Source organism: Rhinoderma darwinii, chromosome 2 (genome assembly GCF_050947455.1).
Source record: "Rhinoderma darwinii isolate aRhiDar2 chromosome 2, aRhiDar2.hap1, whole genome shotgun sequence".
NCBI classification, from domain to species: domain Eukaryota; kingdom Metazoa; phylum Chordata; class Amphibia; order Anura; family Rhinodermatidae; genus Rhinoderma; species Rhinoderma darwinii.
The window spans coordinates 181,352,145-181,496,323 of NC_134688.1; the positions used below are offsets into that span (position 1 = coordinate 181,352,145).

At 42.6% G+C, this 144,179-nt stretch overlaps 1 protein-coding gene across 1 annotated transcript; it reads right to left on the minus strand.

The window, feature by feature from the left end:
* Nucleotides 1-9,329: 9,329 nt before the first annotated feature.
* On the minus strand, nucleotides 9,330-88,707 carry JADE3 (jade family PHD finger 3). Its single transcript, XM_075852566.1, has 11 exons — nucleotides 88,456-88,707; nucleotides 55,118-55,179; nucleotides 44,766-44,848; nucleotides 31,458-31,615; nucleotides 30,841-31,031; nucleotides 28,822-29,033; nucleotides 25,052-25,219; nucleotides 23,934-24,050; nucleotides 21,989-22,459; nucleotides 18,796-18,913; nucleotides 9,330-15,079 (listed from the first exon to the last, which is right to left on the minus strand). The coding sequence occupies exons 2-11, from the start codon at nucleotides 55,164-55,166 to the stop codon at nucleotides 14,211-14,213; spliced, it is 2,436 nt and encodes an 811-aa protein (XP_075708681.1). The 5' UTR covers nucleotides 55,167-55,179; nucleotides 88,456-88,707; the 3' UTR covers nucleotides 9,330-14,210.
* Nucleotides 88,708-144,179: the final 55,472 nt, after the last annotated feature.

Genomic DNA, 144,179 nt, shown 5'->3' on the forward strand with positions numbered 1-144,179 from the left:
AGAAAGATTTCTACTGAATGGTAAGTGGCGTGGATCTTTCCCTGTCTTTTGGGGAACACGTAGTGATGGCACCAAGGGGGGCAGAGGATACTTGCCACTATTATGTGAGGCGTCACCGATATGGGAAACATCATCGTGCACAGACGTAAACGACTGACCACTGTAGGGCACGGGCAGTAGTTACTACAGTAAGTATATAAGACAATGTCTTATCTGTATTTTCAAGACCATTGGATGTTCTTAGAATGCCCAAGTTGTCCCCAGCGTCTGCAGGTACATTTCTGGTCCTTTATATTGTTGACTCGCAGTTACTATTTCTTAACAGCTGATTAGTAGTTTGCACATAGAGAAGTATTAAACTGGTGACAGAGCCTCTTTTTATCTCCTACCTAATCTAAAACTCTTTGTTGTAGGTAACTACTGGTTTTTTTTTTTTTTTTTTTTAAAACATTTATTATCGACAAAGTACTGTTCATTTTTAGATTTGTGCTAATTTTTTCTGGGCGTTTTTTTTTTGTTTAGCCAAATGGGTGTTGTAAAGAAAAGTGTACGACGCTGACCAATCAGCGTCATACACTTCTCTTCATTCATACCCAGCTTTATTCACAGCAGTGTGATCTCGCGAGTTAACGCTGTGACGTCACTTACTCCCGCAGTTCCTTCACTGGAACGACGGGAGAATGACCAGACATCGCCTCCAGCTGTGCCAGGACGATTATCCTTCTCACCAGCAGTCCACAGATCAGGGTACAGGTAGAGTTTGATATTTGTTAATAGAAAGGAAAATGTTTTGATCCAGCGCTGGGTTTAAAAGGAATACTTTCCACTTTATTGAAAATTTGCTTAAAATTGCAACGAGCACAGTGGGCTGGATGCATTGAGTCTACGCGTTTCAAACGATTCACTCGATCTTATTCATGGCATGTCGAGTTGTTTGAAACACGTAGACTCAGTGCATTTACCCCTCTGTTGAAAATTTGCTTAAAATTGGAACGAGCACAGTGGACTGGATGCATTGAGTCTACGCGTTTCAAACGATTCACTCGATCTTATTCATGGCATGTCGAGTTGTTTGAAACACATAGACTCAGTGCATTTACCCCTCTGTTGAAAATTTGCTTAAAATTGCAACGAGCACAAAGTGGAAAGTATTCCTTTTAAACCCAGCGCTGGATCAAAACATTTCTTTCCTTTCTATAGTGATTCAAAAGAGTGCCAAACGCGGATCCGTGCGCAACCCAGGATCAAATGCCAAGACTGGTGAGCTGGAAAAATCCTATTTCTTCGCACTAGAGGTGGATATTTGTGCCTGACCCTTACAGGGCCTTTTGGAAACGCTTGTGATAAAATCATCCTCGTTTTGTGGCATGTTGATGTATTTAGGTGAAAGAAAGCAAGGCCTGGGCTATTATCATTATCATCATAGTTTTGCTTTATACTTACAATAGTCGTGGCTGAAGGCTCTTTTACACTGATCGGGTAAACCAGTCAAAGATTAGCTGATGAATGAGGAAACACCCAATCGCATCATTTATGCAGCCAACGAAAACCGTCGCTAGTTTGCAGCACATCTCCCTGTATGAACAGGAAGATGTCATGCTGATCTGTTACAAATGTATAGCGTTTTAAAGGCGGTAAACGAGGGCAGTATGTGCATGTGTAAGACCGCCTTAAGATTCTGTTAGTTAATGCAGAATTGAAGGTAGTGAGAACATTTTTTTTTTCTCTGACATACAGAATGAACAGACTTGATAACAACGGGAATAGTACTTATACGGGGTTGTCCGGCAATGGGACATTTTTTTATACGGATGACCTATTCACAGGATAAGTCATCAGTATATAATCTGAGGGGGTCAGACACCTGGACCCACACAGATCAGCTGCTCCAGCTACCGAATGTTATGCAGTGTTCAGTAAAATGGCTGTGGCTGATCAGGGCTTTGGAATTAAACGCTATTTTTTTTTAATAACAATTTTCAAAAAGGGCTCTAGGTCTTCGCCGGGTAATTTTAGACCAGTAAAGCTTAACATCAATTGTGGGGAAATGTTTGAGGGGCTATTGAGGGACTATATACAGAATTGTGACAAAATAGTATTATAAGTGACAGCCAGCACGGTTTTACTAAGGACAGAAGCTGTCAAACCAACCTGATTTGTTTTTATGAAGAGGTGAGCAGAAGCCTAGACAGAGGGGCCGCTGTGGATATAGTGTTTTTGGACTTTGCAAAGGCATTCGACACTGTCCCCCATAGACGTCTAATGGGTAAATTAAGGACTATAGGTTTAGAAAGTATAGTTTGTAATTGGATTGAGAATTGGCTCAAGGACCGTATCCAGAGAGTTGTGGTCAATGATTCCTACTATGAATGGTCCCCGGTTCTAAGTGGTGTACCCCAGGGTTCAGTGCTGGGACCTCTATTATTCAACTTATTTATTAATGATATAGAGGATGGGATTAACTGGTTCCCGACCGCTGGCTGTATATTTACGGCCTGCGGTCAGGGTCCTTAAAACCCGAGCCATAGACTTTTTACGGCTCGGGTTTTAACTTGCTGCCCGCGCGATCGGGCAGCTGAATGTCGGGTCTCCGGCTGTCAGTGACTGCCGGGGACCCTGAGGAGAGGATAGAAGCAGCTTTCACTGCTTCTGTCTTCTCCAATGTCTTTTTACACAGCGTTCAATGAACGCTGTGTATAGGAATAGAGACAGCAGCAGCGGCGCCGTCTCTATTCCTCCCGGTGATCATGTGACAGGTCACATGATCGCCGGGTGCAGTTAGTGGCAGGATGCTGCTGGGTCTTACAAGAACCAGCACAGCCCTATTAGTGACAAGCGTCACTATGAGAGGGCCGATTTCCCCTGTAACTGGGGCTGCTGTGCAGCTCCAGTTACAGTGGAAAAGATGGTGTAAAAGAAAGAAAAAAAATATATAAAGTTCCCCAAAGGTCTTTTTTGACCTTTGAGGGACAGACCATAGTAATAAAAAAATAAAGTAAAGTGCAAAAAAATAATTAAATAAATACACATAAAATACCCATCCCAAAAAAAAAACTTTCCCGCCGCCAATCATTGTTGTAACGCTAGCGCTGACCCAATTACCCTAATATAGACATGTAATATATTAAAATTTACGGTAGACAATGACGATCACAAATAAAAGGTCTATTTTATGGTAAACCTATGTTATTACCCAAAAAAATAGCTGAAACGTAAAAAAGCTTATATTTTTACTATTATTTTCAAACTTTATGAATAAAAATTCTAAAATAGCAAAAAAGGGGTGTATAAAAACGATAAAAAATGAAACCTGCATTGTCTACGGAAAAAACGTCGCAAAAATCACGTCGTTAGCCCAACAAATAAAAACGTTATAGCCATTTAACTAACACGTGCTAAAAATGGCTAAACGGTGTCTGGTCCTGAAGGCGCAAAATAGCCCGGTCCTGAACTGGTTAATAGCACTATTTCTATTTTTGCAGATGACACCAAGCTATGTAATATAGTTCAGACTATGGAAGATGTTCGTGAATTGCAAGCGGATTTAAACAAACTGAGTGTTTGGGCGTCCACTTGGCAGATGAAGTTTAATGTAGATAAATGTAAAGTTATGCACATGCATGCATCATATGTGCTAGGGGGAGCTACACTGGGGGAGTCACTTGTTGAGAAGGATCTGGGTGTACTTGTAAATCAAACTAAATAACAGCATGCAATGTCAATCAGCTGCTTCAAAGGCCAGCAAGATATTGTCGTGTAGTAATAGAGGCATGGACTCGCGGGATAGGGATGTAATATTACCACTTTACAAAAGCATTAGTGGGGCCTCATCTAGAATATGCAGTTCAGTTCTGGGCTCCAGTTCATAGAAAGGATGCCCAGGAGTTCGAAAAAATACAAAGAAGAGCAACGAAGCTAATAAGGGGCATGGAGAATCTAAGTTATGAGGCAAAATTAAAAGAACTAAACCCATTTAGCCTTGAAAAAAAGACGACTAAGGGGGGACATGATTAACTTATATAAATATATGAATGGCACATACAAAAAATATGGTGAAATCCTGTTCCATGTAAAACCCCCTCAAAAAACAAGGGAGCACTCCCTCCGTCTGGAAAAAGAAAGGTTCAACCTGCAAAGGCGACAAGCCTTCTTTACTGTGAGAACGGTGAATTTATGGAATAGACGAACACAGGAGCTGGTCACAGCAGGGACAGTAGATGGCTTTAAAAAAGGCTTAGATAATTTCCTAGAACAAAAAAATGTGTGTATTTTATTTAAAAAAAATAAAAATTAAACTGTTTAAGATAGATGTATAGTGCGGTCAAAGCCGAATCCGTCATGTCAGCTGGACTGACTGCGTTAGTGAACGCACAATACAGCGATTATCGATCACATCTATGTTAATTAACTTATAGGCATGGCCGGCGTCAGCACCCAGGCAAGTGCCAGGGCCCACTTGGCCGCGGGACGCTGCCAGAATGGCTCCTTCCGGAGTGGAATCCCCGGCCAGAGTCTCCCCGGGATTCTGCTTTTAGAGGCAGCCTGTATCTAGGAGGCGGCGTTCCTACCACTGTAGCAGCAATAGCGGTAGTTAAAGCCCAGTGGACAGTGTTGTCAGGAGCAGAGCGGTGTCCCAGGCAGAGAGCTAGTAGAACTCTGCCCGGTACTTTGGCTCTGGGGTTGACCCTGAAATCACTATCTATATATGGACAGTGATGTCAGGGGCTTCCCTAGAGATGGAGTACCAGAGAAGAGTCTTTACTAGCCTCTGCCCGGGACTTCAGCTCTGCTCCGGACATCACTATCCAGGGCCGGCCTTAGGGGTGTGCGAGTGCACAGGGCGCTGCACCCACCCAGCATGTAGGGGGTGCCACTAGGCTCTGCCTCTACTTTGTTACGCACACGGAGTAAATAAAAGCAGAGGAGCAAGAGAAGAGGAGGAAGCTCCGCCCACAGCCCGTCCTGCAAGAAGCCTGTGATCCTGTCAGCAAGGAGAAATGGTGAGTGTCTATATACAGTATGTGTCTCTGTTTGTATGTGTATATGTTACAGTATGTGTGTCTGCATGTGTTTGTCGCTTTGTAAAAGTGTGTTCAATATTTAAGTAGAACAGATAAAACAAACATATCTGTGCTGCCCGTATATACCCTTCTGCCCCTTATATACCCTGCTCTCCCTTATATACCCTGCTGCCCCTTATATACTCCGCCTCTTAGTGTGTTTGTGTGTGGGTATAGTTATCATCTACGACATTATCTGTACACAGTTATCATTGTGTTATTAGCGGTGTTACATAGGACTGCAGGTAACATATACACAGTACAGATAATGTAATAGATATGTGCCTGTGTGGGTATATATGGGTCTGTTTGTGAACGTGTCTTTGTGCTTGTATTTATGTTCCTCTCTGTGTATTTATCTGCCGGTGTGTGTGTGTGTGTGTGTATGTATATATGTGTTTGTACTTCTATATATTTACCTGTCTGCATATATTCCAGAATGCATGCATGTATGTATATTTGCCTGTATGTCTAAATATCTGTCCTTATGTATGTACAGTATATATGTTCCAGTATGTTCGTGTCTATATATGTGGTTAATTTTTGGTTTGTGTAGCGGGAGGCAATAGAGTCCCGCACGGGGCTCCATCCAACCTAGGGCCGGCCCTGTCACTATCCATATATGGAAAGTGATGTCAGAAGCAGAGCAGGAATCCCAGGCAGAGTGCTAATAGTACCCTGCCTGGGACTATGCCCCTGACATAACGGTCCATATATGCACAGTCACGTCAGGGGCTTCTCCTGAAGCGGAATCCCCAGCCAGAGCGTCGGCAATGCTGTGGCTGGGGATTCCACTCCTAGAGGGAGCCCCCAAAGGTGCTACCTACATGGAGGGGGGGGGGGGAGGCTGTGTGGCACTACCTGGTAGGTGAGTCTGTGTGGCACTATCTACAGAGGGCACTACATTTATGGGAGTACTAACTGGTGCCCTGACTTCTATATAAGGGCATAAACAGGGCCTTACATGTATATGGGGGCACAAAGTGACGTTTTCTGCCATTTTATTGCCGCCTGAGTTCCCCCGCAAAGGGGCCTACTAAGACTGTCGCCCAAGGGCCAACATAAACCTGGAGCCGGCCCTGCTTATCAATAACAGCTAGAGTCTGCTGGTCAAAGACACGCAGGACCAGCGCTCACCGAAGCCGTTAGTCCGACAGAACTGACCGATTTGGTTTTGACTGCAAGATACAGCTTCTATAAATCCAGGATACATAAAAGCTGTATTTCAAAAAGTATACTTTTTTTTTTTTTTTTAACAAAACGCAATTTCAAAAGTCTTTAAATGAGTAGTGTTGCCTTCCATTTACAGAGGCAGACCAAAGGTTACACATTTAAATGAACTAAACATCAATATTTAACTTTGTTGAGATTAACTATTTATGCCTGGGTTTAGGTGAAACAAAGATCCATAAATTGATTCAATGTATGGACAAGTAATCACCGTTCAGAGCTGTTCATTTTGTAGGCTGCTGTAGCATTTGTGAATTTACCACACAAATTATCCCGACAGTTATCGAAAGTATGTTGACATGTGGCAAATTTGTTGCAGAAATTTCTATGATGGTCCCATTCAATGAATAGATTTTCAGTCACAAAACTCTGTCACTTTGAACATGAGAGCGGAGCCGAAACGAGCACAGTAACTGTAGATACAAATAGGGTCCCCACAACTCAAGCAATGCTTTAAAGGGGTTGGCCAGTCCCTAAAAATTGATGGCCTATCCTCAATAGCTGCTGGGTCAGGGTCCAACTCCTGGGGCCCCGCTGATCAGCTGTTTTGAAGGGGTGCACCGCACGTACGAGAGCGGCTTCCTCTTCAATTCTACTTGCAATGCTCACTGTGAATTGTCGACACGGATGTAGCGGTGATTTTTAGGTATTGCAGCCTCCTTCTTATGAAATCAGATCCATACAAAAGTAGAGTAGGGCAGCATAGACCGGTTGTACGGAAACAAAATACAGTAGTATGCATAAGGCCTAAGTGGGAAAAAGCTGGGTGATAACAGAATGTGGAAAACGTAGGTTATAAATAAAAAACAGCTGAGACCATGATAGTAGTTAACGACTCAAAAAAGCAGCCATTTTCTGTGTATTATCATCATCAGGATCCATAGTCTGACATGTACACCGTGTTCCAAATTATTATGCACATTGGATTTAAGTGTCATAAACTTTTAATTATTAGTTTTTCAATTAAACTCATGGATGGTATTGTGTCTTAGGGCTCTTTGGATCATTGTAATCAATCTCAGAAACCTGTCATAATTAGTTTGCCAGGTGTGCCCAATCAAAGGAAAACTACAGAAGGACGTTCCACATTATTAAGCAGGCCACAGGTTTCAAGCAATATGGGAAAGAAAAAGGATCTCTCTGCTGCCAAAAAGCGTGAAATAGTGCAATACCTTGGACAAGGTATGAAAACATTGGTTATTTCAAGAAAACATAAGCGTGATCATCGTACTGTGAAAAGATTTGTGGCTGATTCAGAGCAGACGGGTTCGTTCAGATAAAAGCATAATGAGGAAGGTTTCTGCCAGACAAATTAATAGGATTAGGAGAGCAGCAGCTAAAATGCCATTGCAAAGCAGCAAACAGGTATTTGAAGCCGCTGGTGCCTCTGGAGTCCCGTGAACCTCAAGGTGTAGGATCCTGCAGAGGTTTGCAAGTGTGCATAAAGCTATTATTCGGCCATCCCTAAACAATGCTCACAAGCAGAAACGGTTGCAGTGGGCTCAGAAATACATGAAGACTAATTTTCAAACCGTGTTGTTTATTGATGAGTGCCGTGCAACCATGGATGGTCTAGATGGATGGAGTAGTGGATGTTTGGTGAATGGCCACCATGTCCCAACAAGGCTGCGACGTCAGCGAGGAGGCGGAGTCATGTTTTGGGCTGGAATCATGGGGAGAGAGCTGGTAGGCCCCTTTAGGGTCCCTGACTGTGTGAAAATGACCTCTGCAAAGTACGTAGAGTTTATGACTGACCACTTTCTTCTGTGGTACAAAAAGAAGAACCGTGCAAAATGATCTTCATGCATCACAATGCACCAGCTCATGCTGCAAAGAATACCTTGTGTCATTGGCTGCTATGGGCAGAAAAGGAGAGAAACTCATGGTGTGGCCCCCATGTTCCCCTGACCTAAACCCTATTGAGAACATTTGGAGCATCCTCAAGCAAAATATCTATGAGGGTGGGAGGCAGTTCACATCAAAACAGAAGCTCTGGGAGGCTATTCTGACATCCTGCAAAGATATTCAAGCAGAAACTGTCCAAATACTCACAAATTCAATGGATGCAAGAATTGTGAAGGTGATATCAAAGAAGGGGTCCTATGTTAACATGTAACTTGGCCTGTTAAGGTTTTTTGGATTGAAAGAGCTTTTGATTTCTGTAAATATGACCTCCTGATGCTGCAAATTCAAATTACCGTTTTAGTTCTCTTTACAACCTTTAAAATGTTTTTATCACTGTTGTGCATAATAATTTGAAACAGTTAATTTTGAGTTTTTACTTCTAAAAAAAAAAATCTGTCATCATTAGATTTGTTCAATAAAATTTGCATTATACTCCAACGGTTGATGGCTTGAAGATTATACTGACCGTCATTTGCATCTACTATTTTTTAGGAAAATCAGCGAAAAATAACATTTGCATAATAATTTGGAATGCAATGTAGTCCATAAATACTTCTGCGGTAGGAATATAGACGTCAGGACTAGTTCCTCAGTCAGAGAGGTTAAAAGAAACCTTTGCTGGGATCAGTTAGGGTATGTTCAAACGGCTTATTTTCAACCATTTTTCGGGCCGTAAAGGGCTTCCAAATGACTGAAAAATCGGAAGCAGAAAACCTCCAAACATCTGCCCATTGATTGCAATAGGAAAAACAGCGTTCTGTTCCAACAGGCAGTTTTTTTAAGTGGCAGTTTTGAAAAATGGCAGCGAAAAAGTGAATGGCACCTCTTGAGATGTTTTTGGAGCAGTTTTTCATAGACTCTATAGAAAAACAGCTCCAAAAACGGCCATTAAAAAAAGTCTGAAAATCAGGAGCGGTTTCCCCTTGAAAACAGCTCCGTATTTTGAGACGTTTTTTATTTTGTGTGTGCACATACCCTTACTGTTTTGGAACAAAAACACAACAAAGGGTTCACAGGCTAGAAATAGTGGTCCGAGCAGGCCATTACCCAGTTTTGCTACATTTGTTGTATAAAATTCAAATTTAAACATTTAAAACAAATCAAGTTAAAAGAAATTTGACTCCAAATATCAGGTTGGCAAATACATAATTTAATGAAAAAGTACTTGTAAAACAGGGACATCAGAAAGGCTCAGTCCTTTTTTTTTAAAATTGAATATATACATATTTTTATATATGTTTAAAAACAGTGAAAAAAACAACAAAAACAAGCTGAACTAAAGAGACTTTCACGATGTACTAATGTACAGGGGGCAAACACATCTGAAGATGGGTAAAATATATTTTATTATGCTCCTACACAGGATGAGCTATACCATGGAGTCACCTTTGTAGGCCACAATTTGAATTCACTATTTTCAAGAGACAGCATAGCTTAGCACCAGAGTAATACTGTTGGAAGATCTAATTTTTGTGGCTTGCTCCATCTATAAATAAATAAATAAAAGCATGATGTATGGACAACTGTGTTGCATAATTTTAGTCATCAATTATATATTTATTTTTTCATTGCTTCTTTAGCACCAACATATTTAGCAGGGTTCTATTCCCCATCTTAAGGAGCAATTCGCACAATTCTGATATGTGGGGGGTCTAGTTGCTGGTAACCCTACTAGTCCAGTGAACCGGTCAATGGAGAAGTGACCTCAAAACACATAGGAATTACAGCAAGTGAGAGCGTTCATAAGTTCTGTAATTTCCATTAATTAAAAACAAAAAAACGACACATTATTCAGTTTGCACTTAAACTTGTGCAATTTTTGTCAATATTTAAAAGTTGCATCTAAAATGGAGTCACATATGCAACATTTGCCTTCGCACACCAAAAAAGAAAACCAGATGACGAAAGAGGGCTTAGACAAGATGTAAATGTACTTTTAAAATCAAAGCAAAAGTTAAAGATGCAAATTAGTGGTGCAAATGTGCGTCAGCCAATAGCAGGCACAAAAAGAAATCCAATCAGTCAGACAATTCCAAATACACCAGATTTAGAAGTTAGGTGCACAGCTCGCCAACTACCCTCTACAATTTTATTGGTGCAAAATAAACCATTATAAAATGTGGGTCAATGACTGTTCCAGAGTTCTAACTTCGATGGTTTAGCCAACAGAGATCACATTTTTATTACAGGTCATAGAAAAGATTTTTGAGACAGCTCCTCCAATAAAAACGAAGTCAATGTTTTAACCTAAGCCCTTATTCACACGACAGGGTCACCCGGCTGCATTAGGAACAATAGACCCCTAATGGGGCTATTCACACGACCGATTTTTTGACGGCCCGGGAAACCTGGCCGTCAAAAAAATGGGACATGCCCTATTTTCAGCCGTTTACCCGGCCCCCATAGAAGTCTATGGGGCCGGGTAATACACGGTCATCACCGGAATGTGTCCCGAGTGATGGCCATGTATTCCGTCGCTCCCGCTCTCTCTCCTCCTCACAGTGCAGAGTGCATGTGAGGAGGAGATGGGTCTTTTTACGCTCCCTGTAGAAGTCGGAATCTCCAATCCCCGGCCGGGGATTGGGGATTCCGCTACAGGAGAAGTGAGTGACTACGCTTTCCATATATGGACACAGTGACGTCACTCCAGAAGCGGAATCCCCGACCCTGTAGCCAGGGATTCCTCTACAGGAGAAGTCCGTGACTAAACTGTCCATATATGTACATTGAAGTCAGTGACTTCTCCTGTAAGGGGGGGGGGGGGATGGGTGCAACCTACAGGGGGCTGTGTGACATTACCTGCAGGGGGCAGGGTGGCATTACCAACAGGGGGCAGGGTGGCATTACCTAGAGGGCTGTGTGGCATTATCTACAAAGGGCTCTGTGTGGCAACAAATTTAAATGAAATTCATCCGATTTTAAAACTGACAGGGAGAAAAACGGATGCAAAACGGGTCAAAATCGGCCGTTAAAAACGGCAACACGGCCCAAAACGTAATCGGAACGGATGCAAACCGGCCGGGAAAAACGGACGATTTTATCGGCCGACACTCGGACCCGGTCGTGTGAATGAGGCGTAAGTTTACCCCTCCCAGTTTTCGTTAAAGGACAGTAATGACCTCTCCTGTATTTTGGTTAACAGATATTGGTATCATTTGGAAATAAGGTCAGCTGAGCCCTCAGCACTTCTAGGTCAGTGTTTTAACAACTAGGGAACAACCATCACTGGTGTATAAACTAAATTTGATATACCATATGTATGTATTTAATTTAAAATTCAATCTTTAAAAAAAATCCTGTGCATTAAAAAACAAATTGTGTTACAATTTTAATAAAATTGACAGTTATTGTTGGTAGTGAATTGCATGTTCAGTACATAACTGCTAAGTGTAACATTTGCCTAGTCAAGTATGTATTTGTCGGTTTTTATTCTGTAGCGTTTACAAAGCTTAACTTTCTAACCAAGGCCTCTGGTACACAAATGTCCAACTGAAATCATTCACGCTCTCCATGTGTCACACAAGACATGGCTATGTCAAACTGTATACATGACGTGTTTGTACTAGCCAAAGATGCTAATCTGTGACATGTCATGCATCAAAACAATTTTAGAGATAAAAAAAAAAGCATTCTTGTTGCCCTTAGTGATCACGGTGTTATGCGATTGCAATCTTACAAAAATATCACAATGCAATTTTTATTTTATTCCCTTTAAAAATAAGACTCCCTCTTAAAATTGCAGAAAATCATATGTAAAATCGCATTGCAAGACAATCCATTCAATAAGTTGCCGTTGAATCCACACCTCAAGGAAGAAACGTTGGGAGCTGCCAGTATTTTAGATGGGGAGGTACAGTTTATCACATATACTTGCACAGATTGTCTCTCAATATTCATACATTTTATATGTATTTTGTGCGCATCATTCCAACTGTAACATTACCAGCGCTTGTTTGGTAGGAATACAAATTATGTATTTTAAATTTTTAGAATCAATCGCCATGCATCCAGTGCACTGGCTTTAATCTTACAAAATAAAATCTATTTTTTTTTTATGGGGGGGGGGGGGGGGGATTGACTGCGCCGAGTGCCTAGTTCCGTACCAGGGATTTTCGCCCACTCCTTTTTTTCTGTTCTTTTCTTACTCTTCCTGTCCCCTTCCCTTTCTTCCCTCCCTTATCCTTCATTTCCTTTTTTGTTTCTTGGGTTTATCGATTTGTATATACAAACCAAATCTTAAAATATTGACCATTTTCAGGAAAGTAACTATTGGTTTCATGAATAGTCTGTGCTTTTGGGATAGCAGGATGACTGAAAGTCTTAGTCCCGGTTCACACAGTTTTTTGCAGGCAGAACAGAAAATTCAGCGTGGTTTTTCCAGCACACGCATTTTCTGCTGAAAAACACGTCAAAAATGGCGGCAGAAAAAAAAAAAGCGTTTATTTCCGTCTCCATTGATTTCAATGGGGTTCTTGAGGCAGAAAACGCCCCAAGATAGGGCATGTCGCTTATTTTTCTGCGGCAAAAACCTCCGTGTGAACAGGGCCTTAAAGTGTAACCATCACTTATTTATTCCCCCCCCCTCATAAATCAATAGTACAAGCGGTGCTAAACTTTGCAATATATCTTTTCACAGAAAAATGCCTCTTCTCCACTTATCAGGCCCCCCCCCCCCCCCACACTGATCATTCACTGGTAAAATTTGTATTCATTGAGACAGAGAAAGACAGATTCTAAGCTCACAGAGATGGTTACAGGTGCTGTCCACGGAAGTCTATAAAAAGCGGAGGAGGAAGAAAGCAGCTGCAGAGTGAGACACAGACTGCTGCTTTTAGGGAGTTCAATTTTACCTTAGTGCTGGAGTCTCAGCTACACTGCTCAGTACGTGTGTGTGTGTGTGTGTGTGTGTCTGTGTAGCAGGATCTCCTCTTTTCTATGTTTGCTATGTATGGGAGACATGATAGCAGCTAGTCTCCTACCCCTTTGGAGCGAAGCTCATGGAAAGCAATCAATTACAAATAGCGTCTCCACAGGAGGAAAACTGCTGATAAATGACATATAAAAGTCATATAATGGCCAGTAATAGTGTTATTCCTTATGTACACACCTGACAGCTTATTCTGAAAAGACACCTAAAAACAACGGTTACATTTTAAACGTACTACTAATCCACATAGCACAGATTTAGCAATTTGTTTTTTTAAGAGTGCTTTCCGAACATTGGGCATTTTGACCAGAAAAAAAAAAAGCAAAACTAACTTTGGGGATAACCCAAAATGAACTACTGTTCGCACACTAAATATTGAAATTGCTTAGGAAGACCTGTTCTCTAAATGTTGAACTCCCCAAAACCTCAGCAGAGCAAAAGGATAGTGTGCTAAAAATTCTCAGTGCTATTTTACCAAGCTGCCGTGAATAAATTCTAGGTACTGCAGATCACATGGATGATTCTTCATGCATATGCCACATGCTCAGCTTATTTTTTCAGTGTGACTGAAACATGATGATAAATAATGTAAATCTACCATTTCCCTATGTAAACAATATTCACACATTGGCATGTGGTAGTTATATAGTTAAAATATTTACATCAAATGCATTGCACAACAAGCAATTCCTGTACATTGCCATTAAAACCCACATTAAAAACTAAAGTATTTACACAAAGTAATACTTTCACTTGTTAGCAAAGATATTTAAAAGCATATTAAAACTATCGTAGAGATTTGCCTTCACATAAATTAAGCAAGGTGTTTGTATAGTATATTATTAAGAACATTTTGGTGTTACAAACAATGTAAAAATTTAATTGTGCATATTATTCCAGGCTCTACTTAATAAAAAGTAACACTGCAGCTTGTGCATTCTCCTAGATTAATAACTCTTTCACATCCTTAGAACAACCTTTCCTCTAAAAACCCAGCTAAATAAAAGAATTCTCTTTTATCACTGGATTTCTGAAGATAGATGCCCTCTAATAAAATTAAAGAACTGGATTCAGGGTGTCATGGGCTATCACCTTTGTCCTGAACTGTGTGGAACCATACTCTTTTTGCTTCTATTACGACTGTTTCTGTTAGAGTCTTTGCTAGGGCTTTCTCGACTTGAGCTGCTTCTCCTTAGTCGCATGTGGTCCTTATTTTCATCGCTTTCAGCTTCGGAGTCACTCAATTCTAGATCTGGGCAATAGCCATCATTGTCCTGATATGGAGTCCCAGAAGACTGACATTCGTTTGTCTGTTTGTTCCACAAACGATCTTTTGCCAACTGCCTTTTTTGCGTTTTTTCACAGCTTCGCAGATCTTCTGTTGTCCTAACTAAGTTATTTGTGGTTTCTTTGAATGATCGGCTATAATGTTCAATGTTGGATTTCCTAAAGTTGCCTGGACTGGACAGATGAGTTGTGATGATCGTTTCCTGGTCATGAGAGGTTTGGCTTAAGCTCTCCCTTTGGGATCTGTCCGCACTAGAACGTAAAACTCCATTAGACTTGCTGGACTTGACATGTTCATGCTGAACTTTCCCACTTCCGTTTGAAGACTGTCCGTGGATTACAGCTTGTAGAGACATCGGTTTACCTGAGCTCCTATATCGTGAAGTTTGCTGCTTTACTGGTTCCTGAATATCAACCCGTGGATTACTACTCTCTAGTAATCCATTCCTTCTTTGTTCAGAGGCAAAGCGGGAGTAGTGTTTAGTGAGGACCTCTGAAGATTTTTGTAGTTCTCTGCTACTGTTCTTATCTAGAAGGCCTGATCGTTTTCCAGTCTTCACTGAACTGTTTTTACAGTCTCCTAGCGTGGATTTTGGCATTTTTAACTTCAAAGTTATTCTAGGAGGAGGGTGGAATAAGGTTTTCTCCAGCGCACTTGATAAAGGTTGTCCTAGAGACACAAGACCAGCAAAATATATTAGAAGTTAATCTGAAACAGTCATACAAAAAGGAACATTAGGTCTGGACACTTGGCGGTAGCAGTACTAGTAGCAGCAGCACTTCTAGAACCATTTCCTAAAACGCAAATGTTGTGGTTTAAAAACAAACGCGGCTTGCCCTCAAAACTACAGATTACTGGTGTATGTGTCTAAACATTTTATATTCCCTTTTAGACACACAAAAACTAAATAAAGAACAAGAAACCCACCTAGTTCCAGTTAGGCTATGTTCACATTTTTGTTGCCCTATCCGTTTTAATATCATTCGTTATTTCTTTAACGGATGGTATCAAAATAACGTAATTAGAATCAGTTTGTATCTGTTTTACATGAACACTAATGAAGAAAATAATCCATCTGTTGTTTTGAATGTTTTGTCCTGTACTCTACACGACAAAAACACACGGATGACAAACATAACAGACGCTAAACAGATGCAAATAAAAATCCCATTTATTTCGATGGGATTTTTAAGGGATCAATTTTAATCCCGTTATTCTGATCTAAAAACGGATCAAAGTAATGGATTATACAACGAGAGTGTGAAGTTAGCCTAAGGCCTCATGCACACGACCGTGTTTTTGCGGCCGCAATTCCCCCGAAAATCCACGGGAGAATTGCGGCCCCATTTTTTTCTATGGGGCCGTGGACACGACCGTAGTTTTTGCGGTCCGTGCACGGCCCGGGAGCCCGGACCGCAGAAAGAACGGGCATGTCTTATTACGGCCCGGTTCTGCGGTCCGGGCTCATTGAAAACAATGGCCGCGGCCATGTGCATGTGCGGGCGGCCTGCGGCTGACAGTTCCCTGACAGTCCGCAGCCGGCCGACCCGAAAATCACGGCCGTGCACACGGCTACGGTCGTGTGCATGAGGCCTTAGTGTAACAGAAAAATAATAAATATAGAAATATATTTGATTATAATATTGAATTATGCAAAAATCAACAAAAGGTTATTATTTCACATGGATGTAAGATAGGCACAGTATAGCAATGGAAGTTTTGGGTTGTCTGACACAAAACATTTCACTCATCAAATGGCAGAAGCTGTTAAAGAATATTCCTAAGAAAATGAACCATATAGTCATGGCAGAATTTAGGGAAACAGAGTCATAGCAACATGCAGGAAATCAGTTTAAACAGGACCTGTCACTAGCTCCTACAAAGTGAGTTATTAGACTCACGTAATTGCCGCTGTGTCTGTGAGTCCAGCGGTGATTGTTCCTTACTTCTGCGTCCCCCCCGTTGCGGAGATCGTGCCCCCTCTTTATTAAATACGTAAACGAGCCACTGGCTAGCCAAGTGGGTTCGGCCTCCAGCAATTCTCAATGGGCGGAGCTAGCACGCAAGGACGCTGGCCTAGGATTGTCTGGAGGAAACCGCCTCACGCCGATAGGTCAGAGTCAGAGGCGCTCTGCTAGCTCCGTCCAATTAGAATCGCTGGCAGCTAAACCCACTTGACTAGTCAGTGGTTAATTTATATATTGTTTAATAAATAAAGAGGGGGCACTATCTCAGCAATAGGGGGGACGCAGAAGGAACAAACATCGCTGGACTCACAGACACAGCGGCAATTACAGGAGTCTAATAACTCCCTTTGTAGGAGTAAGTGACAGGTCCTCTTTAAGCCTCAATTATTTTTTTTATATATGCAAGTGAAAATCACGTCACTGTTCAATTTGCTAGTATTAAATAGGGCAGTCTTGTATAAATCAAAGATCTTTATTCCTTGTTGATGCGTTCATGCTTCACCATTCCATTAAGCCTCCATTTGAGTACGCAGACATAGGATTTAAAGGGACTTTTTTGTTATTAACCGTTATCTAGCTAGCAGAAACGAACTGTATTAGAGAAAATTATTCTGTACCATATTACAAAGAACACATTCATCCACATGAAGCCATCTAGAAATAAACCTGAGCACCTGCTTACCCCATGCATGCCATTTCCTAAGGACAGTCCCATAAAAGCCTATTTTAACTTAAAGAAAAAGAGGAAAAAAGAAAAAACCCAAAAGGTTGATATTTGGGCATAAATTTAGCTTACATTAATACCAACCCCAAATCTAGCTTTTGTTCCCATTTATGTACACATAAAAGCAAATGTTTAAGAACGTCTCCATCCGTCAGGGTAGAACGACTGTCCAGAGAAGAGTGTGTGTTACGAATATCAATTAGGTTCATATAGTTCATACTGCAGCCAAATCCTGTGCGGTCACAGGATATTCTCTATGTAAGTGCCAAGTGCTGCAGATAAACATTAGAGCACCTGGCCCAGGCTAGCAAGAGCCAGAGTATCCGTATACTACTCAGAAAAACCTGAACAAAAAGCCCATAGAAAAAGAGATCCTCTATTTACCGTCTTCTCTGCTGTTCTATTTCTGAGAATAGTTGTGTAATTTCCTTCCCAATATTCACTAGCACACATCTCTAAATTATGCTACATGCGAAGTATCATAAAATACAGCTCAACCCACCAAAGCCGGGCTTATTGAGATTTTGAAAAACCGCCACCACTGGTGCAAAAAAAATGTAGAACAAATAAAAAAAGACGTTTTTCGTGAAAATGCTGTGTGTGAAGTCACCGCAAAAGATAAATGTCTATCTTTTTGAGCAGATTAAATGCAGTATATTCTCCCAATTGTAATGAAAAAAATATAGATCGTGTTTTAACCCCTTAACGACTGCCCACCGTCTTGATGGCAGGCGGTGCAAGCGCTTAGTCTACAGTGACGTCTTTTGCTAAATACAGCTGGGGTAAACACAGACCCCAGCTGTTTAACCCTTTGATCGCCGCGGTCCGTGACCGCGGCATGATCAAAGGGAACTCCCCTCTTTGATAAAGTCATCGGGAACCAGGTGACGTTATCAAAGGCTGGAGAATCCCTCTGCAGTCAGCCCTGGGGACCTACAAAGGACCCCAGGGCTGTCTGTTTAGTTTGCCTGCTGTTTGGGCACACTATGTGCTGCAACCTGTCTCATAGTGACACAGTGTAATGTATTAGCATACAAAAGTATGCTAATATATTAAAAGTAAAAAAAAAAATAGAGTTATAAATAAAGATATCCCTTAATGGGATAAAAAAAAAAAGTAAAAAAATCAAATAAAAAAAGTCTCCCAAAAAAGTCATATTTTGCATAAAATATATTTTATTGCCCCTACATTGAATAAAAACCCTACATATATTCGGTATCTGAACAACCGTAGTAACCTGAAGAATTAATCTAACAGGTCATTTAGCATTAAACGTGAACGGGATAAAAACAACAAGAAAAACGATGCAGAGAATGCAAAAAAAATAAAATACATATTCTCCCGCATAAAACAATGCCTCATAAGGCCAAGTCAATGATAAAAAAAGTTATGGCTGCTGAAAGGCAGACGGGTAAAAACGGAAAAATGTAGCTAGTCTTTAAGGCCTTTTCAGGCCCGGTCAATAAGGGGTTAATCATGAACCAAGCCCAAAAACGCAACTCAAATAATTTACATATAAACGTTTTTTAAAGGAGAAAAGTTCTTATTCTACCGAAAGACGCAAACAGATAATAGATATATATTTTTTTATTTTATTATGTCACAGTCCGCTCTATAAACCATAAAGTTCTACATTTCCATTTCTCCAACAGAACTCATCAGCCTTGGTAATGACCTAGTGAACAGTAGGTTACCTGCTGCCATCTCCTGATTGACAAGTTGGACTTGTAAGTTGAAGATTTGTTCATGGACTTTACTGTGGGACAATTTGAGCTTCTCTCTTCGGTTTACCATGTAGCACAAATTTCTTACCTGTTTAATAGAAACACATATGAGTAAAAATGGAATCTCCCGCCCTGCTGCATAAAATCTTTCCCTCTGTGCCCAACTGATGTTGGCATTGTGGCAGTGTGGAACCATGCCACATACTTGGTGAAGTGGTTCTCTCTTACAACCCTCTTGGACTAAAATTTGACATCTATGCTCACATATGTGGTGCTCATAATTAATTTTCTCCAAAAATTACTCTACAAATCGGTCATACTTGGCCACATTTATATTATTAAAGGTGTAATCCGAAAGTAGAAGAAACAAGCTGCTGGAAAGGTGATAAAACTACAATCCAAACATTACTCCCCTATTAAATCCCTAGCGCTCCAGGGCTGATGCTCTGGTGGTCTGCTCACATTCCCTGCCTTACATCCACGTGAATCACTGGCCTCAGCGGTGCTGGTAGTATGAATGGCACGTGACCAATGAGCCCAGGAGATTGGCTGCAGTGGTCACATGAATGTACATCATGTCATTGCTGCAGGAAAGGTAAACAAAGACCAATGGGGACCATCAGAGCTTTGGTGGATTGAACAGTTGAATAATCTTTGGTTTGTTAATTTATCACATTTCCTGCAACTAGTTTATTTTCTTATACTCTCGGATTACCCCTTTAAAGGGCTTATCTGGGTTCTGAAAATTTTGGGGTAATGGCCAATAATGAGGTAAATAAGCGAAAAGAAAGCAATACTTACCTATCCCTTCATCTGAAGATCCAGCTCTGATGCGCCGGCGGCACTTCCAATGATTGTTTACATGCACGTAACATCAGAGGGCTCAGCGGTCACGTGTTGTATTTCTGGCATTATGCCAGAAATACAATTCATCACTGCTGAGCCCCGCAAAACCCTTTGGCTGCAGGAGTCACATGCTACAAGCATGTAAACAGTCACAGGGAGCGATGCCGGAGTGTCAGTGCCGGAAACGATAAGTATTGCTTCTTTATCTCGTTTGCAGCTATTACACCAAAATTTCACACCAAAATTTTCAGAACACTGATAACGCCTTAAAATATTTATTTTGTTTCCAACATAAATAATGCAAGATTGTTACTATGCTTCGCATAAGTATGTTGTATGTGCAATGTATAATCTAATCAGCTTGTTTATAACAATAGGTTCTGTTTTGATAAGTGACAGTCGAGGTGCGGCATTTAGCGTGGAAGGATTTCCAGTTGAGGGAAGTATGCAAATGATAAGGGGCTTAGGGACAACATAATTGTCAAGAGAGGCAAGCAAGAGAGATTCAAGGGTGCCCCCATAGGCAAGAGAATATTCTCTATGCACTTCTTCTGTGAGATCTATATGCCACCAATGTTTTTGAGCTTTAATTTGGGTAGTCAAATAGTAATCTCGACCATCAGGGAGAACTAGACCCCCCCTGATGTTTGTTTTATAAAGTTATCTTTGAGCCATACAAGGTTTTCCTGATTTACATATGAATTTATTTTTATCTATTAATTGAATTAGAGAAGTTACCGGGTAAGGCAATTGATTAAGTTCTAAACATATATAACATTTTGGGTAGCAGACATTTTATAACGCAGCTATTTTACCTAACCTGGATATTACAGATTTGTAAAATTGGGTTATATCAGATTCTATGGTTTGTTTATCTACTTGTTTATATTTACTGGAGTTTCTTTTTTTACTGTGTGACTCTTCGTCAATTTCATTAAAATGAGTTCCCATTCATTTCAATGAGCAGAGATATGAATGGGCAGGCTGCTTTCTTCATTAATGTATCTGCAGACTCCCACAATCAAGGTTTTAGGACTTATCCCAGCAATATGGTAGGGGGGGTCCCTTTAAAGGGTATATATCCACTTTTGTATGCCACATTACATTGTAAACATAGATATAATATACAATCGGTTTGGAAATACATTCCATTACTTACGGTGTCCTGATCCGGAGTTTGTATTGTTGGGCAGAGCTGCATTCACAATTCTGCTGCTTGTCATTGAAAACCGTCAAGCTTGCTGTCAGAAACATTCCTAACAGCTTGGGCTGTGTTCAAATCAGTGTAGGTTTTCCGTTAATGGGTTCCGTTTCGGCTGTCAGAGGAACCCATGAACGGAAAGCCAAATCTAAACTAAAGCTTCCGTTTGCATTACCATTTATTTCAGCGGTAATGCTTCCATTGCAAATGGTTTCCTTTTTTTAGCGGAAACAATAGCGTAGTCGACTGCGCTATTGCTTCCGCTAAAAAAACGGAAACCTTACAGAATGGAAACAAACGGAAACTATTTGTAACCGAAGCATTACCGTTGAAATCAATGGTAAGGCAAACAGAAGCTATGGTTTCCATTTGCCTTTCCATTCATGGGTTCCTCTGAGGGAAACGCTGATGTGAACAGGACCTCATCCTAGTTCCTTTAACGTAGCAGGACATTTAGTTTTTTTTACATCAGATTACTGGACAGTGACCAGAGTAAAAACAAAGGCTTCTTTGAAGGTAATTCACCAGAGTGCGCTCTGCACAGAAGCAAGGGTGCTGAAAGATTTCAAGTCTGGAAAATTGTGAATGTAGCCTGTAATTCAGGACCGATACAACATTAAGCAATACAAATGTGTTTACAAAGTAACTTATCTTGTTATATAGATCAATTCTATATGTACACTGTAAAAATGTTGTTTAAAAAGCTGGGACATACTCTTTAAAAAGGGAAATTTCTATATCTACAGGATATGTCATAAATGTCTGATAGGTCCTGGTCCCAAAGGTAGGACCAGTCCTACCTATCCAACGGGGCTTCACAAACCCCAGCCCACCGGGTTAGACAGCCCCCTCATCCAGGCAGATAATGAATGGAGACATGGACGTGCACATGTGGTGCATGTCTCTCTCCATTCACTTCTATGGGAGTTTCCGAAAAACAAGTCTGTTCACGCAGAGGTGATTTCTATTATGTTACAGAAGTTTTATTCCTTGTAATTTGTATCTACAAATTAGGAAGATCAGATACAACTCATTTTATATATTAGAAATCTATGCTGAAGTAAAAATAAATAATTTAGCCTTTTGAGGCGTACATACATGCAAAACCAAACTTACTCTCTCAAGATCTTGCCTAAGGTGCATGAACATTCTCATCCTGGTATGAATACTGTCCTCCTTGGGTTGGATCAAACCATTCTGTTCTTCCTCTTTAGGTGGTAAAAGCGGTTTGTTAAAATTGCTTTTTCGTTTCAACATCCAGAAAGAATATATCAAGTCCACGGTTAGCTTGGGCAATCCCAGTTCAGCTGCCAGATCATTCACGTTTACCATAGTGTAAAAGTCTTCTTCCAACTCCTTCAGTTTCTGAGCACGTAGACTAGTTTTTTCACTTTCACTTTGTCTGTTGTCTACAAGAGCTTTGTCAGGCTCATCCTGTTCTGCGGCACAGTGCTTGTTCTTACTGTGCTTTAAGCAATAGGACTTAAATTTTACTTCATCCCCTTCATCTAATATAGTCTTCATGTCCAAACTGTGCTCAAATGCGCAAGTAACGTGAAAGGCTGTAATACAGCTCTTAACGGAGCACTACAAACAAGAAAATGGAATCCGTAGATTATTTTTGTCACAAAATTAATAGAGATTAACCAGACCAGAACAAGAAGAATGGAAATTTATTTCATTTTCACAATCTGCCATGCTCAAAATGTTCTTTATAAAGATTAATGACCTCACCGGTGGAAGTTCTAGCAGCTGGGAACCCCATCGATTTTGAGAGGAAGTTCTTATCCACTGAAATTAATGGGAGATCTGGAAACTTGCTATAAAAATTGGTGTTGGCCCGAGCTGCCAGACCCCGACCGATGTGACTTAAAACGTCATAAAATTCTTTCCTTGGACAACTCCTTTAAACATGGCAGAATGTAACAACTTGTGAAGTACCGCATGCATTTAAGTCATGTTAAAGTTTAGCATACCACAAAAACAATACCAACAATATCCTCTTTGTAAGGGCAGATACAGACGGACGTTGCGTTTTTGCGCGCGCAAACAACGCAGCGTTTTGCGCGCGCAAAAAACATTTGACAGCTGCGTGTGTCATCCGTGTATGATGCGCGGCTGCGTGATTTTCACGCAGCCGCCATCAGAGATGAGGCTAGTCGACGCCCGTCACTGTCCAAGGTGCTGAAAGAGCTAACTTATCGGCAGTAACTCTTTCAGCACCCTCGACAGTGAATGCCGAACACAATAAACAGCAACCTCTTAAAAAAAAAAGAAAAAGTTCGTACTTACCGAGAACTTCCCGGCCGTTGCCTTGGTGACGCGTCCTTGGTGACGCGCCTCTCTTGACATCGGGCCCCACCTGCCTGGATGACGCGGCAGTCCATGTGACCGCTGCAGCCTGTGCTTGGCCTGTGATTGGCTGGAGCTGTCACTTGGACTGAATTGTCATCCCGGGAGGTCAGACTTGAGGAAGAAGCCGGGAGTTCTCGGTAAGTCAGAACTTCGTTTTTTTTTCACAGGTTCATGTTTATTGGGATCGGTAGTCACTGTCCATGGTGCTGAAACAGTTTAACTCTTTCAGCACCCTGGACAGTGACCATCTCCGGACGTCGCGTACCGGAAATTTTTTTGCCGGGTTCGGCCAAAACGAGTTCGGCCGAACCCGGTGAAGTTCGGTTCGATTGTCCGGGTTCGCTCATCTCAAATACACCCCATTTGGATGTTTGGAAACAGAAAAGCACGTGGTGCTTTTCTGGTTACATTCATCCTTTTGACAGCTGGTGCGCTGTTTCAGTCGGTTCGCACGGAAGTGCTTCCGTGCGACCTGCGTGGTTTTCACGCACCCATTGACTTTGGGTGCGTGATACGCGAAATACGCGGAGATATTGAACCTGTCGCACTTTTTGCGCAGCTGACAAACGCTGCGCAAAAAGCACGGACTGTCTGTACTGCCCCATAGACTTGTATTGGTCTGTGCGTGGCGCGTGAAAACCACGCGGCCCGCACGGACCGAATACACGCTCGTGTGAATCCCCCCTAAGGGAGAGGTTTACTATACCTGTATGCAGGCTCCTGTCTTCAGTTTGCAGAGACTGCAGACCAATGCCCACCGACTCGGAGGTATATGAGAAAGCTTGGTGATTGGTTCCATCCTCTCAGGGCAAGCAATGCTCACCTATACGTGAAAACGTTATTGACAGCATTACATTCCTAAGAGTAGAAACCCCCTTTATATCACATATATCTATATCATAGCCGTACATTTTCAAAATTGCAGCGTTCATAAAATGGAAAATATAAAGAGAAATCATCTTCTTAAAGTCGACCGGTTACTTATGTTGCCCTAATTTCATATTGTAGATTTACTGGGCTAAATCTTAGGCTACATTCACACAAGCGTGACTGATTTATGCACATAAAATACATGCGTAAATCTGGTCCGTGTGCATTTCGTTATTGCATCTGTGCTTAGCAAGTGGCATGTGTTTTTCACGCACTCACAAAGTGGATGTGCATGCACCCATTGACCTCAAGGGCGCGTAGGTGCATGAAAAACACACCGATATAGGACATGCAGTGAGTTTCACGCAACAGACAGACACGCTGCGTGAAAACTGCTGCATGTGTGAATGGCCCCATTGAAATCAATGGGTCAGTGTGCTGTGCGTGATTTCCACGCACAGCACACAAACAAGTTTTACGCTGGTCTGAATAAGCCCTGACAGAAAAATACACAGCCATTTTTGTAAAATACTACTAAAAGCAATAGAGAGGAAGCATTAGCAGAGATAGTTTATGAGTCTAGTGCTTCCCACACCATCCCCAGCTACCCAGAGTATGGCAGTTGTCTATAATGGCCAATTCAGAGGCTGGCATCAGCATGGCAGAGGGAGGGGGGACGGGACAGTAACAGGCTAATAAAACCAGTGGACACAAGCTAGTCCTTATGGGAATGCTCTATTGCTTTTAATGTTTTTACAAAAATCACAGCATATTTCCCCTTAACATTTGGAAGACCAGACCTGTACCTATAATATGCTGCCCTTTGTTATGAAAGACTAAAAGCAACAGGAAGCGAGTTCAGCAAGTTCTCATCGGATTCGGATTGCAACACAAAATAATACTAGCAATATGGAAAGCCTGCGAGCAAAGACAACAGCACAGAAAAATAAGTACCTCAGGTATCCACAGTGCACAGCTGACATGGGCCCATTTTGTTCCAGTTCTTGTGGGCTTCATGGCTCCTCCCCTCTTTGGGCACAAAATACACTGTGGATGAACACCTAACACACAGGTGCGACACAACCAGCTGCCTTCTGGAACCTTCAGGATGCCATAACATGCCTTCCAACAGAGGAAAAACATGTCGTATATAAGATTCAGTATAGGTTATCATGTCTTATTGGAACGGTTATACATTGATTTATTGTTTTTATATAAGAGTTTCTATTAAACGTCTGTGAAACACTTTATGACAGCCTGACAGAAGATAAAATTAATCTTACAAGATAATACACATACATGCCCAGTTTATACGGTCATAAAATAAACACTACTAAAAAGTAAAGAACCAGGGAAGACGGGAAAAGTAAAATTATGAGGTGTAGGAAGGGGTTTTGCTATCTCTCAATAGTTTTATTATGGGTTAACAATGTTTGGATAGTGGTGTACCACTCAACATCCAAGTGACAAATGTAGAGGATCCCCCTAAATTGAGACCATGGTAGCCATGTGGACTGAAAACCAAATACAGGGAGGGGGGATATAGCAACAGGATTACACCAGATTTCTGTCTTAAAATCGAAAATTTCTGAAAGTTTCATAAAAAAAATAAAAAAATAAATAAAAAGGGATGAGGCTTAGCCAAAGGAGACAGGGCATCCACCAGAAAAAAGTTTCAAACAATAGGAAAAAAAAAACCAGGTACATTTTCAAGGCACCACTGCTGTGATCGATACATGCAGGTGAGGTCTCTCCACCCTTATACAGATCATACTGCTTAGTTTATTCTATGATTGGTGATATCAAAAGCTTTTTTTTAAATTCTTTTATCAATCCAGTACAAAAAAACCTGACCATACAAAAAGATGCAGTATTCACCAAAAATATCAAGGTCTCAGCAGTGGCAAAAATTGCCTCATTTCAAATAAAGTTCATAGTCAACGGAGAGAGGTTGCTGGAGGAGAACAGGCGTTCATTTACAGTTAACCCCTTAAGGACACAGCAAATTTTGGCCTTGAGGACAGAACAATTTTTTAGTATTTCCCTCTTTGCATCCTGACGCTCAACTTTTTTTATTTCCTGTCTTATTTCGATGGAGTTGTATGAGACTGTTTTTTGCGGGACGAGTTGTACTTTGTGTAGGTACCTTTATTTGGTACAAATACATTTGATCGTTTGATTAGTATAACATTTTATTTTGGCAAAAATGCAGGAAAAAAAAGCAGTTCCGCTGCAGTTTTATTATTTTTTTTTTTTACATCATACAACGATCATAAATGATGTTATACATTTGTTGTACAGGTTGTTACGATCGTGGCAATACCAAATTGGTCTATATTATTCCAAATTTTGGGACTTAATTTATTTATTGTAAAAAATGTATTTGTGTATTTTTTTTAATTTAACATTAAAAAACAAGTAAATTCATTTAACTTTTTTTTTTTTTTATTAATCCCATAGAGGGATTTTTCATTTTGATTTTTTAACTGTAATGTACTGGCATATATCTATATGCCAGTACATTGTACACAGGCAGTTGTTAGGCCATACCTCAGTATGCCCTAACAGGGAATACGGTCAGACAGCCCTGGGGTCCTTCAATGGACCCTGGGCTGTCTGGCCATGCAAGTTATGGGCTTTGATCGCATCACAGGGATTTTCTGTGATGCGATCAAAGGGCAGTCCCCCCTCCCCTTATTTATTTTAAATGCATTTAAGGAGTTAACGGTGGAGAGAAGAGGTTTCTCTTATCTCCGTCGTTAGAGCGGGGCTGCGGCAGTGTATTACAGCCGTTGCCCCGCTCCTGACCGCGCGTGGACACGGCTGTCACACAGGACGAGAATGCTTGTCCTAATGCGCGAAGTACCCGCAGCTCGTCCTGTGTCGGCAAGTGGTTAATTCAGTGTGAATTAACACCTGTTCTCCTCCAGAAACTTCTCTCCATTGACAATTTGAAATTAGCCAATTTTTGCCACTGCTGGGAACTTGATATTTATGGTGAAATGCATTTTTTTTGTACTGGATTCATAAAAAATCATTTCTCTATATACAGATAGTACTGCAAATCTACACCCGTTTATAGCAGGCGTAGATTTACATTTCTGTCGCACAGCCAAAGATACGCCAAATATAGTAAAAAGTGTGCATCTTTTAATATATTTGGAGAGTTTTCCACCGATTTACATTAGTTTAAAGTGTAGCTAAACGTTTGACAAACTTCTGACATGTCATAGTGACATGTCAGAAGTTTGAATTGGTGGGGGTCCGAGCACTGAGACCCCCACCAATCGCTAGAACGAAGCAGCTGAAGCACTCGTGTGAGCGCTCAGCTGCTTAGTGTCTGTTCGTTTTTTTCCGCAAATAAATGTATCGGTGTACGGACTCAATAGAAAGTCTATGAGCCCGTACTCCGATAAATCGGCTTTCCGGAAAAAGCCGGACACGAGCGCTTCAGCTGCTTCGTTTTAGCGATTGGTGGGGGTATTCGTGCTCGGACCCCCACCAATCCAAACATCTGACTTGTTACTACGACCTGTCAGAAGTTTGTCAAACGTTTAGCTACACTTTAAGACTTGTGTTTGACACGCCAGTATGAATATATTTCTCCCAATGTGTTATCGGAGGCTCTAAGCTCCTCCATTTGCATTTATGACTCCAAATGCCTTTACCCATGTCACTCTTGTTGGAGACATGTTGGACTTCCTTTACCTAGGGATTTGATTATGGTTACATGGAACAATGCATTATAGAGTGTGTGGCTAGGTCCTGCCACAAGGGGGCCATACCAGGGCATTCCTACCACAGATGTAGCATTGGCGCCAATGAGCAGCTCCAACACAAAATTAATACCCTGGGATACATTCTATGTAGCTTAACAGGAGTTCTGTACCAATGCGTATGTATCTTGTAATTTAGTTTTTGTAACTTGCACGAGACAATTTATGAGACAAAGTAAAAGATTTATCCCACCACTAACTAGAGAAATTACAACCCAACATTTTTTTCCCCAATTGCTGGTGTATTTAGGCCTTTAGTCCCTGGTTTCCCCAGAAAGCTATACACTTTAAAACCTTTGATGGACATTTTTTTGTTTGTTAATAAAACAGGTTAGTCAGTGTAATTGGTGTAACTTTATAATTAGTCTTTATTAAAAATTAATTTTACTTTTTGAGATACAACTGCTCTGTATTATCTATACACAGCAGCTGTATCTAGCGCTAAATCCTGTTCCTGTCAGGTCCGCAGGACCGATGGGTCCAGTGACAGCGGGTCCTGCGTGTCTGACACGCAGGTTCCACCTGTCATCCATCATATCCAAGTTCCGCAGGACTGACGGATTCCGGTCAAGACGAAAGATACAGCTGCTCTATATAGAGAAGACAGAGCAGCTGTATTTAGAAAAAGTAAAACAAATTTTTAATAAATACTAATTATAAAGTTACACTAACTGACCGGTTTATTAAAAAAAATAAAATAATATATAACAAAAAAACTCACATGAGAGCTGGTTTGCCCGATAATTGGCCCGTGTAAACAAAGATTTATTAGGAGAGAGAGCTTTCAATTTATGCATTGATAGGTAATATCAAACACCATGTAATTATAACTTCTAGGGGAATTCCTGAAAAGCTAAGTATGGGTTATAGTTTGAACAGCAACAGGATACAGTGGTTTGTACATTGCAAAAAATACTAAATATGGCGTCTCCAAAATATGAAACCCACCTGGTGGACACAGATGTTGCATCTGTCACAGAATACCATATCATTGCCTTCCTCACTATCAGGAGAACGACACACATCACAAATGACATCTTCGTCATACTCTATACCTAGGCCTTCTTCTGTCTCTATGGCATGACTCATATTTTCATGGCACTGCCGTTCCAGAACTTCTAAAGTCTTCTCCATAGTGCTCTCATCCAAAGGAGCACATCCTGCAGAAAGAACATGTAGAAACTGCATTAAAAGCGCACTGCATTAGAAAATAAACCGCATATTATAAACGAACACCAAAAGAAATGAATATGTATATTTTAAGACAAATAGAAATGATGCTAACATTTTGATTCTAGCACACGACTTTTTTTAAAATAATCTAAAACTCTATTCTGAATAAAAAAGGTCTGTGGGATTATTCCAAAACAAGAAACTAAAACACTAGCTAATATAAACTTGTTAAAGAGAACTTTAAACCAGTATGGAGAACAACCAAAGTCCCCCTCTTAACCCCTTCCCGTCGCAGCCCTTTTCAGATTTTCATTTTTTCCTCCCCACCTTCCAAAAGCCATAACGTCTTTAAAAAAAAAAAAAAATTGTAAACGCCAGAATCTCTGTTTTTTGGTCACCTAATCTACCAAAAAAAAACGAAATAAAAAATGATCAAACCGTCGCCGTCACCAAAATGGTATTATGAAAAACTACAGCTTATCCCGCAAAAAATAAGCCCTCATACCACTTAATCGACTGAAAAATAAAATAGTTGTGGCTCTCGGAATTTGGCGACGCAAAATAAATTTTCTTTTTTACACTTAGGTTTTTACTTGTAAATGTAGTAAAATATAGAAAAAACTATATATATTTGGTATCGCCGTAGGGGTATTGACCCAGAGAATAAAGTTAACATGTTTTAATTGCACAGTGAATTCCGTAAAAACGGCGCGCAAAAAAACATGGAGGAAATCGCTGTTTTTTTCATTTTCTACCACACAAATATTTTTTTTCCCGTTTCCTAGTACATTATATGGCAAAATAAATGGTGCTACGAAAAACTACAACTCGTCCCGCAAAAATCAAGCCCTCATAGTACTATATCGACTGAAAAATAAAGACGTTATGGCTTCTGGAAGGTGGGGAGGAAAAAACGAAAATGAAAATCTGAAAAAGGGCTGCGGCGGGAAGGGGTTAATGGGGAATGCCATAAAAACAACCCCCCCCCCAAATGGTGTATTTGCAATCTTTTTTACCCATTCCATCCAACAAAGAATTTTATTACAGCTCCCCAGTACATTATATGGTACAATAAATGGTGTAGTAAAAAAAACTACAAGTCGTCCTGCAAAAAAACAAGCCCTCATACAGCTATATTGCTTGAAAAAAAATCAAATCAATAAATACAAAAAGAAAAAAAAAAAAGTCACGGCTTTTGGAATGCTGGGTGGAGAAAGCAAAAAAGCTTCAACTACTGCGCATTCTGGGCTTAGGAGTCCAGTGGGTGGACTAAATCAATGATTGACAGCTCTCTCGCTCTCATACAGGGTTAGGCTGTCAATGACTGTAGGACCACACACTAGACTCCCAGAATAAGCAGAGGTTTAAATTAATAAATTACACTTAAGTGATACTATATTTACCCCACAACGGCTGCCCAAAACATGCAGCCTTGCTAAGCTAATCTAGTAAGAGAATAGGAAAAATCAACTAGAACAGCGAAAGCTATATTTCTACTAATATTTTCTGGTCTTTAAGATACGTAACCAAGTATTGCAGCATCAAGTGATCGATCGGTTACGATCCACTGTTAGATATCCACTTCTGAAAATGAAAGCCTAGTACAGGGGTCAGCAACCTTCGGCACTCCAGCTGTTGAGAAACTACAATTCCGGGCATGCCCAGACAGCTTTTGGCTCGAATAATAAAGCCTTTGGCTTTCAGGGCATGCTGGGAGTTGTAGTTTCTCAATAGATGGAGTGCCGAAGGCGGAGGACCCCTGGCCTAGTAATGAACATGTGATATAGTAATTACCCATATCTGCTAACTCAAGGTTGCATTCTTGAAGCCAAAAGAGGTCCACATCATCAAGATCATAACGACACATGCTCTCTGCCAATTCCAGAATGTTGATATAACCGGGTTCTGTCTGTTCCTGGCCTGAACAATGAATGTACTTTCGTGGACGAGAATACAGCACCTCCTTTACCTTTTCTGCGATGACCCTATAAAAATCAAGAGACAATTTTTCAAACTAGAGAAGTAACCAGTTTACACCATAAACCCAGTGAGGGACACACCAGTTTTGGTATATTGAAGTGAAAGAACTGGTCTACACAGCAGCTAACAAACAAGCGGCGATGCAGCATACAACATGATGGAGGGGCAATTTCATTATAAGATGACCGAATATCCTAGAACTTTATATTGTTGTTTGACTTGAAATGGTGCAAGTGAGACCAAACAAGATGCCCTGAAACGGCAGCAAAACCACAGTATAAAAATGCAACTAATAAAATGGGACTTCCCACTTACAAAACGGCACGGTTGTATTTTACTCTATTGTGTAGAAAGTTCTGGAGCATCAGAAAAGGTCAGCTGAGAACGTTTTATAAAACAAATTATCTTATTGCAGATCATTCTATTTCCACCTGAGAGATGGCTGTGGAATGGAATCCGGATTAGCAGGTACTTGGACGCCCTTCTCCCACTCCTGTTTCCACGTGTCTGCAAAGTGATAGTAGTCATCCATATTGACATGTTGGGAATCTGGAATCTTCATGGCACTGATTAGGTCTTTCCGGAATACCTGACAATACACAAAGATATGGCAGTCAAAATGTTAAATGCAAGATCAATCAATCATACTTGGAAATTATAAACCTAATTTTCAAAATTAATTTTCTTTAGGGAACAAGATTCTCATCCTCTCTAAAACGAAACACTTTTAGCTCCTAAGAAACTCATAAGCCTCTGTACAGCAGATCTGGTTTCGGATGCCCCTGTTGGGAAGAATAGCGCAGTCTACTGTACTATTCCACCGGGTATAGAAAAAAACCCGACAGATGGCAATGTAAGACGGGGGAAGGAAAAAGCAGGATTCCAAATGGGCGCTGAGACCACAGTAGTAAAAAAAAAAAAAAAAAAAAAAAAGATTTATTAGATATACAAAACACGTTTCGAGAATGCTCCAGTCTTTATCAGGCACTTGATGAAGAGACCAAAGCGGTCTCAAAACGCATTGTATATATTATAAATCTTCTTCTACTTTTTTAACTACTGCGGTGTCAGCGCCCCTTTGAAATCCTGCATTTTCCTCCTCCCCGTTTTACATTGTCTGGTGATGTCGTGTGTGGAGATCTGCAGGCTGGAGCAGCTACACCTTCACTGGATGACTATCCACCTTACAAGTGCTGTACGGAGTTGTATCTGGAGGTTGCATAACGTCTTCTGATTGGATCATTTTCATCTACGTGATCAACTTGGATTTATGACACTATGGAGCGCTTTTCTGTTTTTTCTATATGACTTACAAGTTAATGGAATTGTCAGATCAGTCATGGATCTTGTAAAACCAATAACCGGGGTGCCTGATCAGTGTCCAATCCTTATCCTCATTTTCAGTCATTTTATGTAGCACAATCCTGTAGGCCAATTATTTTTTCAATAGATCAGTTGCCTTTAAAGAGGACCCTTCACATTCGCAAATAAATTAAAACGGTCAGTATACATTCATTTCTTTCCTGACTCTATGCCAAAAATTCCTGTATTATTTTTTTCTGTAAGTGCACCGCCTCTACAGTAGGACACCTGTTATTTTTGGCACCCAGTATGTTAATTTATGAGTACATTTACAAGTAGGAGGGATTCACTGCCCAGAATCAAATTGGGATGGACCTTCGCCACTGTGTCACTGTCCAAGCAATGCAGACAGTGCCAGCAGCTCCAGCAGTGTAAACTCCTCAGAATTACAACATCTCACAAGATCACACTATCTTATTTTAGCCACACAGAGGAGATCTCCACTGCAGCTGCTTCTCAATCTGTGATGGCTCCTAGATCTCCTCTGCCACAGAATTTTTCTGCTACACGTGGATGGGGTTTTTAACACATTGTAAATTGGTGCAGATTTTCTAAGCGAAAGCCGCAGCATGTCACATAGGTTAAAAAAATAACAAAATAATAATATTTACTTATATATTTTTTTATATAATATATAAGTTCGGCCTCTCTCAATAAAATTACACGTCATTCACTGCTAGATTTATAAGCCCACAATGCCATATCAGTGAATAAACATCTAGCCCTTTCTTAAATGCTGACATCGTATCTGACATTAGTAGCTGGGTAGAGCATTCCACAGTTTAACTATTCCAACTGTACAGAACCCTTTCCTATATTGATGTCTGAAACAACTGATTGATTATGTGCTAGTTCTTTGTGTTGATCACACATATATTTATATATGTTAATAAGAGCACCTTTAAAAAGGAGTCGTCCCCTCCCCCCCCAAGCTGAAAAAGCCCAATTTCTCTAGTCTTTCATGGTTATAGAGACCTCCCATCCCATTTAACAATCTAGTTGTCCACCTATGAACCCTCTCTATTTAGAGCCCAAATTTGAATTCCATATTCAAGATGTGGCCTTAGAGGGGTAATATCACATTTGAATCAAAGGTTTTTCTCTTTTTTTACACCTTAGAATCCTATTTGCTTTTACAGCAGAATACCCAGATCCTTTTCTTGTTCGGTTATCCCCAGTTTTAGTACATTTAATGTATATGAATTAATGCTATTATTGTGGCCTAGGCGCTAGGGATGCATCGAAACTTCGATACTGTTTCGATACAGTGCATCCCCAAACGGTTCGATACCGTTATTTCATGTATTTCGATACTTAGCTGTGTGGCCGCACAGCTCAGTATTGTAACACATGAATGTATGAGAGCGGGGCTGCGGCTGTGTGATACAGTCCTTGCCGCACTTCTGAGTCCTGATAACAAGTGCGCAGGGTCAGGATGATGCGATGCGGCCGGCGCTGCACTAATGAGCGGCGGCACTTAAAACAGAACATGGCGGGCGCACTGCAAAACACCCCCATGTTCTGTCCTCAGTGCCTGCGCCGCCACTCATTAGTGCAGCGCCGGCCGCATCTCCTCATGCTGACCGCGCACGCACTTCCGGTCAGGAGCGGGGGCAATGACTGTATTACACAGCCGCAGCCCCGCTGGCAGAGATCAGAGAAACCACTCATCTCCGCCGCTATTCCCGTGAATGCTGCGATCACAGCGGACTGCAGCATTCAGGGGAAAATGAGAAGGGGGGATGCCCCTTGGATCGAGTCACAGGAATTGAGGGACATACCATATATGGGCAGACAGCCCAAGGTCCATTGACGAACCCCAGGGCTGTCCTACCAGATTTCCTGTTAGGACATACTTCGGTATGTCCTAACAACTGCCTGTGTGCCATCAATACTCAGGCTAATGTACTGTAATATAGATATATGCCTGTGTACTATCAGTATATAGATATATGCCAGTACATTAAAGTTTAAAAAAGTAAAAACAAAGTAACGGTAAATAAAAAAATAAAATAAATACACATACGTCTTTTTTTACAATAAACATTAAAATAAGTCAATACATAAAATATACACATATTCAGTATTGGCACGGCCGTAATAACCAGAACGACAATTTTTTTGCATCATATATGCTGTAAAAAAATAAAATAAAAACTGCTTTCACTTATTGTGGGGCACAAGGTGGGATGAATTTAACCTCCATGTGCCTCACATTAATAGTAATTAACCCCATCATGTACCTCACATATTAACCCATTATGACTGAGAAACATGATGGGGTTAATTACTATTAATGTGAGGCACGTGGAGGTTAAATTCATCATCACACCACGCGCCTCACATCAGAAAATGGAGGAACTTTTTTTTTTTTTTTGACAGTTGGCAAAGTATCGAATTGGTATCAAAATCGCAATACTAAACAAAGTATCGGTATCGAAGTCCAAATTCTGGTATCGTGACATCCCTACTAGGTGCATTACTTTACATTTATCAACATTAAATTTCATCTGCCATGTTTTTGCCCATACTGCCAGCTAATCTAGGTCTTTCTGTAATATTTTATAGTTAAGCGGAGTTTTAAGTATTCCACAAAGTTTTGTATCAGCAAAAACGGACACATTACTATCAATCCCATCCACAAGGTCATTAATAAAGAGATTAAAAAGACATGGGCCCAGCACCGATGCACAGGGCCGTAAATTTGATCCACAATTACGGACGGTAATTGCGGATCAAAGTAGGGACCCATTAATTTCTATTGCCCACGGACACCTTCTCGTATATTTACGGAAAGGTGTCCGGGCCGTAGAAATGACCCGCAAAAAAATAGGATATGTCCTATTTTTGGAATTTACGGACCATGCTCCCATACTTTACAATGCGGGTGACTGTCTGCGGCCGGCCGTGCCCGTAATCACAGACAGTTTGTTTTTCCAATGTGAAGTTCACCCTTTCTAAGAGTCTGCTCTATTCTTTTATTGCTGCCATTACCCAAATGGCACATTTATTTTGTGTGCAGTTTTGGATAATACGAGTACGGACCTGTAGCTGTAATATGCTGCTCTTACATAGGACAGAACATTCAGCTGACAGATCAGCCTTAAAAAGGGGTTATCCGGGGACCAAAAATTGAAAAAATTTGCTTTGCATTCATATTTTTATGTAAAAAGAAGCCTCTTACTAATATACTTTAATAAAAAATTCAGTACTAAGTGGTGCCGCTCAAACCTGATGAATTGTTCCCGGAAGCCCTGGCGCTTTTCTAATATTGACGACGAGCCGACACGGCCCCTTGTGACTGAGGGCTTTCTTCCTATGTTGTTTGTGTCGACGTGTTATCAATGGCATGACCACAAGATGCTGTCACATATATGGAGAGTGACGTTGGCAGCAATGCTGGAGTCCCCATGTAGAGCAAAGCACTAGCTGGGACGAATTTTTAATTAACGTACATTAGTGACTTTTTACATAAAAATATGAATGCAAAGCTATTTTTTTTTAATTTTTGGTCCCTGGATAACCCTTTTAAATACTTTGTAACAAGATGCAGAAAATTAGTATGTCTTTCATCATTTGACTTTTATTATTACTTTCTTTTTTTTTTTAACAAATGTTTTTATTGTGATTTTCACCATAAACAATTATTTTACAATGAAACAGAAACATCAAAGCGACAAGGGCATTGTGATAATAACAACGATTGATATTATAGCAGAAGATACAGCTAATCCTGTGCATAAAAATCAGTAATATATGGGTGTCCGCCATGTCAGTAGCTAGGTAAGGAACAATGCCCCTATCAGTACAGTAAATCATAAGAAATAAAATAACAGCAAATCAAAAATAAATCAGCACTTTGTTCAAGTGCAAACAAAAGTTCCTATGTGGAACTTAGAACCAGCCATGCTCCCCACATTACCCAAAACACCGCCACCCAGCAAATATTGTATACCCTATTCCCTTGTGGTAGGCCCAGGCGTAAATGCCCCAGAGTGTATTAATGGGAAATCTGCGGTCCCGCCTAACAGGTTCCAAAACGTAGGTCCGGGTTTCACATATATTGTTATTATGACATCGGTGGTGATCCCATCAATACCCTTTCCTGGTACCACACAGTGCTCTGGAAATTGGTCTGCATAGCCTCCCTAACTCGTTGTGGAAGAACAGAGATAAAATTTCCCCAAGTGTCAAAAAAAGATTCTATGAGCACCGTCTTACGTATTGAGGTTTCCGTCCAGTCCATCCTGAACAAAAATGTGAATTTATCCAAAAACAATTGGAACGGCGGCGCTCGTTTTTGCAACCAAGTGTGCAAAATAGATTTTACACCCGCTGCCGCTATCATATGCAATAATTTACCTGCTCCCCATGTATAGTTATAACATCTTTTGTCCAGATATCCAAAAATAGCCCACAAGGCATCATTAGGAACGAAGTTAGTCAGGTGTGTTAAAGTAAAAGTTCTTATTCTAGCCCAAAATTGTTGTATCACCGGGCATGTCCACAGGCAGTGATATAGATTTGCGTCAGCCTTGCCACATTTAAAGCAATTAGCGTTAGTATATATGCCCATCAGATAGCCCCTTGAAGGAGTAAGGTATGCTCTGTGACATATCTTTATTCTCATCTCCAAATACCTGGCAGATGGTAAATATTTATAGGCTTGCTCTAATGCTAACAGTATATTCCCATAAGTTAGAGTGGAGTCATCTAATACCCATTTGGAGGGGGAAACTTCAGTTTCCGCATAATCTATAAGTGTGTGTAGAGCTTCATAGTTTCGAGATATCGCTCCCCTAATACTCAGGAGTTTGTTGAATTTTGCATGTACAGCGGGGTTCCAATCCCTATCAGTCAGTTTATGTAGCAGAGTGTTAATATAACTTCTCGCCTGAAAATACATGAAGTGAGGGAACGGTACATCGGGATATTTTTGCAGAAGTTCTGTTCTCGTGTGCATCCTTTTTTCCGCAACATGCAACAGACAATGTACGTTCTTGATACCTGCCCTGAACCAGTTACCAAATATAGCATGGGACCCACCATCCTGAAAGTCAGGATTCTGAAGGGGAGATCAGCGGAGAAACTCCCAATATGTGTCCGATTTTATTCCACCTGTTCCATGTAGATAGCAAGAGGGTTATCCTGCATTTCTTCTGACAGCATATGATGCTGTAAATGAAGCATGGCGGGTAGTGCACAGTCCAGGAGAAGCTTTTGCTCCAATCCTGTATCTGAAAAGTGTGATGTATTATTTATCCAATCCCTTATTACCCGAAGTAAGGATGTTAAGTTATATACTCGGATGTTAGGGAAAGCTATCCCTCCATTGAGTTTGGGTTGTTGTAACAATTTGTACGCTATCCTCGGCCCCCCCCCAAATAAAAGTACGATATAAGAAATTGATGCGTTTTTCATCCCCAGGAGTGAGATAAATTGGGAGTGTATGAAATAGATTTAAAAGTCTGGGCAATTCTGTCATTTTTAGTAAGTATGCTCTCCCCAGGTATGAAAGGGCCAAGGATCCCCAAATCTTCAGTGTAACCTCCAACTTTTGTATATATGGGCGGATATTAAGTCTATATAGATCCGATGGATTTTTTGTGATCTGTACCCCCAAGTATTTCAGCGAGTTAGGTTGCCATCGAAAAGGGTATGCAGAAGACCACAAAGGCTTTGACGGTCTCTTAAGCAAAAGTGTCTCAGTTTGATTGATGTTGAGCGTGTAACCCGAAAGGCGTCCAAAAGTAGTCAGGTCCCCCATTATCTGAGGTAGGGCTTGTTTTGGGTCGGAGATCATCAACAGTATGTCATCCGCAAATGCTACTATTTTGATTTCAGCCCAGTCTGTTTTTATGCCCTGAAATACTGGGGAGGTTTGTAAATGTCTCAACAAAGGATCTATTGACAAATTGAAAAGTAGGGGTGAGAGTGGACATCCCTGACGTGCCCCCCGGAATATATCTAAATGAGGTGTATTATGTCCGTTAACCGTAATTGTGGTCCTGGTGTCAGTTTGTAGTAGCGCTATGTAGTTCAGAAAAATAGCACCGAATTTGCGCTGCATTAGGGCTTCGGTCAGGAAAGGCCATGCCATTTTATCAAACGCCTTTTCTGCGTCTAAACTCATAAGCATAGTTACCGGACTCTGTGGGCTCCGAGCCATCACCGTGGCCGCCACTGCCGCGCGGACATTTTTTATGCATTGCCGTCCCTGAGTGAAGCCTGTTTGTGCCGGACTGATTATATGTGGCAGGATAAGCTGTAATCTATTGGCTAGGATTTTAGACAAAAATTCATAATCAGCGTTTAGCAATGATTATTATTACTTTCTACCTTTACCAGTATTATAAAATGATGAGCTTTCATCCACTTCAAATGAATTTAATTAAATAAGTAAAAAGTTATAACCTCTGGAGAGTAAACACGAGTTTTAGAAATCTGACAAAGTTTCCTTTGGATGGAAAGGAGTTAACGGGATTGTCCCAAAATAAACTTATTATACAGGGTAGGGTGTCCAACAACTAGAACCCATAGTAGTCTTACAAATTTTTTGATCTAAGTATTGACTTAGTCCCCACTTTTAAAGCCAGAATGCCTGGAGACTCTAATTGAATTATTGGAAGTTATGAAAACCTAAATCAGAGCACTCATTATATACATATAACAGCACATATATGGCCACCTCTGCATCATGAAAAAGACAACCTGGTAGTGACTGGGAGGACTTCTTTATTCTTGGAATTGGCATGTTTGCCAGCCATTACCAATCTGAACTAATATATACACACATATATATATATATATATATACACACACACACACACACACACACACACACACACACACACACACACACACACAAACACACACACACAAACACACACACCTCAACCACTTCAATACAAACATAGCAAAATGTGTCCCTTAAGATAAAGCGGACATCACTGAACAATAAAAGGAAGGGTCTTTGAAAGTTACAATGATCGTATACAGTTTTCCAAACCCGTAGTTAAAATCAGTCGATTCACAGAACCAGGAGAATTGTATTTTCAACCCTTTCCCCCTGCACTCAACTGTATCCGTGTTCTTAGGACACGGATACAACGGAGCAGTCTAACTGGAGCTGGCAAGGGAAACTGTCAGAATAATTTTCTGTGGTGTGACAGCCCCCCCCCCCCCCCCCATGTATTTCATTGTCAGCAAATCAGAGAACCTATTAAAAATTGGAATCCCATCCGTGATCATATAGATTTACAATGTGAGTAAAAGGTATAAATATAAAATGATATAGGGAAAGTTCAGCTTAGGAAAAAATTACAAGTTTCTCGACTTAATTCTGAAATAGGACACAAGGTGTCTAGAGATCTATTGAATCATAGCAGTAGCTCCTGCCAAACATCCCAGACCTGGCAGGGAAATTACATCTAACCATATCAGATACCTAAAATGAGCTGCTCTACAGGAGGAAAATATGTTGCAGATTATTGCTGAATTACTAAATTCAGTGTCCTGCTAAATATCTGCTTAACAGTTTACAGGCAGAAAATCACTTGGCTCAGAAATAGTCACAAAATGCTCAGACATTATGTAGTTACAGGCACCTGGTATTATTTTCCATGTGAAATATCATATGGCAGTCAGATTCAAAATGATTTGTTTGTTATGTAAATCCTATTTTGTAGTGATGTTCTTAACAGAGCGCCAAGGGAATGCTATTCATGAGGCAATCACCAGCAATATCTTCAATTCAGTTACACTAAAGGCATAAAATACACTTATACCCTGTATTATCCTTTAACATTTAGGTTTTGCAGATGTAGATGTAGTGGAGTTTGCCAAAAGCAGTGGCAACCCCACCACGTCTGAAAGCTGCCTAAATGGATTGTCAGGGATTTGGTGATTCTTCAAAGAGATAAAAAGACCCTGTAAAGAGAATAGGGAGAAACAGAAAATGATAAATAAAAACGGAGTCATAACTAAACAGCGATGTTACATCATGCCATCACCGTGGCTTTACAGCTATTGGATGACAGTCATGTGACTTTCGTCTCTATGGAAGCAACGTCAGTGTCCCTTGAAAAGTTAGTTACGCTTCAAAAATATTGAAGAGCACCTTCAACTTTCCTGGATAACACGTCAATATGTGACCAGTAAGGGTTCGACCCTCAAGACCCACTCCGATCAGCAGAACAAAGGGGCCATAGTGCGCTCTAGATAAACCTAGAAGGGGCTGCAGCAATCTAGGAACAGATGCCGCTGTGATTGGTACTGCAGCTTATGTTGAGATCAGCCTCATTCACATGTAGGGGGGGGGGGCAGTGGCACCCCAGCAATGACCCAACCCCTTTGATCAGTGGAGGTCCCCGGGATTGGACGCAATTATAACAGAGAAATTTTTCAACATATCCTGTGTATATACTTTTGTAAGATTATCTGAGTGTAGGTACCCTTCCATACACACTATGGTGTTTTTTGTTTGCTTACTGTAGCGAGTGGCATTTGGCACCGAATGTTGAGCGGTGCCAGCCTTCCCTTTGAGTGCCACTGTATTTCTAACATGGAAATGTGGAAAACCTACTATACCAAATGTGAACAGTGCCTAAAGAACAAAAATTGTGCCTGTGCATAGTTTAAGAAAAAGCAGCAGCTGGAGGCAGTGCAGCATAACTATGGAAACTGTTGGAAGCCTGCTATCTGAGGCTTGGAGTCACGAATATATTGTCCATGTATAAGAGTGAAAGGATGTTTAATAAAATTGTGAATTACAATTTGCTAAAACCATAAAACTGCGAATACGCTCAAGCACAAAATAATTAGGAAAAGGCCCCTTATCTTAACTAGTTACAGCTAAATGGGGAAATGTATACAATATTTGGTCACCTTTCAATATATTACATTTTGTATGTATATAGCATCTTACAAAGTGAAATTGCAAGCCTTCCAAGGATCCCATATCCTCTCTCCTAGAGACTCAGATTTTCCTATGCCAAAACAGACACTGTCAAGGAGACATTACTAGATCTACTAGCTGATCCAGCAAAAAGCAGCATCATGGGTGTAAAGAAGGGGAGAGGGATATGTGGCACTAGAGACACTATTAGTGGATACCCTGTTTATCTGAGAAGAGTTTGGCACTATTTGGCTCTATGATGGTATGGCATTTGCTAGGCACTATGTGGAAAATTATTTGCACAATATAGCAATATAAAGGGCAAAGTATAAATTTTTCCTGAGCACTGTATTTCTAGGAAATAATGACACTAACTGGGAACTGTATGTAGTATGAAATGAGAGCTGTATGGCACAGTCTGGGTACAACATGGCACTCTTTGGACAATGTGTCTACAATTCGTGGACACATTGTAAACCACCATTTATCCAGAGACTGTATGGTACGCATACTGCTGTCCTCTCTTGGGAGAAATGGAATTGTGATTCACCAATACAGGTAAAAAGTTATATTGTTTGGTTTTACCCCATACATAAAACAAGCATTTGAGTTATGCTGCAGTGGTACATAATAAATATTCCTGCAGCCTCAAGGGTTTTGCACCATGGGACTGAATCGGAGAAGTGCAATAGAAGCACAGAGCTTTGCATGCACTCCCGATGTTTTCTTGGGTTTCATTTCACACTTCAAAACATGCTAAGGTTAATAAGTTTCCTATAAAGATGGCACTAGCACATGTGATAAGGACACTAGATTGTGAGTCATTCTGGAGATAGGCAGCGATGTAAACGCACTCTCTATATAGGATCAACATATTCTGCAGTGCTGTTCAAACAACAAATACATAAACACTAACCAGAAGCCTTAGACTAGGGCTACACTTAAAGAGGCTCTGTCACCAGATTTTGCAACCCCTATCTGCTATTGCAGCAGATCGGCGCTGCAATGTAGATTACAGTAACGTTTTTATTTTTAAAAAACGAGCATTTTTGGCCAAGTTATGGCCATTTTTGTATTTATGCAAATGATGCTTGCAAAAGTACAACTGGGCGTGTTGAAAAGTAAAAGTACAACTGGGCGTGTTGAAAAGTAAAAGTACATCGGGGCGTTTTTACTACTTTTACTAGCTGGGTGTTCTGATGAGAAGTATCATCCACTTCTCTTCAGAACGCCCAGCTTCTGGCAGTGCAGATCTGTGACGTCACTCACAGGTCCTGCATCGTGTCGGCCACATCGGCACCAGAGGCTACAGTTGATTCTGCAGCAGCATCAGCGTTTGCAAGTAAGTAGCTACATCGATTTACCTGCAAACGCCGATGCTGCTGCAGAATCATCTGTAGCCTCTGGTGCCGATGTGTCCTCGCTCGTCTGACACGATGCAGGACCTGGGCAAGTGACGTCACAGCGTGATCTCTCGAGAACACGGCTGTGTCTGCACTGCCAGAAGCTGGGCGTTCTGAAGAGAAGTGGATGATACTTCTCGTCAGAAAGCCCAGCTAGTAAAAACGCCCCGATGTACACACATAATACACGCCCAGTTGTACTTTTACTTTTCAACACGCCCAGTTGTACTTTTGCAAGCCTCATTTGCATAAATACAAAAATGGTCATAACTTGGCCAAAAATGCTCGTTTTTTAAAAATAAAAACGTTACTGTAATCTACATTGCAGCGCCTATCTGCTGCAATAGCAGATAGGGGTTGCAAAATCTGGTGACAGAGCCTCTTTAAGGCTTTTTGTAGTAAGATTTTCCATGAGTGACATCTGCCGTTCACCGGAGTGCCCAGACTTGCATGCAACTCAGTGTATTCCTCTAGACTGCAGCTCGATAGTTAAAGGGGTTGTCCACCTTCTGACAACTGACGACCTATCCATCAGATAGGTAATCAGTATGTCTTCGGTGCGGGTCTGACACCAGGACCCCGCACCAATAAGCCGCTCCGGTGGCCTGCGGGCACCATATTTTGTGGCAAATAATGCGATGTATGGAGCCCGGAAGCAGTTGGCTCCGTACATAGCATAGCGGCCGTGCTGCAGGTCCGCTCCTATTCACTTGAATGGGAGCAGAGCTGCAGTACTGCAGCTCAGCCGCTATTCCGTGGCTGGAGCCAACTGCGTCCGGAATGTACGTCCGGTGCACAGTGGCACCGGACCAACTGATCTGTGCTGGACCCCCACAGATAATGTACTGATGAGCTTTCCGGTTGATAGGTCATCAGTTGTCAGAAGCTGGAAAACCCCTTTAAAGACTTTTTTTTTTCTTTTTGTGCGTACTTAAACAGTGTATAAGTGCTTTTTTTTTAAATTATTTTTACTTTTTCAGATACAGTTTCTATGTATCCTGGGCTGAAACCTGAAATCAATCAGGTCAGCGGGACTGATCCATAGACAGCGGGACTGACTGATCCACCTGTAATCGATGACAAGTGGATCCTGCGTACCTGCTGTCACCGAAGACATCTGTCCCGCTGACTGGACGGATTCAGGTTTCAGCGCAGGACAAAGCTTCTATGTATCCAGGATACATAGAAGCTGTATTTGAAAAAGTTAAAATAATTTTTAAGACAAAATTACAAAGTTGCACAAAATGCTAATCCACACAAAAAAAACTTCAAAACTTCTTCAAAAGTTGTACATATTCTCTAAAATTGGAAAATCTCACTACAAAAACTCTAGCCCTGGCAAAATAGTGCCTATATTTCAATTAATTAAATTGGAAAAACCCAGTGGAGATTATGTGCAACTACAATGGGGGAGATTTACCAAGCATAACGTGCCAGATGTGACATGCACCAAATGTATTGTGTTTTAGACACTTTTAGGGAGAGTTCACACAGCGGGTTTTAACGAGTTTGACGCGGAAACCGCGTGCGGAAAACACGCCATAAAAACGGCCGAAAATGCCTCCCATTGATTTCAATGGGAGGTGGAGGAGTTTTTTTCCCGCGTGCGGAAAAACCGGCTTACCGCAAAAAGGGATATGCCCCATCTTCGGGCATTTACGCCTCTGACCTTCCAATGATATCAATGGGAGGCAGAGAAAGCGTATTTCGCTGCGTTTTATGGGCGAAAAACGCAGAGAAAAATCGGCGTGCAGGCAGATTTTCCTCCTGCAAGAAACTGTGCGAACCCAGCCTAAGACCGACCTCAAAAGTTTTGAATATAGTCTAGAAAAAAAATACATTAAAATGCGCAGCAACAATAAGAGTCAAAACATATGATAAATGCACTAAAGATGTCCACGATTTTTGGCACAAAGTATTAGTGAAATGTAAGGCAGTCATGAGGTGGAATAAGGAAGAAAAAAGTGCCTAACTGTCAAGCAAATCGCATTGCCATTTCAATAAAATTGTTGCAATTTGTGCCATTTTCACTGCCTAGTAGATTTATGCAACATATCTCCATCGCTCCTGCTATATACCTCGGCAGACTTCTTTTCCTCTTCGGTTGTGTTTTTGGATTTGTTCCTGTACTGAAAACAGGACGAAAAGGAGGTAGAAGGACCTGCAGATAAAATGAGAATACATTACTGATAATGTACTACAAAAGGCAAGTACTTCATTGTAAACATATTTAATAACATACCAATTAGTAACAATTCTAAATATATTATGTATAAATTATATTCATACGGTCACAAGAGTTCAGCCATTAAATGGCTTGTCCAATGCGAAAATCAGCTCCAAAAAACCAGCGGCGTAAAAAGAAGCCATGTTCTAACTAAATGCGGTTTTTCCCATTTTATTTCAATGGGCAGATGTTTGTAGGCGTTCAGCTACTGTTTTGTTTTTTTTGGACGTATTTCGGGGCGTTTGCACCCCAAAATACGCCTGAAAACACCACGTGTGAACATACCCTTAGAGTGAATGAACACTACATTCTAGTGCTATATGTTAGCTAGACAAAGTATACATATAAAATGGACTAAGGATTTGTAAGATATACTGTATTGACTGCAGACTGACAAAGAGGCTCTGTGTCACCACATTATAAGTGCCCTATCTTCTACAGAATGTGATCGGCGTCATAATGTATATTACAGCAGGTTTTTTTTTATTTAGAAAAACTATCAGTGTTATGACCCATTTTAGATTTATGCTAATGACTTTCTTAATGCCCAACTGGGCGTTCTTTAGCTTTTGACCAATTGGGCGATGTGGAGTGAAGTGTATGATGCTGACCAATCAGTGTCACACACTTCTCCCCATTCATGTACTCAGCACATCGTGATCTTGCTAGATCACGATGTGCTGTCACTTAGTCACACATTAACGTTACTGAAGTGTCTTGAGAGTGAATAGACATCACCTCCAGCCAGGACGCGATGTCTATTCACAATCGTGAACGTAACGTTAATGTGTGAGTAAGTGACAGCACATCATGATCTAGCAAGATCACTATGTGCTGAGTACATGAATGGAGAGAAGTGTATGACGCTGATTGGTCAGCGTCATACACTTCTCTTTACAATGCCCACTTGGTCAAAAGCTAAAAAACGCCCAGTTGGGCATTAAGAAACTCATTAGAATAAATCTAAAATAGGTCCCAACTTCGTCAAAAGTTATTGGTTTTCTAAACAAAAAACCACTAATGTAATCTACATTACAGCGCCGATCACATTATGTAGAACATAGGGCACTTATAATGTGGTGACAGAGCCTCTTTAAGTAAGCGAATACTACAGGTAAATGTAACAAGCACCAGGGCAAGGGGCAGGTCAGATATAATAAACAAAGCATTGCTACAGTGCTTAGCGCCTTAAAGAGAACCTTTCACCTGCCCATACACGTGCAGCATGTAATAGGCAGGGCTGCACAAACCCTGGGGCACTGTACATTTTTTTTTCTACCATTCTCGGTTATTCAGACATCAGCGCCGTTATATTTGATGCCCGATATTTAAAGAGGCTCTGTCACCAGATTTTGCAGCCCCTATCTGCTATTGCAGCAGATAGGCGCTGCAATGTAGATTACAGTAACGTTTTTATTTTTAAAAAACTAGCATTTTTGGCCAAGTTATGACCATTTTCGTATTTATGCAAATGAGGCTTGCAAAAGTACAACTGGGCGTGTTGAAAAGTAAAAGTACAACTGGGCGTGTATTATGTGCGTACATCGGGGCGTGTTTACTACTTTTACTAGCTGGGCGTTGTGTATAGAAGTATCATCCACTTCTCTTCAGAACGCCCAGCTTCTGGCAGTGCAGACACAGCGTGTTCTCGAGAGATCACGCTGTGACGTCACTCACAGGTCCTGCATCGTGTCAGACGAGCCGGCACCAGAGGCTACAGATGATTCTGCAGCAGCATCGGCGTTTGCAGGTAAGTCGATGTAGCTACTTACCTGCAAATGCTGATGCTGCTGCAGAATCAACTGTAGCCTCTGGTGCCGACAAGATGCAGGACCTGTGAGTGACGTCACAGATCTGCACTGCCAGAAGCTGGGCGTTCTGAAGAGAAGTGGATGATACTTCTCATCAGAACTCCCAGCTAGTAAAAGTAGTAAACACGCCCCGATGTACACACATAATACACGCCCAGTTGTACTTTTACTTTTCAACACGCCCAGTTGTACTTTTGCAAGCCTCATTTGCATAAATACGAAAATGGTCATAACTTGGCCAAAAATGCTCGTTTTTTAAAAATAAAAACGTTACTGTAATCTACATTGCAGCGCCTATCTGCTGCAATAGCAGATAGGGGCTGCAAAATCTGGTGACAGAGCCTCTTTAAATAACCCCCTGAACGGTCAATGGGGCGGGTAACGGCAAGGGGACGTGTAACATGGCTGTGACACTGTCCAATCAGCTACGGACAGTATCACAGCAAGAGCTGGAGAAAGAAAAGAACACATGCGCGCTCTCCTCTTCAGCTCTTGCACTGTCCGTAGCACAGAAACGCACACTTGCCAGTTCGGCAGACAAGTACAAGACTGTGATCTCTCTAAAGAGATCAGTCTTGTCCGCCGACAGCTTAAAGAGGCTCTGTCACCACATTATAAGTGCCCTATCTCCTACATAAGGAGATCGGCGCTGTAATGTAGGTGACCGTAATGCTTTTTATTTTAAAAAACGATCTTTTTTCACAACGTTAGGAGCGATTTTGGTTTATGCTAATGAGCTTTCTTAATGCCCAAGTGGGCGTACTTTTACTTTCGACCAAGTGGGCGTTGTACAGAGGAGTGCATGACACTGACCAATCGGCATCATGCACTCCTCTCCATTCATTTACACTGCACTAGCGATATAGATATATCGCTATGTGCAGCCTCATACACAAGCCCTAACATTACTGCAGTGTCCTGATAATGAATACACATGAAATCCAGCCTGGACATCATGTGTACTTAGAATCCTGACACTTCTGACTCTTTTTTGTGAGATTCCGGCAAGTGAAACCAAATCTCGTTTAGCTCCGTAATCTCGCGAGATTTGGTTTCACTTGCCGGAATCTCACAAAAAAGATTCAGAAGTGTCAGGATTCTGAGTACACATGACGTCCAGGCTGGATGATCATGTGTATTCATTATCAGGACACTGTAGTAATGTTAGGGCTTGTGTATGTAGCTGCACATAGTGATATAACTATATCGCTAGTGCAGTGTAAATGAATGGAGAGGAGTGCATGATGCCGATTGGTCAGCGTCATGCACTCCTCTGTACAACGCCCACTTGGTCGAAAGTAAAAGTACGCCCACTTGGGCATTAAGAAAGCTCATTAGCATAAACCAAAATCACTCCTAACGTTGTGAAAAAAGATAGTTTTTTAAAATAAAAAGCATTACTGTCACCTACATTACAGCGCTGATCTCCTTATGTAGGAGATCGGGCACTTATAATGTGGTGACAGAGTCTCTTTAAGAGTGAGCGCGTGCGCGCTCTCTCCTCTCCAGCTCTTGCACAGTCTGCAGCAGTGACACGCCCCCTTGCCAGTTCGGCAGACAAGTACAAGACTGTGTGATCTCTCATGAGAGATCAGTCTTGTCCTTGTCTGCCGGGAGCTGAAGAGAGCGTGCGCGCGCGCACACACACACACACACTCTCCAGCTCTTGCTGGGATACGGTCCATAGCGGATTGGACAGTGTCACAGCCATGTTACACGCCCCCTTGCCATTACACACCCCATTGACAGTTCAGGGGGTTATTTAAATATCGGGTGCCAAATATAACTGCACCGGTATCTAAATAATGGAGAAAGGTAGAATTTATTTTATTATTTTTAAAGTGCCCCAGGGTTTGTGCAGCCCTGCCCATTACATGCTGCACATGTATGGGCAGGTGAAAGGTTCTCTTTAACCCTTTCCCGCAAAATCACGTGAAGGAGATGGAGCCAGCGCCATCACCGCCGGGTGCAAGCTGTATGTTACAGCTAGCACCCTGATGTAACGGCCAGGACCGGAGCTAGCCTCCGATCCGGCCGATTAACCCCTCACATGCTGCGTTCAATAAAGATCGCAGCATGTGAGGAGTTTTTAGCCACCGGCACCCCAGCAACATGACCGCTGGGTTGCCGGTGGCTGCAAAGGCAATCGGAGGCCTAATACTTACCTCCCTGTCTGCCAGCAACGGAAGCCTCCTATTCCTTGCTCGGCGGCGGGCCCTAAAAGGCTTCTGGTACCATCGGCAAGATAGCGCCGGCTCAGCTTCCGGCTCAGCTCAGCCGGCGAAATTGGCAGTGGGTGTCCGCTGTATGTTACAGCGGACACCCTGATGTATCGGCAGGAACCGGAGCTAGCTCCGATTCCTGCAATTAACCCCTTCAATGCAGCGATCCAAAGAGATCGCTGCATCTTAGTGGTTTGTAGCAAATCGGCAGCCTGCAATGCGATGGCAAGGCTGGCGACTGCTAATTTGGAAACAGCAGGCCTAACAAGGGCCTCCTGTCTGCCATTACGGAAGCCGATTAGGCCCCGCCCAGAGGCGGAGCCTGATGAGCTTGCTGTCAGTGAACAACTGACAGTTCCAATAAATTGCACTACATAGGTAGTGCAATGTATTAGGACATCAAACAAACTGTTGGATCTTCAAGTCCCCTAGTGGGAAGAAAAGTATAAAGGAAAAATAAAAGTTGTAAAAAATACAATAAAAGTTTCAAGTAATAAAATAAAACACACTCTCCCCCTTTTTCCCTTATCAAGTGATTAAAAAAAATAAAAAAAACCATACATATTTGGTATCGCTTCGACCGTAACGACCTGAACCATAAAAGTATTATCAAAACCACAAAAAAAGGCCATACTTACTAAGTGGGTGGGTGAAAACCCGTTCCCAGCAGGACGCAGACAGGTCAAAAATGCTTCAAAAGGAGAGTGAATTAAATAGTGATAGCCACTCCCACTAGTCTTGAGTGGATTGGCGAACGAAGTGCTCAAGTGTGCGATAAATGTGTGTCAGTGTAGTGCTAGGGTGTGAATGTATGGTATAAAAGAAATGTGTATGGTATAGAAGTATCAGAACTGTGTGATAATGTAATAAAAAAATAAATAAGTGTGATGAATAGGGGGTCAGTGCTGTGAATAATACATATGGTGTTAGTACAATGTGTAATACGTGGAGTGATAATGTGCCAGTCGTCAGGCATAGCATATCTTGCCGAATCACAGCCTATTTGTAACGCCCTTCTTCTTTTATAAAAATATTATGTTATTTATCCCGTGCAGTTAATGGCGTAAATAAAAAATACTGCCATAATTGTGGTTTTTTTGGTCACTGTCTTACAAAAATTGAAATAAAATGTGATCAAAAAGTCGCATGTATCCAAAAATGTTACATATAAAAACTTGTTCGCAAAAAACAAGCCCTCATACAGCCCCATTGAGGAAAATTTGTAAAAGTTATGGCTCTCACAACATGGCGACAGAAAAAATACATTCTCTTTACAAAAGTAATTTTATTGTGCAAAACAAAAAACAAAAAAAAAAAACATAAAAAAAGTGCTATAAATTATTATCGCCGAAATCTGACTGACCCGCAGAATAAAGTTAACATGTGATTTATTATGCGTGGTGAACGCTATATAAAAGATGCCAGAATTGCTGTTTTTTGTGACGCCTTGCCTCCCAAAAAACAGGATAAAAAGTGGTCAAAAAGTCGCACGTCCCCCAAAATGGTACCAATAATAACTACAGCTCGTCCCGCAAAAAAAAACAACAGACCTCGTACCACTACGTCTATGAAAAAATAAAATAAGTTCAGGCTCCAATAAGTCAGGAAAGAAAAATATCCAGTTGTACAGGCCCGAGGGGAACATTTCTTCTGTTTCAAGAGGCGATTTATCAAGGACCTAAAATTAGGAAACCAGGAAGGGGAGGGCCCAAACATATCTGCTGGAAGCGGGGGCGCCCGTATTATACCAGGACAACACTTCTCAGCAAAATTCCCCAAACTGCAAATGTGCGGAGTGTGGACCAAAAGGAGGAGAAGGAAGGCCATTTATCAGTGCGACACCGGCCTGTGCAGAAACACTGTGAAGCAATCCTAACACACAATGGAATTTTATTTTATGGTTTACCCCATTATTATACTACCTGACTATGCCCCTGATGTACTCTGCCCAGCTCACATATGCCCCACATTATAAACGGAAACACCAGTGAGGGTATGTGCACACACACTAATTACGTCCGTAATTAACGGACGTATTTCGGCCGCAAGTACCGGACCGAACACAGTGCAGGGAGCCGGGCTCCTAGCATCATACTTATGTACGATGCTAGGAGTCCCTGCCTCGCTGCAGGACAACTGTCCCGTACTGAAAACATGATTACGGACGTAATTAGTGTGTGTGCACATACCCTTAGACTCCAAACAAAACTACTACCAGGCAAAATCCACGCTCCAAAAGCCAAATGGCGTTCCCTCCCATCTGAACCGTACAGTGTGCCCAAACAGCAGTTTACTTCCACATATATGGCATCGCCATATCCAGGAGAACCCTTTTAACGAGTGTGTGTGTGTGTGTGTGTGTGTGTGTGTGTGTGTGTCCCAGTGGCACAACATATTTGCCACTGAAGCGGCATATCTAGGGAAAGATTTAAATTTTTACTTTGCACCTTCCACAGCGCAATCATTTATGAAAAAGACCTGTGGGGTGAAAATGCTCACTACACCCCTTAATAAATGCCTTGAGGGGTGCAGTTTCCAAAATGGGGTCACTTCTCAGGTGTTTCTTGTATTATTTCACATCAGAGCCTCTGCAATTGTGAACCAATACTGTGTAAATCGCCAAATTAGGCCTCAATATTACATGGTACTCTTTCACTCCTGAGCCTGGCCGAATGTCCAGGCAAAAGATTAGGGCTACATGTAGGGTGACTTTAAAACCGGGAAACACAGCATAATAATTAGAGAGCTGTCTTGTTATGGTGGCACAAGCTGGGCACCACATGTTGGCATATCTATGGAAAAAAATCCCATTTTCACTCTGCAACAGCGAGTGCACACCAATTTCTGACAAACACCTGCGGGGTTAATATGCTCACTACACCCCTAGGTGAATACCTTGAGTGGTATGGTTTCCAAAATGGGGTCACTTCTGGGGGAGGGATCCACTGTTTTGGTCCCACAGGGACTTTGCAAATGCGACATAGTGCCCAGAAACCAAATGCAGCAAAATCTGTACCCCAAAAGCAAATGGTGCGCCTTCCCTTTCGAACCCTATTCTATGCCCAAAGAGCAGTTTATGACCACATGTGGGGTATTGCTATACTCATGAGAAATTGCTTTACAAGTGTTGGGGGGGGGGGGGGGGTTCTTTTTTTCCTTTATTTGTTGAGTAAATGAAAAATTGAGCTAAAACGACGTCTTATTGAAGAAAAATGTGTTGTTTTTTTTTCATTTTCACTGCCTAATTCTAATAAGATCTATGAAACACCTGTGGGGTCAAAATGCTCACTACACCCCTAGATGGATTCTTCAAGGGGTGTAGTTTCCTAAATGGAGTCACTTTTTTGGCAGTTTCTCTGTTTCGGTCCCTCAGGGGCTTTGCAAATGTGACATGGTCTCCACGAACCATTCCTGCTAAATTTGAGCTCCAAAAGACAAACGGCGCTCTTTCCATTCTAAGCCCTGCCGTGTGTCCAAACAGCCGTTTATGACCACATGTGGGGTTTTGGTTTACTCGGGATAAATTGCTTTACAAATGTTGGTGCTTTTACTCCTTTAGTCCTTGTGGAAATTATACAAAATTAGCTAAACCATCATTTTCTTTGAAAGAATGTAGATTTTCATTTTCACGGCCTACTTTCAATAATTTCTGAAAAAAACCTGATGCTCATTATACCCCTAGATAATTTCCTCAAGGGGTGTAGTTTCCAAAATGGGGTCACTTTTGGAGAATTTCCACGGTTTTGGCACCGCCAGAGCCCATCAAACCGGACATGGTGCCTGAAATATTTTCAGCCACATATGGGATATTTCCTAAAACTGCATAACCTGGGCAATAAATATTGAGTTGTATTTCTCTGGTAAAACTTTGAGTTACAAAAAAAATTTTTTAAAAATGAATTTCTGCAAACATTTTTAAGACATTGCTTTAATTCCTGTGAAACGTCTAAAGGGTTAAGAAACTTTATAAATGCTGTTTTGAATACTTTGAGGGGTGACGTTTTTTAAATGGGGTGACATATATTAGAAACCCCCAATAAGGCCCTGAAAGAAGCTTCACAACTGAACTGGCCACTGTAAAAATAGCCTTTTGACATATTCTTGAAAATGTGAGAAATTGCTGCTAATGTTCTAAGCCTTGTAATATTCTAGAAAAATAAAAGGATGTTCAAAAAACGATGGCAATCTAAAAGTAGACATATGGGGGATGTTAATTAGGAACAATTGTGTGGTATTACTATCGGTCTTAAAAGCAGATACATTTAAATGTAGAAAATTAGTAACAATTTTTCGAAAAATTTTGGTGTTTGACAATTAAATACTGAATGTATCGAGCAAATTTTGCCAGTAACAAAGTCAAATGTGTCATGAGAAAACAATCTCAGAATTGCTTGGATAGGTAAAACCATTCTGAAGTTATTACCACATAAAGTGGAACATGTCAGATTTGGAAAATGATGCTCTGTCCTGAAGGTCAAAAGTGGCCAAAGAGGGAAGGGATTAAAGGAGACCCTGAAATGAGAGCTCAAAAGGTCTTCTATACCACCATCTGGCAGTGGTGGTTGATTAGGTCAGAGGCCCAGGATCAGGATGTAACTTCCAATTTAGAGACTTCGCAGAAAGGGTTCAAAGTAGTAATGTCATATTAAGGATTTATTAAGGATCAACAGTAAATAAAGTGTAACCAGCAAGGTACAGTCAGTAAGAAGTCCATAAAAGCCATAGCGAAGTGTTAATTAGGCAGGAATAGAACATCATAGGTATTGTCCATGTGGAGAACACTGGACGTAGAACCATTCAATTGGGTGAGGCTGGGCTTTGCCGTGGCTTTCTGGGAGCAAAGCAGCATAACCTGTGTGTGAAGATCCATTTCCAGCGGCACAGCAAGAGATGATCGACCGACATTGCTCATGGTGGTAGACCCAGATGGTCCAGTGACGCTCATGGAAGATGTAGCTAGTGTACATCACAGGAAGATTGGTGTCAATTTGTGGAACCAGCAGGGAGCCACATGGCAGACTAGAGGCTCGGAAAAAGCAGCAGGTAATGGGACATGGCTCGCCTACATTCTTGAGGGAGAATGGGGAGGATAGAGCAAGGAAACCTCTTAATTTCAGGTAGCTATAGGCCTGGAATGCAGCACAGAGCAGGGAGCGACTCCGTCTCAACGGATGGTAAAACACAAAGGAGTGGAGCAGCTCTAAGTCCCGAGGAGCATGGGAAACAAATTCAGCAGGTGGCGGAGTCATCTGGGTAGCAGTTGAAAATACTACCCAGAGTAAGTTTGCCTAACTTTCATGGTAAGAAGAGTAGCTTTGAAAGCATAACAGCTTGGTCGGCGACGGAGCCCTGCAGGAGCCTGTCTGACCCCGTGCGTTGCTGGCTATGCCTCCCAATATAGTATATATATCCAATTGTTTTATAATTGTGCGTCTCTCTGTACAATCTATAAAAGCAAATTAAAAAGACAAAAAGCAGCTAGGGGTATTCCAGCCTCTAGCATTTTTTGACCTATCCACTAGACAGGTGAAAAATGCTAGATCAGTGGGGGTCTGACTGCTGGGACCCCAGTACCCCCAGCCCCAAGATGGCAGCTAGAAGGAGTTTGAATGGAGCAGAGGCTGGGCATGTGCAGTCCTGCTACATTTAAAGTCTAGCTGGCTAACGGAAAAAGCGGACCACAGCGATCGGCTGTTTCCATCAGCCCCATAGACTTTGAATAAAGCAGCACTGCGCGCGTCCAGCCTCACTCAAACTCCTGCTAGCCGCTGTTCTGCGTCTAGGGGTGTGTGAGTCCACCGTTCTGACGATTAGCAAGGATCCCAAAGTCAGAACCCCACCGATTTATCATTTTGTTTACCTATCCAGGTGGGTAGGTGAATAAATGCTGGAGGCTGAATACCCCTTCTAATTTAATCAGAGTTCTATTGAGATATCAGTAAAATTATGATAAAAAGTACATATATTATGAGGCTTACTGTTAGCAAAGAACTGGATCTGCAAAATGATTATTTCTAATTTTCCTTCTTTAAGATAAAAATGGAGTAATGTCCACAGCTGCTGGACTCACGTAATGAAATAACCAGTCTAGTAAGTGGCATGATACAAATGTGAAAAAAAGTAGCCTTTTTTGTGAAGATTAAGATAGTTTTTACTGTTATATTACTCACTTTCATTGTCGGAGCTGTCGCTGCTGCTGAGGTGCCTGTGTCGCTTCATCCTGACGCATCCTCTTTGAAGAAAAAAAAAAAAAAGGCAAGATATGAAACAGCAGTAATAATGGAAAAATATATACCAAAAAAAAAAAAAGAAAAATCGTTGCAAAGCAATTATTCACAAACGTGCATAGTCTCCAGTAGACATGGCATTTCACATGAACATCATCATCAAAATTTTATGAGGATTTGTGACATTTTTGGTGGCATCAACTGATAGCTGAAACATCACAATTGCAATGTTTTTTTTTTTTTTTACTTGATTCTTTTATGGTGTTCTCTATACTTAATACTTATACGCTAACATCACTTAATAAGACTCATTGGCCCCAGCATAAGTGTATCAGTTACCTCATTCTATTTTTTCTGGAATGGTAATAAAGATTCCATGCACTAAATTTCTGGTGAGCTTGAGCCTATGCATAGTAACTAATCTAAGCAGCTTTGGTAACACACATGGGGGCAACATGAGATTGATGAGACAGGACAATAAGAGAGTACAGCTTCACTTACTGATCATAGCTGTGCCCTGATGGTAGAGAGACCTAAAAAGCAGCACACAATGATGGAAATAAATAGACAAGAACCATCTGCAGGTAGGTATAACAATTTTAACCCCTTAGTGACCAGCCCATTTTAGGCCCTAATGACCAAGCTATTTTATTCGTTTTTCTATAGTCGCATTCAAAGAGCTATAACTTTTTTATTTTTTCGTCTACATAGCTGTATGAGGACTTGTTTTTTGCGGGATTAGTTGTGCTTTTTAATAGCACCATTTTTGGGTACATATAATTTTTATATTAACTTTTATTAACCTTTTTGGGGGGGGGGGGATTATAAAAAAAAAACCTGAAATTCCGCCATTGTTCTATGCGTTTTTAAATTGACGCCGTTCACTATGCGACATAAATAACATCTTACCTTTATTCTATGGGTCGGTACGATTACGGCAATACCACATATGTAGAGGTTTTTTTTATGTTTTACGACTTTTGCACAATAAAAACACTTTTGAACTAAAATTATTTGTTTTTGCATCGTCGCTTTCCAAGAGCTGTAATTTTTTTATTTTTCCATCAATGTAGTGATTTTTTGGGCTTGTTTTCTGCGGGACAAGACGTAGTTTTGAATGATACTGTTTTGGGGTGCATGGGACTTATTGATTCATTTTTATTATGACTTTTTTGGCGGGCAATGGGAAAAAATTGCAATTTCGCCATGGTTTTTTGCGGTTTTTTTTTACGGTGGTTACTTTGCGGTTTAAATTACATATTAACTTTATTAATGGAGTCATTACGGTCGCGGCAATACCACATGTGTACTTTTTTTTTTTTTTTTTACACTTTTACTAAATAAAACCACTTTTTATGGAAAAAAAAAAATGGATTTTTTTACTGTACTTTTTATTAATAATCTTTATTTCACTTTGATGACTTATTTTATATTAGTCCCACTAGGGGACTTTACTGTGCGATCTTCTGATCGCTGCAATAATGCTCTGGTATACTTCGTATACCAGAGCATTATTGCCTGTCAGTGTAAATCTGACAGGCAACCTGTTAGGACGTGCCTCCGGCGCGTCCTAACAGGCATATGTCCAGGGCAGACCTGGGGGCTTTTATCAGGCCCCCGGCTGCCATGACACCCCATCGGAGACCCGCGATTGCATTCGCGGGCCGCCGATGGGTGACAGAGGGAGCTCACTCCCTCTGTAAACAAAGTTAAATGCCGCGGTCGCTATGGACGGCGGCATTTAACGGGTTAAACGGCCGCGATCGAAGTAAACTTCGATCGCGGGCGTTGGAGCAGGAGCTCAGCTGTCATCAGACAGCAGAGCCCCGGCTCCTGCCTGCACGGGAGACCCGTGCAGGACTTCGACTAGGCTGACGTGAAAAGGCGTCAGCCTAGCCTAAGGCCCATTAGTGACGACGTAAAAAGGCGTATTGGTGGTCACTAAGGGGTTAAAGACGACAACTGGACATCTGCTTATTCCTCCAAATGGCAACAGCTTCCCCAAGCAGTGGGTTGACCTAAAACTTAGCAATGATGTATTCAGCTAATAAAATTAGTTAGAGGTCATCCCACAAATAATTTTCATACCAAAAGTGAAGCAATTCTGTTAAAGAGGCTCCGTCACCACATTATAAGTGCCCCATCTCCTATATAAGGAGATTGGCGCTATAATGTAGATGACAGCAGTGCTTTTTATGTAAAAAAAACACGATACGTTTTCACCACTTTATTAGCGATTTTAGATTTATGCTAATGAGTTGCTTAATGCCCAACTGGGCGTGTTTTTACTTTAGACCGAGTGGGCGTTGTACAGGAGTGTATGACGCTGACCAATCAGCGTCATGCACTCCTCTCCATTCATTCAGACAGCGCATAGGGATCCTGCTAGATCCTTATGTGCGGTCTTAGGGTATGTGCACACACACTAATTACGTCCGTAATTGACGGACGTATTTCGGCCGCAAGTCCCGGACCGAACACAGTGCAGGCAGCCGGGCTCCTAGCATCATACTTATGTACGATGCTAGGAGTCCCTGCCTCGCTGCAGGACAACTGTCCCGTACTGTAATCATGTTTTCAGTACGGGACAGTTGTCCTGCAGCGAGGCAGGGACTCCTAGCATCGTACATAAGTATGATGCTAGGAGCCCGGCTCCCTGCACTGTGTTCGGTCCGGGACAGTGGCCGAAATACGTCCGTCAATTACGGACGTAATTAGTGTGTGTGCGCATACCCTTATACTAACACATTAACAACACTGAAGTGTTTAGACAGTGAATAGACATTCCACGGGATGTGTATTCACAAGCTGTGCACTTCGTTACTCTGTCTTTGGTAGTTACAGCAGAGGACGCGTAATTTCGCGAGATTACACAGTAAATGACAGGTTACAACGAGATTACGCCTCCTCTGCTGTAACTACCATAGAAACAGTAACGAAGTGCACAGATTGTGAATAGACATTCCGTGGAATGTCTATTCACTGTCTAAACACTTCAGTATTGTTAGGCTGGGTTCACACGAGCACATTAACGTCCGTAATGGACGGACGTATTTCGGCCGGAAGTCCCGGACCGAACTCCGTGCAGGGAGCCGGGCTCCTAGCATCGTAGTTATGTACGACGCTAGGAGTCCCTGCCTCTCCGTGGAACTACTGTCCCGTACTGAAAACATGATTACAGTACGGGACAGTTGTCCTGCAGAGAGGCAGGGACTCCTAGCATCGTACATAACTATGATGCTAGGAGCCCGGCTCCCTGCACTGAGTTCTGTCCGGGACTTCCGGCCGAAATACGTCCGTCCATTACGGACGTTAATGTGCTCGTGTGAACCCAGCCTTAAAGGACGGGTGTCGCGGGAATTTTTTTTTATATATAATATTGCTTTTAGTATGTTATTAAAGTACATTTTATTCATTTGTGTGTTTGTGTTTTACTTTTTTCTAACTTTTACTTCACTATGGGGGCTGCCATTTTTTTTTTCATCTCTGTATGTGTCGATTAACGACACATACAGAGATGGAATACGGCAGCTACAATGCATAGGAGTCAATGAACGGCTCCCGTCTATTGTATCTGCTCTCTAGCTCTGTACTGCGCAGACGCAGGTCAGCGTCACACAGCAGAGCAGCTGTTTGCAGGGAGATAGCAGGCGCCATCATGAAGACCGGCTGCACTGCAGGTAAGGCGTGTGTCTGTCTGTCCCTCTCTCACAGACCGCCGCTCTCGTGACCCCCGACGCCCCCCCCCCCCCCGACGGGCCCGCCTGTAGTCGTGCAGGAGACTTTGTATAAATGACACATGATGTAACTGTCCTGGGAAAGCTGGGTGATAAACAATATGCCAGCTGTTAGTGTGGTACCCAGCTTTCCCAGACCCCCTGAATGATAAATCTCTCTTGTTGTGCTGAGACTGAAAGGTTCATTAGTCACATCCCCAAACAGTCTCAGCACAACTAGATAGATTTACCGTTCAGGGGTCTGGGAAAGCTGAGTGACCACCATTACCCCTCCTAGTGGAGTGTGAGAGGTTCATTAGTCACATCCCCAAACACTCCAGTAGGAGGGGTAATGGTGGTCACCCGGCTTTCCCAGAAGCAGATATAACCAGGAAAGGGCTGGATGGACGGGCTGAGGGTGCACAGGGTTTTTGGTGATCCCCCTCTGTCATGTGATCGGACCTAGGTTACCGGTTCTGATGCAGACGGGGTTCATGTGACTATAAGGGTATGTGCACACGATAACGACCATTACGTCTGAAATTACAGAGCTGTTTTCAGGGGAAAACCGCTCCGTAATTTCAGACGTAATTGCTCGTACTCTCGTTTTGCGAGGCGTCAATTACGGACGTAATTTTGAGCTGTTCGTCATTGAATTCAATGAAACACGGCTCAAATAACGTCCAAAGAAGTGTCCTTCACTTCTTTGACAAGGCAGTCATTTTACTCGTCGTCTTTTGACAGCGACGCGTAAAATTACAGGTCGTCGGTACAGTACATCGGCAAATCCATTCAAATGAATGGGCAGATGTTTGCCGACGTATTGGAGCCGTATTTTCAGGCGTAAATCGAGGCATAATACGCCTCGTTTAAGCCTGATAATAGGTTGTGTGAACCCAGCCTTAATCTGTCCATAACAAGAGACCGTGCACTCAGGACAAGCCCTACCCTCATGCCATAGTTGTATGGTTCGGTCTGCAGTGATGGCGGTGGGTGGCTCTGACACCCGCCTCCCCCGTCGGGTCATCTCAGGACAGAAGGGGTTGGAGACAGCGCCACACCTGTCCTCAGGTTGTTTCTGGTATTGCAGTTCACCTCCATTGAAGTGATTAGGACAGAGCTGTAATACCACACACGACCTGAGGACAGGTGCGGCGCTATGTTTTCCTGGACGACCCCTTTAAGACTTTTCCCGTGTGTGGCAGAGCGGAGTGTGCACGGGCGCCGCTGATACTTCATAGCCGCTTATCAGCTGTTTTGAAGAATCAGCAGCGAGCACCCCCCACACACACAAAATCAAGTGTAATCAAGCGTTTTTTTAATGTGTTTTTTTGCACATAAAATGTGCAAAAAAAAACAAAAAAAAAAAAAAACGTGTCAAATACACGGCGTGTGAACCGGCCAACTGGAAAGTCATTCACTTCACTTTTCATCATTCTAAGGGTATGTTCACACACAATGTTTTCAGCTGAAAAATCGAAAGCAGAACGCCTACAAGCATCTGCCCATTGGTTTCAATAGGAAATACAGCGTTCTGTTCAGACAGGGTGTTTTTTACGTGGGAGTTTTCCAAAAACGGCACGTAAAAAGACGCCCGACCAAAATGAAGTGCACATCACTTCTTGGGACGTTTTTGAAGCAGTTTTTCATTGAGTTTATAGAAAAACAGCTCCAAAAACGGCAGTTAAAAAATTGCTGAAAATCAGGAGCTGTTTTCCCTTTGTTTAGTAAGCGTGTGAACTAGGGATGCACGGTGCATCGAAACTTCGATACTGTTTCGATACTCTGCATCCCTAAACGGTTCGATACCGCTATTTCCTGTATTTCGATACTTTGCTGCGCAGCCGCACAGCTCAGTATAGTAATACATGAATGTATGGGAGCGCGGCTGCGGCTGTGTAATTCAGCCACAGCCCCGCTCCTGAGTCATGTTAAGTTTGCGGGGTCAGGATGATGCGATGCGGCCAGCGCTGCACTAATGAGCGGCGGCACTGGAGACAGAACATGGCGGGCGCGCTACAAAACACCCCCATGTTCTGTCTCCAGTGCCTGAACTGCCGCTCATTAGTGCAGCGCTGGCCGCACCTCCTCATGCTGACCGCGCGCGCGTTTCCTGTATTACACAGCCGCAGCCCCGCTCTATAACGGCGGAGATCAGAGAAACCTCTCATCTCCGCCGTTATTCCCATGAATGCTGCGATCACAACTGACTGCAGCATTAAGGGAAAAATGAGCAGGGGGGGATGCCCCTTGGATCGCATCACAGGGAATTCCTGTGTCGCGAACGAGGGCCATACCATATATGGGCAGACAGCCCAGGGTCTATTGACGGACCCCAGGGCTGTCTTACCATATTTCATGTTGTTAGGACATACCCAAGTATGTCCTAACAACTGCCTGTGTGCTATCCGTCCACAGGCTAAAGTATTGTTAAAATTTAAAAAAAATACATATTCACCTTTTTTTACAATAAACATTAAAATAAGTCTCAATACATAAAATATTCACACATTCAGTAATGGCGCGCACAACAATTTTTTTGCATCATTTATGATGTGTACGCTGTAAAAAAATGAAATAAACACGGCTTTCATTCACTTATTAATGTGAGGCGCGAGGTGCGATGAATTTAACCTCCATGTTCCTCAAATTAATAGTAATTAACCCCATCATGTACCTCGCACATTAACCCATTATGACTGAGAAACATGATGGGATTAATTACTATTAATGTGAGGCGCGTTCAAAATTCATCACACGTCGCGCCTCACATCAGAAAATGGAAGAATTTTTTTTGTTATTACTGTTGGCAAAAGTATCGAAATTGGTATCGAAATCGCAATACAAAACGAAGTATCGGTATCGAAGTCCAAATTCTGGTATCGTGACATCCCTAGTGTGAACATACCCTTAGCTTTTTGGTGTGTCCCATAACTTCTGCCAGCTGCAGAATCAAAACGGCTGCCGGACACTGCTTAGCAATTTGAAGACACCTTTTCCTGGCTTGTGGGAGGGGGGAGTGAGATTCCCTCCCACATTTACAGCAGCTGTGAGTCAGGTTGCTTTGCCTTATTCACCTTGCTGCAATTCTGGGAAGTGCCCCCCCCCCCAGTGGCCAACATAGGAAAACATGTCAAATTATGACTTAATTTGTAATACTTTCCGCCATATGGAAGAAAAAAAAATACAGCAAAAAACTAAAAAAATATAATAGAAATAAGTAACGACACTTAAAAAAAAAAAAAAAGTTTAATTCGTGACACATTCCCTTTAATGTGTTAGTATAAGACAGCACATAGCGATCTAAAAGGATCCCTATGCGCTGTCTGAATGAATGGAGAGTGGTGCATGACGCCAATTGGTCAGCGTCATACACTCCTCTGTACAACGCCCACTTGGTCTAAAGTAAAAACACGCCCACTTGGGCATTAAGCAACTCATTAGCATAAATCTAAAATCGCTAATAAAGTGGTGAAAACAGATCATTTTATTAAATAAAAAGCATTACTGTCACCTACATTATAGCGCCCATCTCCTTATATAGGAGGTGGGCACTTATAATGTGGTGACAGAGCCTCTAAGTGGTTTTGACCCCTTAAAGACCAGGCCATGAGTTTTTTTAATTTTCTTTTTTTCCTCCCCAACTTCCAAAAGCCATAACTTTTATTTCTTCATCAACATAGCCATATGAGGGCTTAAAAGGGATTGTCCAGGAATACATTGTGTTTATATTTGAACTTAATTGGACATATGTAAGTAACTTTCTAATATAATGTCTATTTACCTCTGGCTTAGTTACTTGGTTCTGATTTGCGGTCACGTGACCGCACACAGGGTACATTTTTTATTTCCTGTGGCGTTCCGTGTCTTTGCTCAGCCAGCATTTCCGGCTGAAGAAAGGCACGGCGCATCATCAACTACATTTACAGGCAGTGGGCCGGGCGGATGTTTTATCAGCTCTTCATAGCTCTGCCTCCTCTGGTCCCACCGCCTGTAAACATAGTTGATGACGCGCCGTGCCTCTGCTCAGCTGGAAGTGCAGGCTGAGCAAAGATACGGAACGTCATCCATCATAGTATACCCCCCCCCCTCCACCTCCTGTCTCGTCGTCCACACCCTCTCCTTTAGTCTTGGAGCTCCCGCACTGCCTGTAAAGGTCGTTGATGACGCGCTGTGCCTCTGTTCAGCCGGAAGTTCTGGCCGATCGAAGACACGGAGAGTAGTCTCTCCTAGTACACGCCACCTGCTCCTTCTACTCTCGGATGTAGAAGGAGGAGGGGGCGGCGTGGTTATGCCTCAATCTACACGTGCCCCGATGGATACATAAATACAGGGCTGATGGGGTTACATGACCCCCATCATCCCTGTATGTGATCCCCGTCATCCCTGTATGTGAACCCCATCATCCCCGTCTATTACCCCCAACAGCCCTATTACCCCAATCATTACTGTATATAACCACCATGATCCCGGTATAGGATGATGGGGAAATACACAGGGATGTTAGGGTAATATATAGGGATGATGGCAGTTATATGCAGGGATGGTGGGAGGAAGGGGGAGGTAAGCTGTCTCCTCAGATGCAGCAAGGGATCATGTGTATGGTGGGTTACAAGACAGGAAACAGCCAGGACAAGAAGCAAGGGGTGTAAACAAACAGAAAGAGCAACAGTGACAATGGAGATCAACCAAACTGGTTAGAAAGTATGTAAGGGGTTTTAGGGAAGGCAAACCAAGGCTGGAGCACACTTTAGAAAATATTTTTTTCCTGGCCAACCACTTCAACTTGTCCTGCAAAAATTAGTTTTTCACGGAACCATTTATTGTACTCGGAAGATGGGTAAAAATTTATCTGTGGCGTAAAAAGAGCAAAAAACAGGATATATATATATATATATATATATATATATATATATATATATATATATATTTATTTTTTTATTTACGGCGTTCGAGTGGGTTAAACAACGCTATATTGTGATAGTTCGGACTTTAAGGGTGCGGCACTAACCGTTATGTTAACTTCTATTTCTTTTTTTTACATTGTTTTAGGAAAAACAAAAATGGAGAAAAAAGGTGTTTTCTTTTTAAACTTCGTTTTCTTTAAACAGATTTACCTTTTTTATTTTGCAGTTTTTAGCATATCAAATTGCCTTTTTTTTTTTTGCTTCCCTGTGTCCCCCTTGGTGCGGCTGCTAGTCTTTGCTGCTGTGGGCGGGCTCTGAGAAGAAGTCTTCTTCCCCCACTGGCAGCTGACAATATAGTCCCTTCTTACTTTCTCTGTAAGGCCTCCTGCACACGTCTGCAGTTTTTATCCACAATTATGGATCCGTAATTTCGGGTAAAAGACAGACACATTCATTTTTAAATAGCCACGGACACCTTCCCATATATTTACGAGTGTGCTTCCGGGCCGTAGAAATTAACCGCCAAAAATAGGACAAGTCTTATTCTTTGCATTTAGAGATCATGCTCCTATAATTATCACTGCGAGTGCAGGCCGCTAATGCAGAGGACACGAGTTATAGGTGCATTATACTGTGTGGAGGGCAACTATAGGACCATTATACTGTGTGGAGGGCAACTATGGGGCATTGTACTGTGTGGGGACAGTGTCGGTATATTATATACAGTAGCATACAGCAGGCAAAGGGGATAAATATTAATGCAACGGCATAGAATGCAATTAGGGTGTGTGTCATGCAAAAAGGGGTGTGGCCTAGATCGTTCAATAAATAAATTGACGTTATGCATTCAATTAATCATGATTTTGATTCAGGTCATAATTGCCCAGCCCTAAGTCAGGGTATTGAAGGTATACAGTGTGACATCTACAGTATGCACTTTCTTAAAGAGAACCTTTCACCTCCCCATACATGTGCAGCATGTTATGGGCAGGGCTGCACAAACCCTGGGGCACTTTACATTTTTTTTCTACCTAACTCCGTTATTTAGATATCGGAGCCGTTATATTTGGCGCCCGATATTTAAATAACCCCCTGAACAGTCAACGGGGCGTATACTGGAATGGGGGCGTGTCACTGCTACGGACAGTGTAAGAGCTGGGGAGTGCTTACACTGTCCGTAGCAGAGACATGCCCCCTTGCCAGTTCGGCAGACAATACAAGACTGATCTCCCGCTGGAGAGATGAGAGCGTCTCCTCTCCACAGCTCTTACACTGTCCGTAGCACTGACACGCCAACTTGCCAGTTCGGGTGAAAAGACTGATCTTCAAAGCTGAAGAGAGAGAGCGTGCACTTTCTCTGCTCGCTCTTGCTGTGGCACTGTCCATATCGGATTGGACAGTGTCACAGCCATAGTAACACGCCCCATTGACTGTGCAGGGGGTTATTTAAATATCGGGCGCCAAATAGAACGGCACCGATATCTAAATAATGGAGGGAGGTATAAAAAAATATAAAAAATGTAAAAGTGCCCCAGGGGTTGTGCAGCCCTCCCCATTACATGCTGCACATGTATGGGGAGGTAAAAGGTTCTCTTTAAAAAAACAATTAAAATATAATGAAATGAAACAAATACCGAATGCAGGATTTAAATCTGCTGTGAGGATGCGGAGCTGACAATCCTAACAAACTGAGAAGGAGCAGAGGTCGCACTACATATTTTCCAGCAGTGTAAAAGTACTCCTCTTAGCATCTATGAGGAGTATTTTTTAGCAGAGAAGTACTCAAGTTACAGTAATTAAAATTAGGTAGGGATATATGGCGTTAAAACGGCAAAATATAAGCAGGAAACAATACTAATATGGTAAGAGGAGTTAACGTTTTTATTTATTAAATCAGTGTTTTTTATGCAACTTGTAAATAATCCTTTATTAAATTACATTTTTTTACTTTAAGATACAGCAGATATGTATTCTGTTTAGATACAAGCTGTATAGTCCTATTTGAGCCACGTCCGTCAGTTCCACTGAGATGTGATAGTTATTAGCTGGATCCTGTGTGCGTTAGAAACACGCAGGACCAGCTTTTAGCCGAGCCCTCAGTTCAGCTGAACTGACAGATGCAGATTATTCAGGGCAATACAGATACTATGTATTAAAGTGTAGTTAAACGTTTAACGAACTTCTGACATGTCATAGTGACACGTCAGAAGTTTTGATTGGAGGGGGTCCGTGCTCGAAGTTGGCAAAGGCTAAGGCTGGGTTCACACGACCTATTTTCAGACGTAATGGAGGCGTTTTACGCCTCGAATTACGTCTGAAAAAACTGCTCCAATACGTCGGCAAACATCTGCCCATTACTTTCAATGGGCTTTACGATGTACTGTGCCGACAACCTGTCATTTTACGCGTTGCTGTCAAAAGACGGCGCGTAAAATTACAGCCTCGTCAAAAGAAGTGCAGGACACTTCTTGGGACATAATTGGAGCCGTTTTTCATTGACTCCAATGAAGAACAGCTCCAAATTACGTCCGTAAAAGACGCCCCGCAAAACGCATGTACATGCAATTACGTCTGAAATTCAGGAGCTGTTTTCTCCTGAAAACCGCTCCGTAATTTCAGCCGTAATTGCAGTTATCGTGTGCACATACCCTAAGGCTCTAAGTTGGTAAAATAGTTACTCAGCAGAAAAGTTTCCAATTTACCTCCATTCACATACAGGGCTGCACATGACTCTCAACTGAAGTCTGTATTGGGGGGGGGGGGGGGGGGCTGCTGGAATCAACAAGTAAGGAAAACGTGATTAGCTGCTACTGAAAAGGCTCTCCTCCCCAGACAAGGAGGGCAGAAAACTATTTCTATTGGATGCTTTGCAGTGAAGGGAGGATCACTATGCAGATACCTAGCTGTGGGGAGTGTGACTGAGCATGCTCCACCACCAGGACTCAGCTGATTAGGTGGACATGCGCATTGCTATACACGTTAAACACCAGGTGCCGCTACACTACGTAAGTAAATGTCTTAACTCTTCACTGGATATATTTTTAACATGTAAATGGCAAACATTGTTAATTTTTTATGATCTATGCCATGAGTCAGTACCCTGTGGCACCGATGCCGCAGACTGAGCGAGGGGCGTGGTTTGCCGAGATACTTCCCTCTCCAAGTGCCCAGTGCCGTTGTCTGAACACAGGGAGAGTGCTGCACTTCATTTTGCGCTTAGCAGCACGGTTTACCAAGCGAGAGAGCAGTGCTTCATTGTGTTCGTCACTGCTGAACACATGGCAAGCACACAATGCAACACTGCTCTCTGTCCTGATTAACAGCGTTGCCAAGCGCATAATGAAGTGCTGCTCTTTCCTGGTGATTAGCGCCACAAGATAGGAGTTCGGTTACCTCTCTGCAAAAGTAAAAGTTAGCAGCTCTCCCCTATGTGCACCCCCCCCCCCAAGCTGGTGTTTTGTAGCCGTGGTCTCTCCTATGTGCTCCCCCTAAGCTAGTGTTCAGAAGTCTCGCTCCCTGCAGCAACCCCTGGTATTCAGCAGCTAGTCTCTCCTGTGTGCAGATTCCCCCTAGCTATTGTTTAGTAGATGTGCACCCCCCCCCCCCCATTCCCCAGCTGGTGTTCACAAACACCTGCGAACCCATGAACGGTTATTGTTCACATGGCACACTGGTTGTATTGGCATCCTTTTTTGTATGGCGTGCCGATAAATAAATAAAAAATAAACATAAATCAAATGATGGAGTACTAGAGGGTTTACAGCACCATGGTAAGTAGAAAAGATATGGCTGCAAGCCCAACAGTACTGGATCCAATCGTCTTGAGAAACAATATTACCCACAAAAGCGAAAAAGGGCTATGTAGAACTTTAAAAGGAGATATATATATATCCCCGTGTGATTGGTGCAACTTTATAAATAAAATAATTTTTATTACAAATGCTTTGTATTCGATACAGAGCAGCTGTATCGTTTGCTATGGCCTGAATCTATCAGTCCCACGGACTGACCTCACGGGTTCAGGGTCAGCGGGTCCTGCGTGTGATCCCCCTGTAATCTATCACATCTAAGTTATGAACTTAGATGTGATGGATGACAGGTGGATCCTGCGGACCTAATGGGAACAGGATTTAGCCCTAGATACAGATGCTCTGTATAGAGAATACAGAGCAGCTGTATCTCAAAAAGTAAAAAGAATTATTAAAAACGATGAAGTTGCACGAATTACACCAGCCTCTTTATTAAAAAAAAAAAAAAAAATATATATATATATATATATATATATATATATATATATATATATATATGAAAAAGGTCGAGGAAAACACAGCACTCAATGCAGACTGAATATCAGGCCATGTGCACGTTACCAGTAGAAGGATGAATCAACTCCTTGGAATGGAATACCAGAAACAAAAGACAAGTAACAGCACCAGGACTTCAGCGTTGGGGAGATGTTGGTTTATTCACCACCAGGTGGAAAAATGAGCAACGTTTCGGTTCACACCTGAACTTGAGAAAGGTTCAGGTGTGAACCAAAACGTTGCTCATTCTTCCACCTGGTGGTGAATAAACCAACATCTCCCCAACGCTGAAGTCCTGGTGCTGTTACTTGTCTTTTGTGTCTGATATATAAAAATTGTCTTTCAAAAGGTTTAGATAGCTTATTCTGAAAAGCGTTTTAAAGGCTATCATACTGTAGATCAGTTATACTATTAGATTAGCCTACGTGGTTTGAAAAGTTAGTGTCCATTCAAATATCTCCTCCATCTATTTCCGCATGTAACTGAAGGAACTTCCTGCCAGAAAGGTGGAAAATTATAGTCTGCACTGCAGAAGAAACCAATGTGAAATGCAAGTGGAAAAAAACAGCAGCTGCAGACACATGAACCAGGGGGGGGGGGGGGGGGGGGGACCTTGTCTACTGTAGGAAATGTTGAATATTAACAAAGGTGCTTTTCATCATGTTTTCACTATTGCTGTAGATTCACGCCTCATTACTTCATAACACCAACCTATGTGTATCAATTTAAAAGGAACGCTTCCATCTAAATTAATTTTTAAATCGTAATGATCAATATGTAACTATTTTATGTAATGTTTTTTTCTTTAAATTGAAACAATTATATCCATAAAATAAACCATTTTTATTCTATTTTCTGTGCGGTCCCTTTAACTCTCTCTGTGTGCATTGAAAGCAGGACAGAAAATGACTACTTCTTGCCGGTAATTTGATTTTCCTTTAACCTAGACAACAGCACCACCAGGAGGGATTCCCTGCCTCTAAGGGTCAGGAAACAGGAAGCAGTTTAAATTCCTCCTCCTCCTCCTTACCCTCTCCAGTTAATACCGGAGACTTGATAATGTGCAAGCTAAGAATCTTAATATTGTTCAAACAAATTTATGGAAAAGGGGGGGAAAAAACAGATGCTGTCATGGAGGTTAAAGGAAAATCAAATTACAGGTAAATAACCATTTTTCCCTCTACACCACCAGGAGGATTAACAGATTTTTTTTTAGGGGGGGGGGGGGGTGGGCAGACGACGACAATGACCTCGGTTTTTGCCGTGGAAATGGATTAACAATTGCTCCTGACATCTGAAAGATCTTGTTCGGTCTAGATAGGCAAGGATGGATCTTTTGACATCCAACATATGAAATTCCACCTCCTTTTCATGCTTAGGAGAAGAGCAGAAAGAAGGGATATCTCTTTCGGACAATAAAATCTTGACACTGCCTTTGGAAGAAAAGATGGTAAGGGCTGTAGAATGATTCTATCTTGCAGGATGTTCAGATAGGGAGGAGAAGATGAGAAGAATGGTGTTTCTCCAACTCTGCGATGTAGCTACTTACCTGCAAACGCTGATGCTGCTGCAGAATCAACTGTAGCCTCTGGTGCCGATGTGTCCTCGCTAGTCCGACACGATGCAGGACCTGGGGCAGGAAGTGAGTGACGTCACAGCGTGATCTCTCGAGAACACGCTGTGTGTCTGTGTACTGCCAGAAGCTGGGTGTTAACGAAGAGAAGTGGATGATGCTGATTCGTCAGCATCATACACTCCCATTCACAACGCCCAGCTAGTAAAAGAAGTAAAAACGCCCAGATGTACGCACTAATACACGCCCAGTTGTACTTTAGAAAGCATCATTTGCATAAATATAAAAATGGTCATAACTTGGCCAAAAATGCTAGTTTAAAAAAACCCCCCAAAAAAACGTTACTCTTATCTACATTGCAGCGCCGATCTGCTGCAATAGGAGATAGGGGTTGCAAAATCTGGTGACAGAGCCTCTTTAACCCACGGATTGTCCGCTAGCCTCTGATCCAAGAAGGCACTGAGAGCTGCAGTATGGACTTTCAAGGTACTGCTTCTTAAGCCTAAATCGAGACCTGACTGAAGAAAATCCAGGATAGTGGATATCTTGGGTTGAGGAAAAGAATCAGTTGAAGAGGTTTGCTTCAGGAAGGCGAGGAAGGTCCTCCAAACTTTGGTAAATCTTGGAGGGGTCCTTTTTCCTGCTCTTCAATAATGTATCTACTACTTTTTTTGAAAGGCCACTCATCAACATGTTCCGCTCAATATCTAAGCTTTAAGATAAAGTTGGTTCACCCCTGGGTGAAGGATTTGACCTGGAACAGCAAGTCCCGTCTGGGAGGTGGATGCCAGGGGGCTTCTTGAGACATCCTCATAGTGGAAACCATGACCTCTTGGGCCAATATGGGGCTATTATAATAACCATCGCTTTCTCCTCCAACACCTTCTTCAGTACCTTGGGGATGAGAGGGAATGGAGGAAAGGCATATAGGAGTTTGCCCCTCTAGGTTTGAGACAGGGCATCTATTCCTGACGAACTGTCCTTGTAGGACAGGGAAAATAATTTCAATACCTTACTGTTCTTCCGGTCTGCTTCTGGTCTTTGAATATCTGCAGATTTAGACACCACTCTCCTGGAAAAAGGGTCTGTCTGCCACCTGATTTTCTGCTCCTCTTAGGTGTATAGCTGTCAGAGATAGAACATTTTGCTCGGCCCAGATGAAGATATGTTCTTATACCTGGCAAAAGAGCAGATTTCTCGTTCCTCCTGGTTTGTTCGGGTACGCTACCGTAGAGACATTGTCTGAAAACATCCAGATGTCTTTGCCCTTTAGTAGACTTTTTAAGGCTTTCAGAGCTTCCCAGGCTGCAGTTAGATCAATGAAGCTCTTGCTAGAGAGGTTCCAAGATCCCTGGATCATGTTCTGACCTCAATGGGCTCCCCATCCGGACTGACTGGCATCTATAGTTATGACTACTGGGTACCTCTGTGAACACGGACACCTCCTGATAAATGTTCTTCCTGTGTTCACATCAGAGATGGTTTTACCCTGAAAGGAATCCTCTTGTGATTTAGAGATTCCTGCTTCTTGTCCCAGCATGACAGAAGGAAGTGTTGGAGACTTGGAGTGCGCCTGGGCCCATCTGACTGCTGGAATAGAGAAGGTTCGTAACCCTAACACTGACCTTATCTCTCTTATAGAAGCCGATGTTCGATAAATGAAGGAAGTGACCGTCTGGAGTAGCGCATCTCTCTTGGACCTGAGAATCCAAGAGAATCCCTAGAAATACTTTTGATTGCTCTGATGTCAGGTCTGATTTCTCTAGGTTGATCAGCCAGCCCAGGGATGACAAAAGCTGTTGAGTCATCTTTAGATGGCAACTTAATTTTTTATGAGATTCTGCTGATATTAATAGATCGTTCAAGTATGGGATGATTAATATCTCTTTCTAATGAAGATAGGCCACGAACTCCGCCATAATCTTGGTGAAGATCCTGGGGCAGACGAGAGGAAAAATGGTAAGCCTGGAACTGAAGATGATGGACCTTCCCCTTCAATATCACCGCGAATCTCAGGAATCTTTGGGAGTCTGGATGTATTGACATATGGAAGTAAACATCCTGTAGGTCTAATCGAGGCCATGAAGCAAGAGGGCCTGAGCAGATTGATGGTGGAATTAATAGTATTCATCTTGAACTTCTTGTACTGGATATGTACGTTCAGACGCTTCAAATTTATTATCACTCTGGATCTCCCATTTGATTTGGGGACTAGAAATATAAGGGGAATAACAACCCTGGTTGTGCTCCGTACATTGCATATAGCGGCTGTGCTGCCAAACAGCAGCTCTGCTCCTATTCACTTGAATAGGTGCAGAGCTGCAGTACTGCTGCTCGGCCGCTATTCGGCTTCTGCCCACCTGCTCCAGTCAGCAGAAGTTGGGAGGAAACGTAATGCCAGCTCACAGAGACTCCATACTTTATTAGGGAATCACAGAGACTCCATACTTTATTAGGGAATTTTATTCTAAAAAGGCAAGCAATCAAACTGCCGTGTCAAAGGAACTGAACATGTGTTTACAAGGGGTATTCACAGGATATGCCATAAAAGTCTAAAAGATGCAGGTCCCAGCTTTGGGACCCACACCTATCTCCAAAACAGGGGTTGCCTGACCCCTCTCCTCCTGGTGAGGTAGCCGCCAGCTGCCGCAGAAAATGAATTGAGAGGTGGCCATACACTGCTGTTACCATTACTTCCAAAGCAATCAATAGAGAGCCATGCAGGCCGCCTCCCGTTCACCTTAATGCTGCCGCGGGACAAGGGCTTTAGTGACACCCTCTCTCCCCCGTTCTGGGAGTTAAGGCCATGTTCAAACGAAGTGCAATTGTAGGATCCGTTGCAGATCTGCATCAAAACCTACACTGGAAATATTCATCTACTACACACACCCCCGGGCTGGGCAATTAGTAAAAAAAAAACTAAACCGAAATTCAGCGCAATTGATAGACATCATCTTGCGAATTTCGCGTTTATCAATTATTTTTCCCCGGTTTAAACTGTATCTGCATCTTCAGGACACAGATACAGCTGATTCAAATGGTAGAGCAGGGGACCGTAAGTTCCCTGCTCTACCAGTCACTATGTATCGCCGGACACGAGGCAGTGACGTCATCGCGCCGTGCCGCACAGACCAGAGGTATCTCCTCCACTCATCATTGGAACGGGGTTAGTATGTATACTGTGCAGAGGACAGTTATAGGGGGCATTATACTGTGCAGAGGACAGTTATGGGCGGCATTATACTGTGCAGAGGACAGTTATGGGCGGCATTGTGTGTGTGGGGAGCACTATTGGAGCAATATACCGTGGTGGGCAGTGTCAGGGGGGTATAGTATATACAGTAGTATACAGGAGGCTCAAGGGATAAATATGTTAATTTAACGGCGTAGAATGCAAATAGAGGGCGTAGTACGCAAAGAGGGGTGTGGTCGACAATCGTTATTTAATTGAGATTTTTATTTAAGTCATAATCCTCCAGCCCTAACACACACACAAAATGCATATATCTATATAGTACACAGGCAGTTAGTACATACCTCAGTATGCCCTAACAGGCTGTCTGCCTATATATGGTATTTCCTTCGATCGCGTTACAGGGATTCCCTGTGACTCAATCAAAGGAGTTTCCCCCTTGAATGCTGCAGTCAGCTGTGATCGCGGCATTCAATGGAATAGCGGCAGAGATAAGAGGATTCTCTCATCTCCGCTGTTTGAACGGGGCTGCGGCTGTGTAATATATCCATTGCCCCGCTCCTGATCACACACACGGTCAGCATGATGTGATGCAACCGATGCTGCACTAATGAGTAGTGGTTACTGAAGACCGAGAACACGGGGGTGTTTTGCAGTGTGCCTGCCATGATCTCTGTCTCCAGGCGGCCGTATCACTTCATGCTACTGACTAAATTCATGTGTTACAATAGCATCGAAATACATGAATTAACGGTATTGAACAGTTTGAGGGTGCACGGCATAAAATAAAATCCTATTTCGATGCATCGTGCAACTCTAATTATAGTAGCAGCTAAGTGAATGAGATTTTTACTAATCTTATGCACAATATTTTATAATCCACAGCATGTCAATTTCTGTTGTAGATTCCAATCTTTTAAACGAGAGGTGTCAAACTCGCATAGGAGACTTTCCGGTGGATTTTTAAGCTGTGTGTGACTGTAGTCACTTGTATCAGTTTCACCTTTAACAGTTTTAGCAAGTCATGAGAAATATCTACATCATATCGGGATTAACATTATTTGGCATCCCATTAACTAACAATAGGAAATGGAAACACATCTGTGGCACATGGAACGTGCTGATTAACCCCTTAATGACCGGGCCTGTTTGTACCTTAATGACCAAGCCAGATTTGTCAAATAACTCTGTGAAAGTTTTGAATATCCAAGTAATTCTGACATTGTTTTTTCGTCACATGTTGTTCTTTATTTTAGTGGTAAAAGTAGACTGATACAATTTGAGGAAATTAATTAAAAAATAAAAAAAAAATGGAAGAAATTTTGTAAAAATTACCATTTTTCCCTATTTTTAACTGCAATATGTCACATATGTACACACATACTGTACAATTGTTTTAATTAAATATATATTTCCATCTCTTTACTCTATTTTGGCAGCACTTTTGAAAAATAAAATAAATTTTCAGCAATTTAGAGGACTTACAAATTGTTATAATAATTTTATACATTTTGAAGTACATTTTGTTTTCCTGCACCAAGCCAGGTTTTCAGAGGATCATAGGTCTCAGTGATGGAAACCCCCACAAATGACCCCATTTAGAAAACTAGACCCCTTAAGGTATTTATCTAGGGGTATAGTAAGTATTTTGACCCCACAGTTTTTTGCTAAATTTAATACATAGCAGGTGAAAAAAAAAAAAAAATTCACTTTTTTTCATAAAAGTATCAGTTTGAAGACCGATTTCTTTGTAAAGCGACCATGAGAATGAAGAAACACACCACAAAATCTATCACCCTGTTTCTCCTGTTTTCAAAAATACCCACATTGTGGCCCTAATGCATTGTTTGGACACACGGTAGGGCCCCAAAGGAAGGGAGCACCCGGAGGCTTTCAGGACTCATATTTTGCTTGAAAATGTTTTAGGCCCCACTGTACATTTGGAGAGGCTTTGAGCTGCCAGAACGATAGAAACTCCCCATAAACGACCCCATTTCGAAAACTACACCCCTTAATGTATTTATTTAGGGTTATAGTTAGTATTTTGACCACACAGGGTTTTCGCTAAATATATTGGAATTAGTCTGTAAAAATTAAAATGCGCTTTTTTTCTGAAACATAGAAATTTGTAATATTTACAAGGAATAACGAAGAAAATGCACCCCAACATTTGTAAAGCAATGTCTCCCGATTACGACAATACCCCATTTGTGGTAATAAACTGCTGTTTGGACCCACAGCAGGGCTCAGAAGGGATGAAGCGCCATTTGTATTTCTGATTTTGCTGGAATGGTTTTCGGTGCCATGTCGCATTTGCAATGAACTGGAAGGACCAAAACCGTGGAAACCCCCCAAAAGTGACCCCATTTTGGAAAAACCTTCAAGGAATTTTTCTAGGGGTATAGTGAGCATTTAGACCCCACGGGACTTTTGCAGAGTTTATTAGAATTAGGGCGCGAAAATGAATATCAAAATTTTTTCCACTAAAATGTTGAATTTTCTCATTTTCACAAGGGATAAAGGAGGAAAAAAACAAACCACCATTTTTTATTAAGCAATTTCTCCCGAGCAATAGCCCACATGTGGCCATACGTTTTTTCATTAGAAATTAACCCTTTCAGGACTGATCCATTTTTTGCTTTCTTATTTTAGATTTTCACTCCCCGCTTTCCAAGAGCCATAACTTTTTTATTTTTCCATCAATAGAGCGGTGTGAGGGCTTATTTCTTGCGGGAGGAGCTGCAGTTTTTATTGGTACAATTTTTTGGTACATAAAAAGTGATGAAAAAGTTGTATTACATTTTTTTTTTTTTAGAGCTAAGGTGACAGAAAAAAAAACAGCGATTGTGGCGGTTTCAATTATTAATTTTTTTTAAGGTGTTCACTGTGCAAATTAAATAATGGTATATTGTAATAGTTCGGACTTTTACGGACGTAGCGATACCAATTTTGTTCATTTTTTTTTACATTACTTTAGAAGAAAATGGGAAAAGGTGGTTTTTTTTTTAACTTTAAAAAAAAAAAAAAAATCTCACTACTAATAACTATAATTCTTCTACACATTTTATTAATCCCCTTAGGGGACTTGATCCAGCGATCATTGGATCGCTGGTACAATACACTGCAATACTAATGTATTGCAGTATATTGTTATTCTTACAGGCTTCTGTAACAGAGCGATCGCTGTTCCTGTCCGTTAGTCCCGGGTGTCAGCTGAAATACACAGCCGACACCCGCAGCGTATGGAGCGGGCTCAGCACGTGAGCCGGCTCCATACATCAACCCCCGCACCATGACGGGCAATTAAGTCATAGTGCGCAAAGGGGTTAATGCACAGCGGATGGTTCAAAGTGAAAATTGCAATTTTCCACCGATATGCCATTTTAGTGCATAATATGTTGCGCCCAGTTTGTGCCACAGAAGACAAATACCTCATAAAACGTTAAGCGGGTTCTCTCGGGTATGGCGATGCCATATATGTTGGCGCAAACTGCTGCTTGGGCACGCTGCAGGGCTCAGAAGGGAGGGACGCCATTTTGCTTTTGGAGCGCAGATTTTGCTTGGTAGTAGTTTTGTTTTGGGTTTCGCTGGTATTTCAGTTTATACTGTGGGGGCATGTGTAATCTGTGCGGAGAACATCAGGGCATAATAAGAGGGTATAGTAATGCGGTAAATAAATAATAATTCATAGATGTGTGGCCGGTGTCATGCTGATAAATGTCGCCCGATCTTATCCGCTTTTGGAATACTCTGCACATTTTGCATCACCATATTCTGAGAGCCAGGACTTTTTTATCTTTTCACCACCGGAGCCCTGTGAGGGCTTATTTGTTGCGGGACAATCTGTAGTTTTCATTGGTACCATTTTGGGGTACATGCCATTTTTTTTTTATTACTTTTTATTCAATTTTTTTGCAATCCTGACCAAAAAACAAGAATTCTGACACCGTTTAGGTTTTCTTTTTGCGGCGTTCATCGTACGCTATAAATTACATTTTTACTTTATTATGCAAGTTGGTACGGTTACGGCGATACCATATGTATATAGGTTTGGTCCTTTTTTTTAGCGTTTGCACAATAAAATCAGTTATTTATAAAAAAAAAAAAAAATCTGTGTCACCATATTCTGAGAGACATAATTTTTTAGTCAAAAAAGCGGTGTAAGGGCTTGTTTTTTGCGGGACGGATTGAAGTTTTTATTGGTACTATTTTTGGGTACATGCGACTTTTTGTTCTTTATTTAGAAAAATATTCTGTCGTAGTTTTTTATTGATTTTTTTTGGGGGTGTTCATCGTGCGGGAAAAATAACATTACAGTTTTATAGTTGGGGCTGTTACGAACGCGGTGATACCAAATAAGTGTACTTTTTTAACGTGTTAATTTTTTTTCTATAATAAAAGTCTTATTATAGGGAAAAAAAACAACATTTTTTGTTTATAGAACTTATAAACTCATTTTTACACTTTTTTTTTTTCAAACCTTTATTACTTATTTTTACTTGTCCCACTAGGGGACATTTAGACTTGCAGCTTTGATCGCTGCTAGAGTACATTACACACGTAGTGTAATGTACTCTAACTGTCATTGTAACGTGACAGTCACACTGACAGGAAGCCTCGGAGGACCGGCAGGAGGCTGCTCCTCCGAGGCTTCCGTACATGGCAACCCGGAGGTCATTGTCTGACCTCCGATTGCCACGACAAGCATCGGTAGCCCCCACGATCACTTCGTGGGGGCTGCCGATGTGCTTCAAACCACTTAAATGCGGCGACGGCAATCAGTCGCCGCACTTAAGGGGTTAACTGCCGAAAGCAGCGGCGATGGTCCGCTGTCCGGCGAGACTGATGTCTCAGCTGTCTAGGACAGCTGTCAGCGCGCGTCTGTCACTCTGTGTTTACACAGAGTGACAGTTTGAAATACTGACGAAAATGAACGTCATGGTGCGGGAACTAGCAGCCGACCATGACGTTCATTTTCGTCCTTGGTCGTGAAAGGGTTAAAGACTCACAAAGCCGAAGGACAAAAAAAAAAAAACGGATAATGGACATATGAGACAATGTGTTTCGAAGGCAAATTGTTTCCAATTTTTCTGCGCGTGTAACATAGCAGGTCAAGAAGTCAGGCATAACCGAGAAAATTATTATTTGCCTATATTCATCGGTTTATATTTGTACGTCAAATATTAAAGGAATCCTTTCTACCAGTAAAATCTCCCTAGACATTAAATGGCATCTGAAAATTTAGTAGGTGTTTAACCCCTTTAAAACAGGACCACTTATGGCCTGGAGGACCAGATTTTATTTTATTTTTTGGGATCTTTCCACTTCGCATTCCGATGGTCAGAATTAATTTTTTGTTTGACATAGCTGTATGAGGCTTTGAGAGAGATAGATATAGAGATATATATATATATATATATATATATATATCAGCTCAGTTTTTTTTACATGTTTGACACTGAAACCGCGTCGGAAAACGCACCAAAAATGCCTCCCATTGATTTCAATGGGAGGCGGAGGCCTTTTTTTCCCCGCGAGCGTTTAAGTCTCTGACCTCCCATTGACATCAATGAGGCAGAGAAAGCGTATTTCGCAGCGTTTTTTGCCCGTGGCGCTCAAAGGCTGCGGGCGAAAAACGTAGCGAAAAATCGGCGTGCAGGCAGAGCAAAATCTGCCTTAAAATTCCTAACGGAATTTTGAGGCAGATTTTCTGCCTGCAAAAAACTCTGTGTGAACCCAGCCTTAGCGTTTCATTTATATTTTTATTTTGTCAAAAATGCAGTAAGAAAAATAAAAAAAAAAATATAAAGAAAAAGTTCAATTAGTCTGCAGTATTTATTTTTTACAGCATACACCAATCATCACAAAAGATGGTATAAATGTATTGTATATGTCGTTACGATGCCAATGTGTATATTATGTTATGTTTTGGGACTTCTATTTAGTATAGATTATTGTAAATATATAAACATGTTTTTTTTAAATCCCATAGGGGATTTTTGATTTAGTTTATTTTTTTCTTCTATATGCCAGTAAATAAGCCCTTGTACTAATAGTACACAGCCAGTGTTTAGGGAATACACGGCCTTGAGCACCGCGGGCAAAGAACGCTTTCTTTGCCTCCCATTGAAAGGGGCGCAACTTTATCGGGCTACAGTGTGGTGTCATCAGACCTTTTACTTTCATGGGTAAGCTTGTACATTTATCTGCTACTTGAAGCAGACTTCTGTCCGTTTCAAGATTACCCCACATTTTGGGACTCTTTCCATCTATACTTACCTTGAATTTGCATTTTTTGATCTGTTCTTCCTAAAGGCGTATTCCATGCAACCTTCTTACTTAATCTATTAGGAATATATGGTTTTATATAAACCTTCTACTTATTTCTTATCAACTCCTAGCATCATTTAGGATGCATGGACGCTTATGGGATATTACATATACAAATTACTAAGAATTCCTTAATGCAAGTTATCCATTATCTAATTGAACTTAAATCACCGCACTGACATTCTTGATCCTTTTAAGTTTTAATCCATGTTAGGCTATGTTCACACGGAGTATTTTGGGGGAGGAATATCTGCCTCAAAATTCCGTTTGGAACTTTGAGGCAGGTATTCCTCTCCCCGCACGCCGATTTTTGCGGCGATTATAGCGCCGTTTTTCGCCCGCGGCCATTGAGCGCCGCGGGCATAAAACAGCGAGAGATACGCTTTCTCCTGCCTCCCATTGAAGTCAATGGGAGGTCAGAGGCGGAAGCGCCCGAAGATAGGGCATGTCGCTTCTTTTTCCCGCGAGGCAGTTTTACTGCTCGCGGGAAAAAGACGCCGACGCCTCCCATTGAAATCAATGGGAGGCGTTCTCGGGCCGTTTTTCCCGAGTTTTGCGACGCGGTTTCCGCGTCAAAAAACTCGGCAAAATACCCTGTGTGAACATAGCCTAACTGTATATTGTATGTTCTAATAAAATTTTGTAACTATTTTCAAAACAATTGTGGCGTTATGGCTTCTGTTTCTCCAATTCTTCTATGATGTAATGAAGCTTTGCTAAGCTAGAACCATATATTGGAGGTGCTTTGGCACTTGTCAGTGGCACCTAACCTGTGATTTGACCTGTTGAGTTTATATATTTAAATATGTGTTGCCCAGATTCTGCAGTTTTTAGAAATGTCCCACATGTGGCTCTAGTGCGCTCGTGGACTAAAAACACAAGCCCCAGAAGCAAAGAAGGACCTAGTACATTTTGAGACCTCTTTTTTTATTAGAATATATTTTATGCAGCATGCCAGGTTTGAAGAGGTGTTGAGGTGCCAAAACATTAGGAATCCCACAAAAGTGACCCCATTTCAGAAACTACACCACTCAAGGAATTCATGTACGGTTGTTGTTACAATTTTGACCCCACAGTTTTTACACAGCACGTATTTGAATTGAACTGTGAAATAAATAAAAAGAAAAAAAAGGAAATGTTTTCCAATAAGATGTCATTTTTGATAAAAATTTCTTATTTTCACAGGGAACAAAATACCCAATTTTGTTGCCCAATTTCTCCTGAGTGCAGCAATACCCCATTTGTGGCGATAAACTGCCATTTGGGCCCATGGGTGGCCTCAGAAGTGAAGGAGTGCTGTGTGTTCTTTGGAGTGCAGATTTTGCTGGATTGGTTTTCGGGTGCCATGTCGCATTTGCAGAGCCACAGCGGTATCAAAGCAGTGGAAACCCACCAGAAGTGACCCCATTTTGGAAACTACACCCCTCAAGGAATTCATTTATGGTTGTTGTTACCATTTTGACCACACAGTTTTTTCACAGCACCTATTTGAATTGGGCTGGGAATTCAAACAAAATTAATTTTTTCCAATAATATGTACTTTTGGCTGAAAATTTCTTATTTTCACAAGAAATAAAATACCCCATTTTGTTGCCCAATTTGTCCTGCCCAATTTGTGGTGATAAACTGACGTTTGGGCCCATGGGAGGGCTCAGAAGGAAAAGACCACCATTTGGCCTACTGGGGATTTTCTGGTGCGAAGTCATGTATGCAGAAGCCCCTGAGGTACCAGTACAGTGGAAACCCCCAAGAAGTGACCCCGTTTTAAAAACTACACCCCTTAAGGCATTCATCTAGAGGTGTAGTGAGCATTTTGACTGGAGACATACACCCCATAAACTGTAATGTGGGTTCTCACGGGTATGGCAATACCCTCAATGTGGCTGTTATCAGCTGCCTGGGCACACGGCAGGGCTCAGAAGGGAAAGATGAGGGGGATAAGATGTGCGGAGTGCATCAGGGTAAGTGAAACTGGGGTAGATTAAAAATCAAGGGATGTATGATACATTTTGAAGCACTCTTTCATACGGAGCCTTAGTTTTTCGGGACACGTGTCACATTGATATATTGTGTCCTCCAACTTCTCCTGGATAGTATTGCCCTGGTACGATGCGTGTGGCCTCACTTCCAGAAGTACTGGGTGCCCCCCTTCTTGGTCCCTAAAAATTAATTTCTTGATAACCACCTCTTGAAATTCCAGGAAAGATCCCGTCTGGCCTGCACATCGACGTAGCACGTACGCATTGTACAATGCCATCTGTATGATGTGCACGGCCAGCTTCTTATACCACACCGCATGGCGCTGTAGAGCTACAGGACTTGATCTGACAAGTCCACCCCTCCTATGTACCTATTGTAGTCCTGGATGCAGTCTGGTTTGAGGGTCTCTGGTCTCTGGTATAAAAATAATCCAGGTAGAGGTCGTAACCCTGGTCCAGCAGTGGGTGCACCAATTCCTACACAATTTTTGCATTAACTCCCAGTAAGGGGGGGGGGGGCATAGCACTGGTGTCCTTCCCTTCATATATCCTAAATCTGTAGGTATACCCTCATGCACTCTCGCACAGCTTATACATCTTCACACCAAACCTTGCCCTCCTACCCGGCAGGTACTGGCGGAATTGAAGCCTCCCTTTAGAATGTACTAAGGACTCATCAATAGAAATACACGTCTCGGTGGTGTATGCTTGGGAAAACCGGGCACTGAAACGGTCTAATAGGGGTCTCCGTTTATACAAACGGTCAAAACTGGGGTCGTCTTGGAGTAGGCAATGCTCATTAGGAGTAGCGAAGTATTGCCTCATTTTTTTTTAGGTTCCAGTTCACTTCTGAAGTTGCTTTGAGGGGCCTAAATATTAGACACCCCCATCAAACACCCCATTTTAGACCCCTCAAAGTATTCACAACAGCATTTAGAAAGTTTATGAACTCTTTAGGTGTTTCACAGGAATTTAGAGCAAAGTAAAGGTGAAATTTACATATTTATTTTTGTCAGAAAATCCTTTTTATACCATTTTTTTTCTATAGCACAGAAGGTTTTACCAGAGAAACGCAACTTAATACTTATTGCGCAGATTCTGAGGTTTTGAGAAATATCCCACATGTGGCCCTAGTGCGGTAATGGACTGAAGCACCGGCCTCCGAAGCAAAGGCGCACCTAGTGGATTTTGAGGCCTCTTTTTTTATTAGGCACCATGTCCGGTTTCAAGAGGTCTTGTGGTGCCAAAACAGCTGAAACCCCCGAAAAGTGACCCCATTTTGGAAACTAGACCCCTTGAGGAATTCATTGTAGTTTTCTTGGGGTGTATGTGGCTTTTTGATCAGTTTTTATTCTATTTTTAGGTGGCATGGTGACTAAAAAACAGCAATTCTACTATTGTTTTTTTATTCTATTTTTTTTACAGCGTTCACCGTGCGCTATAAATGACATTCACTTTATTCTGCAGGGCGATACAATTACGGCAATACCAGATGTTTATAGTTTTTTTTTATGTCTTATGGCGTTTGCACAATAAAATAAGTTTTGTAAAAAAAAATCATTCACTTTTTGTGTTACCATGTTTTAAGAGCCAGAACGTCTTTATTTTTACATCAATAAAGCCGTGAGAGGACTTATTTTTTGCGTAACGAACTGTAGTTTCTATCATTACCATTTTTAGGTACATGCGACTTTTTGATCTCTTTTTATTTCCATTTTTTGGGAGGTGAAGTGACCAAACAATTGTGATTGTGGTACGGTTTATTATTATTATTTTCTTTTACGGCGTTCACCGTGCGGGATAAACAACAAAATAATTTTGTAGTTCAGGCCGTTACGGACGCGGCAATACCAATTATGTATAGTTTATCTATTTTTATTAATAATAAAGGACTGATAAGGAAAAAGGGGGATTTTTACTTTAATTACTTTTATTTTCTTATTTTAACTTTATTACTTTGTCCCACTAGGGGACTTGAGGGCAGGAGGCCCTGATCGCAATTCTAATACACTGCACTACATGCGTAGTGCAGTGTATCAGAGCTGTCAGCTACTCACTGACAGCAAGCATAGTGGGTCCTGACTTTGTCAGGACCCACTAGGCTTTCGTCGATGGCATAGCCGGACGCCATTGTTTGGTGTCCGGTTGCCATAGTCACCATCACCGGCCGCTATCGTGTAGCAGGCCGGCGATGGTAGCTTAACCCCTAAAAAGCCGCGATCTCTATTGAACGCAGCTTTTAAGGGGTTAATCAGCGGGGACACAGCGATCGGTCCCTGCTGTAGGAGCTGCGGCAGCTGCTGTACGAGACAGCAGCTGTCACAGCTCCTGTATGTGTCGGGAGGACGGCCGAAATGGCCGTTACTCCCGAGACGTACTATTAGGTCATGGAGTGCGAACGATACAGCTACCATGACATAATAGTACGTCCAGGAGCGGGAAGGGGTTAACACAAAATAGCAATAAATCACGAGAGGGCACATATTGGATGTAAAGAGCACATATTGAATTTCGGTTACAAACGAGAAAAATACTTCCATGACCAAAATAGTAAATGATGTAAATTAGTAAATAGTAAATTTGGAACAGAAGTGGAGACTGTCCATAAAAACGAACAAAAGCAAAGCGCTAGGAAGCAATGCCGTCATGTATTTTCGAACCTAGATTTCATTTAGCGGTTAAAAACTCTTCAGGTATATTCAAATGGTGCGGCTATATCGTGATTTTTTACAGCTCGCTGCAAAATGCTGTAGTTTCGTGTTAAGTAACTGCAACACCTGAATATACCCTTCGGTGAATACAGACGTTAGAGTCGAGATGCGGTTCTTGCTGTCCAGCACTCAATTTTACAACAAAGTGACGCGGTTCCGCAACTAGAACAGGCGAAGCTCATTGAAAACTGCGGCAACTGGCAAGAAAACCATGTGGGGTTCTCGGCAGCACTGCAAGTACTGCATATAAATCTAAACATACCCTTGGACTACGCTTAGTCTGAATTTGTGGGCGGAGAATCTTCAGCAAATTACAGTAGCAGCGAAGTGGATGGGATTTAAACAAATCTTATTTACATGCTGCAGAAAAAAAAATTTATCTGCTGAGAAAACTTGTATAAAGAGACCTGCCGTGCAGTTTTTGGAATCTTGCGAAGTAGTTGCACTTTTGTTGTGCATTTTCCCGTTGAGATCAACGGAGAAATAAAAATCTGCAACAAAACAGAAGGTGTGTGAATTTTTGTGGCGGAAAAGCTTTGACTGACATTTTTATTTATTTTTTTTCTAACCACTGCTTTCCGCAGTGGAGATTTCACCCAAAAACCTGCACCATAATTTGGGGCGTTTTTTGGGCCAGTATTCACTGAGGCTGGGTTCACACGACCTATTTTCAGGCGTAATGGAGGCGTTTTACGCCTGAAAACACGGCTCCAATACGTCGGCAAACATTAATTTCAATGGGTTTGCCGATGTACTGTGCCGACGACCTGTAATTTTACGCGTCGCAGTCAAAAGACGGCGCATGAAATTACAGCCTCGTCAAAGAAGTGCAGGACACTTCTTGGGACGTAATTTCTAGCCGTTTTTCATTAAATCCAATGAAGAACAGCTCCAAGTTACGTCCGTAATGGACGCTCCGCAAAACGCGAGTACGAGCAATTACGTCAGAAATTCAGGAGCTGTTTTCTCCTGAAAACAGCTCCGTAATTTCAGACGTAAATGCAGTTATCGTTTGCACATACCCTGAGAGTAAAACTATGTTGCGTATCCAAACCCTGGGAACCTGGCCATAGTATTCCAAAAGCATTATACAAGCGATCAAAGAATCGCTGCTTCAAGTCCACTAGTGGGGCAAAAAGTTTAATTAAATTTTTATAACAATTAAAAAGTACCACCCCAAAACAAATACAATATATCCTTTTCTTAAGATAAAAATGATTAGATTTAAAAATGGGTCAAGCTAAAAAAAACAAGACAAAAAAAACCAGACCTACTTATTAGGTACCGCAGCAATCGTAACGACCTGTAGGACAAACATAACTTATTGCTTACACTGCACATGGTGTAAAAAGAAAAAAAAAAAATGCCAAAAAACATTGGCTGAATTGCTGTTTTTTATTTACATCTCTGAAAGAAAATTACAAAAGCGAATCAATAAATTATAATTACCCCAAAACGGTACAAAAAAAAAAAAAAAAAAAATACAACTCATCCCGCTAAAAACAAGCCCTCATACGGTACATCGATGGAAAAATAGAAAAGTGATGAAACTCAAAATGTGGCGACACAAAAATGACTTTTGTCACTAAAACATCTTTTATAGTGTAAAAGTACTAAAACGTAACAAAAAAAAATACTATACATATTTGGTATCGCCGTATTTGTACTGACTAGTAGAATAAAGTTAACATGTTATTTTTACTGCATGGTACATGGCAAACAAAAAAAAAAAAAGAAAAAAAACAATGACAGAATTGTTGCGGATTTTACGTGCAGAAAATCTGCAGCAGATTACAGTACCAACCATGTGAATAAGATTTGAAAAAAAAAATCTTGTCCACATGCTGTGGAACATATTTTTTCATGGAAATCAGAGCATGCTGCGGATTTTCTAAACCGGAGCATTCTCATTCTCATTCTCTAAGGCCGGGTTCCCACGTAGTGTAAACGCTACAGAATTTCTGCAACGGAATGGTGTGCGGAAATTCTGCAGTATTTACAGTAGCAGCAAAACAGATGAAATGTAGAAAATCTCATGCCCACGCTGCGGAAAAAAAAATGCAGCGTTTTTGTTGATTTTCTGTTGAGTGTTTTCCCCATTGTTTTCAACGGGATGCAAAACCCGCAACAGAAAGCCAAGTGTTGCGAACTATTGTGTCGTAACCGCAGCGATTACGTTGCAAAAATCGCAACTCTGGAAAAAATAAATCATACTTACCCAGAACGCCTTCCTCCTTCCTGCAGTCCGGCCTCCTGGGATGACAATGTCATCATAGGCGCCCAGAGGAGGAAGGGAAAGAGGGTAAGTATATGTGCGCTTTTTTACACAGCGGAAATTCCATCTGAAAAACCCCATCACAATGCGGTGCGATCTTTTGGACATAAGGTGCTGCAGGTTCCAGGTCAGATACACTGCGTGATTTTTACACAGCATATCCGACCCGTGGGAACACTGCCTAAGGGAGCAGTCACACACAGATTTTGTTGCAGAAATTTTCTGTGACTGAAAATCAGTTCCATTCATGTGAATGTTTTTTTTTCTGCAGTAGGTACATAGATTTCTGCAAGTTCCATCCAGATGAAAGGAACTGGTTTTCCATCATAGAAAGTTTCTCCAACAAAATCTGCCGCATGTGACTGCACCCGTATAGATGTTCACAGTGGATTTGACCCTTTTCATTGTAGAAGGGATGAAATCCACTAGGAACCCGCCCCAAAATCTGCATGTAACATGCAGAAATTTCCTGTGTAAAATACTATGGAAAACTAGGTGTGTAGGTACCCTAAGGATATATTCACATGCAGCAAATTCGTTGCAGTTAATTTGCGACTGAAAAATCCATTTCACAAATCTAAATGGGGTTATTTTGCAGGCATGTGCATGGATTTCCGCAAGCCCAGACAGTCGCAGAACTTTTTGCATCCCATCTACCAATTTAAACATATCCTAAGACCTTGTTCCCACAGTACAGATTTGCTGCAGATTATGCATGTGTTTTTTAAGCCAAAACCTGGAAAGAAACCTAAACAAAATATATAAAGGAAGGCCTTAGTCCTAATTCACACAGAAGTCTTTGTCAGGCTGAAAAAAAAAATCTGCCTCAAAATTCCTTCAAGACAGGGCATGACCCTTTTTTATTTTTCTGCAAGCAGTCAGAAACCATCCAGAAGAAAAAAACTGTCCCTGCCTCCTATTGACATCAAAGGAGGTAGGGGGATTTGGGGCAGAAATCTATATACCTGCTGCAGAAATAACCCTATTCAGATGAATGGAACTGATATTCAGTCGCAGAAATTTCTGAACTAAACATGCCACATTTAAACTTACCTTAAGGGTCCTGTTACATGGCCTGACATGGACCGCGAAAACAAGCGCTGCTTGGTCATGTATAGGGACAAGCGAGCTTTACTACGATCGCTCATCCCCATAGATTTTCATAATGTCGGCAGAGCATCTCTGTTTACACGGCGAGATGTGCTGGCGAAAACGATAACATTTAACACTGCATAGACAGAGCAGATCAGCCGATGAACGTTGTTCTGTTTACACAGGCAACGATCCGGAACGGGCGTTCGTACAAAAGCTAGTTTGCCCGATAATTGGCCCGTGTAAAAGGGCCTTGAAAGTGGTTGTCCACTACCGGACAACTGATGACCTATCCACCGGATAGGTCATCAGATAACATGGGTTTGAACGCTCCTTTGCCCAATAATTGTCCCCTACACATGTAGCGGATTTGTTGCAGATTTTCCACCCGGATTTGCAAGTGGAAAACCTGCAGTGGAAAACTGCTCCAGGCAAGTGAATGAGTTTTGTTTTGTTTTTTTAAAAAAAAAAAAAAACACAACCTTATCCACATGCGGCTGAACATTTTCCAAACAAATTAGAACAAGAGGGGTGAAATCTGCAGCAAAATCCACAACAAACCCGCTATGTTTTTGATTACCCTAAGGATAAGGCCAGACATGGCAGTACAACCTGATATAGCTCAGCAGCTGCACAATCTGCATGCCATCTCAGGGAACATGGCAGCACACACACCACTATAATCACATACTGGTTAAGCAATACAACAGTATTAGTTAATAGCCCACACTGTCTGCCTGCTGGACTTTTCTATATTTCAAGTAGTCACAGCATATGACAGAGAGAGGGAGCACAGTCTGGCGCTGTCATCATGTCACTGAGGAGCAGTGGTGACGTCAGAGAAGACTGTGTCCCTGACAGCGCTTGTCCTGAGGTTGCCTTGGCGCCAAATTTCAGTAGTGGCTGCAGCATGAGGACTCGCCGCCTGACGTGACACACAGCGCACATTCTGACTGTCCGCACAGTCGTGTGCCTTCTAACAGGCTGACCACCCGTGTACACAAGGTAAGGGGCCCAGACCATGCATGAACTACAGTGCAGCACGTCCACAGACACCGGTACAGACATCACCAGCATAGAGTGCAGCTGCCGGCACACACATACGGCAAGTGCATGCTTGTACGCAGGGCACCCGCATGAAGTGCTGTGTGGAGGGCCGGCTGTACACGGCCTGCATTACGGACATAAACTAGTCTCTCACCTTCTCTGGAGCTCGTCTTCCCTCACACTTGCTGCTGCTCGTTCTACCACGTTCTCTTCAGTCCTGAGAGCAGTCGTTTCGCATGTCAGAGCCGCGGTGCCCGGAGCACAGACAGCCCGGCCGCCGTCACTGAGTAGAGGTAAGCTGCCTCAGCCTTTTCTCCCTATTCGCAGCCTCCCAGCAGGCGCACACATCCACACACAAGAAGCCTATTGTATTGACACTGCTGGCTGGCTTCCTCCGCTCCTCCTCTTCCACTTCCTCCCTGGTGTCCATCCCTTCCTCCCCTCCCTCACATCCACACGGCGAGATGAGCTGCCTTCTTGCATGTTATGGGATTACCGCTCTGTATACAGGTATCCCTCCGGTGCCCGCCATGTACACACATTTCTGCCTCAATACTTCCTCTTTATTACTGCACCTGGCGTCTCTTTCTACTAAGACAGCTGGTGTGTTTCTTATAATACACTGCCTGATACAGTCAGTGCTGCGAATGTCTGCTCACACTTTCTAGTAATACTTCCTGCATTCATCTCGAACAATATTGTGGGCGCATTGTTTTGTATGCCCACCTTTGAATACCGTTGTACAGTTTACATATAGAAAAAGTTTCATCTTGTACTGATCGAGTTTTACATCATGTATTATATAATCCAGAGCTGCATTTACAATTCTGCAGGCTTCAGAGCTGAACTTTTTTTTTTATCCTTCCTATGTTTTATTGGTAGGCGTTTGACCACCTCCAATCGGCAAGATGAAGGTCGCAGGAGTGCCAATGTCCTTAAATTGTTTACACAGATACAGGAGCTCCGTCCCAGTCAAGTGAAAGAGACAACTGCAGTACCAGGCATAGCCACACTTGTATGTACAAGACATGGTTGGCCATTCATTTGAGTGGCTGGCATGTAACTAAATGTTAGGCAGCAGCACGACAGATTACAGGTAAGGGACAGGCTTTGTCTGGCACCCACTTTTATAGGAACATCTTTGGCTGGGATACAATGTATCCGTGGTTGACATAATGGAATAGGGTTCATTTGTAGTAGGCATTCTGGGGGGCAACTGAGACTGGCGTCTGGGTACCTCAATGACCTATTCTCAGGAACATTGGGCCCAATAATAAGGCAAAGCTACGGAACCCACGTGCAGGATTAGTTTTTCTAGGTCCTTGTTTACACCAGGTTAAAGGGAATCTGTCACCAGCCTTTTATGGTAATAATCGAGCAGTCTCGTTCGTTCCCTTTCTTATGCCCGCCCACCGCCGAAAATTGGCCCACGCTGAAAGCTGTCAATCAAAAGTAAGCTGTCAATCAAAAGTAAGGAGGCGTGGTTTACTCGGAAAGGCTTGAGAAATGAAGATATGACTCTTTTCAACTGAAGATATGACTCTTATTCTCATTAGCATACAGTGCGGGAACACTAAAAAACTGAATACTGAAGATACGGAGCCGACTAAGAAGACAATTATAGGTTAAATAGAAATGATTTTTCACCCACTACCACCAGGTATTGCCGGTTTAATAGGTGAAATGCTGGTGACAGGTTCCCTTTAAATAGCCTACGTTTCACATATACACCATACATTGTATATGTTAAAGTAGGCTGTAACGGATGCCAGTGTGATCAGCCACCATAGGCTGTAATAGTATAGGGTAAAAGTATACATTGTAAACTCTCGTAACCTTTTCATGATGTAGCCTGTAAACTAATCTGTTAAACCCATGACAAATGCGTTAAACGTATACCTGTGACGTATGCCAGTGACATACATTACTCATAGGCCTATGTTAAAAATACGTATTATACACGGTGTACTTCTTTTTGCAGGATGGAATAGCGTAGTCTATTATGCTATTCCATCTTTTAAATAAAAGGTATACTGACATATACCTGCCGTACAGGTGCCAAAAGGTCACTCTTTTGATCTCCATCGGGCTAATAGAACCCTGTGAACACGCTAAACATAGGGCATAAACGTAATGTGGCTGTATATATTTTGTCGGTTTTTAATTGTAATATTTTGTGCAAGAATCTTTAGTTTTATTTTGAAAACCCTGTGGAGAAAAATGCCTGAAATAATACCTTCAGCAAGCTGCGTTTTAACAAAAACACCAAAACACTGCGTTATGTAAATGTTTTCATAGTTTACTATAGAATTTCAAATACCATCTAGTTTCAGCGTTTTAGTCCCTCTGCACCCCACAAAAAAAAAATGGCACCAGCAAAGCAGCTAAACACTGAACCAGACTTCTAAGAATATTTGGAAAGAAAAACAAAGGGAAGCAGCACTTCTGTATTGATCTGGTCGTTGGCCCAATAAATATAATTTGGTATCCTAGTATTCAAAGAAATTTAATTCACTAAGGCTCCATTTACATTGTTTGTGTCCACCCTCTGTGCAAATCACTAAGGGGGAGTTCACACTGACTTTTTTGATGCGGAAACCGCGTCGGAAAAGATGCCAAAAAAACGGCCGAAAATGCCTCCCATTGATTTCAATGGGAGGCGGAGGCGGTTTTTTCCACGAGCGGAAAAACCGTCTCGTGGGAAAAAGAAGGGACATGCCCTATCTTCGGGTGTTTACGCCTCTGACCTCCCATTGCTGACCTCCCATTGACATCAATGGGAGGCAGAGAAAGCGTATTTTGCAGCTTTTTTTTTACAGAGGCGCTCAATGACTGCGGGCGAAAAACGCTGCAAACATCGGCGTGCAGGCAGAGCAAAATCCAAACAGAATTTTGACGCAGATTTTCCTCCTGCATAAAACTCTGTGTGAACCCAGCCTTAGACTTTGTTCACATCTGTGTTGTGGTTTTCGTTTACAATGCAGTGTCTGATCATCAAACCACCAGCGCCTGACATACCAAATTGCGTTACAGTGGGCTTCCGTCATTCTTGCAAATAAAGTCTATAACGCAGATGCGAACAGAGTCTAAGGCCGGATTCACACGAGCGTGAAAGGGCACTTTCATATCCTCTATGATGACCTCCGCCGTCACCCCGAGAAATTTCGGTCGTTTTGCCACATGTCTGTGGCCACGTTTAATATTCTGCTGGAGCTGATTCGTACAGAAATCACCTACCAGGACACAACATGCGGCGCTGCATTTCCCCAGAGGAGCGACTCCTTGTGACCTTGAGGTATGTGTGTTTTCTACAATTAGTGCTTACAGGATGGTGTGTGGGTGTCAAGTCCTACATAAAGTGTATATTTGTTTGTGTGCTTTTTTTCTCACCCCTGTAGATTTCTTGCAACAGGAAATACCTACCATTCATTACATTTTGAATTCCTTCTGGGAGTGAGCACAATTTCTGGCATTGTGACAGGCACCTGTGTCGTGTTGTGGCAGAGATTAAAGCCCATAGTGATGCCTCAGCCCACGGCAGAACACTGCCTTAGTATTTCCGAAGATTTTCTGTCCTCCACCCAATTTCCGCATTGTATTGGCGCCCTAGACGGGAAGCACATTCGTGTGAAGAAGCCCCCCCCCCCACTCTGGCTCTAGATACTATAATTACAAACAGTATTTTCCAGTACATCCCTCATGACAGCACTACAGGAGGTTGCCCTCTTGACCTCTGTAGGGACAGGAAGACAGAGAGGTTAAAAGGCCCCTCCCACCACCCACTTGCCAGTGTTCTTCCTGTCCCCACAAGGGTCAGGAGCAGAGAGCGTCGCTCCTGTAATAGTGAAAGAAACTCGGGCAGGGGGCAAGATCGGGGGGTCCGTGCACTCCCCCTTCTCTTCCCCCTAAAGCCCAGGCTAACACCCCTCATACGACGGGTCCCTTAGCTCCCTCCCTAAGACACCTACCGGAGGAATCCTAGGCAGGGTTCTGGTAGTGTGTGGGGGCTGGGTTTCCCAAGCAGGCTTCGGCCAGACCGCGGACCAGGCGGGGACCGGCAGCTCCATAGGCATGGACGCACCGGTAGGGATCCTCGCTGCACCGCATAGCAAGCCTTAGCGCCGGCTATGGCGGCTGCACTCCAGGTACACGCTGGACGAATAGCCGACCGGAAATGACGTCGGGCTACTTCCGGTCTGCGGCCATCTTGGAAGGCGGGAAATTCAAAACGCCCGCATTTAAAGGGACACGCACAGGTATGTAGTTAGAGCTGATAACTCTAACTTGGATTTATTTTTTGTGGATTGCATATTGCATTGCCTGTTACCTGTCGCGATATGGAACTTCCTCGTCCTGATGGAACTCCAGATATGTCCCAGGGTCACGTGAGTCTCATCCTTGGGGGAAGGGTATGACCCCTTATGTATGTACGCCATACTTTACCTACCTTCTGTTTTCTCTAGGAAAAAGATTTCTCTCAGAGACAAACTGATAAAAAGAAGGTTAAAAAATGTGCGACTTGTGCAAAAAAATTGCCAGAGTCCCATAAAAAACAATTGTGTCAGGATTGTATTGCCAAAATACTAAAGGAGGAACAACCAACGTTCATGTCCGAACTTAGGACTATGATTCGTGAGGAAGTGGGTCAGTCAGTAGCCTCCCTCGCCCCTCCGCAAGAAACTCCCTCACACTCCCGGGCAAAAAGACCACGGATTGAAGTGGATCAAAAATATTGGCCTCCTCAGGGGTCGGACTCTGAACAGGAATGCTATTACCTATCGGAAGATGAGTTAGAAGAAAGAGAGGAACTCTTACCTTCAACTTCTTCCACTCAAGAGAAAAAAAATTTCTTCTCTTCCGAGATGTCGGATACCTTAATTCAAGCAATACGGGAAACTATGGATATTCCCGAAGAGGACCAACCACATACCATCCAGGATGAGATGTTTGGAGGTCTAACGGAAAAGAAAACAAGGGTTTTTCCGGTAAACGAAAATCTTAAAAGAATGGTGACAACTGAATGGGAAGATTCAGAAAAAAGGCTCTTCATTTCAAGAGATTTTAAGAACAGACTTCTCTTGGATCCAGAGGACACTAAGCCTTGGGATGAAATCCCAAAAGTAGATGTCCCAGTCGCCAGGGTTGCTAAAAAAAAACGCAATCCCATTTAAAGATTCCTCTCAGTTGAGGGACGCCATGGACCGAAAGGCAGACGGATTACTGAAAAGAGCGTGGGAATCTTCCTCTGCCTTGATCTCAACTAATATCGCGGCCACATCAGTAGCAAGAGCAATGTTCATATGGCTAAACCAGCTAGAAACCCATTTGATGATGAAGACATCACGACAAGAGCTACTAGAATCTCTACCTTTACTAAAAATGGCAACCGGATTCTTAGTAGACGCTTCAGCGGAATCTATTAGATTTGCTGCCAGGAATGGGGCTCTCTCAAATTCTGCTAGAAGAGCATTATGGCTCAAAATGTGGTCAGGAGATACTAAGTCCAAAAACAAGTTGTGTTCTATCCCATTTACAGGGTCTCTGATGTTCGGTCCTCTCCTTGATAACATACTGGAGAGTGCAACAGATAGAAAAAAGGGGTTTCCTGAAGAGAAACCAAAAAAACCCCCTCAATTTGGAAGATTTCGCCAACAGAGGAATCCTACTTCACAGAACTACAGCGGTAAAGGGAAGTCCGGACGCTGGAGTTACCCCAAAGGAAAAAGGGGTCGAGGATATCTCCTTAACCCAAATAATTCATTCCAGCCCTCAAAGCAATGACGCCAAGAGCGTGGGTGGAAGACTCCTACAATTTTATCCCGAATGGTCGAGAATAACCCAGAACCCCCTGGGTTCTAAAGATAATAGAAGGATACAAAATAGAATTTTCTTCCATTCCTCCAGAGAAATTCCTAATAACCCAGTACCAAGCGAAAGATCTTCATCAGATACTTATCCAGGACGTCCAGAAACTACTCAGATTGAGAGCCATTTCCCCAGTCCCCCACGACGAGATATGCAAGGGCCACTATTCGAAAATCTTCTTGGTCAAAAAACCAAACGGTTCCTACAGGACAATAATCAACCTGAACGTCCTAAACAAATGGGTGAATTAACGGAAATTCAAGATGGAGTCTATCAGATCGACTACTCCTCTAATAAGGGAAGAGGCATCAATGTGTACGATCGATTTAAAGGATGCGTATTATCACGTTCCTATCCACCCCGCATACCAGAGATTCCTCAGATTCGCAATTCAGGACGGTCCTTCCATTCTCCACTTCCAGTTTGTCTGCCTCCCCTTCGGCCTTTCCTCCGTCCCCAGAATTTTTACAAAAATTATGGCCGAGATCATGGCATTCATAAGAAGTCAAGGTATAGTAATTATCCCATATCTAGACGACTTCTTGTTGACAGCAGATACTCCGGCTATCTTAGTCAGTCATCGGTCACAGGTTCTTTCCCTACTACAAGAATTGGGATGGATAATCAACTTTCAGAAGTCGAGTCTTCCTCCCCAGAAACAGAAGGTCTTAGGAGTACTGCTGGACTCCTCCCTTCAACATTCCTTCCTCCCAAGAGAGAAACAAATACTCCTACTGGCAGAAGTAAGAAAATTTTGGGGGAAAGACACCTGTTCCATAAGGGAATGTATGCGGATGTTGGGAATGATGACGTCTTGCATCCAATCTATTCCATGGAGCCAATTTCACTCCAGACCCTTACAGAATCTGATCTTGTCCCGGTGGGATCGAAAACAAAACTCCCTGAATTTAAAAATTCAAATTTCCGAGACTGTGAAATCATCTCTCCTGTGGTGGCTCTGCACAAACAACATGGACAAGGGAGTCCCCTGGAGAACTTCTCCTTATGTAGTGATTACCACAGATGCCAGCAAACACGGCTGGGGGTCAGTAATCCAAGACAAACACTTTCAGGGCACATGGACTGGTCAAATGAAGATGATGTCTTCAAACTTCAAAGAACTAAGAGCTGTATGTATGGGAGACACTTATAAGAGCTTCACCCACCATAAAAGGGAAGCATATAAGGATTTTATCGGACAACACGACAGCAGTGTCCTTTCTTCGCCATCAAGGGGGAACAAGACACACTCTTCTTCAGGGCCTCTGCACAAATTTTCAGTTGGGCAGAAGAAAACGTCCTATCAGTCACGGCAGTCCACCTAAAAGGCTCAGAGAACCTATCAGCAGATTTCCTGAGTCGGGAAAAAGTAGACCCAGGAGAATGGTCCCTAAACAAGGAAGTCTTTCGGTCCCTAACCCGAAATTGGGGTTATCCACAAATAGACCTGTTTGCCACGAGGAAAAACACTCAAGTAGAGACATTCTTCTCCCTAAATCTCAGAGACAACCCATTGGGAGTAGATGCATTGTCCCAACACTGGGACATGGATCTGGCCTATGCCTTTCCTCCGTTTCCTCTAATACCAATGGTGTTAAGAAAAATCCAGGAAGATTTGACAAAGCTCATCATTATTCTTCCCTATTGGCCGAAAAGAAGTTGGTTTCCAGTCGTACAATACCTAGCGTTGGAAGATCCTATCATGCTCCCAGTCAAGGAGAATCTTCTCTCCCAGGGTCCCTTATTCTTCCAGGGAATAGAGACTCTGAAATTGTCAGCCTGGATCCTGAAAGGCAGATCTTGAGGAACCACGGTCTGTCAGACGAGGTAATTTCAACTATCTTATCAAGTCATAAAGAAGTTACCTCAAAAATCTATCAAAAGATTTGGAAGAAATTCTGTTCCTGGCATGGAATCCCAGGACCAGATCCCTTTTCTCCCAACATTGCAAAAATCCTAGATTTTTTACAATCGGGATTCAAAAAAGGACTTAGCCCTAGTACCTTAAAGGTACAGATTTCAGCCTTAGGTAATTTTTTTAACACTCCTCTGGCTGAACATCGGTGGATCAGAAGATTTACCCAAGCGGTCTCTAAACTGAAACCTTCCCTAAAGAAATCAGTTCCTACCTGGGATTTGAATGTGGTGTTAACGACTCTTTGTGAGCCCCCCTTTGAGCCGCTCGACGAAATTAGTATGCATTTTTTAACTCTAAAAGCTGCATTCTTAGTCGCTATTACTTCAGCAAGAAGGATTGGAGAAATCCAATCTCTGTCAATCATAGAACCGTACCTAAAAGTACAAGAGGATAAGATCATCCTAAAACTGGATCCCTCATTTATTCCAAAGGTATCTACCGCTTTCCATAGAGAACAAGAAATAATTCTACCTTCCTTTTATCCAGATCCAAAAGACCAACAAGAAGAAAAATTCCATTGCCTGGATGTCAGGCGAACAATTCTTCAGTATCTGGATAGAACCTCCTCCTGGAGACGAGATAAAAATCTATTTGTCCTATTCGGGGGAAAGAATAGAGGAAAGAAAGCCTCAAAAGGCTCTCTAGCGAGATGGGTAAAAACCACCATACAAGAAGCCTACAAGTCCCAAGGACTATGTGCCCCACAAGGCATCAGAGCCCATTCAACAAGGGCAGTCTCGGCATCCTAGGCAGAAAGAAGAGAAGCCTCTATGGACCAAATCTGCAGAGCTGCCACTTGGTCAAGCCATCATACGTTTTACAAACATTATAGACTCGATGTGCTGTCCGATACGGATTTAAGTTTTGGACGGAAAGTCCTTCAATCCATAGTCCCGCCCTGAGCATTATAATCTGGTATTGCTCCTGTAGTGCTGTCATGAGGGATGTACTGGAAAATAGCAATTAGACCTACCGGTAATTGTATTTCCAGGAATCCATCATGACAGCACCATTACATCCCTCCCTTATTGAATTCTGATTTGTGCATTTAACATGTCAGTTATTATCCCTAGAAATAAAATAGGGTTGCATCCATCCTGGTGTAGTAATTGAAAAACACTGGCAAGTGGGTGGTGGGAGGGGCCTTTTAACCTCTCTGTCTTCCTGTCCCTACAGAGGTCAAGATGGCAACCTCCTGTAGTGCTGTCATGATGGATTCCTGGAAATACAATTACCGGTAGGTCTAATTGCTATTTTTTCCATCGTCTTGTTGGCCTTGGCCGACAGTAATTATTGTTTTACAATAGTACATATTGGGTCGTATGGAAGCTCTGCTGATGCCCGCATATTTTGCTCATCCAGAATGAGCAATCAACTTTCTGTGCCGGTACCGAGCATCCTCCCTGGCTCGCAAGGACCACCAGTCCCATATGTCATCGTTGCAGATGAGGGTTTTGGATTCACTGAAGTGATATATGAGTAAAATATAAGTTTATTTAGATAACTCTCTAAAAACAGGGGTACAATCACCACTGTGACAAAAGCCCCACCGTGTGTATTTAAAAACGTATTAAACAGTAAACTACTGAGTCCTGATACCATTGCGAACCCTCTATGACTCAGTATGTTTGTAACAGATATCAAACCGGAATCCGCATATAACCATGGGCATAACAGTAGTATAAACCTTGAAACACACTAGAGCCCGCGATAACCGCACCTGGAACTCCCAGTGTTAAAGGATACAATAATTCACACTGTCCCCAATGCTACAATTCCTCACTAACACGACCCTACGCGTTTCTTGTACTTATCATCAGGGGTCTGTACTTGGTCACTCTGGCCGGGATGCCAGCGATATTAATTCAACAGCAGGTATTCTGCTGTACACCACGGAAGCATGCTCGCATTGATATCAGCGGCATGGCTCACTCCGGGACTCTGAGTCATAATAAACAGTAAACTCCTCCCCCCGTCCTCGGCAGCGGTCTGCAAATCAACCAATCCCACTCCCCCGGAATTCGTGACGCCTGTCCATGTGACCCCTGGCCATCAGCTGACAGCCAGGAATCCACATCGACAGCATCAGACCGAACGCGCAGGCGCAGTGGAGACCGCAGTCGCGTCACCCATGCTGCACAAGACCCTAGGTAAAGGAAGGAATCCAACGATTTTTTGATTATATGGATAAATATTATGGATCAGCTCCTGCCCGCAACTGGACAGCCATAAACCACCTAACCAAAAAAGTACATATTGTATGGAAGCTTTAATGATAATATATGTCTACCACGCTTTACAATTTGTGAACAAATCTCTTGAAAAGGACCATGTCTGTCAAACCTAGACTAAAAGAAGATGTAACAGACCACATGACAAAATTACCACACATTGACAGCCCTAGCACGGATATCAACTGACTCAGAAAGAGTGGGCCCTTTCTTTGGGACTGGTGGTGGGAGACAGAAATTTAGGGGAGGTGCTAGAGCTTCCAATAGTGGCAGTAATTTTTTATCCAACAATCCCCCCATTTCCCGCTATATGCTGAGGGGACAAAAGGATTAGTGAAGGGAAAAGGTACGGATAGGTTACAAATTATCAATCTATCTGAATATAACTTAAGTGCATCCGAGACCATGTTATTAGAGAAAGGGCTTTCATTTGTCCCCACAGTAAAATTTTATTCATTTACTTGGATAAAGGACCTAAACCTGTTTGCCCGCAAACTTAAATGGATAAAATTTTTCAAACATCATAACCGCAAAAAATGTTTAGAAATGGGCCTAGAAGAGTCTGATTTGGAAGGCCTGGAAGCCTTGGAAGGTTTGCTTGAGGAATCAAGTAGAGCCCCAGGTCTAGGTCCCTTTACTAATCTAAAAACCAAAAGTAGGAAGCTGCCACCATTGGGAGATTTTACTAATGTGGATTTATTTGTTGACATGGTGGGAGATGAGATTAAGGCTCTAAGTCAGGATATGAGGGGCATTGACAACAATTTGTCTTGGTCTGAACGCCTAGCTCTGACTACTTTGGAGAAAAAAAGAAACATCATTTTAAAAGCATCCGACAAGGGTGGGAACATCGTGGTTATGAGCAGGGATGACTATAAGAAAATGTGTGAAGACATATTGCTCAATCCTGACTGTTCTACCATTTTAAAAGATAATCCCACAGCACTGTTTAAAAAGGAGCTTTTGAACATTTTGCGTGATGCTAAGAGCAGGTCTTTGATCAGTGCTAGTGAATTTAATTTCTTATATCCACAATTTCCCACCATGGCATGTTTTTATAGCCTGCCCAAAATCCACAAAGGGTATCCTCCCTTACATGGTAGACCTATTGTTTCAGGCATCAACAATTTAACCCAGAACGTGAGCACATATATAGATCAGGTGTTGCGTCCGTTTGTATTGGGTCTTGCATCATATGTACGTGATACTATGGATGTCCTGAAACAAATTGAGGGCATCACATTGGATCATAACACACTGTTGGCTAACAAGCAAAGGAGAAGGTAGGATCCAGCGCTGGGTGCAATTAAAATGGATTTTCTTTTCCAAGTTTATTGGAATGGAATTAAAAGGAGAAGTCCAGTTGCATGTAGTCCTGGGTGTGTGGAAATGTGGAGGTGCGTGTCCTCGGGGGCCTACGCGTTTCGGACGACTGCCGCGTCCTTAAACTTGGCTGTAGTAGTTTTGAATGTGGCGCGCTCTCAAATATATACCCAGTCAGCTGATTCGCTTTGCCTATCATCGTCTGAGTTACATTGGACCGCAAACCGGAAATGATCTGTCTTGTATTCCGTCAGCTGTTTGTTTATGCGTGTCAACGTCGGTGTTTATGTTGGAACGCAAACAGGAAATGGTCATTCAGTCCTGTAGTTGTTTTCCGTTGGACCTCATTTGTGAGTAATAGTGATGTTCTTAAATTTTGATAACTACGAAGACTTGGTTAATATACTGTGTTTAATCTTGTTTCAGATAAATGTTGTATATGAATAATGGTTATGTTATGATTTGATTGTAACTATTTAAAATCTATATAGGCTTCTGTCACTCGCTATGTTAGGCTCAAAATATATTTTCATGCGGTTTGTCGTGTCTTACGAAGACAATTATCAATGTTCATATTGACCTTGAGCAACATTATCGATGTTGTTCGGATGCCCAAGGATATATATATTACAATGGTTATTGTTGTTAGTCAGTTATGACAAAAACCGGGGGCCTTTGCGAGTTGGCCATAATGGATTATTATGACGTATGAAAATGGGCATAAAAGTTGTTGAATTGTGACTGGTATTGTCCGCTGAGTAATGGATATGATTTTTGAAACCTGTTATTGTGGTACTATATTACAGCGCGCTTTGTGTATAAAATGAGGATCATGTGAGAAAAGTGTAGGAAGGACACAACTGGTAATGGTGAGGAATCAAAAACATATAGAATAGAACAACAAAACTGGGTGATGTGTCAATAAAAAGGTGTGCATGACAAAAAGCATATGTTATGCATGCATCACTTGGGTATGTCAGATACCTTGAGTAACGTTATGCGATTAATTGAATTTGAGTTTTGTGAGCTTTAACTCGGTTGTAAGTTGTATTGTTTATATCGCTGATAATACTTCTGTGTATTGTAAATGGTTGGATGACTAAAAATACTAATGTATCCAGTGACTGTTTAGTGAACTAGTATAAATACATTAGTTCCTTTCTTAGGTTTAAGCCATTTGGATACCTTGTATTAAGTCTGTATATCCAATATGCTTCCCTGAGGTGGGTTTTGTGTTTGATGTCCCCTCCCCGTTTACAGGGATGAATTTTTTCAATGGCATAACAGCAGAAAAATTTGGTGGATCTATGATGTTGAGAGATGAAATGTTTGGAAGCATTAGATGTATTTACAATATTTTCGTTTCTGATGTAGCTAAGATGTTCCAGAATTCTTATTTTGAATTTTCTATTCGTACAACCTACGTATTTCAGGTTACATTCAGTACACTCTATGATGTAAATGACCGACTCGGAATTACAGTTAATATAGTTTTGAATATTGAAGTTGTCAGTTTGTGTAGAGTTGCTGAATGTTTTAGTTATCTGTACGTGGGAGCACACTTTGCATGGGTGTTGCCCACATTTGTAGAAGCCCGTAGTCTCTAACCATGTTGATTTCGTTTTTTCATTGCCAGTGAATAAGGATGGGGACAAGGCACTACCTAGCGTGGAGGCTTTTCTTGCTACTATCCTGCATCCTCCGGATAACACCGTGCGCAGAGTATCATCCTCCATGAGAATCGGTAGGTAATCAGTAACTATTTTTTTAATTTGCATAAACTGGTTACTCTGTTGTAGAATCAGCGTTGGTTGATTGTCCATGGATTGAATGCTGTCTATAGGGTTGGTTGTTTTGCTATGGTGACTTAAAAGTTGAGATCTGGTTTTTTTAGTCATGATGTTGCTGGCCCGATTGAGTGACCAATTTGGATAGCCTCTTTCTTTGAGTCTTATTTTGATGATATCTTGTTCTGCTTCAAATTGACTTTGAGATGTACAGTTCCTCTTAGCACGGTGCATCTCACCCACCGGTATGGCTTTGATGGTGTGCTTGGTATGACTGCTGTTTGCATGTAATAAGTTGTTGGTGGCCGTAGGTTTACGGTGTGTTTTACTCGAAATTTTTTGGCCAGTGACACCTTTGAGCTCCAGATCTAGAAAGATGATGTTAGTGCTATCAAAATGGTATGTAAATTTAAGGTTGCACTTATTGTTGTTAATGAATTGCGCAAACTTGGGGATGATGTTAGTGTCTTCTTTCCAGATGATCAATATATCATCAATGTATCTGCCGTACCATTCTATGCAGTGGCTGTAAATGTTTTCCGTTGAAAAAATGTAGAATTGTTCCCACCATGCCATGACCAAGTTTGCTACCGATGGGGAAAATTTTGCCCCCATGGATACTCCTTTCAGTTGTAAATAGTATTTGGAGTCAAATTGGAAGTAATTATGAGTTAGGAGAAAATTGAGTACCTCCAGTATGTATAATTGAAAGTTTATATCATATGTGCTGTGTTTCGTGAGGTGATATGTAAGGGCAGTATGGGCAATTCGGTGTGGAATGGATGTGTAAAGTGACACGACGTCACATGTGAGCCAGCTGTAATTTTTATTCCAACATTTATTGTCTAATAAATTCAGGACATGTTTAGTGTCTCTAAGAAAGCCAGGTGTTGTTTGTGCCAATGGTTGTAGCAGCGTATCTAACCATTCAGAGAGTCTCTCTAGGATCGAGCCAATACCTGAGACGATCGGTCTCATCGGTGGAGGAAATATCTGTTTGTGAATTTTTGGAAGTGCGTGAATGATTGGGGTAATGGGTTGGTCTATGTACATAAAATCCATTTGTTTTTGGTTGATGAAACCTCCCTGAAAACCATCATTAAGTAATTTTTTCATTGACACTTTGATTGTTTCTGTTGGGTTTTTGTCCAATTTTTTGTAGGTGGTTTCATCTGCCAACATGCTTAAAATGGAATGTTGGTAATCTTCTTTGTTCAGTACTGTAACATTACCCCCTTTGTCCGACATCTTTATGATTAATTGTTTATTTTCTTGCAATGATTTCGCTGCTGCTTTAAGTCTAGTTGACATGTTATTTGTAGGACGCTGGCCTTTGAGATTGTCAGCTAGGTTGTGAAGTTCTTTTTCGATAACCATTTGAAACCGATCCATAGAATCTGTGCGTGAACCGGTGGGGTAAAATTTAGGGTTCGATGTTTTGAAGTTGAGAGCTGTGGTTACTGTTTGATTTGGTGTTTCATTTCTCATATGATCTAGGCTTACTATCGTGGTGAGTTCTTCAAATGACAAATTAGACAACTGGGACACCATGTCATGTGACAATTCCACCTGTCCTTCAATATGTGTAGTTGGAGATAATAACGCAGTGAGCAGGGATGACTATAAGAAAATGTGTGAAGACATATTGCTCAATCCTGACTGTTCTACCATTTTAAAAGATAATCCCACAGCACTGTTTAAAAAGGAGCTTTTGAACATTTTGCGTGATGCTAAGAGCAGGTCTTTGATCAGTGCTAGTGAATTTAATTTCTTATATCCACAATTTCCCACCATGGCATGTTTTTATAGCCTGCCCAAAATCCACAAAGGGTATCCTCCCTTACATGGTAGACCTATTGTTTCAGGCATCAACAATTTAACCCAGAACGTGAGCACATATATAGATCAGGTGTTGCGTCCGTTTGTATTGGGTCTTGCATCATATGTACGTGATACTATGGATGTCCTGAAACAAATTGAGGGCATCACATTGGATCATAACACACTGTTGGCTAGTCTAGATGTAGAGTCCCTATACTCTTCTATTCCACATTTACTCGGGTGTGATGCGGTTGAATATTTCCTCAGATCTAGGGGTACTCAATACACGGCTCATAATCAGCTTGTCTTACAGTTACTACATTTTGTGCTGGAGAAGAATGTGTTCATCTTCGAAGATAGGATCTTTCACCAGCAATGTGGTACTGCAATGGGAAGTCCTACGGCTCCCACCTATGCAAATTTATTTCTTGGCTGGTGGGAGGAGACTATTGTTTTTGGGGATAGGTTTGCTAAGTGGACTTCATCGATGGGGATCTGGATCAGATATATCGATGACGTGTTACTGTTCTGGAATTCAACAGTGGAGGAATTCAACAGCTTTGTAGCAGCCCTTAATATTAATGCTTTGGGGCTAAGGTTTACAAGCGAGATCAGTAATCAGGAACTGTCCTTTTTAGACCTTAAAATCACCAAAACAGCTGAAGGTAGAATTTGTACTAAAGTACACCGCAAGGAAACAGCAACCAACAGTTTCCTTCAATGGAATAGCTGCCACCCGTATCCCCTCAAGCGTGGTATTCCTAAGGGCCAGTTCATGCGAGTACGCCGGAACTGTAGCTCGATGGAGGACTTCGAAAGACAGGCGCAAGAGCTCACAGGTAGACTAAAGGATAGAGGTTTTCCTATGGGAGTAATCAGGAAGGCCTATAAGGGAGCGAGAGATGCAGATAGGCAAAGTCTTCTTGTCCCTAGACAACGTAAGGAAGAGAGAGTTACGAGACTCATTGGCACATATGATTCCAAGCAAAGTGAAATCATGCAAATATTGAAAAGGTACTGCCGCATTCTCAGTGCTGATATAGATTTGGCAGATCAGATCACACAGTGTCCCTCAGTTACTTTTCACAGAGACAAAAATATCAGGGATAGGGTCATGCAGAGTTGTTTTGACCCCATTACACCTAAAGGCACATGGATGGATAGACAGATACCAGGTACACATAGATGTGGCAGTTGCAAATCTTGTGATTTCATTCAGAGAGGAAACAAATTTCAAAGTGTTACCACCAAGGTGGAATATGAAATCCGAGATTTTGTTAATTGCAAATCAGCAGGGGTGGTTTATTTGATCACATGTCCATGTCCCCTGAACTATGTGGGCAAAACGATACGGCAGTTTAGGCGCCGGATTCGAGAGCATGTTGGTGACATTGTTCACTCGAGACACCTCCATATCCAAACATGTACATGCTAAACACCAGGGTAAAGCAGAATGTTTAAAATTCCAGGCTATTGAACTCATAAGGCCTCCAAAACGGGGGGGGGGGGGGGGGGGAGACGGCGACTGGGATAACCTCATTCTACGGAAAGAAGCCCAGTGGATTTATAGATTGTCATGTGTACAACCAGATGGTTTAAATGAGCAGACCAATTATGCCTGCTTTATTTAAATAGGATATCCGTGCTGTCAGCTGATGGCCAGGGGTCACATGGACAGGCGTCACGAATTCCGGGGGAGTGAGTGGGATTGGTTGATTTGCAGACCGCTGCCGAGGACGGGGGGAGGAGTTTACTGTTTATTATGACTCAGAGTCCCGGAGTGAGGCATGCCGCTGATATCAATGCGAGCATGCTTCCGTGGTGTACAGCAGAATACCTGCTGTTGAATTAATATCGCTGGCATCCCGGCCAGAGTGACCAAGTACAGACCCCTGATGATAAGTACAAGAAACGCGTAGGGTCGTGTTAGTGAGGAATTGTAGCATTGGGGACAGTGTGAATTATTGTATCCTTTAACACTGGGAGTTCCAGGTGCGGTTATCGCGGGCTCTAGTGTGTTTCAAGGTTTATACTACTGTTATGCCCATGGTTATATGCGGATTCCGGTTTGATATCTGTTACAAACATACTGAGTCATAGAGGGTTCGCAATGGTATCAGGACTCAGTAGTTTACTGTTTAATACGTTTTTAAATACACACGGTGGGGCTTTTGTCACAGTGGTGATTGTACCCCTGTTTTTAGAGAGTTATCTAAATAAACTTATATTTTACTCATATATCACTTCAGTGAATCCATAAAAATTTTCCTATATTGTGGGAGCACAATTTTGTTGTATCAGTTATACAGTGAATTATCAGATGAGGGTTTTGGCCTCACAAGCCAAGTAATGCATCCATTTGCAAGAAGGGGCTTGGATGACCGTAGGCACATCTTCAATTACCGGCTAAGCCGAGCTCGAAGATGTGTTGAATGTGCGTTTGGCATTATGACAAACAAATGGCGGGTGTTTCCCACAACAATGCAACTGACGGCGCAAAATGTGACCCGTGTCATACAAGCGTCGGTCGTTCTTCACAACTTCAGCCGCATACATGACGCAGGTTTTGATGCAGAATATATTCGAAGAAATGCCACCACATCAACCATTCTGCCACAAATGCCACTAGGAAGGGCACAAACATCTGGTATCAGAGTGCGCAACATTTTTGCAGAATATTTTGACAGCCCCGATGGAGCACTGCCATGGCAGGACGATTCTCTGTGAAGGGTGGCATCGTAGAGATTATTTCCACAATTTATCATTAGTGAGGGCAACGTTAGTAATTTTGGGGGGTTTTTAGTATTAGGGACTCGCAAGACATGAGGACCCTTGACGTGGGTTGCGAGCTTATATCTTTTGGGGTTTCGCAGGATTGTTTTGCTGGCAAACAAGTAATTGTATGTGAAGAACATTTGCAAATACAATGTTCGCAAATACAAACACAAATGTCATTAGTGCGTCCATTATCATAGCACTGCACGGCGGCAGAGAAGGCTATTTGGATTCGCGCAAAACCCAAAAAGATACACTAATACCTCTATTACAGCATGCAACTATCTTGGGCACTGGCCAGCATGTTGCATCGTTACCTAAGGACATGTTCGGGAAACATTGTAACACCACAAATATGTAGGGAAACGCACACACTTTTAATGCAAAACAAAACAACACTTTATTGTGTCATGGGCCAAAAAAACACTACATACAACATTTGTAACAAGTCCCCCTAAACAACGCACCAACATGATGCACAATGGGGAGACATCAGCAACATTCTTTCGAAATAATGAACACAAACTATGCTGCGGCCACAGCACTACAATTGCTGATGTCGGTGGGATGGCGAGTTGTAGCTGCCCATTTCAGCACCACTATGCTGTCCATGGGCCTGCAGAGGATGTTCCTCAACAGCATAGTGATGCTGAGTGTGGTAGCCTAGAGGTGGCCCGTGTTGAAATGTTTACACGGGTCAGTTGTAGGCAGGTAACGGCCTGTCACGCACCGGCACATGAACAGGTGACATGCGGGCCGGCATTGGGCGGTGGTAGTGTTGGCGTGGCAAGGGGGTGGCAGGCTGGGAAGGGCCAGGTGCAGTGAAGGGCACCGACGGGTCTGACAATCCACGCCAATGTTCAATTGCCTGGAAGCAGTGGCGTGGATTGTTTGGAGGTGTGGCCGAGTCTATGAGTATGGTGCCTTGGAGGCGCGACATATGGTGGTCCGGTACTCGCCGGAGTAGCGGGGCAATGCTGCGGCCAAAGGCGTCACAGACGTCCTAGGCGCAGGTACTCTAGTTCCCTCGTGTCCACCTGGGCACCTGCGGAAGCAATGTGTCTGCGCCTGGCTGCTGCGCTCGTTTCAGGCGGTACGTCCCGTGGCACCTGGGATTGGCTGGCCGCCTGTGGGGCTGGATCCGGAGCAGTCGCCTCGGGTTAAGGGCAGCAGAGGATTTTGGTCTTGGGGCGCGTGCGCCTCTTCATGGCCAGCCTCCTCTTCAGTGTCCAGCAGATTGTCACTGCATCTGTAATAAACATGTCAAGTTATTCGTAACATTGCCACAAGGGACAAACGAAATGTTCTGGTTGAATGACATGTGAACACGGACATTTCTTCAAGGAACAGTGATTACTTACGGCCGCATCTCCATAATGTCCTTGAGGAACATCAGCTGCTGGGTGTATATGTATTTCCGCTTTTTGGTGGCACCGTCACCACTTCGCCCTCCGGTGCCATATTCCTGCCGGAATTGATCCCGGCAGCGCCTCCACTGGGTTTTGACATCAACTGTACAAAGGAACACAAACAAAAAAAATACTGTCCCCCGGTGACATAACCGAAATCTGCACTTGGAAACGTTGCCATTCCCTTACACACCAAGATACATTATACAGAAGCTAAATGATGCTGTGACACAGCCGCTACGTTGGCCATTGTGAACATGTTAAAACAAGGATACACTACAGCATGTGTGTTTTATACACGGCATATATAAAGCAATGTACTTACCAATAGTCTTTCGGTCTCGTGTGCTGGCTTTAGCCCACTCATGGCTGAAGAGGGTCTGCGCTACCTCATCCCAAGCGACCTCCTTGCCCGTGCGGTTGTGATAGGCCTCTGCCCGCGTGTCCCACAACTGTGGCCTCTCCTGGACCAGGCAAATTAGCTTCTCCACATCACAAGTGCGAGGCATTCCAGCAGTTGTCGGTGTCCAGATCAAGCATGTGCACAACAAGTGAAAAGCAACTTCCTGGTTTGTGCTGGTTTGGGCAATTTTTCTCAACTCATTTACATAGACTTAACAAGTCTTGCGTGAAAAACGCAGTTCCCACGGAAGTGCTTCCGTTTGGCATGAGTGGTTTTCACGCACCCATTGACTTCAATGGGTGCGTGATGCGCGAAATACGCCCAAAGAACGGACATGTCGTGACTTTTGCGCTGCGGACTAGACTAATAGACTAATATAGGTCCGTGCGATGCGCGTGAAAATCACGCGCATTGCATAGACGTATATCCCGTTCGTCTGAATAAGCCCTAATATTGAGAGCTCTGCGCCCCTGACAAGGAATTCCCTCTGATTTCTGGCCCAAATGTAGCAGGAAGCGGCAAAAATACAATTTTATATATTTCCATAAGTGCTGATGTTTTGTTCTAAAAAGTTAACAAAGCATTTTTTAATGCCATCTACTGTTCCTGCTGTGACCAGCTCCCACGGTAGTCTATGCCACAGATTCGCAGTCCATAAGGCCCTTTTACATGGTGCAATTATTGGGAAAACAAGTGTTCACAGAACGCTAGTTCCCGATAATTGGCCTGTGTAAACATGGCAATGATCAGCCGATGAACGAGCAGACGCTCGTTCATCGGCTGATTAACCCCTTCCCGACATTTGTCGTAAGTATACAACATGGTAAGCCAGTGCTTCCCGCAAAATGTTGTATACTTACGCCAAATGTTTGGCACTGGCTCAGAAGCTGAGCCAGTGCCATCATCACCGAATCTCAGCAGTATCTCACAGCTGACATCCGGCTGTAATGGCGGGGACCGAAATTAGCTTCGATCCCCGCCATTAACCCCTTCAATGCAGCGTTCAAACGTGATCGCTACATTTAAGCTGTTTGCAGCTCATTGGAACCCCAGCAATGAAATTGCCGTGGTTCCGGTGGCTGCAATAGCAACCGGAGGCCTAATCCTGGCCTCCCGGTCTGCCTAGCACGGAAGCCGGTCAAGATCCACCCGTTGGCGGAGCCTGATCGGTTTCCGTAGCCGCCGGCAAGATGGCACAGGCCCAGGAGCTGATCCGGCGTCATCAGCGGTGGAAGTCAGCTGTATGTTACAGCTGACATCCACCTGTAACGGCAGGAACCGGAGCTAGCTCCGATCCCTGCCATTAACCCCTTCGATGCAGCAATCGAAAGCGATTGCTGCATCGTAGCGGTTTCTAGCAGATCGCCAGCCCTGACAGGCAATCAGGACTGGCGACTGCTGCTATGGCAACAGGAGACACAATGGCCTCCTCTGCCATTACGGAAGCCGATGTAGGCCCCGCCGGGAGGCGAAGACTAATCGACTTGCTGTCAGTGAATAACTGACAGATCTAATACATTGCACTACGTAGGTAGTGCAATGTATTAGAAAATAATAAATCTGACAGTTGGACCGTCAAGTCCCCTAGTGGGACTTGAGAAAAAGTGTAAAAAAAAGTATAAAAACTTGTAAAAAAAAAAAAAAGGTGAAAAAAATAAAAGTTTGAAAACAATAAAAGTTTCAAGTAATAAAATAAAACACAATCGCCCTTTTTCTCTTATCAAGTCCTTTATTATTGAAAAATAATAATAAACCATATATATTTGGTATCGCCGCGACCGTAACGACCTGAGGTATCAAAATATTATATTCTTTATTACACGCGGTGAACAGCGTAAAAAACTTTACCAGAGTTTCTGTTTTTTGGTCACTTTGCCCTACAAATATTGGAATAAAAAGTGATCAAAAAGTCGCACGTATCCAAAAATGGTACCTATAAAAACTATAGCTCGTCTCGCAAAAAACAAGCCCTCATACAGCTCCGTTGACTAAAAAGTTATGATTCTCACAACTTGGCGACAGAAAAAATACATTCTTTTTACAAAAGTAATTTTATTGTGCAAAAAGTTGTAAACCATAAAAAAGTTCTATAGATTAGGTATCGCCGTAATCGTACTGACCCGCAGAATAAAGGTAACATGTAATTTATAACGCGTGGTGAACGCTGTATAAATAAAACTAAAAGGGGCGTGGCCGCGAGCGCATGGAGTAGGACGTGTTTAGTTCTAGCTCCGCTGCTCCTAGGCTGTTACCGGCTCAAATCAGCATCTTACACGGCATAAAAGTGTCCCAAAGCGACATACTCGTACACCAGATTGTTTGTATTCTTACCTGTCATGGGCAGGATCAAGAAGAAGCCTGCGGCGGCTAAATTAACGGAGTTCTTCCCGGCGGCAAGACTCCAAAATGGCGCTGACTCGCCTGCACAGGATCTTCAGGGAGACTCTGCTGCTGATCGTAGGTCTGCAGGGGCTGCTGGAGGTACGGTCCTCGCAGCCTCGTCACCACATCATCCTCGGTCCTCTGAGTCCTTGCTGAGGCAGTCGGCTTCGTCCCCTGCTGGGTTGTTCTCCTCCAGACCGCCATCTTCTCCCTCTGTGAGTAACCATAGCTCTCCTGCAGAGCACGTGTTAAATATGGCACCTGTGTTAATGCAAACTGCTGGGTCTGATAAACCAGTGACTGAAGCTGCACTTAAATATCTGTTGCATGATCTCCATGCTTCTATCCAGCAATCTATTCAAAGTGCTTTTCATGACCTGCAGAAAGATTTTAATGCTTTGGGAGACAGGACCTCTCATATTGAAAACCGTATGGCTGAATTTTCTGTGGCGCATAATGCTCTGGTGGATACTAATACAGGGCTGGAAGAGCAGGTGGAAGCTTTGTCTCACAAGATTGCAGACCTGGAAGACCGCTCGCGTCGTAATAATGTTCGCTTTAGGGGTATTCCCGAAGATATTACAAATTCCCAGTTGCTGGAGTACTTAGCTGATTTGTTTGTGGCTCTCCTGCCGGATACGCCTCAATTGGATCTGTTGATCGACAGAGCACATCGTATACCTAAACCACGATCCTTGCCTACATCGACACCGAGGGATGTAATTGCTCGTCTCCATTACTATCATTTTAAGGATAAGCTCCTCTTTGCAGCGAGATCTGCGACTTCCCTTCCTGACCCATTCCGGGATGTACAATTATTTGCTGATCTGTCTGCAGCCACCTTACTTCGCAGGAGAGAATTTGTGGCCACTACGCGGATTCTTCGTGATTGCCAAATCCCTTACAAATGGGGATTCTCCATCAAGCTTATTATATCCTACAGAGATTCGAAGCATGTGGTGGACTCTCCGGTCAAAGCTGCTGCGTTGCTCAAGAGTTGGAACTTGAACACTGGAGATATTCCCAAGTTGGGTACTCCCGGGCAGTCCCGTGTTATATCTCCACCTAAAATCCCTCTCCGCCTGGAGGAAGAGTGGCAGGAAGTTCATCGCCATCGCCGTTCCTCTGTCTCTTAAATGATGTCATGTAATTTTTCATGAAGTTTGGTGAAACAGAATTGCTGTGTTTTTCTGGTGTACCTGTGTGTATGTATTTCTCTCATTCTATGCTGTGTCATTTACACGGCCTAGGGTGGGGTCATGTCTGTACCTTGTTAATACAGATTTCCCTCCCTTCTAGGATTGCAGTGTCGGATCGTCAAGTGCAGACTAGAATGTACCATTTGGTTTGGTTTCTCTTTTCTAGTCCTGTTTGTTTGGGTTCTGTTACTTGCTCAGCTCGCAAGCAATGTCATAATTTGCCCTCGTGGTGCCTTAAGAGTCTTTGGTATACTAATACGTCCATGGAATAATAATGTGAAATATGTCCTTTTAAGAAAATATAATGGTGCTTAGATTCTCCTCCCTCAATACTAAGGGGTTAAACAGTCCATTTATGAGGTCAATGCTATGGGCCGAGGCCAAGACTTTGAAGGCCTCTGTGCTTTGCCTGCAGGAGACACATTTGAACCCGTCCGATATTGGTCGGCTTAAGAACAAACCCTATCTTCACATTTTTTCAGCCCCGGCTGTTCCAAGAAAAGGGGTGTCTCTATAGCAATACATCACTGTCGCATTTGTTCAAGATTTTATTCATGTGGATGTAGAGGGGCGATATGTTATTCTTGTATGTCATCTGAACAATGTGCAATATACCATTGTTAATATGTATGCGCCAAACACGTGCCAGATTCAGTTTATTAACAAATTATTTAAACAAATTCATAAATTTCAAAAGGGGCATCTTGTGTTGGTGGGAGATTACAACAAAGTTATGTGGCCATCACTTGACTCTACAGCTCCTGGGGCCGCGCACTGTCCTTCAGATTTATTTCAGGTCATGGCCAGAGAAGGTTTGATGGATGTTTGGCGTTTGCAACACTTGAATGAGAAGGATTTTACGTTCTTCTCTCATCCTCATGGCACTTATTCGCGCATTGATATGTTTTTTGTGGATAAGATGTTGTTTGACAGAATTACGTCATCTCATATAGGGCTAATTACTTGGTCTGACCATGCGCCTATTTCCATGGTGGTGCCTGAAAACTTCAATAAACCCCCCTCATTCCCTTGGAGAATTAATAATTTCATACTGAACTCCCCCAAATATCAGGACTCACATATTTCTACTTTGGAAGAGTTCTTTAAATTTAATGTGACACCGGATGTGTCCCCCACAACGGTGTGGTGCGCTCACAAGGCCTTTATTAGGGGTCACTTTATTGGTCTAGCGGCTAAAGACAGGAGGATTAGAGAAGCTAAGCGTATAAAACTATTGGAGGAAATTCTTCGTCTTACTCCGTTAAATAAGGGTGTGCCTTTGTACAAATAGGTCTCGGTTAATCAGTCACCTTCATGCACAACTACATCAGCTTGACCTATACAAATATGATAGGGCGTTGAGAAGGTTAAAAGTTAAATACTATAGACAAAGTAATCGAGCGGGGGCGTTGTTAGCACAACAATTGAGACATAAGGCCTTCAAAGCTAGAATTCCTTTTCTCCATAATCAACAAAATGATATAATATTTAATCCTCAGGATATTACAAATTCTATAGCACCGTACTATTCCTCTCTGTATAACTTAAACCAAGACCCTGCTGTCCCTCAACCTACTCCTGAGGGCATTAATGCATTTTTGGCCTCCATCTCTCTTCCAGAAATTACGCCTTCCCAACTAACTGCACTATCTCAGCCTTTTCAGTTAATTGAAATTTTGGATGCTATAGCTACTCTAAAACCGCAGAAGTCGCCAGCTCCGGATGGGCTCACCAATGAATATTTAAAAAAATACAGCACTATTCTTGCTCCCCAACTCCTACACTTATTTTCGCATGTGCATTCCACGGGTCAATTACCCCCCGAAATGCTTCAGGCAACTATCATTACATTGCCTAAACCGGGTAAACCTGCAGATAGAGCGCAAAATTTTAGACCCATTAGTCTACTTAATACAGACTTAAAACTATATTCCAAAATTTTGGCCGTTCGCCTGGCTTCCTTGTTGCCTGATTTAATTCACCAAGATCAGGTGGGATTCATTCAACAGAGATCATCAGTAGATGGTACCAGGAGATTTATAGATCTCATAGATTGGGTGGGGCGCAGTCAGACGTCTTCTTTGCTTTTATCCTTAGACGCGGCAAAGGCGTTTGACCGTGTGCATTGGGAATACTTGGATGCTGTGCTTGCTAAATTTGGGATTAGGGGGAAGGCTCGGGATATTATAATGGCACTATATACTCACCCCTCTGCTATCGTGTTAGCTTCAGGGTACCAATCCACTCCGTTCCATATATCCAATGGCACTCGCCAAGGGTGTCCACTCTCCCCACTAATTTTCACCTTAATAATGGAGCCCTTGGCTGCGGTAATTAGATCTAACCCGGAGATCAAGGGGGTTACTATTGGCCGGACTGAGCACAAAATTGGTCTCTTTGCGGATGACGTACTTATGGTTTTATCTAACCCCTGTGTCTCTCTTCCTCATGTTATGTCCATTCTAGAGACCTTCAGTGCGGTCTCCTATTATAAACTGAATGAAGGCAAATCTAAAATTATGAATATGGGATTATCGGCAAATGATGTTCAAACTTTGCAAAACTTGTATTCTTTTGAGTGGACGTCTCAGGGACTTCCTTATTTAGGGATTCAATTGGCTTACCCTGCGTCAAGATTTTACGCGCTTAATTATCCTCCTCTATTGACTCAGCTGGAAAAGGAGCTTGATGGCCATCTACGGTTTGAAGTTTCGTGGGTAGGACGCATTGCAGCTCTTAAAATGTTAATTTTGCCAAAAATTCTTTACTTATTTCGTAATCTGGGTTCCTGTTATTTACATAAATTGCAGCAGCTTTTAGTCAAATATGCATGGAAGAAGCAAAAAGCGAGGGTAGCTATCCAAATTCTATATCTCCCAGTGGCAAAAGGAAGGTTGGGATTCCCCCATATCTCTGCGTACTATCACTCCTGTATTCTAGACCAAGTACGGCAGTGGTTGAATCCAGCACACTTAAAACATTGGGTTCTAATTGAAGGTAGTTGTGGGCACTTTGAATCTCTTGATACCTACTTGTGGGTTGTAGCATTTAAACTGCCCATTCCTGTCCCGCCTCTGCTAACTATTAAGGCTGCTCTAAGTTCGTGGAATTCAATGGTGGTCAGGAAGGCTCTTTTTCCTATGAGATTGTCAGACATGACTATCCAGGTGCTCGCGCAATTAATCCCTAATTTGAACCTGTCCTTTTGGATTGCTCAGGGATTGTTTTGTCCCCTCAGGGGCTTTACAAATGTGACATGGCCTCAGCAAACCATTCCTGCTAAATGTGATCTCTAAAAGCCAAATAGCGCTCTTTCCATTCTAAGCCCTACCGTGTGTCCAAACAGCCGGTTATTACCACATGTGGGGTATTGTTTTACTCTGGAAAAATTGCTTTACAAATTTTGCGGTGCTTTTTCTCCTTCAGTCCTTGTGGAAATGAGAAAAAATTAGCTACACCTACATTTTCTTTGAAAAAACTTAGATTTTAATTTTCACGGCCTACTTACAATAATTTCTGCAAAAAACCTGTGGGGTCAAAATGCTCACTATACCCCTAGATACTTTCCTTGAGGTGTGTAGTTTCCCAAATGGGGTCACTTTTGGGGGATTTTCACTGTTTTGGCACCGCAAGAGCCCTTCAAACCTGACATGGTGCCTAAAATATATTCTAATAAAAATAAGGCCCCAAAATCCTCTAGGTGATCTTTTGTTTCTGAGGCCGGTGCTTCAGTGCAGTGGCACGCTACGGCCACATGTGGGATATTTCCAAAAACTTCAGAACCTGGGCAATAAATATTGAGTTGCATTATTCTGGTAAAACCTTCTGTGTTATTAAAAAAAATTGTACTAAATATTTATTTCTGCAAAAAAATATTAATTTTGCAAATTTCACCTCTACTTTGCTTTAATTCCTGTGAAACGTCTAAACGGTTAAGAAACTTTCTAAATGCTGTTTTGAATACTTTGAGGGGTGAAGTTTTTAAAATGGCGTGACTTTTTGGGGGTTTCTAATATATAAGGCCCTCAAAGCCACTTCACATCTGAACTGGCCCCTGCAAAAATAGCCTTTTGAAATTTTCCTGAAAATGTGAGAAATTGCTGCTAAAGTTCAAAGCCTTGTAACGTCCTAGAAAAATAAAAGGATGTTAAAAAAACCGATGCCAATTTAAAGTAGACATATGGGTGATGTTAATTAGGAACAATTTTGTGTGTTATAACTGCCTGTCTTACAAGCAGATACATTTAAATTGAGAAAAATGCAAATTTTTTCAATTTTTCCCAAAATTTTGGTGTTTTTCACAATTAAATACTGAACATATCGAGCAAATCACGCAGCCACGCATCCTATGTGATGACACACGGAGCTGTTAAGTGCCTTTTGCGCACGCAAAACACAGCGTTTTTTGCGTGCGCAAAATGCACACGCTCGTGTAAATCCCCCCCTTATTGGCAGCACATCTCTCTCTTTGTAAACAGGAAGACGTGCTGCCGACATGATAGAAATGTATGGGGAAGAGCGATCATAGTAATGAGCTGTCTCGTTGATCGGCGCCCGTTTACACGGCCCACGTCGAGCCGTGTAAGATGACCTTTACTGTAAAGAAGGTTTGTCGTCTCTGGAGATTGAACCTTTTTTTTTCTCCAGACGAAGGGAGTGGCCTCTTGTTTTTAGAAGGGATTTAAAGGCTATGTAAACCTTTTGAAAGGGATTTTTTTCTTTTTTTGTGTGTGATTGGTGCAACTTTCAAATTAGTTTTTATTAAAAACAATTTTTACTTTTTGAGCTACAGCTGCTCTGTATCCTGTATATTCAGCTGAATAGCTCACTGAATCCTGTACATGTCAGGTCCGCGGGACTGACGAGTTCAATGAAAGCGGGTCCTGCGTTATCCTACCTGTTATCCATCAGATCTAAGCTTATAACTTAGATGTGATACATTACAGGTGGATCTTGTGTATCAGAAACACGTAGGTCCTGCTGACACTGAACCCGTCAGGTCTGTGAAACTGACGGATTCAGGTCTTAGGACCTGTTCATATCACCGTTCGGCTTCCGTTTAGCTTTCCGTTTATCTCTTCCGTCAGAGGAACAGAGAAACGGAAAGTAGACGTTCCGTTTGTATTACCATTGATTTCAATGGAATTTATTAAAGTGTCCGTTGGCATCAGTTTGCTTCTGTTCCTTTAGGGATCCGTTTTTTGGACGGAAACAATAACGCAGCCGCACTATTGTTTCCGTCGATAAAACGGATCCCTAACGGAAATGACATTTCCGTTTTTGTTTTATCATTGAAGTCAATGGGCCAACGGAAGCAGACGGAAGCAAACTGAAGGCATTCCGTTATGCTTTCCGTCAAACACATCATTCTGCAGAGCTGAGCATGTTTAGAAATTGTTGCAACTTGCACAGTCTGCAAAAAACACAGACACTCCATTTTGAGCAGAGAAGTGCTCACTCTACCCAAAAAAAGTTATTTTGGCGTTTTGTCATAGTTTTTAAGTTTAGATTTAACATTTTACACGCCTGTTCACATCAGCATTGGCTTTTTATTCCGGGCTTCCGTCTGAGTTTTCCATCGGGTGAACCCCGCAACGGAAAGTCAAACTGAAACCACAGCTTCAGTTTCCGTTCGTCACCATTCCGGCAGGTTTCCGTTTTAATGACTGAATCAATAGCGCAGTCGACTATGCATTTGGCTGTTTTGGGGTGTATATATTGAAGCGGTCTGCTCTGTGGGCTCTCTATGCATTTGGCTATTTTAGGGTGTATATGGGTATTGCAGCGGTATGTAAATATGACTTTTTAAAGGAAGCTGCCAAAAATGTTATATTTTCTTTGCACACAGCATATAGGACACTTGTGCAGGCAGCATTTTTAAAGAATTTCTGGCAATATCCAAAGCACAATGATGCTCTCCTCTGCAAGGTTTGCATTCAGAATGATTTGGGAACATTCCTTCTTCCTGGTCATCTCTTTCCTTCATCCAATAGGAGGAGTTTTTAAAAATTGAAACAAAAACAAGTAGTATCAACAATAACGGATCTATTGTAAACGGATACGAACGGACGCAAAAGGAATGTAAAGGATCCGTTTTACTGACTGATCCGTCAAAACAGATCCGTCAAAAACACAAATGAGGGCTACCGTTTGTTTCCGGTTTTAACAGGGTTTCCGTTACAGTTTAACGGATCCATTAAAAACGGAAGCCGAACGGTGATGTGAACAGGCCCTTAGGGAAAGATACAGCTGCTCTGTATAGACAATACATTGCAGCTGTATCTCAAAAAGTAAAAATAATTTTGAAAGTTACACAAAACACACTGCCATTTTTATAAAATAAAAAAAAAATTCAAAGGTTTGGACTTCATTCACATCGCGTTTGTGTTACCCGCTGAGCGTATACAGTTTAAAAAAATAAATAAAACCGTGGACCATTGACAACGTCTACAAATGTGTAACATTTTCTGTTTACATCTGTGTTTTTTATAGCGTGTACGTTTAGCGTATGCGTATACGCATGTTTTTTTTTAAAGTGAACTCTGATAGAAAAAAAATAAGACTGATAGATTTACTGTATGTAAACGTATACAAACGTATAGTATTATGTTTGCATACGTCGTCCATTGCGATCAATGCTAAATAAAAACGTTACATTGCATATACCTTCTTTTTTTTTTTTTTGTACACAATAGCGTAGCAGACTATGCTTTTCAACACAAAAAAAAACAACAATATCCCAACGTAAACCATGACAAACATAGACCAAACGAATGCTATTTTGGTCTATGTTTGACCCATTATAGTCTATGTATAAGCTGAGCTATACATTTCAATAGTTTTTTAGTGTTAAAAAACTTATACGCTCGGCGAATAGCACAAAGGCTATAGCCTTTAATAAGGAACAGTTTTTCACCATATTTTTTCTATGGGCCATTTATATATTTATACAAGTTAATCATGTTCCTCCTGAGTCGTCCCTTTTCAAGACTAAATACATTTAATTCTTTTAATCTTTCCTCATAACTTAGATTCTCCATGCCCCTTAGGCTGGATTCACGCGAGCATGTTCGGTCCGTAAAGGACGGAACGTATTTCGGCTGCAAGTCCCGGACCGAACACATTGCAGAGAGCCGGGCTCCTAGCATCATAGTTATGTACGACACTAGGAGTCCCTGCCTCTCCATGTTTTCAGTACGGAACAGTAGTTCCACGAATACAGTACGGGACAGTTGTCCCACAGTGAGGCAGGGACTCTTAGCGTCGGACATAACTATGATGCTAGGAGCCCGGCTCCCTGCCGTGTGTTCGGTCCGGGAGTTGCCGAAATACGTTCCGTCCTTTACGGACCGAACATGCTTGTGTGAATCCATTAGTTTAGTTGCTCTTCATTGTACTTTTTACAACTCCAGGGCATCCTTTCTATGAACTGGAGCCCAGAACGGAACTGCATATTCTAGATGAGGCCTCTTTAATGCTTTGTAAGGCCTCATGCACACAAACGTAAAAATGCCCGTAATTACGAGCCGTAGACTTCTATTGGACACGGGTACCTTCCCGTATGCTTACAGGAAGGTGCCCGTGCGGTTAAAATATAGAACATGTCCTATTTCAGGCAGTAATAACGGCACGGGCAGGCCCATAGAAGTCTATGGGGCTCCCGTAATTACGGATGGCTACGTGTGTGCACCCAGGAATTACGGGAGCGTTGCTAGGCGACGTCAGTGGATAGTCACTGTCCAGGGTGCTGAAAGAGTTAACTGATCGGCAGTAACTCTTTCAGCACCCGGGACAGTGACTACCGCTGGAGTTAATATTATTAAAAGTTAACTTACCCAGAACTCTTCTTCCTCCAGTCCGGCCTCCCGAGATGACGTTTCATCCCATGTGACCGCTGCAGCGGTCACATGGGATGAAACGTCATCTCGGGAGGCCGGACTGGATGTCAAGAGAGGGACGCGTCACCAAGGCAACGGCCGGGTAAGTATGAATTTCTTTACTTTTACCGTGGAAAGGGCTGTCCCTTCTCTCTATCTTGCACTGATAGAGAAGGGCTGCCGATTAGTGCAGTGCAATTTTGCAGCGAAAACATGCCCGTAAATACGGGTGGCATACTGGTGACACTGGACCCGTATTTACGGGCACGGGTCCGTAAATACTGGTGCAATACGGGTCGAATACGTGTGACCAAGGACCCGTATTTACACCAGTATTGACGGGAGGACAAAAATATGTTTGTGTGCATGAGGCCTAAAGTGGTAATATTATATCCCTGTCCTGCAAGTCCATGCCTCTTTAAATACATGACCGTATCCTGCTGGCCTTGGAAGCAGCTGATTGACCATTGCATGCTGTTATGTAGTCTATAATCTACAAGTGCACCTAGATACTTCTCAACAAGTGACACTCCAAGTTTAACTCCCCTTAGGACATATGGCGCATGAAGATTATTAGTACCCAGATGCCTAAACACTCAGTGTGTTCAAGTTGGCTTGTAAGTTATGAACATCTTCCATAGACTGAAAACATAGCTTTGTGTCATCTGCAGAAATAGAATCAGTGCTATTAATCCCATCTTCTATATCAGAGTACGAATCATTGACCAAAACTCTCTGGGTCTTTGAGCCTATTTTCGATCCAATTATAAACTAAACTTTCTAAATCTATAGACCTTTATTTTACCCATTATGATATGAGGGGCATGTCTGATACCTCCCAAAGTCCAAAAACACTATATCTACAGAGTCCCCCCTTGTGTATAGTGCCACACAGCTACCCCTTGTTTATAGTGCCACACAGCACCCCCTTGTGTATAGGGCCACAAGGCAATGGTGCATCCGAGAAAGTTGTGTCAGCCAGGGAGATGTCACTCAAACATGGAAAGGTGGGTTTGGAGGCAGGACTATGCGACTTCAGGATAGCGGCATCGCCCCATGACCCTCTAATGTGTAATTATCATATAGCGTGTGCCATTTTAAAAGTGGATTTTAAAGATTTTGCTGCATCTGAAAAAAACATACAAGGGAATGTTTGGAAATATTGTCAGGTCATGTATTACAGCATCGTGGCGGTTCAAGGGGTTAAAACTACCTGACCGATTCCCATTAAATATACAGTGAATCGAGAATCTGCCCTGCAATTTTGTTATTATAAGTATATCCTATATAATTACAGATACAGATCCAGAACCAATATATATATATATATATATATATATATATATATGTATACACATACACTACCGTTCAAAAGTTTGGGGTCACCCAGACAATTTTGTGTTTTCCATGAAAAATCACACTTATATTTAGCAAATGAGTTGCAAAATGAGTAGAAAATATAGTCAAGACATTGACAAGGTTAGAAATAATGATTTTTATTTCAAATAATAATTTTCTCCTTCAAACTTTGCTTTCGTCAAAGAATGCTCCATTTGCAGCAATTACAGCATTGCAGACCTTTGGCATTCTAGCTGTTAATTTGCTGAGGTAATCTGGAGAAATTTCACCCCATGCTTCCAGAAGGCCCTCCCACAAGTTGGATTGGCTTGATGGGCACTTCTTGCGTACCATACAGTCAAGCTGCTCCCACAACAGCTCTATGGGGTTAAGATCTGGTGACTGCGCTGGCCACTCCATTACAGATAGAATACCAGCTGCCTGCTTCTTCCCTAAATAGTTCTTGCATAATTTCGAGGTGTGCTTTGGGTCATTGTCCTGTTGTATGATGAAATTGGCTCCAAATCAAGCGCTGGCCACAGGGTATGGCATGGCGTTGCAAAATGGAGTGTTCGCCTTCCTTATTCAAAATCCCTTTTACCTTGTACTAATCTCCCAGTTTACCAGCACCAAAGCAACCCCAGACCATCGCATTACCTCCACCATGCTTGACAGATGGCGTCATGCACTCTTCCAGCATCTTTTCAGTTGTTCTGCGTCTCATAAATGTTCTTCTATGTGATCCAAACACCTAAAACTTCGACTCGTCTGTCCATGACACTTTTTTCCAATCTTCCTCTGTCCAATGTCTGTGTGCTATTGCCCATATTAATCTTTTCCTTTTTATTAGCCAGTCTCAGATATGGCTTTTTCTTTGCCACTCTGCCCTGAAGGCCAGCATCCCGGAGTCGCCTCTTCACTGTAGACGTTGACACTGGCATTTTGCGGGTACTATTTAATGAAGCTGCCAGTTGAGGACCTGTGAGGCGTCTATTTCTCAAACTAGAGACTCTAATGTACTTGTCTTGTTGCTCAGTTATGCAGTGGGGCCTCCCACTTCTCTTTCTACTCTGGTTAGAGCCTGTGTGTGCTGTCCTCTGAAGGGAGTAGTACACACCGTTGTAGGAAATCTTCAGTTTCTTGGCAATTTCTCGCATCGAATAGCCTTCATTTCTAAGAACAAAAATAGACTGTCGAGTTTCACATGAAAGCTCTATTTTTCTAGCCATTTTGAGAGTTTAATCGAACCCACAAATGTAATGCTCCAGATTCTCAACTAGCTCAAAGAAAGGTCAGTTTTATAGTTCCTCTAAACAGCAAAACTGTTTACAGCGGTGCTAACATAATTGCACAAGGGTTTTCAAGTGTTTTCTAATCATCCATTAGCCTTCTAACACAGTTAGCAAACAAACACAATGTACCATTAGAACACTGGGGTGATGGTTGCTGGAAATGGGCCTCTATACACCTATGTAGATATTGCATTAAAAACCAGACGTTTGCAGCTAGAATAGTCATTTAGCACATTAACAATGTATAGAGTGTATTTCTGATTCATTTAATGTTCTCTTCATTGAAAAAAAATGCTTTTCTTTCAAAAATAAGGAAATTTCTAAGTGACCCTAAACTTTTGAACGGTAGTATGTATGTATGTATGTATATATATATATATATATATATATATATATATATATATACAGTACCACAACCAAGCTCTGTACATAAATACAACACTAGAACCAAGCTCGGTGCATATATACTTTACCAGAACCAACCTCCGTACATAAGTACAGCACTAGAACCAAGCTCAGTACATAAATAGATCCCCAGAACCAAGCTCAGTACATAAATAGATCCCCAGAACCAAGCTCAGTACATAAATAGATCCCCAGAACCAAACTCATTACATATATACAGCACCAGAACAAAGCTCAGTACTTACATACAGCATCAGAACCAAGCTCAGTACATATATACAAGACCTATACAAATACAGCTCAATTTAGTGCAGCCCGTGCTGTATAGGTTTGTACAGCGTAAAACGACAGCTCCCAGCACAGCCCGAACAATGGTAAGGATATGCTAGGAGATGCGGTTTCACAAAAAAAAATCATATCATAATCCTACCACCCATCATCTCGCTGCAGATCATACAATGACTACAGTGCTGATTAGAGGCAGAATAAATATTTACATTAAGTGACTCACCGGTGACGTCTCAGATTCTAGTTCTTTTCATCTCCCTTCGATCCAGACATCTATGATGGATTTCTACCGGCCATGACCCATTTCTGCAGTTTTCCGCTCAGATGTCTTCAGCTTCTCACTTTTAAAACATTTTTTCACCTATAAACGAAGTTAAAATTCTCAATAACTCTAAATATAATAAAGTGCCCTACACTGCACCACTAACTATAATAGCGCCATACACTGTGTACCTGATTATAAAAGTACCATACACTGTCACACACACTGTGCCCCCTGTAGATAGTGCCCACATAGAGCCTCTGTCGATAGTGCCCTACATAGAAGCCCTTGTAGATAGTGTCCCACATAAAGCCCTCTGTAGATATACATAAGGACTCCAGAGCTGCAAGGCAATAGTGCTAACCACTGAGCCACCGTGCTGCCCTACATATAGCTTCCCCTACAGATAGTGCTCCACGTATAACCCACCTCTGTAGAGTCTCACATATAGCTCCCCCTGTATATAGTGTCCCACATATAGCTCACCCCTGTAAACAGTGCCCATACATATAGCCACCCTGGAGCTAGTGCCCCACAGGTAACCCACCCCTGTATAAAGTGTCCCACATATATTCCACCCCTATAGAAAGTGCCCTAAAAAAAATAGCTCCCCTATAGATAGTGCTCTACATATAGCTCACCCCTGTATAGTGTCTCTGTTAAGGATCTGCCAGGCACAGCTTCTGTATCCACGCCCATAGGTAATCAGTCTGCACCTGCTTCTATGTCTGTGAGACTGACTCCATCTTCCACCACTCAGGATGGCAGGCTTAGGAGTGGGAGAGCCTATCACAGCCTGGCCAGACGGAGCTAGCTCCCACCCTCTGTCTATTTATACCTGCCTTTCCTGTTACCCCTTGCTTGTGATTATTCTCGTTTTTTTTTCCTGGCCCTGCTGCAGCTTCTTGAATCATTTGACCCTGCTTCATATTGACCCTGGCTTACTGACTACTCTCCTGCTCTGCGTTTTGGTACCTCGTACACTCCTGGTTTGACTCGGCTTGTTCACTACTCTCCTGCTTCTTTGTACCCTTGTCTGTCCTGCACTTATTGAGCGTAGGGACCGTCGCCCAGTTGTACCCCGTCGCCTAGGGCGGGTCGTTGCAAATAGGCAGGGACTGAGTGGCGGGTAGATTAGGGCTCACTTGTCTGTTTCCTTACCCCCATCATTACATAATCACAAGCCCATATAGAAAAAAGAAAATGGGGAGGAATCCTCCAGCTCACCTGACACAAATGTTAGTGTCGCTGATAGCGCCCGGGTCCTCGTGTCGGCACACGATATATGTAGCAAGGGTAACAGAGAGGTTGGATCCAGCGCTCTGGGTAAAATAAAATGGAAGCGGTTTCCAAGTTTAATGGTCTTGGTTTAAGAAGTCCAATAGTGTGGAGTCCTGGTGTGCAAAAGTGGGGAATATTAATCCTTTGAGCCTACGCGTTTCGGACGACTCTAGCGTCCTTAGACTTGGCGGTAGTGTAATTTGAATTGTGCGCGCTGGCAGATTTATACTAGATCCGGTAAGACAGCTGGGTCTTGATTGCGTTCCAGTACTTGGATAGTCACTTGGAACGCAAACCGGAAGTGGTGGTGGTTATGTCGAGATGAGATCATTTTGCTCTATGTCGGGTAAGTATTACTCTGGTAGGAGATGGATCCCGAACATCGTTTTGTTTAAGATATTTATATCATAAGGATTAGGATGTTTAATAGCACTTGGGACGTATGATAGAATCTAATGCTTATGATTACGTCCAATTTGTGTTTGCGTTCCTGTTGCCTGAGACGCAAACTGACGAAGGGAGGATCGGGGTCCAGTACGTCTTACTTCGGAGATATGTCTCATGGATTTTGCAATTATGGTAAGTTTATGAAAAACTTTCTCATGTTGCCATGTGGATGTGAAATGTATATACAGAGATTGTTTGTAGTATGAAGTTGTCAAATTTTTATGGCTAATCACCACCTAGAGAGAATATATGCCAGTGATCAGTAGTATTATATATGTCTAAGTATTTGGTTACACTACCATGGATTGAAAGTCAGGGGTGGGGAACGTGCAAGAAAAATATATAGAGAAAGAAAAACGAATGGGCTGGGTAATAGTGTGGGATTATGTGCATGTCAAATAGCAAATGTTATGCATGCACAAAAATGGGATGTTAAAAGTTCGTATCTTGGAGAGGCTAAATTCTGAGACTCCAAATTGTATGTTACCCTTTTGATCATTGAGTGGGAAAATTCTTGATATATGGAAGGGTGTAATAAGTATCGTTACATGGCTGTTGAGTTAGTATTGGAACATGAGTTCCTTTCTCAGATTAAGGCCATCTGGGGATCTTGTTTTTAATCTGTAAATCCAGTAAGCCTCCCTTAAATGAGTTTTGTGTTTTAAATCACCTCCTCTTTTGGAGGGATGAATCTTTTCTATAGCATAGCACCGTAGGGTTTTGGTTGTCCTGTTATGGTGGTATATGAAGTGTTTTGACGCATTGGAAATATTGAGGATGTTCGGATTTCTCACATAACTGAGATGCTCTAAAATTCTGATTTTTAATTTCCGATTGGTGCAACCGACATACTTCAAATGGCATTCTGTACATTCAATTATGTAGATAACGGATTCGGTATTGCAGTTGATATAATTTTGGATAATAAATGTGTCTCATTGTGTAGAATTGCTAAAGGTTTTGGTGGGGTAGGCATAAGAACAAACCTTGCAAGGGTGTTGGCCACACTTGTAGAAACCCTTAGTTTCTAACCATGTTGTCTTTGTATTTTCATTTGATGTGAAGAAGGACGGGGAGAGAAGACTACCCAAGGAGGGTGCCTTTCTGGCCACTATTCTGCATCCTCCTGCCAAGATGGAACGCAGGCTGTCGTCCTCCATAAGAATAGGTAAGTATTTGTTGACTATATTCTTGATTTGTGTGAATTGATTACTCTGTTGGAGAATCAGTGTGGGCTGGTTGCCAGCAGATTGATTGATTTTATTATTGTTGATGTTTGTACTTTGGTATTCAAGTAGCTGGGTTCTAGATTTTTTTGGTCATAATGTCGCTTGCTCTATTGAGCGACCATTGTGGTTAGCCTCTTGTTGTAAGTCTTGTTTTAATTTGTTCTTGTTCTATTTTGAACTGGCTTGAAAAACTACAGTTACGTTTTGCTCGGTGCATCTCTCCAACTGGTATGGCCTTGATTGTTTGTCTTGAATGATTGCTTTTGGCGTGAAGTATGCTATTTGAGGATGTAGGTTTGCGATGTGTTTGAGTTGATATAATTTGGCCTTCTTTGCCATTTAATTCCAAATCCAAGAATACAATGTTGGTAGTATCATAATTATATGTGAACTTGAGGTTACATTGGTTGTGGTTCAGGGCTTCTACAAAGTTAGGGATGATGTTAATGTCCCCTTTCCAAATAAGTAAAATATCATCAATATACCTCCCGTACCATTCTATACAGTTGCCATACAAGTTGTCACTGGAAAAAATATGAGACTGTTCCCACCACGACATTACCAAATTCGCTATTGATGGAGAGAATTTTGCTCCCATGGAGACGCCCTTGAGTTGGAGATAATACTTTCCATCGAATTGGAAATAGTTATTGGTCATCAGGAACATAAGTACTTCTAGAATATATATTTGGAAATTTTTGTCATAGATGCTATGTTTAGACAAATGGTATTCTAGGGCGGCGTAGGCTATTTCATGGGGAATTGATGTATACAATGAGACCACGTCGCATGTAAGCCATGTATAGTTATTTTTCCAACGTTTGTTGTGTAACGAATTTAGGACGTTTTTTGTGTCACTTAAAAAGCCAGGTGTTTTCTGTGCCAATGGTTGCAATAGTGTGTCGAGCCATTCAGACAGTCTTTCCAGTATTGACCCAATGCCTGAGACAATGGGTCTCATCGGTGGAGGATTAATTTGTTTATGTGTTTTTGGAAGCGCATGGATGATGGGAGTAATGGGTTGTTCAATAAAGATAAAGTCCATCTGTTTCTGGTTAATAAAGCCTCCCCGTTGGCCATCATTGAGTAGTCTTTTCATCTGATTTTTTATGTTCTCCACAGGGTTCTTGTCCAATATCTTGTAAGTTGTTTCATCAGATAGCATCTCCATGATAGATTGCTTGTAGTCGTGTTTATTAATTACTGTGACACTCCCTCCTTTGTCTGACATTTTTATGGTTAGCTAGTTATTATCCTGCAGTGATTGGACTGCTTTTTTGAGACGGGTCGGCATGTTTGATTTTTGGTGTTGAAATTTGAGACCAGCTGCAAGATGTTGTAATTCTTTCTCGATCACGGTTTGGGAACTGGTCCCTTGAATCCGTTCGTGAGCTAATACTTAGACATATATAATACTACTGATCACTGGCATATATTCTCTCTAGGTGGTGATTAGCCATAAAAATATGACAACTTCATACTACAAACAATCTCTGTATATACATTTCAAATCCACATGGCAACATGAGAAAGTTTTTCAAAAACTTACCATAATTGCAAAATCCATGAGACATATCTCCGAAGTAAGACGTACTGGACCCCGATCCTCCCATCGTCAGTTTGCGTCTCAGGCAACAGCGAGGCCTGGAACGCAAACACAAATTGGACGTAATCATAAGCATTAGATTCTATCATACGTCCCAAGTGCTATTAAACATCCTAATCCTTATGATATAAATATCTTAAACAAAACGATGTTCGGGATCCATCTCCTACCAGAGTAATACTTACCCGACATAGAGCAAAATGATCTCATCTCGACATAACCACCACCACTTCCGGTTTGCGTTCCAAGTGACTATCCAAGTACTGGAACGCAATCAAGACCCAGCTGTTTTACCGGATCTAGTATAAATCTGCCAGCGCGCACAATTCAAATTACACTACAGCCAAGTCTAAGGACGCTAGAGTCGTCCGAAACGCGTAGGCTCAAAGGATTAATATTCCCCACTTTTGCACACCAGGACTCCACACTATTGGACTTCTTAAACCAAGACCATTAAACTTGGAAACCGCTTCCATTTTATTTTACCCAGAGCGCTGGATCCAACCTCTCTGTTACCCTTGCTACAAGCCCATATACCTACTCTACCCTGGTCCCTCACACTACTATGGACCCCCTTGAGACCCTGGTTCAGCAAATGCAGGGTCTCTCCCTACAGGTCCAGGCCCTGGCTCAGAGGGTCAACCAGCCTGATGCTACCATGGTAGTGCCCCTCACCTCACCTCTTGAACCCCACCTCAAGTTGCCTGACCGGTTCTCAGGGGACCGGAAGACTTTTCTCTCCTTTCGGGAGAGTTGTAGGCTCTATTTTCGTTTAAAGCCCCACTCCTCAGGTTCTGAGAGCCAGCGGGTGAGTATAATTATGTCCCGGCTCCAGGAAGGGCCCCAAGAATGGGCCTTCTCCTTGGCTCCTGACGCCCCTGAACTTTCCTCCGTTGATCTTTTCTTTTCTGCTCTTGGACTCATTTATGACGAGACTGACAGGACTGCCTTTGCCGAGAGTCAGCTGGTGACCTTACGTCAGGGTAAGAGACCTGTTGAGGAGTATTGCTCTGACTTTAGGAAGTGGTGCGTAGCTTCTCGGTGGAATGACCCTGCCTTAAGGTGCCAGTTTAGGTTGGGTCTGTCGAACGCCCTGAAAGACCTGCTAGTTAGCTATCCCTCTTCTGACTCCCTAGACCAGGTTATGGCTTTAGCGGTACGACTTGACCGACGTCTCAGGGAACGACAACGTGAACGTTTTTGTGTTTTCTCCTCTGACTCCCCCATGATGCCTCCCGAGATTCCGTTGCTTCATTCTTCCACGGAAGACTCGGAGGTACCTATGCAACTCGGGGCCTCCGTGTCCCCCCCAACAACGTAGAGAGTTCCGCGGGAAGAATGGTCTCTGCTTCTATTGTGGGGATGACAAGCATCAAGTGAACACCTGTCCTAGGTGTAAGAATAAGCAGCCGGAAAACTTCCGTGCCTAAGTGATCATCGGGGAGGTCACTTGGGCGCACAGGTATTTCCCGTAAATATGAAACGTAATAAAATCTTGCTTCCCTTTCAGGTCTCTTTTGGTGGTAGGTCTGCTACCGGCAGTGCCTTCGTGGATTCAGGGTCGTCTGCTAATATCATGTCTGTGGAATTTGCTATGTCTCTAGCTATGCCTTTGATTGATTTGCCTAAACCTGTCCCGGTAGTGGGTATCGACTCCACTCGTCTTGCTAATGGTTATTTTACTCAGCATACCCCTGTTTTTGAACTCCTTGTTGGCTCCATGTATTTGGAGCAGTACTGTTGATGCAGGGATTATCGTCCGATTTGGTTTTAGGCCTTCCCTGGTTGCAGTTGCATAATCCCACATTTGACTGGAATTCTGGGGAGCTTACCAAATGGGGTAATGAATGCTTGACGTCATGTTTTTCTGTTAATTCTATTTCTCCCCCTGAGGAGGTGAACACGCTACCTGAGTTTGTTCAGGACTTCGCTGATGTTTTCTCTAAGGAGGCCTCCGAAGTGTTACCTCCTCATAGAGAATACGATTGCGCTATCGATTTGGTACCAGGAGCTAAGCTCCCTAAGGGTATGATATTTAATCTCTCTTGTCCCGAACGTGAAGCCATGAGAGAGTATATCCAGGAATGCCTGGCCAAGGGTTACATTCACCCCTCTACTTCTCCAGTAGGTGCTGGCTTCTTCTTTGTAGGGAAGAAGGATGGTGGTCTTAGGCCATGCATTGACTACCGGAACTTGAATAAGGTCACTGTAAGGAACCAGTATCCCCTTCCTTTGATTACTGATCTCTTTAATCAGGTTCAGGGGGCCCAATGGTTCTCTAAGTTTGATCTACGGGGGGCGTATAACCTTATCCGCATCAAAGAGGGGGATGAGTGGAAGACTGCGTTTAACACGCCCGAAGGTCATTTCGAATACCTCGTCATGCCCTTTGGGTTGTGTAATGCTCCCGCGGTCTTCCAGAATTTCATAAATGAGATTTTAAGAGATTACCTGGGGGTATTTCTTGTAGTGTACCTTGATGACATACTTGTGTTTTCCAAGGACTGGTCCTCCCACATTGAGCATGTCAGGAAGGTGCTCCAGGTCCTTCGGGAAAACAAACTGTTTGCGAAGACCGAAAAATGTGTGTTTGGGGTGCAGGAGATACAATTTTTGGGTCAAATCCTCACTCCTCATGAATTCCGCATGGACCCCGCCAAGGTCCAGGCTGTGGCGGAATGGGTCCAACTTGCCTCCCTGAAGGCGTTACAGTGCTTCTTGGGGTTCGCTAATTATTACAGGAGATTTATTGCTAACTTCTCGGTCATCGCTAAGCCTCTTACGGACCTCACTCGCAAGGGTGCTGCTCTCCTCCGCTGGCCTCCTGAGGCTGTCCAGGCTTTTGAGGTCCTTAAGAAGTGCTTTATCTCGGCCCCGGTGTTGGTTCAGCCCAACCAAATGGAGCCATTTATCGTGGAGGTTGACACGTCCGAGGTGGGAGAGGGGGCTGTCTTGTCCCAGGGTACCAGGTCCCTCACCCATCTCCGTCCCTGTGCCTACTTCTCCAGGAAGTTTTCGCCCACTAAGAGTAACTATGATATTGGCAACCGCAAACTCTTAGCCATTAAATGGGCATTTGAAGAGTGGCGCCACTTCCTGGAGGGGGCTAGGCACCAGGTAACGGTCCTTACCGACCACAAGAATCTGGTTTTCCTAGAATCTGCCCGGAGGCTAAACCCGAGACAAGCTCGATGGGCGTTATTTTTTACCAGATTAAATTTTTTGGTTACCTATAGGGCTGGGTCTAAAAATATTAAGGCTGATGCACTGTCGCGTAGCTTCATGGCCATCCCCCTTCAGAGGAAGATCCTGCTTGTATTTTGCCTTCAGGTATAATCATTTCCTCTATTGATTCTGATTTAGTCTCTGAAATTGCTGCTGATCAAGGTTCAGCTCCCGGGAACCTTCCTGAGAACAAGCTGTTTGTTCCCCTGCAATTCCGGCTAAGGGTACTTAGGGAAAATCATGACTCCGCACTATCTGGTCATCCAGGCATCCTGGGTACCAAGCACCTCATTGCCAGAAACTATTGGTGGCCTGGGTTGCCTAAAGACGTTAAGGCCTACGTCGCCGCTTGTGAGGTTTGTGCTAGGTCCAAGACTCCCAGGTCCCGACCAGCGGGCTTACTACGTTCTTTGCCCATTCCCCAGAGACCTTGGACCCATATCTCCATGGATTTTATCACCGATTTGCCTCCATCTCAAGGCAAGTCGGTGGTGTGGGTTGTAGTAGACCGCTTCAGTAAGACGTGCCACTTTGTGCCCCTCAAAAAACTACCCAATGCTAAGACGTTAGCTACCTTGTTTGTCAAACACATCCTGTGTCTCCAAGGGGTCCCTGTCAATATTGTCTCTGACAGAGGGGTACAATTTGTTTCTTTGTTTTGGAGAGCCTTCTGTAAAAAGTTGGAGATTGATCTGTCCTTCTCCTCTGCCTTCCATCCTGAAACTAATGGCCAAACCGAGAGGATTAATCAGTCTCTAGAACAATATTTAAGGTGTTTTATCTCTGACTGTCAATATGATTGGGTCTCATTCATTCCCCTCGCCGAATTTTCCCTTAATAACCGGGTCAGTAACTCGTCAGGGGTCTCCCCCTTTTTCTGTAATTTTGGGTTTAATCCACGGTTCTCCTCCGTTTCACCTGGTAGTTCCAACAAACCCGAGGTAGAGGTCGTTCATCGGGAACTGTGCACGGTCTGGGCCCAGGTTCAGAAGAACCTAGAGGCGTCCCAGAGCATACAAAAAACTCAGACAGATAGGAAACGTTCTGCTAACCCCTTGTTTATGAACGGGGATCTGGTGTGGCTATCGTCAAAGAACTTGCGCCTTAAAGTTCCGTCCAAGAAGTTTGCTCCCCGGTTTATAGGGCTGTACAAGGTCATTGAAGTCCTCAATCCTGTCTCCTTCCGACTGGAGTTGCCCCCATCTTTTCGAGTACACGACGTGTTTCATGCCTCCCTCCTTAAACGCTGCTCCCCGTCCTTGGCTCCCTCGAGGAAACCTCCTGTCCCCGTTCTCACCCCTGAGGGTGTAGAATTCGAGGTGGCCAAGATTGTGGACAGCAAGATGGTCCAAGGCTCCCTCAAGTACCTGGTCCATTGGAGAGGATACGGGCCTGAGGAGAGGACTTGGGTACCCGCCCGGGATGTTCACGCTGGGGTATTGGTCAGGAGGTTCCACCTTCGTTTCCCTAATAAACCAGGTCCAACTAGAAAGGGTCCGGTGGCCCCTCATAAAAGGGGGGGTACTGTTAAGGATCTGCCAGGCACAGCTTCTGTATCCACGCCCATAGGTAATCAGTCTGCACCTACTTCTATGTCTGTGAGACTGACTCCATCTTCCACCACTCAGGATGGCAGGCTTAGGAGTGGGAGAGCCTATCACAGCCTGGCCAGAAGGAGCTAGCTCCCGCCCTCTGTCTATTTATACCTGCCTTTCCTGTTCCTCCTTGCTTGTGATTCTTCTCGTTTTGTTTCCTGGCCCTGCTGCAGCTTCTTGAACCATTTGACCCTGCTTCATATTGACCCTGGCTTACTGACTACTCTCCTGCTCTGCGTTTGGTACCTCATACACTCCTGGTTTGACTCGACTCGTTCACCACTCTTGTTGCTCACGGTGTTGCCGTGGGCAACTGCCCCTTTTCCCTTGCTTTTGTGTACCCTTGTCTGTTGTGCACTTATTGAGCGTAGGGACCGTCGCCCAGTTGTACCCCGTCGCCTAGTGCGGGTCGTTGCAAGTAGGCAGGGACTGAGTGGCGGGTAGATTAGGGCTCACTTGTCTGTTTCCTTACCCCCATCATTACAGTGAATTCACTGTATTTCAAAGATACATTCAATTGTGCTCCCACAACATAACAATTTTAAAGGATTCACTGGTGTGATATATGAGTAAAATATAAAATTTATTTATAACTCTCTAAAAACAGGGGTACAATCACCACTGTGAAAAAGCCCCACCGTGTGTATAAAAACTTATTAAATAATAAACTCTGAGTTCTAATTCAATTGTGAACCTACTATAGCTCAGTGTTCAACAAGAATATCAATACGGAATCAGCATTTGAAAAATGGGCATAACAATAGTCTTGACCCTAATTCACATTAGAGTCCGTGATAACCGCACCGGAAGCTCCTAGTGTTGAGGTATACAAACAATGCTAGTGTTCCCAATGCTAAAAAATTCCTATTCACAACCGACCCAACGCGTTTCAATACTCATCATCAGGGGTCTGTAGCTTGGTCACTCTGGCCAGGGATGCCAGCAATATTTAGTTCAGCAGCAGGTATTCTTCTGTACTCCACGGAAGCATGCTCGCATAGATGTCAGCCCCATCATTACAGTCTCACATATAGCTCCCCCTGTATATAGTGCCCCACATATAGACCACCCTGTATATAGTGCCCCACATCCCCACATATAGACCCCCCTGTAGATAGTGCCCCACATATAGACCACCCCTGTATATAGTGGCCCACATATAGACCCCCCCATTGTGTTTTTCATACACTGTTCAAATTTTTAGCTTTTTTTTTTTTTAGTGGTCCACATCCCCACATATAGACCACCCTGTATATAGTGGCCCACATATAGACCCCCCCCTGTATATAGTGGTAGTGGCCCACATATCGATGACCCAAACCCCTGTGGATAGAGCCCCCACTAAAGATAATGCCAGTCACAGTTTTATTTGAAAAAAAACGTTGCATACTAACATGAGCCCGTCCTTGCGCAGTCCTATGGCAATGCAGATCTGTTCTCTCCTGAGCAGGTCTGCTGGAGTTGAACGACACCTCGTTCAATAACGCTGATTGGCGGGGCAGAATGACTTGCCCCGTCAATCAGCACCTTTCAAGCACGGATGCGGCGCGATGATGTCATCGCGCCGCTAGCGACGTTGAAAGGCTCTGATTGGCGGGGCAAGTAATTTTGCCCTGCCAATCAGCGTCATTGTAAGGCGCTGAATGGTCGGGCACGGAACATGCCCGGCCATTCAACCCTAATGCATGTATTTGGCTGTCGCTAGCACCGCCCCGGAGGCGAAACAAGATTTATGTGGTTATGTGAGGATATAATCCAAACGGACTCTAGGTTGTTGAACCGACGGTATGAGAATGTATAAATGTGTGCACAGGCGACAAAGGGGTAATGAGGTGGTAAGGGCAGGTGCTGCTTCCTCATTGAAGGAGACATATATGCAGGTCTGGGGGGAGGGGGAGGGAGGGGCGTGTTTTGACACAACAGAAAAAAGTGAAGTCACTTACACCAGTGGGTATTAAGGGGCTGATAACCCTTGCCGTAGGTGATTTTATGGTTTTGTTACATAAGGGCCGGGTGGCCTTGACATGGAGTTTGGTTCTGGCTTATAAGCCGTGTTTTGGTTATGTTATGAATGTTTATACATGGCTCTTGGAAAAAGGCGGATCTGACTCCCCGAACCAATCACGACTTTTAGGCACTTTAGCTCATCTTATGCACGGCCCAATAACATGAAAATAGTCTCTTGGAACGTTAAAGGGCTGAGATCCCCACAGAAACGGACCAAACTTTTGCGACACATGAAACGATTGCACCCAGATGTGGCCCTATTACAGGAAACTCACCTTACCGAGCCAGAGTTTAAGTATTTGCAAAAATTCTGGGTGGGTCAGGTTTTTGGCTCGTCGGCAAGGGAGGGTAAGGCGGGAGTTATAATTTTGATACATAAAAATTTTGCGTTTACGCTGGTGTCCCAGGAACGGGATGACGAGGGCCGTTGGATCCATCTAGTGATGGAGCATGCAGGGGAAACTATCAGTATTCATAATGTGTATGGCCCAAATACGACTAACACAGGGTTTTTTGGTCATTTGGAATCCCAACTCCAGCAGGATCGCACTAGGTTTTTGATTCTGGGGGGAGATCTTAACACTGTGAGGACTTCAAGGGAAGATAGGAGCGCAGGGACTAGTTCGCAGAGAAATAGAGATAGGATCTTGCCCGAATTTTTAAGACACACGGCCCTAATAGATGCGTGGAGGAGTCTACACCCAGATGCGCTGGAATATACACATTTCTCCCATGTTCATCAGTCATGGTCGCATATTGACTACTTGCTAGTTAGTGACGCATTATCGCGACGATTACGTGAAGCGGCGATTGAAGATCTAGTTATTTCGGATCATGCCCCGGTTACCATTACTTTGGCCGACACAGTACCTAGAGGAACGGATTTTATCTGGAGGTTTCCCGCATTTCTGGCAAAGGATGAGGGTTTTATACAGAAGCTTAAGGGGTGGTGGATGGAATTTGATGTGGATAATGTATTGCATCGCTCGGAACCGTCATTGTATTGGCGTACAGCCAAAGTGGTAATAAGGGGGAAAGTTATGCAATTTATGTCTAATCTTAAACGCAAAACGACCGAAGGATACAAGGCAGCGAGCGACAGATTACGGTGTGCATACACAGCATTTTTACATTCTCCATCACCGCCATTGGGGGAGAAATGGAGGGAAGCCAAGTGACAGTTTGATCAGTGGTTAGACAAAAGAGAGAGTATTTACCGGTCCCAATTTGATGCCGATCTAATGCGGTTCGGCAATAAAGCGGGCAAATTATTAGCGCGATTAGCGAAGGGGAGGTATGCACCGTCACACATTTCAACACTTAACGAATCTAATGGAACTCCTACCTCAGACCCAAAAAAAATCAACACCATATTAAGTAAATATTACCAAGCCCTTTACTCAGAAACACCCGTAGATCTCCAAAAAGGGAGGGAATTTTTGGAGAAGGTGAAGCTGCCAGGGCTCACTCAGGAGCAGAACGGTCACTTGAGCGCAGAGATTACATTAGAGGAAGTTCGGAGTGCCATTAAGACCTTATCTAACGGAAAGGCCCCGGGTCCAGATGGATTCACAGGAGAGTTTTTTAAATCTCTGAGAGAAGAAATCAGCCCTACCTTGGTGGCATACTATAATATTTTACTAAGGACGGGTGCTTTACCAGCAGAGGCCAAGGTAGCGCATATAAAGGTGTTACCCAAGAAGGGGAAGAATCCTCTTGACCCGGGGTCGTACCGTCCCATTTCACTGATAGACCAAGATCAGAAATTGATCACAAAAATTTTGGCCAATCGGCTGGCTATGTATCTACCCACACTGGTGGGAAAATCCCAAGTAGGATTTGTAAAGGGCAGGGCAGCAGTGACGAATCTACGCAAAGTGTTGACGGTGCTAGAAACAGTCAGGCACGATCCCCAGCCAGGTACCAGGCTGGCACTATTAGCGTTAGACGCAGAGAAAGCCTTTGATAACATAAAATGGGAATGGCTGGGGATGGTGCTGGACAAAATGAACGTTCAGGGAGACTTCCGGGTCTTCTTGAAGGGTGTCTACAATAACCCGCAGGCACGTGTTCACTCCTCAGGGTTCCTGTCGGATCCTTTCCAATTACATAAAGGAACACGACAGGGTTGTCCCCTGTCGCTCTTGTTATTCAATCTCGCATTGGAACCTATGGCTAGATTTCTGGAGGAATCGGATATGTTCAGAGGCATTCAAGTAGGGTCTCGGGCAGTGAAGTTAGCCCTGTTTGCTGATGACGTTATACTTTTTATGTCAAATCCTCAAGAACATTTAAGGACGGTTTTTCAATTTTTGCAGGAATTTGGGCAATGCTCGGGATATAAAGTAAACCTAGCTAAAAGCGAACTGCTGGAGTTGGGCAGGCCATTGCCTAAGACCTTTTGGCAATCCTTGGGGTGTGGGATATCACCGGTTGAACATTGCATTACTTATCTGGGTATCAGAATAGGGAGGGTACCGGACACCCTGTATGGCCTAAATTATCCCCCGTTAATAAAAAAAAATACAAGCGGAACTCACTAGATGGGGCCAATTGCCGTTGTTCCTTCTGGGAAGGTGCCACCTGATTAAGATGGTTAGCTTCCCCAGATTGCTATACCCCTTTCAAACAATCCCTCTCTTATTGAAGCATGTGGATGTCTCTAAACTGACGGCTTCATTCACTAAATTTATATGGGCAGGAAAAAGGCCGCGCATAGCACTTACCAAGCTCATGATGGGTAAACAAGAAGGGGGTGTGAACTTTCCGAATGTCAGGGGTTATAACGTGGCCTGTCTTTTTCGTCATGTAGTAGATTGGCTTCACAAAACGAGCAATTATTCCAACTTCGATCTGGAGGGGGAGTATGCCTCACCCTGGAACCTGAAAGTTTTGTTACATTGTAGAGTGGCTTCTCTTCCGTGCCGTCTCAAAACCTCCATTGTATTGAGAGATACAGTCCTAGCTTGGAAAGTGGTACGTAAGCAGTTTGGGTTACCTCACTTGGTATCGAAATATATGCCGTTGAGCGGAGACCCGGAATTTTTACCGGGAGTAGGCAAGGGGGACGGATTTGCCTCATGGGGATGGTAGGCATTGACAACGCAGGGGATCTTATGCACATAGAGGAAAGGAGGTGGTTAACTGGGGAGGAAATTACCACTAAACTCAGACCCATAGAAGGTAGGGTCAATTTTTTACAAATACTTCAGGTACGAGCATTTTGCACCTCCAGGCTCAGGGATTTGAGTAAGGAAGCCACCTCGCACACTCTAGATGAGGTCATAGGTCCAACAACGGGGCGGGAGACCATTGCAGGGTTGTATAGAGCACTGAGAGATGGCTTTGTTCGTCCGCAATCAAGGGTTAGTTTCAAAATCTGGGAACGGTGGACCCAAGATCCAGGTATAGGAGAGATCATACTGGGGGGTTGGGAGACGGTACGGAAGAGTGTTATAAATGAGAGCTGGAGGGAAACCTATTTTAAGTTGATGCATTCAGCTATATATGGCTTTAATATTCTGCCTTCACAATCATTCCCTGACCGCATTACTTGTTGCCCCAAATGCAATACACCTCTGACGAATTTATGGCATGGAGTGTGGGGGTGCGTACATACGAAACGATTTTGGGGGATGGTACAAAAATATATTGAGGACCATTGGAAAGCGAACCTCCCACTGACTCCTCAAGCGCTACTATTCCATCAGGCACGGCCGCCGGAGGAAGAGGGTGCTCGAGGAGTGAGATCACCTCCAGCGCTGGTGCACACGATTTTACTGGTAGCCTTGAGATGCCTGCTGAGTAAATGGTTGGAGGCAGACACGCCGGGGTTAGAACTGATTGTGTCACGGCTGAAACAGTTATTAGTTCTTGAGAGGGTGGAGGTGGAAAGGCGGAAGGAAACGGGAACCAAGAAGCTATTTGATAAGTGGCAAATATTCATAGAATCGCAATGTACAGCAGCCGAAATAGCGGAAATTGTTAAGCCTTTCCAGCACACAAAGTGGTACTGCACACAGCTCTTAGCAGGCACTTTAGGGGGGTTGCAACTTTGAACTAGTTGGGGGATAAATGATAAAGTAGATACTCATAGATGACCTAGGTCGTGTCGGGGTTGGGGGAAGTCATGTTTTCGGTCCATATGAAGATCGACACTTATGCCATGTTTATATGTTATGTTATGTTGAAGTTAATTCAAAGTTAATTCAATGACCGTTGAGTGCTGCGCACTCATGATGTAACTTTTATGTGAAATGTTTGTAAGAAAATTTGAAAATTGACAATAAAAAGGATATTTAAAAAAAAAAAAAAGTAGTAAAATATAAAAAAAAATATATACATTTGGTATCCCCGTAATCATATTGAGCAATAGAATAAAAGTGAAAGACGTAAAAACGAAATAAAAAAAAAACAATGGAGAAATTGCAATTTCCCATTTCAGCCCGCAAATAATTTTTTTTCAGTTTCCCTGCAAAAAATAAGCCCTCACACCACTCTATTGACGGATAAATAAAAAAAGTTATGGCTTTTGGAAGGCGGGGAGGAAAAAAAGAAAATCTGAAAAATGGCTGCATCATGAAGGGGTTGTAACGTATTTTTTTTCTTTATAAAGTCCTTTAAGAGCCCCTCAAACATTTTTCCCACAATGAATGTTAAGCTTACTGGTCTACTTGGAGAAAACCTAGAACCCTTTTTGAAAATGGGCACCACATTTGCCAAACGCCAGTCCCTTTGCACTATACCAGTCACTAGAGAAATTCTAAATAATATGAACAAGGGTACAGAAATAACTGAACTAAGTTCTTTAACCCCTTCCCGCAAATGGGCGTTACTGTACGTCCTTTTCAACGGCTCGTTCCCGCAAATGGGCGTACAGTAACGCCCTGAGGATGAGGCAGGCACAGGAGCTGTGCGCGCTTCATCCTCACGGGTGTCGGCTGTAATATGCAGCTGACATCCTGCTGCAACGGCGGCGATCACTGTTATGTCCGATCGCCACCATTTAACCCCTCAAATGCCGCTGTCAATAGCGACAGCGGCATTTAAGTGATTGACACAGAGGGAGGGGGCTCCCTCTGTACCCCGTTAGCCCCCGCGAAAAATCGCGGGTTTCTGATGGTTGCAATAACGCAACAATAACGGGCCCATAGACTTCTGTTTTCTCACGGGAAGGTGCCCGTGCCGTTTAAAAAAATAGAACATGTTCTATTTTTTCATTTTACGGGCCGTGCTCCTATACTTTATAATGGGAGCACGGCTCGCAAAAGCGGCCGGCTGCACGTGGCCGGCCGTGCCCGCCCGTGCTCATGAAGCCTAATTCTAATAAATTCAGCAAAAAACCTGTGTGGTCAAAATGCCAACTATACCACTAGAAAAATTCCTTGAGGGGCAAAGTTTCCAAAATTGAGTCACTTTTGGGGGGTTCCCCTGTTTAGGTCCCTCCAGGGCATTGCAAACGCGACAGGGCACCAAAAAATATTCCAGTAAAATCAGCGCTCCAAAATCCAAATGGCGCTCCTTCCCTTCTGAGCACTGCCGTGGGTCCAAACAGCAGTTTATTACCACATGTGGGGTATTTCCGTAATCGGGAGAAATTGCTTTCAAAATGTTGGGGTGCTTTTTCTCCTTTATTCCTTGCAAAAATTCGAAAATTCTAAGTTTTTCCACAATAAAAGTAGATTTTCATTTTCACAGACTAATTCGAATAAATTTAGCAGAAAACCTGTGGGGTCAAAATGCTAACTATACCCCTAGATAAATTCCCTGAGGGGTGTAGTTTCAAAAATGAGGTCACTTTTGGGGGGTTTCCACTGTTTTGGCACCACAAGACCTCTTCAAACCTGACATGGTGCCTAAAATATATTCTAAAAAAAGGAGGCCCCAAAATCCTCTAGGTGCTCCTTTGCTTCTGAGGCCTGTGTTTCAGTCCATTAGCACACTAGGGCCACATGTGGGATATTTCTAAAAACTGCAGAATCTGGGAAATAAGTACTGAGTTGCATTTCTCGGGTAAAACCTTCTGTGTTACAGAAAAAAAATGTATTACAAATGAATTTTGTAAAAAAAAAATGAAACTTGAAAATTTCACCTCTACTTTCCTTCAATTCCTGTGAAACGCCTAAAGGGTTGAAACACTTTTTGAATGCTGTTTTGAATACTTTGAGGGGCGTAGTTTTCAAAATAGGGTGTTTTATGGGGGTTTCTAATACATAGGGCACTCAAAACCACTTCAGAACTGAACTCGTCCCTGAAAAAAATAGCCTTTTGAAATGTTCTTAAAAATATGAGAAATTGCTGCTAAAGTTCTAAGCCTTGTAACGACCTAGAAAAATAAAAGGATGTTTAAAAAACGATGCAAACATAAAGTAGAGATATGGGAAATGTTAATTAGTAACTATTTTGTGTGGTATTACTATCTGTTTTACAAGCAGATACATTTAAAATTAGAAAAATCATAATTTCTTACAATTTTCTCAATTTTGGTGTTTTTCACAAATAAGCAATAATTTTATCGACCAAATTTTTTCACTAACCTAAAGTCCAATATGTCACGAGAAAACAATCTCATAATCGATTGGATAGGTAAAAGCATTCCAGAGTTATTACCACATAAAGTGACACATGTCAGATTTGAAAAAATGGGTCTGGTCCTGAAGGCCAAAAATAGCTTGGTCTTGAAGGGGTTAAAGGGAGTCTGTCACCAGAAATCATCAAAGCAGCAGCACAGTAATATAGTGTAGCCCCAACTGAATCTAACGCGATTTTCATTTTTCAGCTGAGTGGCTCAGTTGCAGCGGTAGTCACTTTATTACTTATATGCAAATGTACAGAACACTAAGAGTTTTTAAAAAAAACAAGACAGGGTTTGACGGCCGTTCAAAAAACGGCCGCAGTAGGAACAATAGACCCAAAATGGCGTTATTCACACTACCAAATTTTTTTGAAACCCGGCCGTCAAAGTAATAGGACATGCCCTATTTTGGGCCGTTATTCTGGCCGCCCGGCTCCCATAGAAGTTTATGGGACCGGGTAATACAGGGCCATCACTCGAATGTGTTCAGAGTGATGGCCGTCCCTGACTTCACTGTCCATATATGAACATTGAAGTCAGGGACTTCTCCTGGAACGGTGGCGCTATCTACAGAAAGGTAGGGGGCAGGGTGGCATCTATGGGGGGGGAGTGCTATGTAAAAGGGTTCTGTGTAGAACTACCTACAGGGGGGCTGTGTGGCACTACCTACAGGGGGGCTGTGTGGCACTACCTACAGGGGGGCTGTGTGGCACTACCTACAGGGGGGCTGTGTGGCATTGCTTACAGGGGGGTTGTGTCGCACTGCTTACAGGGGGGCTGTGTGGCACTGCTTACAGGGGGGCTGTGTGGCACTGCATACAGGGGGGCTGTGTGGCACTGCATACAGGGGGGCTGTGTGGCACTGCATACAGGGGGGCTGTGTGGCACTGCCTACAGGGGGGCTGTGTGGCACTACCTACAAGGGGGGCTGTGTGGCACTACCTACAAGGGGGGCTGTGTGGCACTACCTCTGCTTAAGAAGTTGCCCCTGTTATATGAGAAGCTTACTTGTAGCGCTTTAATTGTTGCAGAGCAAAACGTTCACAATTCTTCTAAGGTTATGTTTAAAGGGAACCTGTCATGTTTAAAAGGCAGACCAATATGGGGATAGCATGTTATAGAGCAGGAGAAGTTTAGTAGATAGATAGATAGATAGATAGATAGATAGATAGATAGATAGATAGATAGATAGATTTGTAGTAAAATATTTAGTATAACTTGTAACTTATTAATTTAAACCTCTGCTTACTCTGGGCTTAGGAGTCTAGTTAGTGGTTCTAATCGCTGATTGGCAGCCATATGTGTATTCACACTTATACAGGGAAGGCTTAATCACGTGTAGGACCGCCCACTGGACCCCTTAGCCCAGAATGCGCATGAGTTTAAATGAATATATTACAAATTATACTAATTCTCTTGATACAAAATTATACATTATCCTGCTCAACCACTCCAGGATTGCAGAATTTAAAACTTGTATAGGATGCATCCCATGTGAGGGAAAGGTTTTGTTTTAGCCTGTCCTAGATGATCTCCTTGACAAGCCTTTTCTAAAAGTTTCAATTCCTCCCAGAGAGAGAGAATGGAAGGAGTGGATGGAGGAAGATGAAAATTCCTCAAAAATATGTAAGAGTTTCTGTCTAATTACGGTAACCCTCGCACGCAATCAGGACCAGTGACGCCAGGCAGCAAGTAGGGGGCAGACTGTCTCAGTTTGGGAAAATTTCCAGGAGGTGTTGGGTGCTGAACATCATAAGAAAAGAAGCAAAGTTGGATTTCTACTCCCCTCCTCCTACTCACTTTATAGTCACAAGCACTAATGACATTTAAAATAACAAGAAATCAAATCTCTCATAGGAAAAGGAGTCCTAATCCCTGTCCCCCAGAAGGAAGGGGATATCTCTTGGAGTCAGAAGTCACCACAAGTGTTGACAACACGCGATCAGCTAGCGGTCATGCGCAATGAGTTTTCCCAGACACTATAACAGTGATGCTCGGATGACATGTTCCTTTAGAGTTTTGAGTGAGTGCCTCTGTTTCATGTTAGTTTCCTTCATGATGTATATGATTACATACACCTGTTCTCTTGTTCACAGGTGTTGCCTAATGTGAATATTTGATCTGTCTTTGTATCACATTTACACTGCGTATTTTTATTAACTTTATGATGTTGTCACGATTATCCACTTATGACGATTGTGATCACTTGAGTAAATACTCAATATTTTTGTATACTATGTTAAACTCCTCCCATAATGGGGGTGTATAAATACACTGATATGTCTGTTCACACATTGCTTGACAAAGGCTGCATTGAGCAGCTGAAACGTTGCATTCTACCACACAGATGGGTGAATAAAAATCCCTTTTTTTACTTCTGGAGTGCTGCCTCTATTTCTACTCTTTGCCTGATATCTGGGGATTCTAAAGTCGGATTCCTGGAGGCTTGCACCCTGCTACCCTGGAGGTTGCTGTACTACTGTGCTGCTCTCTTTTTCTATTTGTACTAAGCAATTCAGGCAGCCTGCTTTTATCTAAAAGCGTCCAATATAAGGCTTCGTTCACATCTGGACGTAGTAGACTACGCTATTGATTCCGTCAAAATGATGGAACCCTTGCACAACGGAGACAAACTGAAACCATTGGCACCGGATCCGTCACCATTGAAACCTATGGTTTCCGTTTGTGTCTGTCAGGGCTCCGTTCCGACGGAAAGCTTCGACGGACGGTGATCGGAACGGAGCCCTAGTGCAGATGTGAACAAAGCCTAAGAATTCCATCAGACAGCTCAACAACAGTGGCACAACTAAACAGGCAAGGAGGAAAATAAAACCTCTCTGGTGTAGGTAAGGGATTTTTTTCCTAGTGGAAGTCAATTTTCCCTCACTAGGTGCAGTTTATTTAAAGCAGGGGTGGGAACGTCCGGCCTGCGGGATCATTTGGTCCAGCCCCTCTCACTGACTCCCGCTGCTGTCGTGATTCCGCCCTTCTCACTCACATTTAGGAGCCAAGTATGACGGCGGTCTGAGTGAAGTAGGTGCATGCCTGCCCAAGGGTGGATCAGTCCGGTCACCTGACCTGAGTCAGTGACTTGAGGTCAGGTGAATGCACTGGTCCACTCCCGGGCCGGCAGTGGCGTAGCCATAGGGGTCTTAACGGTCGCAATTGCGACCAGGCCCCTAAGCCTGGAGGGGGTCCGCAGGTCCCCTATTGCTACACACCACTGACCGCACTGGTCTCGCTTCCAAATGAATCTGCTCCACAAGACGCACATTCAGTTGGGTTCAATGATGGAGCCTTGCTCCAGCATTCACTGCCGCGAGCGGCTCGGCGCAGACA

Coding starts and splice junctions, on each gene's coding strand:
- JADE3 (XM_075852566.1), bottom strand. CDS start 55,166: ATGAAGCGACACAGGCACCTCAGCAGCAGCGACAGCTCCGACAATGAA. Junction 31,032..31,457: donor ATTCCACAGCCATCTCTCAG/GTGGAAATAGAA, acceptor TGATTTTTATAG/GGTCATCGCAGAAAAGGTAA. Junction 25,220..28,821: donor GCAACATCTGTGTCCACCAG/GTGGGTTTCATA, acceptor CTCTGTTGGAAG/GCATGTTATGGCATCCTGAA.